This window comes from Bactrocera neohumeralis, chromosome 3 (genome assembly GCF_024586455.1).
Source record: "Bactrocera neohumeralis isolate Rockhampton chromosome 3, APGP_CSIRO_Bneo_wtdbg2-racon-allhic-juicebox.fasta_v2, whole genome shotgun sequence".
Taxonomy (NCBI): Eukaryota; Metazoa; Arthropoda; class Insecta; order Diptera; family Tephritidae; genus Bactrocera; species Bactrocera neohumeralis.
This window is the reverse complement of record NC_065920.1, coordinates 65869960-66014138: the sequence shown is the minus strand read 5'-3', so window position 1 is coordinate 66014138 and position 144179 is coordinate 65869960. Positions and strand designations below refer to the sequence as shown.

At 34.2% G+C, this 144179-nt stretch overlaps 4 protein-coding genes across 13 annotated transcripts; 3 read left to right on the top strand and 1 right to left on the bottom strand.

The window, feature by feature from the left end:
- Positions 1–11924: 11924 nt before the first annotated feature.
- On the top strand, positions 11925–25859 carry LOC126752742 (maltase A3-like). 2 transcript variants are annotated; one of them, XM_050463704.1, is made up of 7 exons: positions 11925–12706; positions 12761–13014; positions 13077–13275; positions 13345–13796; positions 13849–13992; positions 14067–14176; positions 25718–25859. In XM_050463704.1, exons 1-6 carry the CDS (start codon positions 12089–12091, stop codon positions 14140–14142), a joined length of 1743 nt encoding a protein of 580 aa, XP_050319661.1. In that variant the 5' UTR covers positions 11925–12088; the 3' UTR covers positions 14143–14176; positions 25718–25859. The 2 variants fall into 2 exon arrangements, with proteins under 2 accessions (XP_050319661.1, XP_050319660.1); XM_050463703.1 differs by lacking the exon at positions 25718–25859 and having other exon boundaries at positions 14067–14341.
- Positions 23358–25711, top strand: LOC126752743 (maltase A3-like). The gene is made up of 6 exons (XM_050463705.1): positions 23358–24029; positions 24084–24337; positions 24400–24598; positions 24668–25119; positions 25172–25315; positions 25399–25711. Exons 1-6 carry the CDS (start codon positions 23412–23414, stop codon positions 25472–25474), a joined length of 1743 nt encoding a protein of 580 aa, XP_050319662.1. The 5' UTR covers positions 23358–23411; the 3' UTR covers positions 25475–25711.
- A 4056-nt stretch (positions 25860–29915) lies between the features above and the next one.
- LOC126753126 (uncharacterized) lies at positions 29916–31839 on the top strand. The gene is made up of 3 exons (XM_050464311.1): positions 29916–30060; positions 30113–31248; positions 31309–31839. Exons 1-3 carry the CDS (start codon positions 30015–30017, stop codon positions 31567–31569), a joined length of 1443 nt encoding a protein of 480 aa, XP_050320268.1. The 5' UTR covers positions 29916–30014; the 3' UTR covers positions 31570–31839.
- A 4613-nt stretch (positions 31840–36452) lies between these two features.
- On the bottom strand, positions 36453–120184 carry LOC126754246 (uncharacterized). 9 transcript variants are annotated; one of them, XM_050466247.1, is made up of 11 exons: positions 119388–120184; positions 80428–81336; positions 43015–43121; positions 41039–41150; positions 40634–40955; positions 40347–40561; positions 40109–40267; positions 39594–40024; positions 38418–38609; positions 37582–38294; positions 36453–37480 (listed from the first exon to the last, which is right to left on the bottom strand). In XM_050466247.1, exons 2-11 carry the CDS (start codon positions 81111–81113, stop codon positions 37319–37321), a joined length of 3099 nt encoding a protein of 1032 aa, XP_050322204.1. In that variant the 5' UTR covers positions 81114–81336; positions 119388–120184; the 3' UTR covers positions 36453–37318. The 9 variants fall into 9 exon arrangements, with proteins under 9 accessions (XP_050322204.1, XP_050322200.1, XP_050322203.1 ...); XM_050466243.1 differs by having other exon boundaries at positions 37582–38609; positions 119388–120183; XM_050466246.1 differs by having other exon boundaries at positions 37582–38609; positions 119633–120183.
- Between the last annotated feature and the right edge of the window lie 23995 nt (positions 120185–144179).

Sequence of the window (144179 nt, the reverse complement as noted above, 5' to 3'; positions counted from 1 at the left end):
CTAGTCCCTCAGTTTTTGAGTTATCGATCTGAAATTTCGCACACGACCTTCTCTCTCCAAGGAGATGCTCCATTGTCAAAACTACCAACATCAATAACATAGCTGCCATACAAACTGAACGATCGGAATCAAATCTCTGATTAAATTGTTTAGATCGGAAAACTACTGCATTTAGCTGTCATACAAACAGAGCAATTGGAATGAAGTTCTTGTAAAAAATTGTTTGTAGCTGTGAAGGGTATTATAGCATCAGTTCAATCGAAGTTACCGTTTTTTTCTTGTTTCATTATTTATAGCGCAACATTGTATTTATTTATTTATTTAAGCTTCTGCTTGAATTTATATTTTAATAAAGATGAACAGTAATTGCTGTCCAATTATGAAATTCAGTTTGAAGTGGCAAAGAGTGGTGAGGCAAAAATTTTCCAAAAAAAATTATTAAAATAAAACATGTGCAAGCAATGGGCAGTTATGGGGTTTATCCACATTTTAACGAGTCTTTACAGGGAATACAAGTACAGACATTTAAACAAGTGCCAAATGATTATCACAGCACGTATAGTAGGTTACTTATACGCCATGGGGGGCACCATTGTTGACGCATAAATGGTAAATAAAAGATGTGAATAGAGTTTTTTGTGAATATACATATATGCACATACATATATGCAATTGAAATTTATATATGTAACAACATTACTTTTAACTCTGTTTAATTTGTTTCAGCAAATTCAATTGCATCACTTTAACTTTTGCCCGAAAAGTTTCTTTAAGAGCAGCCAAGGGTTGCTGCTGCTCAATGAATCATTTAGAGCGAATCTATAGTTTTTTAAACTTTCTGCACCTTAACCATTTAACCGTTGCACAGAAGAAACTTTCCAAAATCAATGACTTTACTTGGCATTTTTTGAAGAAGCTTAGCTTCAAGAAAATAGCGGAATAAATGTATATGTGCATTTACATCTATGTGTGTATAACAGGCACATGTACCTAATACATATGTTGAGTAAGTTCTTAAAAATTACATATGTACAAATAAATAGCAAGTCAGCAACTTGTGTGTTAAGCTACTGAAACAAAATGAGCATAAATATTTCATTTGCACTCCATTCACTTGGTATTCAGTTAAATTAAGCGAAAGCTTTGATTTATTGCATTTGCACACCTCTAAACGAATTTGTTATTGCGGTTAATTGGAACTCTTGGGACCATGCCATTCAAAACACCGACAGCTAGACTACGCTCAAGTACAACAATATTTCAAAAAATCGACCAATAACTTCATTTGAGCAATTGAGTTCACTGCCGGATGCTTAGATCAGTTTGATTAAAGCATCATCGAAAAACTTGTTGAAATATTGAATTAGACTCTTTCCAAGAAAGATTTTGAATGCCTATTGATCTTTTTCTCCATTATGGTTCGGATACATAAACTTTTTCAATAATTAAATGTTCCATATTTTCTGGTTGTTTAGAAATTTCTTGATTGTCAGTACTTTCTAGTATATCGAATTCAAATTCTTCACCCTTTTCTTAAGGGGTTAGGGGTAGTTTTTTTTTTTTGCATTTTCGTAACATCTTAAAAATATTCTCTGAAAATTTCACGTTGATCTGATGATTAGTTTTTGAGTTATTCGACAAATAACAAAGCGAGCTCGGGCACTTCAAAGCGCTAGTGTGAAACTTTAAACGCGTTTTTCTCAAAACTATGTTTTTTGAATCGGTGACAACTGTAACTCGAAAACCGCTCAGTAGATTTTAATGAAATTTATACAGCTTTTAGAATACATAATAATCTCGGGCCTGATTGAAAGATTTTAATTTTTTCGAAAATTTCGATTTTTTAAAACCAATTAACTGTTGATTTTTTCGCAAAAATTTAGAAAAAAATTTCCTGATGCCGCCATTTTGTTAATTTTTGAAAAAAAGAAAATCCTCCGATCAGGCCCGAGTTTATTTATTTATAAAACTAATTTTTGCTGTCCGATTGATTTTAGATGAATCTTCAAGGACTTATGGTTGTCACCGCAAGTAAAATAACACGATTTAAAAGCAAAAAAAAATTCTGAAAACTCTCGTTTTTCGTGCCTCTGACTACCCCTAACCCCTTAAACCTTTTTCAAACCTATACCTAGAAGTTCATCGTTGTCTTCATCACACTTTTCGTCAGACAAATCTGCTGTATGTCACACAGCCCTTTACGTGCTTTATCATTTTAATATTTATATGTCCATAAACCGAAAGTTGCTTATAAGCAACTTACACAAACAATGTTTTCTTACTTTTCTAACCTTTTCTACCGTTTTTTTCTATCACTGTTTGTTCGTAAAACTGTGTAATTAATTCCTTGAAATTTATCTTTTAAGTATTTTTTTATAATCTGCTTCAAACCTTCCGCATGACCGACTTCGATTCAATTAATGAGTCACAACATGATTGGTCATGACATAACCGTTATATTGTTGTTATTTTTTTTATTCCCCGAGTTCCAATAGATCAAGAAGAAGGGTATTTTAAAGGGGAGTATTTGACTCTTTTTAGTTATGTTTTAAGTTTTGTCGGTTGATATAGAAAAACACAGTTTTATTATTCAAAATACACTTTGTTATTCAGTATAATCTCCCTGAACATTTATACACTTGCTTCAATGATCCTCCAAACTGTGGATTCCATCCCTAAAGTGGGAATCCGGAAGGTCTGCAAAATACGCTTCAACAGCCGTTATGACCCCTTCATTTGATGAAAAACGCTTGCCACGTATTAAATTTTTTGAGTTCTGGAAACAATTGGAAATCGCTGGGGGTCAAATCATGTGAATACGGTGGATGCTTCAACAATTCGAACTCTAATGCATGGATTCGAACTTCAATTCATGGCTTTTAGCCAATATCAAAATGTTCTTGTGACACGGTGCATTTCGCTGATAAAAAGGATTTTTTTCTTCCGCAAACCGGGTCTTTTTTCACGAATTTTTTCTTACAACTGGTCCAGCAGGTTGCAATCATCAGAATTAATTGTTTTACCAGTTTGCAAGTAATCCACAAAGAAAATTCCTCTTGCATCGCAAAAAACTGATGCCATTACTTTCTTGGTCGATTTCCGGACACGAACTCGGTTCACACCACTCTTTAGGCTCTTGTTTTGATTTAGGATCATGGTGATAGACCCAAGTCTCACCCATAGTGATGAATCGACGCACAAAATCCACTTTATCCTTTTTAAAATGGTCCAAAATGTTTGCTGAAACAGTCGCATTGGAATGTGTTTTTGTTCCATTGTTAGCGAACGCGGCACCCATTGTGCACACAGCTTTCTAAAACCCAAAATTTCACTTATAATATGGCTCACACTGCCTGATGAGATGTTTAGAGTCTCTACTAAATCTCTCTCACTCAATCGACGATCTTCCAAAACCATATCCTTTATTTTAGCAACGATTTCTGGTGTTGATGCGCCTTTTGAACGTCTTTCAAGTGGATCGTCTTCAAAGCTTGTATGACCTCGTTTAAATTCAGCAACCCATCTTTCTACTGTTCTAATTGTCGGGGAGCCATCATTACACACTTTTGACATTCGTTCATGAATTTCTTTTGGTGCTACATCTTCCGAAAGTAAGAATTTTATCACTGCACGATATTCAAAATTTTCTATTGTAAAAAATACTGTGATACGGCGACATTAAATGGCTTGTAAACAAAGAACGAATTGACAGATTGAAATGGAACTTCACATGAAGAGTTCATATGAAGAGTTTACCAAAAAATCAAAAGACTTTTGGGCTAATAGCAACGCCCTCTCTTATCGAGCGACAAAACTTATTGAACAACCCGGTATATAACACATTCCCGCTGTACAATGTGAATACACATTCAGAAATATCTAATTCAGCGCGGTAGCATGTGGCCTTGTAAGCTTACCACGAAAAATTTGGTGTTACCAAACCACGAAAGAAAGCTAAAATGTAGCACGACAACAACAAATAGATGTATGTGCAGCACAATAACATGCCTACACACCTTTAACTGGGTGTTTGCAACAACGCTTATGATGGTTTGTATGGCTCACAGAGCCGCATTATCCTAGTTTTTCTGTTACTTTTCGAGTACTTGCTCGAATAAACATACATAAAAACACATGAAAGTGCTCACATACAAAAAATCCCTCGGCACATCGTCGCACCACCGCAATTAGAGTGGACAATTACATTGCCTTTGTGGCGAAATGCACTAAATTTAGTTGTTAATTGCAATTGTATCTTGTGCGCGGTTTTCTAATGAGTTCCACAAGCGCGTGTTTTATGGCGCGTAAATGTAAACAAAACACGATAAACTAAAACATAAAATTGTATCTGAAATTACGCTGCAACGTTGTCATTATATTAAAGTTTGTTGGTTGTGCAGTTGAATGCGTTCGCGAGATATCAGCGGATCATTGAAATAACACATTAAATAGATAGTAGAAAAACATTTTTAATAGCCGCTGTTTTTATCATCAACATGGAATACATGAAATGCAATTGTTCGTTTGAGTTCAATTAGCATTCCTGTTTGGGTATTGATATTGTTACTGTAGTTGTTGAAAACGAAATTATGTAAACTGTTATTATTAAGTTGTCGACGGACTATCAAAAATATACTTTCAACAAGTAAGGAAGGGCTATGTTTCGGTGCAACCGAACATTTTATACTCTTCGAAAAATCAAATGATTTTCATGCATTTTTTTCTTAATTGGACTATTTATTATTAGCATTATGTGCATTCACGCTTGAAACATTTTACCGTGGTTGGTGTCATCTTTTGTTGTTATAGCCATGACATGCAATGTGCCAGCGAGTTGTGCACGATCTGAGGAGCCTTCGTTCACTACAAACAATCCCTAAAACTAACCTAGCAATTGCTTGTGTATTTGACTGCACTGTAGCATCGGTTGTTTGGAAGGCAGCCTGCGCCCGTGGCTATGCTAGTAATTGCTAACTGCCGCGCAAATGTTTTTCTTTTCATTTTCAACCATTTCGCCTGTGCTTAGTTTTTTGTTGCGTATTTTTTTTTAATTCTAATGCTTTCATTTTTCAGCTTGCTATTTTAATGTAGCAATTGTAGTCGATTGCTGTATACACTACACAAGAATATCTGTGAGAGTGAGTGCATGCGTGATGCGGATTGTGGCTAGACGTTCATCCACCGGTATGAATGCCAGGACTCGGCAACGGAGTTTCTCGCCCACCACGAATCGCACACCGAATTTTCGCTCCTTCATAAAGCCACTGTACATAGTAAATGGCACAAGAACCTACTCGTCTCAGCCCTTTTCCGTCCATCACATTTTTTGGACAGCGGTGAGGTCATCCTTTACTCTTACGAGGACAGAAGCCAGTTAGACAGCGGCGTATTTCCAATTAAGAGATCTGACATTCCAGGTGCATGCCCTTTAATCGTAATCCTTAAATTGTACGTTTGGTCGTCATTAAAAGGAAGGTCTCTCATAAGAGGCCGCTGTGACCTTTTCATTGTGGGTGTTTTTTTACGTTTCCCAAACCTAGCACACAACCCTGATGAGGGCTGATTCGCTTTCTCACGTTAGCTTGCCTTCAAATGGATGCTTTTTGGTTACCCAAAGGATACTTGGTCTAAGACCTGAAGTCGTGTGCTGCTTGAGCCATATGTAAAAGAATCGTTTCTTGCCACTCTCAAGTAAATGGCGCTCAGAGAATTTTCTTCACTTGCATGACCTTCTACACATGACTTCATCTTGCTATCCACTATATTTGATAGTTTTTATATTAATATATTTTTCCTTTAATTTTAATTATATTTAATTTTATTTTTTATTCTTCATTAAGTAGCACATTACATCAATATCTCCGAAGACCTAAACCCCATATTTTCTTTGTTAGGAATGACATAGATACAAGGTATCTTACATATAATATTTTGTCTTATTTTATAGCCGCAATTACACAATTACACATAAAATAAATGCAAAACCCTCCACTTCTAGAGCAGTCATAAGTACCAATCTAAATACACTGGGTGCTAAAGGAGAGGGACAACGAAAGAAGAGCAAGAAATCGCTAAATCAGGTAGGACAAAACCGCTACCAGAGGTAAATATTCATAATAGGCAAGATTGTCAAAGGAGGTAATGAAAGCACCAAAGATCTAAAGTGGACGGACATTAAAGCTTCCTGAAAAGGAAGCAATCAGAAATTCCCATCGAAACCAGCAAGCAGAGTATATCGCAAAAAAGAAATAGATTTTTGATTACACTGATCTGCAAAGGAAAACGCCTTTAAAAAAAAAAGATCAGTATGAAGTATTCAATACCCTGAATCTTGATCTGCTTTTATTTTTTTTGGTAACACGTATATTTTCTTTAAAAACGTTTTTTTTAGAAGCTTAAAATTCTATATTTTTTTACTGTTGTTCGTGTATTAGAGCAACTTCATTTAGTTGGGATAGAAAGAAAGAGAACTATACCCACTCAGTCATTTTTATACGAATACATGCGCTTGCGCAGTTATCGCTGTAAGTTTTGGTAAGTTTCGAACAATATTTATATGTGGAGTGAAAATTACATAACAATTTCAGTTACAGTGCAAAATAAACTCACACGATAGGAATATTACTTTGATTTTATAGCATTTTTTTATTATATTGGAGGTAGATAATGCCAAGGACTTGCAAAAATTGGCTTACAGAAAGACATTAGACCATGCCAATCGCAACGCCTGTGATTTGGAGTGAACCACAAAACCATGAAAGTCATTGTTATTTGTGTATGACCAAAACAAAGGGATATACGAAAAGAAATAAAAATATGATTCAATATCCAGAAACACCATCTGCACAAAAACCAGTTAATCGAAACAAAACTTATTTGCTCCCAATGCGTAATAACTGCGATTAAACTCCGATGTGGAAACTTTTCTCCTCAACTTACTCAATCAAGTATTTCTTCAGCGTCATCTAAAAACTTAAAAACAACGCATCTACTAACTTCAGATCAGATTTGATTGATCTTGTTCGATAATTAAGACTCTCAAAATCAAAGAGTCAACTTCTCGGATCAAAACTTAAACAATGGAGTTTGTTAGAAGAAAATACAAGGGCCTCATATTTTCGATCTTCTACACGAACTAGGTTTTGCGCTGATCTTAAAGTTGTAGCAATGTTAACGGACCTACGAGAAGGATATACAAAATATTGTTGTTTTTGTGTGAATGGGATAATCGGGAGAGAGGGGAGGAAAAAATTAAAAAAGTGAAAACGGCCGGGATACTGTCACAGGACTTATTTCTTCGAATAAAGTCCTAAATCATTTCTTTAAAAATTCAATTTTTGGACTCTCACTTGGATATTTTCTCACCTAACCTTGGAGCGTATCAGATGAACACGGTGAGAGGTTTCATCAAGCTATTATGCACATAGAGCAGAGCTACAATGGAAAATGGTCAGAAGGAATGCTTGCAAATTTTTGCTGATTTATTCGGCGCGAAACTTCACTTGAAAATATGAAAAGAAAGAAAATATGAAAAAAAAGTATTATAAGTAATAAACATTTTGTATGATGATATGATTTGATATGATATGATGATGATTATGATGATAATAAATAAATATATGATTAAAATATAAAATAAAAAAAAGTTATTTTATTTAAAAATTCCATTGTAAAAAAAATATACGTGATAGAAGATTTTGATACCATATTTCTATTTAATAATATTCAATCAATAATAATAACTCATAGTTATGTAAGGAGACAATTTATTTTTCTTTGCAGACTAGTTTATATTCGTACCTGTTTTGTTTGTTTGTTAGATTCTACTGTGAATATTTCGTATTACGAGGGCTGCTATATATATTTCTGGCCTAATACCAAACCAATTTTCGAAGCACTTTTTCCACTCCGATTGAGACACCTCCAAAACATGGTTTTTGAATGCTTCAACAGCGTCTTCTGGCGACGAAAATCGTTTATTTTCTTGATGTGTGGGAATAAAAAGAAGTTATTGGGTGCCAAGTCAGGGCTGTACGGCGGATGACCCATCAATTCGACGTTTTGGCCGGTCAAAAAGGCGCTGGTTTGAGCCGATGTGTGAGAGCTCGCACACTGATTCGTCTTCTCTTGTTCGTTTTTCGAATTTCTCCGAAGACTTCAGGCAAACAAATGGTGGTGTACCACTCAGAATTGACCGTCCTAAGTTGCTCAAGCGGAACAGTCGCCACATGACCAGTTTTGCCGAAGAAACAGGCGACCATTTGCTTCGAAGTGCTTCTTCCAAGAACAACTTTCGTTGGATTTGGCTCGTCTTGGAAGACCCACACGGTCGATTGCTGTTTTGTTTCGGGCTCATACGCATAGATCCATGATTCACCTGTGACGATCTTATAAACGTCTTTTGAAGCCTATCCTATTTTTTCAGCATTTCCTTACACCAATCCACACCAGCCTTTTTTTGAGCGATTGTCAAATTGTGCGGGATCCAACGAGAACAAAACTTTTTTATGGCCAGGTGTTCATGCAATATCGAATGTATGCTGGAAGGAGAAATGCATAGGCATGCCTCTATCTGAAGGTATGTTACATAACGGTCTTGCATTATCAGTTCACGTACGGCATCGATGTTTTCTGGCACAACGGCTGTTTTTTGACGACCTTCACGGAATTCGTATTTGAGCGAGCGTCGGCCACGATTGAATTCGTTGTACCAATTTTTCACAGTGCTATAGGATGGTGCTTCACAGCCATACAAAAATTTTAGTTCATCGATCCACTCTTGTCGTTATATTCCACGTCGAAAGTTGTGAAAAATGATCGCACGAAAATGTTCACGAGTTAATTTCATTTTTTGGCCGAGATGAATTTTTTATTCCCTGTAAATAAAACAATTCCCGATTAAATGACAAAACGTTCTGAGTGATGTTATGCTAGAAAATGTCAAACTTTCCAATGGAAATGTCAGATTGCACCTGGCAACACTTAGTGTTGCCTAGGCCAGAAATATATATAGCAGCCTCCGTAAACCATCAAGTTCAGCATGATGCATGAACTTCAACAACTTCTCTATATAATATTTGAAATCAGTTGACTCTTGCCGATTTATTTTTGTTTATCAAAACCTTTTATCTATCATTAAAATGCGTAGCCAATATACTCATAGAATTTCAGTACTTCTCAAATATTTTTCGAACTTTGAAGTCATAGTAGTTTTAATAGTCTTAAACACTAATTACACTTGCCTTTGAGTCGCCAAGAAGAAATTCCATTATCTTATTTAAATTTTGATCCAGTCAGTTTACATATATTCAACAGCCTGATAATAACGTTTTACAAAATTATGATACTGGCAGTCCCGATAATTATAAAATTTTTAACTGAGGTCAAAAGATCACAAATTTGAAATCGGAAATGTTTCTATCTAAGCTTTTGAGAGCCGATGTCTGCAAACTTGTTCAAAACGATAGCGTAAATTTGAAGATTATCACAGCCTAGGTGTAGGAGAATTGAAATTGTTAATCTTATCAGAAGACATTATAGATCGCCTTAATAAAGTCTTCAAGTAATATACAAAAAACACTTAAGATAAAGTCTTTAGAGATTCCATCGCTTAACCGCGAGCTTTGTTAACATTAAACTTTATTATTCATTTTGAGACAGCACTATTTTCTTTCGTACTATGTAATAATTGGTCATATCATATCATATCTCTTGATCAACTTTAAGTAGTTTGATTGATTTTTATTGACAGCACTATGCGTCTCGCTTTGTTATTTCGGAGGTGAAAACTGAATTGCTTTTATAATCTGATTTTGTCAATCCACTTATACTGATTGAGTGTACAGGGTGCCAACAAGTGAACGGCGAATGCAAGCGGAGTCTTGTTTACTTTATCTGCAATGAGATACAAAATACATTAAACAATTTTTTGGCTGGCGGGGTGTCGGAAAGTTGTCTAGTACCTTTCCGCTTTTGATATGGCCTAATGACTTATCTTCTATCTATTTCGATTGATTTGAATTAATGAAAGAAAAATGCATACAGTTCCGCATATAAGTTTTGGCACAGCAAAACGACACGTGTTTTGCGATTAATAGGTTATGTAGTGTAAACATTTTGTCCCTTGTTAAATTTTTCATTAACAACTACATACTTACACTTGTTTTTATTGCAATTCATTTTTAATTTTACCTTTTGATTCTTCTTCTTTATTGGCGCAGAGACCACTTACGCTGTTGTAGCCGAGTTTACAACAGCCTGCCAATTGTCTTCCTTCCCGTTGTGGCGCTAAATCGAGATTCCAAATGTAGCCAGGTCCTTCTCCACCTGATTTTCCAGCGGAGTGGAGGTCTTTCTCTTTCTCTGCTACCTTCAGTGAATACTGCTTCTAATACTCTTAGAGCTGGAACGTTTTCATCTATTCGGAAGTCATGACCTAGCCAGCGTAGCCGGCTATACTATGTCGATGTCGTCGTATATCTCGTACAGCTCATCGTTCTATCGAATGCGATATTTGCCGTGGCCAATGCGCAAGGGACCATAAATATTCCGCAGAACCTTTCTCTCGAAAACTCGTAACGTCGACTCATGAGTTACTGTCATCGTCCAGGCCTCTGCACCATATAGCAGGACGGGAATTATGAGTGACGTATAGAGTGTGGTGTTTGCTCGTCAAGGAAGGACCTTCACTTCTCAATTGCCTACTCAGTCCGAAGTAGCCCGTGTTGGAAAGAATTATTCTTCGTTGGATTCCAAGGCTGACATTGTTGTTGCTGTTAATGCTGGTTCCAAGATAGACGAAATTATCTACGATTTCGAAATTATGACTGTCAACAGTGACGTGGGGCGTGAGTGCAACGACTGTTTGTTTGTTGACTGAAAATATTTCGTCTTTTGATCAAATCAAATCTTGATGAATGTAGTTCAAACGAAAATGAAAGTCAAATAGAAGATGTGGTATTAGAAGATGATATTTAATGTGACGAAGATGAAGATTTTAATGTAGAGGAGAATCGTGAAAATATATATCGTCAGACACGAAGAAACCACCAATACTAGCGATAGCCGGATAGTAAGAGTACTTCAGCCAACATTAAGAGGCAAAAGCCAATATTACTGGACTAGTTCGAAGGGAATAAATGCCGGTAGAGTTCTATTGTTGAATTTTTTCGAACAATAAGAGATCCCACAAGAGCATGTAAAGCCTTATGTAATCCGATTTTGTCCTTTAGTGCACAAATGCAGAGATATCTCTAACACAAACAACTAATTTGACTAGCAAGACGTTCGCAGATACAAATTTTCTTGAAATTCGTGCAATTCTTGGCATCCTAACTTTGACCGCAGTATTGAAGGACAATCATTTGTCAGCTGGTGAGTTATTCGATACAACCTACATGGGAGATATGCACGTTGCTGTCATGAGTCGTGATACTTTCAACTTTTTAATTAATAGGATTCGAACGGATAATAAAGCACTGAGACTTGCTCTGCGGCCCACCGATGCTTTTGTACCCGTCCGAAAGGTGTGGGAGCTCTTAATAATACAGTTCACCGAAAATTATTTTCCAGGAAGCTACATTACAACCAACGAACAACTGTTAGCTTTTCGTTGGCGAGAAACTAAATTTATTTTAGTACCTAAACAAACATCTAGTTCCTTTCGGAGAAGACTGTATTTTTATGTAAGCGTTATGAGACAAACAAAAGTGGTTAAAAGAAAAGAAATAAAAAAAGTAATGTCATAATGATCTCAAGGGTTAAAAATAACGTTATGAAAGCAGGGTTAATAATGGACTTAATTAGTGAAAAATATTTACACTAAATAAACTATTAGTCTGCTTTTAAAATAGCCGGCCGTAAAACGCAAAAATGTTGCTGTGCCAAAACTTATCTGCGGCACTGTAGGTAAAAATAAATATAATCAGCCTCTTTATCGCTCCTCAAGTCTGCTGAGCTGATAAACCGTTGAAACATTGTTAATAACGGCACATTAAAAGCTTAGCTAAACGCTCGTTACAAATAGTTTCACGCATTTCAGCATCTGGTTAACTGCTCGGTTTTTAATACTAATTTTCCGTACTGCAAAATGGCTACACGTGCCTTAATGGTAGTGACTTTATTAGCCTTTTGTGGTTGTTCACTCACATTCGCCGCAAAATCCTGGTGGGAAACCGCCTCGTTCTATCAGATTTATCCACGTTCTTTCAAGGATAGCGATGGCGATGGTGTTGGCGATCTGAATGGTGTCACAAATGTGCTACCATATCTGAAGGAGATTGGCATTACTGGCGCTTGGTTGTCGCCATTCCTCAAATCGCCCATGGCAGATTTCGGTTATGATGTCTCCAACTTTACAGACGTCGATCCACTGTTCGGCACAATGGAGGACTTCGAGCGCTTGCTGGCCAAGGCCAAAGAGTTGGATATCAAAATACTTTTGGACTTTGTACCAAATCATTCGAGTGATGAGTGTGAATGGTTCATTAAATCGGCCGCAAGAGATCCCGTATACAAGGACTATTATATGTGGCATCCAGGTAAGTTGGTGGATGGTAAACGTCAGCCACCAAACAACTGGGTCAGCCTATTTTACGGTTCGGCATGGCAGTGGCATGAGGAGCGCCAAGAGTACTACCTGCATCAGTTTGACAAAAAACAACCGGATTTCAATTTTCGCAATCCCGCAGTGCGCGAAGAAATGAATGTGAGTCAATAAAAGGTGGATGCGTATAATTTTTGAATGTGTGTTGTGTTGTAGAATGTCTTGCGCTTCTGGTTGAACAAGGGTGTCGATGGTTTTCGTATTGATGCCATCCACCACGTCTTCGAGATTGAGGCTGATGAAGATGGTAACTATGCAGACGAGCCCTTGAGTGGTTGGAGTGACGATCCACTGAATTACGGCTATATTCGCCACATTTACACGGTTGATCAGTGGGAGAACCCGCATCTGGTGTATGAGTGGCGTCAGGTTTTGGAAGATTACAAAGCAGAACATGGCGGCGATGAGCGGTGAGTGGAGTGCATATTTTCAATGTGTGCCTAAATTAATTTTTTCCCATTATTTCCAACAGTATTTTGATGATCGAGGCCTGGTCATCCTTAGATATCATGATGCAATACTACGGTAATGAGACCGCAGAAGGTGGTCAAATACCCTTCAACTTCCAATTGATTTCTTATTTGTACACGGACTCCAATGCACATCTTTATTCCGAAGTGATCAACAGATGGTTCCAATACATGCCGACTGGTAGAACACCTAACTGGGTGGTAAGCAAATGCTATAAAACTCAATTGAGACTGCTACAATCTAGTAACGTGGCTTCTTCTTCTTTGCAGATCGGTAATCACGACAAAAGTCGTGTGGCTACGCGCTTTGGTGCCGAACGCATTGACCTCTTCAATATACTCTTGCTCACATTGCCGGGTTGCAGTATCACCTACTATGGCGACGAGATCGGCATGACTGACGTTTGGATATCCTGGGAGGAGACCGTCGACCCACAGGCGTGCAACAATGCGCAGGAAGGTTATGAATGGCGTTCACGCGATCCGGCACGAACACCCCACCAGTGGAGCGATACTGCGAATGCTGGTTTTACCACGGGCCAAAAAACATGGCTACCTATCGCGGAAGACTACAAGCTCGTTAATGTAAAACGGCAGCGCAGTGTGGCTTTGAGTCATTTAAACGTCTTCAAAAATCTACAACAGCTAAGAAAGACGGCAACCTTACAGGATGGTGAGACAGAGGTTAAAGCGTTGAATGACTATGTCTTAGCCGTCAAGCGGTGAGTTTGCGTGGACTATGCGATATTTTTCTTTAACCTTCCTCAATTTCAGCTCACTGCGTGAAAATTACACATACATAACGCTGCTCAACATTTTTGATCACATTGAAAATTTCAACCTGCATGAACACTTCGCTGACCTGCCGACGGAATTCGAATACGTCTTGATAACCGATCGCTCTATCAGGAGAAAGGGGTGAGTAGCCACAAAGCGTCTAAAGAACTTATAAATTCAAACTCATTGTGTGCGGTTTTTTTTCGTATTTACAGCGATAAGACTCCCACCAGCAGCGTCACGCTTATGCCACACGAGTCCATTGTGTTGAGATCCAGCGTTCGAGTTTAACAAGCTTTTGAGTGTTTAGATGGGGGCCGTAAAAGTGTTAGGCCGTACTCAAGTATTCAGTCAGCTCATATATATTATGATGATATTAAATATTAAGTTAATATTTTTATTGTTTTGATACAAATTATAAAGTGTTTTTACTGGCGGCATGGGCCTCTTCAGTTTTGAAAACAAAAAAAGTAACGTCAAGAGAATACGTGACTGTGGTACCTTTAAAATGTTATTATTGGCCAAACACTCGCAGAAAGACAACGATGCGTGAGCAGGGGCATGATGCAAAAGCCTGTTTTTGTTCGTCGACAAATCCGGTCGTTTATGACAGATTTCTTTGCTCATTTTACACATAACTTGCAGGTAATTTTCTTTATTAACAGTACGATCTCTGGACAGGAACTCACGATGCACGATTTCCCTGCAATCGATGAAAACTGTTAGCAAAAACTTCATATTCGGCCTAACTTGACACGCTTTTTTCGGTCTTGGCTCATGCGACAGCTTCCCTTGGCATGATTTAGCTTTGATTTCCACGTCATTACCATTAACGCATGATTCGTTATCGGTTATGAGCCTCTAAAACAGATCTGGGTCGTCGCGGACTAAGTCCAACATCTCCTGAGCAATGTCAACACGACGCTGTTTTTGGTTGAAAGTGAGCAATTTTGCACAAACTTCGTAGCGACCCCAAATTATTGGTTAAAATCGAATGGAACGAGTCAATCGATATGTTTAGTTCCTCAGAAATTTTTTTGATAAGTACACTCACCATAAACCACAGTCAACAGTCAGTTGCCATAATTTTTACGGTCTCTCTACTCTCTCATGTGGCATTTTCGTTCGCTTCCCGCTCACGCCTTTGGTAAAATGGAATACCTTAAGTACATGGAAGATCTCCAAGATCATGTGCAAGAGCCCCGTAGAAAAACTCGCTTTACTCACACGGTTTCGAAAGAAATGCTGGACGGTTGTAGGTCTCTTGACAGGTCACAACCTACCGGCATCACAAGCGAGCCGGATGGGCTTAAGTAACGACGATACATGTAAAAAGTGCAGAGAAGTAGTCATGAGAGGAATACTAGAACACCTACTATCGTGTAAATATCTAGGAGCTTCGCAGTTCAAAGGACTAAAACTTAAATATCAACTCGTTCTTATGACGAATACTTCACCTAAAACCCAACAGAACCTCCGTCTGACTTTACTAAGAACCAGTTAGTCTATATAATGGCGGGGCAGCTGGTCAATATAACCTATCCTAACCTAACCTAAAGTTCGCAAAATTCATAGATCTAGCATGCATAGTCTAAAAAGCAACTTTGTCCTTGAGCTTCAAATAAATCTTTATTTGGATTCGCAGGCTTTTCACATGCTCCAACTGCATGTAAAAAAACTTTCAAAATAGGCTCCTTCTGCGACGATGCAGCGCTACCAGCGCGATTTCCAAGCATTGAAGGCGTCACGGAAGGCATAGCCTTCCAGGCAAGAAAATAAAACAGTCCGTGGGGGCCACACCTGGGCTGTAGGGCGGCTGCCGAAGCGTTTCGAGGGGTAAAAATTCATGGTGGACGATGCCTTTGATGTCAAAAAGCAATGAGCATCGTTTTCACTTCGAATTTATTCGTTCACCAGCGACCTCTTCCCGGACCTCCAAAAAGGCCGAAAGCAAACGTCTCTGTCGTAGATTTACCGAGTTTCACACAGAATTTAATCGCGTACCTCTGCTCTAACGAACGCTGCATTTTCGACTTGCACCACTCACAGAATCACGTCGCGCGAAAATGTTTGTCTTGACGCTCCAGGTGCTCGGAGACAACTAACCAACCGTTCATTAGCTACGAACGTCCTCTTCCAAATCCAATCGGTGCGCGCAGGCTCTGAAGTACAGTCGCGGCGGATGAAGATCAGTCCTATTACTTGCCAGACAAACCCCGTATACTCAAAAGATTTATTGAAACTGACGCCGGTCAAAAATCAGATGTTGTATTTCGAACTTGATGCCGAGTGAAGGAAACCGTACTCAAGTTAAGGTTTAACATATGATCCATCTGTAGACAAAGTTACAATTCCAGACTAATTTTAACAAGCGGCAATGCTTAGCTACATAACATTTGTATGGCATCTCTACCAATCCAATGCAAATTCGGTTCTATGCGTTCTAGTTGTACCAACGGCATATATTCGCAATTCCTCAGCGACAAACGAACTTCATCATCGATGGTGTAATATCATATCCGCTGAAAATTGAAAGGACTTGCACTGGATTTTTCAAGGAATTTCAATGATTTCTTTAAAAACACACTATTTTTTAAGAAATTAAAAAATTTTTTGATTTAGTGTGAAGTACAATCGAAACAATTAAGTTCTGAATATAACATCATTCTAACGCTCTCCACGACTTCTTTTGACGGAACGAATTCGTTGACACAATTTTCGAGTATTTTTTCCACTAAATCAAGGCGTATGTCATGAAAAGCACGTTAAATATTGACTTTTAAAGCTTGAAGCAAGTCGGATTTATTGCTAAAGACCAATGACTTCAAACAAACCAACAAGAACTAGTCTAATGGTGTTAAATCACAACTTCTTGGCAGCCATTTAATGTCCAAATTTCTTGAAATAATCGAGTATCCAAACTTTTCTCTCAATAACTCGGTTGTTGCACGTGCTGTGTGGCACGTGGCCCCGGTTCGTTGAAACCAGATGTTGTCGAACTCAACTTCTTCCAATTGCGGCCATAAAAAGTTGTTTATCATCGATCTATATCACTCTCCATTGACAGTAACGGTGGCACCAGCTTCATTTCGAAAGAAGTACGGACCGATGATTCCACATGCCGACCTTCAATTTAGGTGAATGTAATAGTTGTTAGTGAATAATTTGTGGATTGTCTTCACGCCAAAGTCGACAATTTTGTTTATGAGATGAAAGTGAGCCTCATCGGAGATGATAATTTTCTTAATAGAAAATCGTTATCGTTTTCAAGGCGAACCAAGGCAAAATTAGCGAATTCACGACGTTAGCGGTGGTCCGATGGCTTCAGTTGTTGAGCGAGAAGAATTTTATATGAATGCATGTCCAAATCTTTAAAATCCGCCAGGTTGTGATATGAAACAGCTCCAATTCTTGAAAACGTCTTGGAATCGACAAATTACGGTCTTCAGCAACTTTTACCTCAAAAGGGATCCATATTTTCATTAAATACTTCGAGCGGTTTTTTATGTAATTGGCATTTGAACATTATGTAAGGGATATGTACGCTCGAAATTTTAAACAATTCGGCTAATAGCAAGAACAGGTGGACGATTATTACGACCCTTATGGCAAAAGCGCTCGAAAATCTGCAATTGGAGAACGATTGTTACACTCTTCCCAGTTACTTCCCATATAACGGTAATATTAAAAACTAAAAAGATAGCGATAAATCAATAAACAACAAGTAAGGAAGGGCTAAGTTCGGGTGTCACTGAACATTTTATACACTCGCATGATAAAGTGATAATCGAGATTTCATTATCCGTCATTTACATATTTTTTATTTTGCGGTAAAATTGATTAGATTAGTAGTTCCTGAGATATGGTTTTTGGTACATAAGTGGGCGACGCCACGCCCATTTTCAATTTTTGAAAAAAGACTGGGTGCAGCTTCCTTCTGCCATTTCTTCCGTAAAATTTAGTGTTTCTGACGTTTTTTGTTAGTCGGTTATCGCACTTTTAGTGATTTTCAACATAACCTTTTGTATGGGAGGTGGGCGTGGTTATTATCCGATTTCTTCCATTTTTGAACTGTATATGGAAATGCCTGAAGGAAACGACTCTATAGAATTTGGTTGACATAGCTATAGTAGTTTCCGAGATATGTACAAAAAACTTGGTGGGGGGCGGGGTCACGCCCACTTTTCCACGTCCAAATATGCCCCTCCTTAATGCGGCCCTTTGTGCCAAATTTCACTTTAATATCTTTATTTATGGCTTAGTTATGACACTTTATAGGTTTTCGGTTTTCGCCATTTTGTGGGCGTGGCAGTTGGCCGATTTTGCCCATCTTCGAAGTTAACCTTCTTATGGAGCCGGAACGTGTACCAAGTTTCATCATGATATCTCAATTTTTACTCAAGTTACAGCTTGCACGGACGGACGTCGGACAGACAGACATCCGGATTTCGACTCTACTCGTCACCCTGATCAAAATTATAACTATATCTGACTCTTTTAGTTTTAAGACTTACAAACAACCGTTATGTGAACAAAAATAACTACGAGAGTATAAAAACTGTAGAAACATTGATTTGCACCAACGAGATGGTATTATATAGCTTTATAAGAGCCGTAGTCGCAATTGGACAATGGTCGTGGTACCGCCTTCTCTTAGGTGAATTATCATATCTCGAGATGCACTCGAACAATTCCAACCAAATTCGGCACATGAAATTGTTTTAACAAACCTTTGTCACAGTGTCAAAATGGGAGAAATTGTACTACAACTACACCTACTTCGCATATAACACAATTTTATTAGTCGAAGACAGTTGTTGTTTTATGTTTTTTTTATTTTCATGCACTTTTTTCTCTCTCCTTGGACTATTTATTATTAGCATTCTGTGCATTTACGCTTGAAACATTTTGTTGTTTGTGTTTGTGTTGGTAACATCGTTTGTTGTCATAGTCATGCCATGCAATGTGCCAGCGAGTTGTGCACGATCTGCGAATCCTTCGTCCACTACAATCAATCCCTTCAACTAACCTACCAATTGCACTGTGTATTTGACTCCACTGTAGCATCGGTTGTGTGGAATGCAGCCTTGCGCCTGTGGCTATGCTAGTATTTGCTAACTGCCGCGAAAATGTTATTCTTTTCATTTTCAACCATTCCGCCTGTGCATAGTTTTGTATTTTCTATACAAATGTTTTTTTTTTTTTATTTATATTTGCGCATTTTTTTATATTTTTCTTCATGTTTCAATTTTTCAGCTTGCTATTTTAATGTAGCTATTGTAGTCGGTTGTTATATGCACTGCACAAGAATATCTTCGGAAAGGAGTGTACGCGTTAAAAATTGTATTCGGAGTATTTTTTAGTTTTTTAGAAAAGCTTGTGTAACTTAAGTGACAAGAAAGTTAAATTAAACAATAGTAATATGCAGTTAAACCACCTTTTGCGGTTATAGCTGCTTGGCCCCGGGCAAGCATTGAAACAACGAGGTTTTCAAGGCATTCGGTTGAAATTTTCTGCTCCCGCACCTTAATAAGTATTTTGGTCAGTTCTGTCTTTGAGCTTGGCCTGTGTTGGACTATTTTCTTTTTCATGGTATGCCAAAGATTCTCGATCGAATTCAAACCGGGAGCATTTCATCTAAACCACCATACTCCTGCAACCTCCTCCGTACTGTTTTCGCGCTTATTGCCTCATTCTATTGCTCTTCTAAGCCCGCGATTCTTTAAAGAGAGTCTATAGATAACACCATCTGTACGAGGAGATGTCTTCCTCCTAGTCCCAACACTACTGTAATGCTCCAAACGATCGTCCTGATTCATTTTTGTTTAGCAAATTGTTTACTGTTGGATGGATCCTTTTTTTCTCGCTATCACGCGAACCGATACACCTTCTTTCTTTACCGTGTAAATAATCAATTTTTTATTAGTCGTTAATTGCGACTTCTTAGCGCTTTGGCTCGAAGCTGGATTGTCCGCATAGACTTTGAACTTTACATATCCACACAGGAAAAAGTCTAACGGGGTGTAATATCACACGATCTTGGTGGCCAATTGACCATCCTAAAACGTGAAATTACATGCCCACCGAAGTGTTCTCTCAATAAAACCATTGATTGATGCGATGTGTGGAAAGTGGTGCCGTCTTGTTGAAACCAAATGTCGCCGTGATCAGGAGCTTCAATTTCAGGCATCAAAGAGCCGATTATCATGGCGCGATAACGGTCGCCGTTGACGGTTACGCTCTCACCGGCATCATTTTTGAAGAAATATGGACCGATGATTCCACCGTCTCACAAACCACACCAAACCGTTGTTTTCTTTTTAATGAAATGGCTGCTCTTGAATCTCTTCAGGTTGCTCTTTGTGATTTATATGTCAATTTTGCATGTTTACATACCCATTGAGCCAGAAATGGGATGATGCTCAAAATGAATAATTTGAAAAAATTTTGAAAACGTCAGATCTTCTTGAAACTATTCAAGAGCCCTCGCATGAGTAGGTCGAGCTGTATTATGTACGCTTTAAGTTTAAGATGTCGACGTAAAATGCAAAAAGTCGTTCCACACAGCAGTCCGAGTTAGTGCGAACAGCACCGAATCGTTTCTGCACAGTCTTCTTGTACTCTCTCAGCTACGGTTGCTATATTTTTCTCACTGCGTGCTGAACGTGGTCTATTCGGTCGAATATTATCCAATAATGAATTCTGAGTCTCAAGATATGTAGGTGATAGTATTGTGAATAGTACGCTCAGAAGGTCGATTATGTTGACCATAAGTCGAGCGAAACGCGCCAAATTCTTTACAGAATGCGAATTTTCATAATAAAGGAAATTGTCCACCTGTTCAGGAGTAAGTCTTTTCATGATGAAATGCCAGACATAACTGAACAATAATACTACTCATAGAATAAATAGAGACCCCTATACCTCTAGAGAAATCATAAGTACCAACCAAAGTACGCTGCCTGCTAAAAGAGAGGAACAAGGCAAGAAGAGAAAAGAAATCTCTCAATCAGGAGGGGAAAAGCCGGAGGGCATGCTTCACAATAGCCAAGATTGTCAAAGGCCAGGCACCTGAATTGACAAAGGCGAACTAAAGCGCCAAGTGACTAAAGTGGAGGGATATGAAAGCTTCTTGAAAAGGTAGAAGTCAGAAACTTCCATCGAAACCAAGAAGCAGAGTCTGTCGCAGAACGAAGTGATGGGAGATCTGCCTAAGAAGCCCAAGCAAGAGCAACACAGTACAGCAACTTAGCAATGTAGCTAGAGACAGCCTGCAGGTAGCTGTCAAATACGCCAATTCCACCGAGCAGCATACGGGAGAGATGGATGTCGACTATTCACTCGACGATCCAGCGGGTGCTCACCCGGAGAAACATTTAGCAGTTGCAGGGTCATCAAATGCACGGACCAGGCTGGTTCAAAAAGTATTGTGAATTTTTGTATTTCTTATGAAAGTGTACTTCCCCCGGTGGGTACTGAATCGAATATTCTCAGAGCTATAGTGTTTTCAACCAATCGGACGACATAACCTAGCCAGCGTACCCGCTGTCTCTTAATTCGTTCCATCTAATGCGATATTCGCCTTTGCCAATGCACAAAGGACCAAAAATCTTCGGCAGAACTTTCCTCTCGTAAACTCGTAATGTCGACTCATCAGATGTTGTTATCCTCTATGCCTGTTTAAATGAGTTAAGCATCCATCCCCTCGACTCGGTGCATCCTAATGCTACAGTGCAATTCACCACAGCTGATGACACTACAGCACAACTCAACACATCTGCACGCCAACCCACTCAACAAAAAGGATGGGCAACGGGAAAACAGATTCAATTCAATCTATACAATTCGCACGTCCACAATTCGACCATCATCATATTCTACACTGCGCCGCGTCAACATACGATTTTTCCGATTATTCACCGATCCTGAGTGCTTTATAGAGTTGGGTTTTTGTTTGTCGAGAGAGGACTTAACTTCTCAATTGCCTACTCAGTCCGCCGTAGCACCAGTTGCCAAGAGTTATTCTGCATTGGAAGCAATCTGATGTTGTTGTTGGTGTTAATGTTGTTCCAAGATAGACGGTATTATTTACGACTCCGAAGTTAGGACTGACTCATATTATTTTCTCCAGCAATAGATTGAAGAAGTATCATGAATATGAAGTCTTCGAAATCGTTGAAGAGGTAGTGTTTGCCGATCCTTTTTTCACGGGTCTTTTCCAAAACTTGGCGCATGGTGAATATCTGGACAGTTGTTGATTTTTCAGGCCTAAAGCCACACTGATAAAGTACAATCAGTTTGTTGACGGTGGGCTTTACCTTTTCACACAATAAACACGATATAACCTTACATGCGATGTTGAGGAGGCTTTTTGCACGATAATTGGCGCAGATTTATGAGTCTCCCTTTTTGTGGATTGGGCAGAGCATATTTAAATACCAATCGTCGCTATCGCCCGATAATATTACACATGTCTTGGCTCATGTGGTACCTTTCATTGGGATAATTGAGCTTTGATTTCCGCGTCATAACCATTAGTCCAAGTTTCGTCATGAGTTATGACCCTCTGGAGCAGATCTGGATCATTATGGACTAAGCCCAACATCTCCGGACCAAGTAATGTCAACTCGACCCTGTTTTTGGTCGAAAGTGAGCAATTCAGCCTTCAGCCATTTTGGCACTTCAGCTCTAAAATAGCAGGGTAACCGTAAATCCAAAACATACCAGAAATGATTGGCAAATGATTTGAGACCTAGATTTCAAACAATTCTCAATGCAGAGCTCAATCCGCGCAAGGGCCCCGCACATAAAACCATTGGCAGTTGAAGCTGATAATTCAAAATTCGCGATACTTTTTGCACAAACCTCGTATCTAGTTGTACATGAGTACATACCTAGGAAAAGCTTAAATCTTCATATAAACTGTACTCTCTAGCTGTCCAATACAGAATGCTACAGTTATTACCTAGTTTACAATAGAGCTCAAGGAAATCATATAGAAAGTAGGGATATAATTTTAGGTATTTGCTATCCCTCCATACTGACACTGCTTAAAATACCATAATATTGAAGTTAATTGGATATTGAACGGTTTTAACGTTATATTTTAGATATATCGAGGACGCTCCAAACTGCTGCTGAAAGATTTTTGATTAAACTCGTGCTTGATTTTGTTAGATACATGTCTACCTTTGATTTGTTTACTATATCTTTCATCAGATAACAAAATACAAACGATTTTTTGGCAAGCGGGCGTCTGGAAGAAATCTAATATCTCACTTTCCGATTTTGGTGCTGCCTAATGACCTCTCTCCAGGTGGTCTCCCTATCTATTCCGATTGAGTTAATCAAAGAAATGCCGATTACATATCGTTTATAGGTAGCAATAATTCTAATCAGTCTCTTTATCGCTCTTCAAGTCCAATGAGCTGATAAAGCTGTGAAACATTGTTGGTAACGGCATATAAAAAGCGAAGCTTAATGCTCGCTACAAATAGTTTCACGCATTTCAGTATCTGGTTAACTGTTCGGTCTTTAATACTAATTTGTCTTCCTGCGAAATGGCTACACGAGCCTTAATGGTAGTGACTTTATTAGCCTTTTGCGGTTGTTCACTCACAGTCGCTGCAAAGTCTTGGTGGGAAACCGCTTCGTTTTATCAGATTTATCCACGTTCTTTCAAGGATAGCGATGGCGATGGTGTTGGCGATCTGAATGGTGTCACAAGTGTGCTACCATATCTGAAGGAGATCGGCATGACTGGCACTTGGTTGTCGCCATTCCTCAAGTCGCCCATGGCAGATTTTGGTTATGATATCTCCAACTTTACAGACGTCGATCCACTATTCGGCACTATGGAGGACTTCGAGCGCATGGTGACTAAGGCCAAAGAGTTGGATATAAAAATAATTTTGGACTTTGTACCAAATCATTCGAGTGATGAATGTGATTGGTTCATTAAATCGGCTGCTAGAGATCCCGTATACAAGGACTATTATGTCTGGCATCCAGGTAAGTTGGTGGATGGTAAACGTCAACCGCCAAACAACTGGGTCAGCGTATTTTATGGTTCGGCATGGCAGTGGCATGAGGAGCGCCAAGAGTACTACCTGCATCAGTTTGACAAAAAACAACCGGATTTCAATTTTCGCAATCCCGCAGTGCGCGAAGCAATGAATGTGAGTCAATGAAAAGTGAATACGTATAATTTTTGATTGTGTGTTGTGTTGTAGAATGTCTTGCGTTTCTGGTTGGATAAGGGTGTTGATGGTTTTCGCATTGATGCCATCTACCACGCCTTCGAGATTGAGGCTGATGAAGATGGTAACTATGCAGACGAGCCCGTGAGTGGTTGGAGCGACGATCCACAGGATTACGGTTATGTTCGCCACATTTACACGGTTGATCAGTGGGAGACACCGCATTTGGTGTATGAGTGGCGTCAGCTCTTGAAGGATTACGAAGCAATTCATGGCGGCGATGAGCGGTGAGTGGAGTGCATATTTTCAATGCATACCCGTATTTATTGTTTTTCATTATTTCCAACAGTATTTTGATGGTCGAGACCTGGTCACCCATAGATATTGTCATGCATTACTACGGTAATGAGACCGCAGAAGGCGGTCAAATACCCTTCAACTTTCAAATGATTTCTAATTTGGGCTATGATTCCAATGCACATCATTATTCCGAAATGATCAACAGATGGTTCCAATACATGCCGACTGGTAGAACACCTAACTGGGTGGTACGCAAACGTTATAAAACTCAATTGAGACTGCTACAATCTAGTAACGTGGCTTCTTCTTCTTTGCAGATCGGTAATCACGACAAAAATCGTGTTGGTACGCGCTTTGGTGCCGAACGCATTGACCTCTTTAATATACTCTTGCTCACATTGCCGGGTTGCAGTATCACCTACAATGGCGAGGAGATCGGCATGACTGACGTATGGATCTCCTGGGAGGAGACCGTCGACCCACAGGCGTGCAACAATGAGCAAGAAGGTTATGAGTGGCGTTCACGCGATCCGGCACGAACACCCTACCAGTGGAGCGACACTGCGAATGCTGGTTTTACCACGGGCCGAAATACTTGGCTACCCATCGCAGAAGACTACAAGCTCGTGAATGTGAAACGTGAGCGCGGTGTGGCTTTGAGTCATTTAAACGTCTTCAAGAATCTACAACAGCTAAGAAAGTCGGCAACCTTACAAGATGGTGAGACAGAGGTTAAAGCGTTGAATGACTATGTCTTAGCCGTCAAGCGGTGAGTTTGCGTGGACTATGCGAGATTTTTCTTTAACCTTCCTCAATTTCAGCTCACTGCGTGAAAATTACACATACATAACGCTGCTCAACATTTTTGGTCACATTGAGAATTTCAACTTGCACGAACACTTCGCTGACCTGCCGGCGGAATTCGAATACGTCTTGATAACCGATCGCTCCATCAGGAGAAAGGGGTGAGTAGCCACGAAGAGTCTAACTAACTCACAAATACCATTGTTTGAACTCATTGTTTGTGTTTTGTTTTTCATATTAACAGCGATAAGACTCCCACCAGCAGCGTCACGCTTATGCCACACGAGTCCATTGTGCTGAGGTCCAGCGTTCGAGTTTAGCGCACTTTTGTTTGTTTCCAAAAGATTTCTTAACAACTTAGCATGCCATAAATTATTATCGGTTTGGTTCTAATCAACATTTTTGTACCCCAAAGCCCTTTATTACTTTGTGTTATTTATTTGGCTTTGATAACACATTTATGATGTTTCGCAAACAAGACTATAAAGTAATATGCGATTGCCGTTAATTCACATATCTCTATCACCCCCATCGGCGGCAGCCACTTTATGGGTGCTATAAAGGTGTTAAGTGGCACTCAAGTATTCGCGAATAAATATCGCTCGACTTCGATCTGCCATAAATGCTTGCATCCTACTTATATTGTCTCATATATTTGATTTAATATGATTATCTTAGATTAATTATAGATAGTATAATTTTGTGATAAATAAGTATATTTCCTTAAAAAGCTAAATGATATTAATAATTAAGTTAATATATGTATATATATTGTTTTGATAAAAATTATAAAGTGTTTTCGCAAATGTTTTCGCTCTCAAATGTCATTATTTTAAAAGAAAAAGAGCTCCGAGAGAAATGTGCGATCCGACTGTGGTATAATAGATAAAAATGAAGTATTCGTAAATTTAGTGGATTTGTTTTATCTTCATGGTTTAAAGGCCATCAAACGCCAGACTTTTCAAGAGTTAACGCCTGCTCCTCGGAATATATATTCAACCAACGTTTAGGTATACGATATTTGTTCAGAGAATGTCGCGATTTTGTATTTCTTAAAAAGTGTTTATTTATTATGGAATCAATTTCATCTCCAACAAAATAATCACCGACCGATGCAACGTATATATCGTCACCTAAAATGCAAAATAACGTATCATCAAAAAATTCGAAATTGAGTGTCTTATTGATTATGATTCACTACTTCAAATTGCATTCATAATATTACATATGTCCAACATTTTCAGGTTCTGCCCTCAGATATAAACCATTTTTAACCAATATTAAAATTTTTCTTCACTCATGTTCCATTTTATTTCGTTTTTCATTCATGCCACTGTAAAATTCCGAAAATGTTGTTACGTTATTTTGCATTTCAGGTGACGATATATTTGTCAACGCGTTTTCCAGTCCTCCAAACAGTCGGAATAGTATTTTATCGATATAGACTTTAGCACATTCTTCGATTTCGTTCCATAGCTTCGGTGTCCTCGCATTGACCAATTGACAATGTAATTCGAAAATATTGAAACCTTTTAACAAACAACATAAAAAAAGTTTTCTATCTTCTTTATAATACCAAAGTTTTTTTTCCAATTTTCGCGTAGTGATTCACGTTTAATAGCTTCAATTAACTCAAAGCGGTTTACCCGAAGCGGTCGTTTGAGTTTACTGAATAGCCAGATGTCACGCAGAGCCAAATCAGGTGTATACGATGGTTGCGGCGCGGTATTGTTTGAAGAACTCACGAAGAATCTATACAGTATGCGACTGTGCATTATTCCGACCTCCTTTTACACTCAAATAGTATTATTTGTTGACAGTTTGGCCAGTCGGAAGGAATTCGAAGTGCAGCACACCTCGATAATCGAAGAAAACTGTCAACATAACTTTGATTTTTACCTACTTTGACGTAATTTTTTGGCTTCGTTTCACCTTTGCCACGATATTCGGCCGATTGATTGTCTGTTTCCGGGTCGTAAGCACAGTTGTAAAACACTCAATCCTTTTTTAGTGACGTGTTCATCAGTAGATGTTGCCATCGTGGACATTGTCCGTCGTCAAGGCGATCTCAATCTTCTTTGAATAATTTGTACCAATCAAAAACTCTTGCTCGTGACAAACAATTATCACCGAAGGTCTATTCCAACTTTTCTGCACAGTTCGTCACCAGAAATTTGATTCTGCATACAAAATTTAATGGAACTTCTTTTTTGAATAAAGTCAGTCATCGTAAAAAAATCGCCGAATGTACTAAATTTTGTCGAAAGTCAAATATAAGACGACCGCTATCATGGCACGAAAAACAAGCGAATAAATATATCCGTAGCACATTTCTTGCAAACAAAGCATCTATTCTTCGAATTTTGAATACATTACTTCGCAACAAACATAATTTATTTCTAAAACTCTTTAGAAAATAAAAGAATAATAATCTGAACAAGTAAGGAAGGGCTAAGTTCGGATGCAACCGAACACTTTATACTCTTGCAAGAAACAAAGCCAGGGAAATACTTTAAGGCGTAAAACCAATTATATAGAGTAGAGTCAGCCGAATGTTCGAAAATCCTGATATTAGTAATATTACGGATAGGCGAAATTTTGGATCAAATTTTTATATTTGGGGCACAAAGATACACTGTTATGAATAAAACACGCTCTCTTATTTTCAATAGGATAACTCACATTTTGGCCGATACATGCGGTACAAAGCCACACCGTAGTTCGAAAATCTGTATATTAAGTATATGGAGGCTAAGGAAAGTATTGGTACGATTCAACCAATTTTTGACATACAGACATATCATTATAACAGAAGGATCATCCCTTAATTTCAGTTATACAAGGTGCGTTCCAAAGTAAACAGGACTTTAAAAAACAGAACAAATGGTTTTTTCGGCAAAATCAATTTATTTTATTCAAAATAGTCTTCTTCTGCTTCAATACAGCTTTTTGCACGGTCCAAAAGCATGTCGAACGAGTGTTTTAGCTCGTTGGTCGGTATGGCCGCCAGTATGCTGGTGCAAGCCTTTTGAATGACCTCTACGTCTGGATAACGCTTTCCTTTCATAAGCAAATGAATTTTTTCGAAAAGGAAGAAGTCGCACGGTGCCATATCAGGTGAATACGGGGAGTGGTTAATAGTTAAAATGTGATTTTTGGTCAAACAATCGTCCTTCGAATGTTGGATTTTGAGCAATTTTTGGTCGTCAGTCCATTTGTGCAGAGCAAACCGTGCACACATCTTTCGTAAGCCCAAATGTTCGGTAAAAATGTGATAAATCGATGTTTTGGAGATGTTCAATTCCATTTCCATGAATTTCAATGATAATTTCGGCTGATTTTTGATGAATTCACTTACAGTTTCGATGGAATTTCCGGTGATCATGGATTTTGATTGGCCCACATGTTGATCGTCGTGTATGTCCTCACGACCACTTTGAAAACGTTGAAACCACTCGGGCACTCTGCTACGGAATAGGCAATCATCGTCATAAGCTTGTTCCTTCAATTGAAACGTATCGGTAAAAGTTTTACCAATTTTAAAACAAAATTTAATGTTGGCTCTTTGTTCGAAGCTCATTTTCGCACCGATAACACAAACATACAGACACTTAAAACGCAATAACTTCACTTCCAATCAATGATGTCCTGCAGATGGTTTAAAATGGTTTGGTGACTACCTCTCATTTTCTGGGCGATGCCACATGCCGGTCTAACTCGATGTATTCCATGATTTGATTGGTAATCGTCGTCACAGGCCTTCCGCCGGCTGGCTTATGCATGGTGTCTTTTTCACCCGATCTGAATCGCCGAAACCATTCCTCCGCAGTTCGAAGTGATAGAGTCCCATCCCCCAAAGCACTATTAATCTCACGGAACGTTTCTATAGCGGATTTGCCTTTAACGAACGAAAACTTTAAAATAGCGCGAATTTCGGCATTAGAGCACTCCATGTTTATCAACTATAACTGTTGAACGCAATGTCCAAACTAATCATACATAGCGTCGTTTTGTAGGTTATGTCAAGACTTTTCAAAGATGTATAGTATTGCCAGTTACGAGCTCTGTAGCGCTTTATACATAGCCGCGAAATTCAAAAGACAAAAAGGCGAAAGGGAGATATTTGACAACCTAATATAGCGCAATTTTTAACTGGTGCTTTAGAGATTACCTTTATCAAGTAGGGCCAGGGTAACGGAGTGATGTGTTCCTTTTGTGGAAAATTTTCTTGTAATGTAAGATGTAATGATGTAAGCACTTTACGTCCGAAAATTGTTCAATTCGAATCAAAATTATTCAATCCCTTAGATACCAAATATGTCAAATATAAGAAACCCGCTATCATGTTATAAAAAGCTAGCGATTAATCATAGCACATTTCTTGCAAACGAAGCAACAGTTCTTAGAATTTTGAATACATTACTTCGCAATAAAAATAATTTATTTCTAAAACCCATCAGAAGAAACTAATAATCATCTGAAAAAAATAACAAAAAGAACTTAATCATCCGACTGTAAGCATTAGCGCGCCCGAAATCTTTATCAATATAAATACATACATACATATGTACATTGTGGTTATTCCCGACATTACACACGTACATCATAAATATAATTCACGCATTCAACTCAGCATGATCAGTACTCTGTTATGTCTTTCAGATAAGCTTAAAATTACCGATGAACTTTTCTTGGAACAACCCGGATTAAATATTCATATAAATATGTCCAACATTCGATGCATAAGGTTATACCGTTCTGTGTAATCGTTCAGTCAAGAGAGTACTCGCCTGCGATCAGGCTGTTGAAATTTTGATCCTGCAAGTTTACAAGTCGAGTGTTTGTTTAGCTCGGTGAAAAATGGTGCTCAAAACTTTTGTGTTATTCTTTTGCCTATTTTATTTCGGTAAGGGCATGAATTTCGAGTTCAATGCAGATTTTGTAATTATTTCTTTTAGGTTCAGTAGGATATACCAGCAAAATAAGTTATGTTGTCGTGTGGCGAGAAAATCCATGTTCTTTTATGTTGAACCGCCCGCGTCATACTTCATTGGTGCCACCTACTCAGTTTCAATTTGAGGATAATTGTTATGATGGTGGCCGACATCACATAATACCATATGAGATTCTGCGTAATTTTTTTAATTTTGCCGTGAAACAAGCCAGTAGAGCAACGCGCATCGCACAATACTTATCAGCATACATTTCTACAATAGTGGCACAATTTATTGCCAATGGCGAATCTATACAACATCAAAATCCGTTTCCTGACAACGATGAAGTGGTTATCATCATTGATCCATGGGAAGAAATGTTTGCAGCACTTTCATGGTTACCCGGAAATATATTTATAGGGCCGCAGGTGAATATTCGTCACCATGACGATCCCCTGAACCAGAGAGGCGGAGATCCCGGTAACGCATTCGAGCAGTACGCAAATAGAATAATCAACGACGACACACACTTTACTGCTCTACAAAATCTCAATCGCGATATGCGACTTTATATTAATGATTCTACAGATGTAAATTTGTTTCATCAAATAATGACCAATTTAGATATTGTCAACAGAAGAACTACACCTTTTCCATTCGATGCAGAGGATTGGGAAATAGTTAATGGAGAGTTTTACATTCGCGATAGACATAGAGAGAAACGATCCGAAAACCAAATCCCACAACCGTCAACCGCATGCAACACGAAGCCATCAACTAATGATGATCCTTTCGATTATTATGTTGGATTCTGTAAAGCGGTAAATCGAAAATTAACGGCCAGTCATTTTTCGTCGATCAATAAAAAATACATAGAATCGGATGATAAGATGGAATTTGATTGTCCCAAAAATACTTTCATTAGAGTAAAACGAGCCACCATAAGTAGCATGCCCTGGGCAGTCGCTGCTTTCTCGTTTGGGCTAGCATGTCTCACGGGTGACTGCGTAGAGCGGGACGGTACCGAAAAAATAAAAAAGTTGTGTGACAACAAGAGATCATGCCTATTTTCTGATAGAGACACAGAGGGTTTGGGTGTAGATGTGGAATATTACTGTGCGGATGTATTAACACCTATTCGAGAAAGAAAAGAATTACAGGTAAAAGTAACAAAGGATAGAATAGTATAATTTACCAATTTTTTTTTTTATTTTTGTCAGAGACCTGTTCGCTTTAGTTCCAGCGAATTTGAACTTAACTGCCCCTTGGATTATACAATTCGTATTAGTAAAGCAATAAGACACTCGTCCTCTTTTTTTCTTAATTGTGCTATTGATGATTGCACAGAAAAGGATATTACATCAATTTTGCGGGAAAAATGCGACGGAGAAAATCCATGCAAAAACACACTCGACGATTGGGGCTTGCAACCAATAACCGTAGATTTTTCTTGCATCCCAAATCCATCCATGTTTGTGTGATGAGGCTAACCAGGGCAATTAAAAAACTGCCGTACAATGATTGAATGTTTATGAATATAATATTGGGTCAAGATTGCTAAATCGGAAATATGCAATTTGGGGTATAAATGTTACACTAATGGAGGCACCAGTTTCTATATTGCCAACCATTGTACTATTTTCAAATATGTATAACATAACCTTCAAAGATTATATTAAAACATCTATTCAACCGATTACGTGATGATATCAGAATGTAAAACCTTTCAAATATACTGTGAGCAAAAAATAGTAAGATTTTTTAATTTAAATTTCGCACGAAAACACATTCGTAGGAATATTTGCTTTTTCTACGTTTGTATGACTGTCAGTGACATCTGTGCCAAATGTCACATCAAAATAATCATCAAATTTCTGGTGCCAAAATATTCAGAATATTGAAAAAGGCATCCGGTGATAATTGCTTGCCGCGAGCATGTGTTTCTTATTGGTACTCGTACAAATTATTCAAAGAGCGTCGAGAACGCGTTGACGACGAACCACGTCCAGGGCGCCATCAACATCCACTGATGATCAACACGATGTGTCCTGGATCTATGCTTACTACACGGAAACAGACCATCAATCGGCCGAATATTTTGCCAAAAGTGTGCAGAAGCCAGAAAACCACGTCAAAACAGGTAAAAATCAAAGTTATGTTGACATTTTTGTTCGATTATCGAGGTGTGGTGCATACCGAATTAATTCCGACCGGCCAAAAAAGCGCATTGAAGGCTATTCCGGAAATTGACCTTAACAAGCGTTTCTAGGATTGAAAAAAACGTTGACACAAGAGTATTGTGGCCAAGGTGGTTATGTTTCAGGGGGACGACATAGATTTTAAATGATAAATTAATGTTAAGATATCTTAATGAAACTTGCTCCACATGTTCCTACTGTCTCTGCGCGAATGTCAACTGAGAACTGCTTTACCGACAACGTAACGTTCTCTGGCATATCGTTTATAATTTACGTTCTCTGGTTTTGGTAGACATTCACAATGACTTTCTTTCCGACATTTATTTATTGCGAATGGCAGCAAACAAAGCGGAAAAAAAACCTACTGATTCAAACTAGGAAACTGTGGTTTAAAATTTGTAACCGTTATTGGAAATTTAAAAAGATCTCTGGGCACTCCGGGCACAAAGACATTAAATAAAACGAATCTGTCGACCTTTTAGCGAAAGAAATATCGGCGACCAATCCAATAGGACTGGAGCTTTTCTTCGTTTGGCTCCATACAGATTATTGCGTGTGTTTTTCGGGAGTGGCAAATGGCTTGTAAAAATCGCTACTGGCATCAAGTCTGGATTTTGCCAAACGAAGCTGTTTCTGGAAAAGCTTAATAAAAAAATTTGCTTGCTGTATTAACAGCACATACTCCTTGACTGTCCCACATTCGCAAGGAAGCAGAGCCAGGCTATTGGAACAATGTATCCGATGAGGGATCCTGTCACATCTTTGAATTGAAATAGCCGAGTTACACACTTATCTTAACTTTTACTTCATTCCAGAGGTAGAAAAACGGATTAAGATCGGGACTTGGCGTTGGCCATTCTTATACATCAATATTTTCGGTAGATCACGCATCCTTTACTGCTTTAACTGCATGTTTCGGACTATCATCATGCATGAACATCCAATTTACAGGCATTGACTCAAATAAGAATAGTTTTATTGTGTGTCTGAGGATGTATAAACAGGAACTCTGATCCATTCAAACATCAATTCCGACCAACGGTCCCACTCAATTTCACGAAAACGCACAACACACTATGGCATTACTTCCACCAGGTTCAACGTTTTTTTTTTTTTTTGGTGTAACTTGGGTTTAGGGATTGGCCTTTCGGACGATGAACAAATGTTCTACCATCCGGTCCAATCCAATTAACTTTAGTGTCATCGCCCGCTAAACTCGTTTCCGAACATTTTCTTACTCACTCCATTAGTCTTAGCGAAAGTAATCCGCATTTTTATATTTCTTTGAAGGAAGCGGTTTTTTCGGCTGTTGCGCCCATAAAGTGAGCGTCACTGAGGCGTCTTCTGCAAGCCCGCAGCAAATGTTAAGCCAAAAGCTAGAGGACCTAATGGGATCAACCTGCAATTGTCAATAATAGTTTTAGACAAGACACTATACAGTATGTGCTCCTTCAGCTCTCAGTTAAGGAGCATTATAAAGTCCTCTCCAAACAGTTTCTGCTGGGATGTTTTTGTACAAACCATCCCTGCAGTCACCCACTTGAAACGGAACCGCCTCCTAGGAACAGAGTGACTCTTGCGCAGCTTCGTTCTGGATACTGTAGCCAGTTAAACTGCTACTTATCCAGAGTTGACCCCGACCTATCAAATATATGTCCACCATGCAACGAGTCACCGCATGATTCTAATCACTTCTTTGCATGCCCGGCTAATCCTACACTCCCGACACTCCTCTCCGTAAGGTCGGACCGCGTCGAAACAGCAGACAGAGCGCTACTTCTAATTTATGGTCGTCGTAATCGTCCTGTCAGATCTACAATTGAGGGTCTAGTGGAACAATTTGAATCCAAATCACAGTACAAAATGTTCCCGTATCAGTGAGACGGACAAGTGCCCATAGTGTCGAGAATATAACTGCCGCTTTCGCATCAATTGAGGAAGACCCAAATCAGCCTCTCACAAGTTGTTCTCAAGCGTTCGTCATCTCTGTGACCTCGTTGTGGCGAATTTTGCGAAAATATCTTGTACTACATCCTTACAAGATTAAATTGACGCAAGAACCGAAGCCGCTTGACCACCAGTATTGTCGTTTTCATGACTTTAGCTGAGCAACAACTTGAAAATGATCCGGATTTTCATCGAAAAATAATGTTCACCGATGAGGCTCATTTCTGCCTGAATGGCTTCATCAATAAGCAAAATATGCGTTATTGGTCAGGCAGCAATCCACACGTACCCATGAGTCTCCATTGTACTCCGAAAAAATTACGGTTTGGTTCAATCCATCCGTATTTCTTTCATGATGACCGTTATGAGTCGCTCCAATATTTTTGCATCACGAATGAAAAATGGGCCGGCGGCGACACAAGCCACACAGCGAATGTGATTTGACCAAGTTTGGTGAACGTGTTATCTCACGAAATGACCGCCGCTGGACTATTTCCTGTGGAGCTGGGTCAAGTCTATGGTCTATGCCAACAAGCCAGCGACGATTGATGAACGCATCTACACCAGAAATCATAGTCAACATACAGGATATGGATTTAGAAATACCTCGTTTGACTGAGAGAGAGATTTCGTAGAGGCTCTACACATCTCATTAGGCAGTGTGAGCCATATTTTAAGTGAAATTTTGGGTTTTAGAAAGCTGTGTGCACAATGGGTGCCGCATTCGCTAACAATGGAACAAAAAACACATTCGAATGCGACTTTCTCAGCAACATTTGGCGCGTTTTAAAAAGGATAAAGTGGATTTTGTGCGTCAATTCATCACTATGGATGAGACTTGGGCCTATCACCAGTGATCGTAAATCAAAACAAGAGGCTAAAGCGTGGTGTGAGCTTGATTGTTCGGCTTCGAAACGAGTTCGTGTCCGGAAATCGACCAAGAAGGTTATGGCATCAGTTTTTTGGGATGCAAAAGGAATTTTCTTTGTGGATTACTTACAAACTGGTAAAACAATTGATTCTGAATATTATTGCAATCTCCTAGACCAGTTGTAGGAAAAATATCGTCAAAAATGACCCGGTTTACAGAAGAAAAAAATACTTTTTCATCAGGACAATGCATCGTGTCACAAGAGCAATTAGAGTTCGAATCCATGAATTAGAGTTCGAATCCATGAATTAGAGTTTGAATCCATGAATTAGAGTTCGGATCCATGAATTAGAGTTCGAATCCATGAATTAAAGTTCGAATCCATGAATTAGAGTTCGAATTGTTGGAGCATCCACCGTATTCAACAGATTTGACCCCCAGCGACTTTCATTTGCTTCCGGAATTGAAAAAATTTAATGCGTGGCAAGCGTTTTTCATCAAGTGAAGAGGTCATAACGGCGGTTGAAGCGTATTTTGCAGACCTTTCGTATGCTCACTTCAGGGAGGGGATCCACAGATTGGAGCAAGTGTTATTAATGTTCATGTATTTTAAGTAATAAAATTGTGTTTTTTTTATCAAACGACAAAACTTATTGAACAACCTGGTAGCTGTGGTGCAACAGTTAACGTTCTTATACCCTGAACAGGTTATACGAGTATTAAGTTTGTCACGAAGAAGGAAGCGTCGGAGACCCTATAAAGTATATATATAAATGATCAGTATGTTGAGCTGAGTCGATTTAGCTATGTCCGTCTGTTTGTCTGTCCGTATCCATCCGTCTGTCTGTATACATATATACGAACTAGTCCCTCAGTTTTTAAGACATCATTTTGAAATTTTGCAAACGTCATTTTCTCTTCAAGAAGCTGCTGATTTGTCGGAACTGCCGATATCGGACCACTACGATCGGAATCAAACTTGTATATATTTGACAATGTATCTTCACAACAGTTGGCACAGGTTATTTTCTAAGATAATACTGTAATCTCTGAAGAAATTGTTCAGATTGGATTACTATAGCATATAGCTGCTATATAAACTGAACGATCGGAATAAAGTTCTTGTATGGAAAACTTTCACATTTGACAATGTATCTTCACGAAATTTGATATGGATTATTTTCTAAGGCAACAATGTAATCTCCGAAAAAATTGTTCAAATCGGATTACTATAGCATATAGCTTCCATACAAACTGGACACATAGTTACTAAAAGAAATGCACCTGTGATGGGTATATTAGCTTCGGTGCAACAGCTAACGTTTTTTTTGTTGATAAATAAAATATATTTGCTGTGTTAACTCATACACTTGTATCTGTTTTATTATTAGCAAACATCATCACGCTTAAAATTACCAGGCTAGTATAGTAGGTAATTGTATATTTAAGGTATTTATGTATATTTATGTGTATATTCATTTATTTAAGTTAGGCTTTTAGGTAATTATTATTAGATATTATTTTAGTTTGTTTAAATGTACGTATATATGTATGTATGTTATTAATATTATGTTATATGCTATTTGTATGTAAAATTTTTGTAATTTTAAAATTGATTTAGCATTTTTTATTGTTTGCATTGTATATACAGGCATTTTTTTTTGTTTTTTTGTTTAAAGACAATTATATTTAGATATATATATGTGTGTTTGTGTATATGTAAATTAGAGTGTAATTAAATTAAATTAAGTTAAAATATATATAGAGCACTTATATGATAAGAATTAGTAGCTTGGCGTACAGTTAAGGCAACTAAAGCGTACAAAACGTGCACGCATGCGCGTTCAATTTCCATTTTATCAGCTAAGTAACTATGTTGAAATAGTATTGAAGCATCATCATACAATTAAAAATTATTAAACTATTACAAATGTAGTTAAGTAAAAGTTGTATTCACGCGGAATTGCTAGTAATTAATATATAAAGTACATATAAATATATATATATATAGTTCATATATATATATCTATAGTTTATATGCATAGTATATGTAGTTTGAAAAAAATTCTGCTAAAATCTGCTGCCCAAATTTGTTTATGTTTGTTTGCTTGTAGGTACTTGACGTAGGCGTGTGTGTGGTAAACTGCGCTTAGAGACTGTGAGCGTGTTGTTGTTGCGTTTTGTGCATTTTTTTAGTTTTTTTGATACAACACTTCAATCATAACGACTGCCACGCGAGTTGCACGCTTTTATCTTGTCCACAGTGCATTCCAAAGCTGCCTTCAAATCGCTAAAAACAGGCACACCCTGACGTTTGGCCAAATCAATTAGGTACGAACGACCACGATTGTAATCCTTAATAGCGGCCGGCGTGAGCTATAGCACGAAAAGTAGAAAAAATTGAATTGAGTTAATAATTTTCAGTGCAAACCAAAAACAAATATATAATAGTATATATGTAAATATGTACTACCAACCTTCTCATTGTTGATCACACAATCGTCGGGCAGCATTTGCACGGCCAACACCACATTGTACATCAAGCCGATGCAATGTGCCGCCAGCGTCATGGGCGCCAACGAGCGCGTCTCATTCGTGATGACGAACAACAGCACACGACTGGCATCCAGCAACGCTGGATTGTACAGACTCGGACGCATCGGTGGCAATGCCCAGCTGTAGGTCTCCTCCGACACGGTCAGCTCTTCCTCCTCCTCTTCCTCCAAAGCGGCGCCACGATATTTTCGACGTGTACGCTTTAGCGACTTCTCCTGTGCGGCGCCCAATTGACGTGCATCCTCGTACACTTTATCCGGCAAGCTGCTGTCCAGCTGTGTTGCTTGCAAACTCTCATGCAGCGCGGGTGGATGAAAGGTGACGCCTTTCGTCTTCAAATACGGCATAGCGATGTCTTGACGCCACTTGGTGCGCAAAAAGCAACTGCCACCAAGGTAGACATCACGGAAATCGGTGCCGGCGAAGGTTAAGAACTCATTATTGCCACCATAATTGCAATTGACCGAATTAATGGAACTGCTGGATGAGAATACCGAATCATTGGAGTCGCTCTCCTCCTCCGCTGTTACGCTGCTATCTGGATAGGTTGAGTGCAGTTGTGCGGCGCTGGCGTTCAATTGCGCCAGCGGATATGCGGCTGCGGCTGTTGAGTGTGCGCTCAATATTGGATAAGCTGTGGCGGTAGTGGTAGAAGTATTAGGTGGTGTTGTTGGTGTATGAGCAGTTTGGATAGTTGTTGTGATTTCGGTTGTTTCTATAGATTCGATGTTGACAAGAATTTTTGTTTTTGCTTTACCTAACTGTGCGGCCGAACGTGATTTCATCGGTTGATCTAACGGTTGCGGTGAGGAGGTGCCACTATCACGACTGCGACTCAACAAATCCGTGCTGCTGTGACGTTCATCGCTGCCGGGTACGCTTGTTTGACTGGAGGTGCGTGAAATATTTTTACTGGTAAAATAGCTGATAGCAAAATTGCTTTCATCACCTGCGGAAGGAAGTAAAAACAAAAATATAATTATAATTACAAATTTTGTTTCAATTAAAAGAACAAAAATAATAAAAACAATTTAAAAATTCAAAAACAAAAAAGTTAAAAAATAAAAAAAATTAAAAAAAATATAAAAAAATTAAAAAATAAAAAAAAAAAAAATTTAAAAAAAAAAAAAAAAAAAAAAAAAAAAAAAAAAAAAAAAAAAAATTAAAAATTAAAAAAAAAAAAAAAAAATAAAAAAAAATAAAAATAAAAATAAAAAAAATTAAAAAATAAAAAAAAAAAAATTTAAAAAAATTACAAAAAAAATTTAAAAAGTTGCCTACGATTGACTCGAAGCTATAATACTCTTTACATGTGATTTTTATACCACAAACAAAAAAGTTTTCCATACAAGAACTTGATGTTCAACATTCCTTTTGTATGCTTTTTTCAGGTATATGCTATAGCTAACCGATCTGAACAATTTCTTCGGAGATTACATTGTTGCTTTAGAAAATAATCCATACTAAATTTCGTGAATATATCTTGTCAAAAGAAAAAGTTTTTTCATACAAAGATTTGAAGTCGATTGTTCAGTTTGTATAGCAGCTATATTCTATAGTGGTCCGATCTGAACCATTTCTGTGGAGATTGTGGAGCTGGCTTCGACAATAATCTGTGCCGGTTTTCGTGTAGATATCTTGTCAAACAAAAAAGTTTTCCATACAAGAACTTGATTTTGAACGTTGTTTGTATGACAGCTATATGCTATGCTGGCCCGATATCGGCGATTCCGATAAATGAGCAGCTTCTTGGAGAAAAAAGATTGTGTGTAAAATTTTAGAGCGATATCTCAAAAACTGAGAGAATGTGGCACATATATGCAGACCGACAGATAGACTGGACTAAATCGACTCAGCTCGTCATGTCCACCTGTGCGTTACAAACTTCGTCCTAAACTTAATTTACCCACTTCCAGGTAAAAAATATATTTACCTTGCATATTGGTAAGATAGACCGGCGGTGGTGGCACATTTGTGCCCTTTATGGGCGAAATGCAACCACTTTCTTGTATTTCCTGCTGCAGCACCGAGAGATAAGCCGAAATCACGCAGAATAAATCAAAGTCGACATCCAACGATTCGTTCAACGAAGCGTGTGTGGGTGTGTCGGAGCTGCACGATGTTGCGGATGAGCTCTTCTTAGTGGCATGCTCGCTGCTATTAAGTTCTGGTTGAGCACCAGATTTTGTACTGCGTTTTTGTAGGGCTTCCAACGTTTCACGTTGTGTGGCGATTATCTTATTTAAATTGTCTAATTTAACTAGACTCTGAGCGTAACCTAAATATAAGAGAGCGCGTTGACATTGTACAACTGTGATGGCGCCGTTCACGGGATTAACGCGATCGAAGGCGCCACGCACGACACTGTGTGGTGAGAAAATTAAAAAAAATATTTATTAAATATAATTTAATATAAAAATTTTTTTTTTTTTTCTGACATGAACTTACACTAAAATCGTTGCTATATTCGAGGGTGGATCTCTAATGCCAGCCAAAATGTCTTTGGTGCGCTGCAGACCCGATGGTATATCATCCATAACTGGTAGGCCACGACGTGTGACCAATTCCTTCAATATTAACTGATTGCGCCGGAGGTCAATGTATTCTCTGTTAAGTTTAGAAAGAAAGTAAAGAAATTAGTGTGTGTTCTTTGAGTTAATAAAGTCATCACATGTAATAGACTTACTGCTGGGATATTTGCTCATTAAGTATAGATTGATTACGTTTATATGGATGTAGTACCAACACCAGCTGCTTGCAGTTTTGACCCGCTATATGTGCCGCCTCAATGGCACCAGCAGAAGCGCGCGTCTCCGAATCCATAACGAAGAACAAAACACGCGCCTTCTCTTTGGCGCGATGTTCCAGCTCGATGAGATCAGGCGTCCAATCAGATACTTGCTATAAGTCGCAAGGAAGGAAAAAAAATTATGAAAATAGGTAATTTTCACATAAAACCATCAAAGAACTTACGGGATTATAGAAGGAAATGCCCAGTTCATTTAACGCTGGTATGGCGACATCGGCCCGCCAGGTGGTGGGATTACATGAACCGCCTAGGAATACCTCAACCGGTGCCGATGTGTCACCCTTTGACAATTTTCGCTTACAGTCTTCGACATTACTTAAGGATTTTGTACTACGCAATTCGGTGCCCGTTGCTGTTGTTGTTGCCGTGTGGCACACGGTGCCGTTATTAGCCTCAACAACACGACTGCTATTGTCATTGTTTTCCTGCTGTAGAGAGCTTAATAGATTTACCTTGTCGCAAATCGACGGCGAGAAAGTCGATGTGCTGTTGAGGTTAGGAAAAATCATTATTATATTATTACAAAATTATTTATTGTTTATTAAATAATTGTCTTTGTTTTAACTCACCGAAAGCGTTTTAGATCGGCTGCCAGCACACAAAATTCACCAAAAGTGAGTCCATTCGATTGGCGGCTGCCTTTGCGTGCCAACAATTTGGCTGTTTGTAGCATTTCGGTGACTGGAAACGAAAAAAATTAATAATTATTAATTAGTTTTAATTAATTATTTTAATTAATTCTTGATTAATTTTAATTAGATATTAATTATTTTAATTAGCTTTTACTTTTAATTATTTATTAATTAATTATTCATTTAATTTTAATTAATTATTAATTACTTTAATTAATTAATTGTAATTTGTATAAATAAAAATCAGCTTCAAGTTAGCTGAAATCCAAATTTATTGTTTTCTTTTTAATTTAATGTTATAATTTCGATTTAATTCGATTCAATCATTTATTTGTTTTATATATTTTCTTAAAAGGTCAGTTTTTTTTCTTTAAATGTTATTTGCTCATTTCTATACACAGTCGGGGTTTGCCACGAAGCTTTTAACACCCAGAAGAAAACGTCAGAAACCTCATAACAAAGATATACATATGTATATGATGACGAGCTGAGTCAATTAAACCATGTCGATCTGTCTGTCCGTTCGTCAATCCATCCACGAGCTAGTCTTTTAGTTTTTGAGACATCGTACTGAAATTTCACACACGTTCTCATCTCTCCAAAATGCAGCTTATTTGTTGGAACCACCGATGTCGGATCACTATAGCATCTAGCTGCTATACAAACTGAACCGTCTGATCCGTTCCCACGGCGGTCGGATCTATGTAACCGGAAAGGACCCAGATTATTATCCCACCAAGGACTGCCAACTCAACACTATTCCTCCGCGGGATGTCGTCGACCTTTTCGTGTTTGGTCTCTGCACAGAGGCAGCATAAGGGAGTCTATGTGTACTCTTTCAATTTGTGATCTGGTTACCCAGATTTTATGCAAGTACGGGCCCTTTCTAATGCCAAGTTAAGCTCCCTGCTCCAAAGCAGCGGAAATACTTTTAAGCGTTTTCTTTGAGTCGCAACCTGCAGTTTACCCAATCAATTTTAACGCATGCATGTCGTATCAGAGCGTCAGCTTTATCATGGTGAAGCGTTATATACGTTCTTACCAGCTCTCTTCCGTTTGGCGCCGTAATGTTGATCGTCAAGTTTTCGTTAGAGTCCTGTAAAGCTTCTTTTACAGTCTCTCCATCTTTCTCCTTTGTCGTAAGGGCGTCGAGGTCTCTAATTTCTATATTGACCTTTAATCTAAGGTCGGTCACATTTGCAGATTCCTGAAGTGAGGTCTTCAGTGCCTCGAAGCAGCTGGATTTTTTAGTCTACCCCAACTCCAGCTTTAATAGTAGCGCCCGGCTCTTGTTTTGCTGCTCGCTTTAATATTAACTGACATCTGTGTTGCCCTTCCCTTCTCCTTGTTTTGCAGATCCTACTTGTGTAGCTGGAGTTTCTCTGAAGCCTGTCTTTTTTTTCAGTTTTGTCCGGTTGTTTTGGAGTGGCGGTTATTATAGGAGATCTAGCTATTCCTACGGAAGTCGGTCTCGTATTCATCGTTCTCACCATTTTTGTTTCTTGCTTTTTTTTCTTGTTTGTTTTTGTTCTTGTTGTGGTGTGTTCTTTTTGTTCTAATGAGTCCCTGCTTCAAGCCACTATCTTCGCGCTTTGTAACAGAGTCCTATATGAACTAAGCAGGAGGTTATGTTCAGAGCCAGTTTCAGGCACGAATCAGGAGTTCGTCTCCAACAAAACAAATTTATGTTTTAGTTTTAATAAAATTTTAGTTTTCCATATTCAACTGGATGCAATTTTATTAATTTTTGTATTTTGTATAATTTTTTTTTAATATTATTATTTTTTTTAAATCTATTATTTTTTTTTTTTATTTTTTTGGTTACTATTAAAATTGTTTTTAACCTTTTTACCAGTAATTTTTCCAGTAATTTTTTTTTTATTGTTTTTTTTTCAAATTTTCGAAATACTTACTTTGCTTCTCACTCGGATGGAAACTCAGCTCATGGAAGAGCTCCTGTGTGCGCTCCGCCGGCACGACATTGCAACGCGCTTTGGCACGCCAAGCGTTAAGAACTTCTCTGTAAATAGAAAAATTAAAAAATAAAAATTAAAAATTTTGTATAATTATTTTAATTAATTTTAAAAAATATTTTATTTTAAAAAATTTTATTTTTAATTTTAATTTTTTTTTTATAAAAATTCATTCATTTACAAAACAAAACAGGTGGCCACTTCCAACCGCACAGTTCTAACTTCGCTGTGCTGCTGGGCGGCGTTAACGGTGTCAGGCGCTAACAACCACATAGATGAGCTGGTATCTAAGTCACTGACCGTGTGACGATTGCGCACAAATGCATTGCAGCCTCGAAGCGGCGAAGATGGCGTGCGCCAGCAGGGAAAGCCGCCAAAGAAGACAACCCAAACTAGCGGTAATAAGAAGTGAAGCAAAAATCGATAGTAGGCATGCTGGTAGCTGCCGTGCAAGTTTTTGTTGCCCACAACAACAAGCGATTGCATCATTGCGCGGGAAGCGCGGCAGCGGCAGCGGCAGCAGCAACGCCAACGCGCGCGCAGGCAAACAAAGCGCCAAAGAGATGAGTGGTCGCTAACTAGCCTACAAGTAGCTAGTTTTTGCTGTTTACTTCGGCTTCTTCGTGCTTTGGACGCCTAAATGCGCCGTTCGAACACAAATCGTGGATATGAAATCATCCAACGGTTTTGTAATGCGCCAATAACCACCAGCCAAAACCACGAGCGCACTTTGGACGGGCAAACAATTTACAAAAACAAAAGAAACAAACGAATATTAGACAAATGACGCGCCAAACGCGGTTCAGCGCGAAAGCGACATTGAATGCAACGGCTGGGCGCGCTAAGGCGACAGCGCACGTCAGTGGCACAAGCGGAAGAGTGCAAAGTCAATAAAATTCCACGCGTATGCAAATGCGGCTGGCGCTAGACTGCAGGGATGTGTGTAATTAAAGCACTCCCAATGTGCCATGCTATGACTCTATGCCCTAGGCATGGCGCTGCGAAGATTATTGAGTAGTTTATTAAGCGCTCGGTGGCGCTGCTGAGCCGCTGCTATCTCACGAAATCAATAAATGCGCCATATTTTCACATTTCGCGGCAATTAAAGCTCGTCTTTTATTTGTTTATATATTTGAAAAGAGGTTAAAGTTCAAAAATTTGTGTTCATGAAAACAAGTATTAATCGGAAATATTAATAAAACAAATACACTGCGCAGCAACAACGACGAAATGCTACGAAAAACACATAGAATTTTGTTAATCAGTTTGATATTGTATATGTTGTAATTATCATTTTTATGTGGTCATAAATATTTTTATTTTCAATTACATTCTCAATCATCATAGCGCAAAGCTGGCAGTTAAAATAATATTAAGAAAAACTAAATTGCTTATAAAAAACAATAAAAATTTATTTTTGGTTTTATTATTACAATGTGATAGTTTAAATTTTTGCAAAATTCCAATGCTTTTATGAGTTCTTAAATAAATAAAATGTATAAAAATTTTTTATCAAATCAAAAAATTAAATAAAAAAATTAAAAAATATATGTATATCAAAAATTGGGAAAAGAAATTAAAAAAATGAAAAAAACTCAATTAAAATATATCTTTTTTCAATTTTATATTATTTTTTTAACTTCGTTGTTTTTTTTTTTTTGTTTTTATCAAAACAATTAAAATTCTTGCGTACTTTCTTTTGCAAAATCGAATACATATATATTTTTTAACTTATTTTTTTACACATATATTTTAAACGAACCAAATAATTTTTTTTTTTCAAAATTATTATTTTTTTTAATTTTTTCCGATATTATTATTTTTGTTTTCAACTAATTTTTTTTCAAAATTAGTATTTTTAATGATTATTTCAATTATTATTTTTCATGGAATCACTATATTTTTTTTTAATATTTTGAATATTTCGATTTACACGAAACAAACATTTAATGTAAATTTTGGAAAAAATATATTTTAAATCGAAAATAAAAAAAAACATATTTCAATAAAAAATATATTATTTTTCAATTTTATTTAATTTTTTTAACTTTGTTGTTTTTTTTTGTTTTTATCAAAATAATATATATTTTTTTTTGAAATAAATTTTTTATCATATCGAAAAATTGAGAAAAAGATATAAAAATGTATTTTAAAATAAAAATTTTGTGGAAAATTGAAAAAAAGAAATCGAAAATAAAAAAATAGTTCAATAAAATATATTGTTTTTCAATTTTATTATTTTTTATTTTTTAAAGTATTTTTTTTTAATTTTGTCTATTATTTCTGTATATTTCGTTTCAATTTTCTTTATATCTTTTGCCTTAAAATAAAATTTTTATTTATAAATTAATAATAATAGCAAAAATTAAACAAAAAAACATAATAAAAATAAAATAAATTAAGATTTTTGAATTTTGTATTCTGATTTTGAAGTTTGTTTTATTGTTTGTTATTCTAACTAATATTATTATTTAAATTTTTTCTTTAACAAAAAAATTTTATTTTTAAAATTATTAAAAATATCTTTCATTTTATTTTTATTACGAGTATTTAAAAAAAAAATTATTTAAATTAAAATAAATAAATAAAAAAATTTAAATTGCACTCTTCAACACCTCAGTGTCAGTGACATACATACATACATATATACAATATTTTTGTAATCTTCCTAGCCCTCACAACCCCCTGACACCATAACGATCTCCACTCAAAAGCATCACAAGCCTTTATTGCATTAAATGATTTTTTGTTTACGTCTTTTGTCTTGCGCTTTTAATTTCAATAAAGTTTTTGTTATTTGCCACTGTCACTGCACTTCCTATTTTTAAATGTCATAAATTGAAGAAGTGAAATATGTGTAAGCATTTATGCCTGTCAACTGATGCGCTGATGCATCGAGGTGACTTTTCGTACTCACATACATATGTACATATGTCTGTCCATATGTCTATAGTATTCGCATGCATCACCATCGTAGTTCATGTGAGCATCTGACGCGCAAAAACAAACGCGTCAGACTGTGAGTTGCTGCTACAACAAATCGTTTATATGTTATTGTTGTAGCGGTGAAATGTCATTGTCATCTCGACGTTCTGTGGGATGAATATTTTTCGCCGGTTAATTATTATTTGTCAGAGTACTCAAGGTGATTATGACTAAACACCAGAAGTCAACGTTCTTCGAGAATAATTCTTACGCCAATCAACGAAACCGACCAGGAAACGAATATATTATAGTTAAAATCCGTGATCAATCGATCGTGAATAGTCTCACACCTGCATGCAATGCTTAGACTTGATCAGTAACCAGTGGAAGAAATAATCTTTATTATTTCTTAAGAAGTAACCCAATTACCATTTTCCAGAATTGACAGGAAAGTGCGATCAGTTGGGGTTTTTGCCTTTCAAACTAAAAATTAATAACAAAACACGATGAAATTGAAAAGAAAAATAATCATAAAATCGATAAATTATCGATAATGTGCAATCAACAAAGACATTTTTTATTGAAATCTATTAAAATTGTTCCTTTAAAAATTGTGTGTATATATTTTGATGTCAAGTGCTATCGATAAAAGGTAACAAACAGAAATCTTGTATACGAATAATGTACAAACAATACAAAAAATGGCATCGAAATTTATTCAAATTTGTAACTAAAAATTAATAACAAAACACGATAAAATTGAAAATAAAAATAATCATAAAATCGATATATTATCGATGATACACAATCTATAAAGAAATATTGCATCGAAATATGTTAAAATTTTTCATGTTTAATTGATCATTTAAAAAAAAATTAATATTTTGATGCCAAGTGCTAATAAAATCTTTACCATTAAAGATAAAAAACTTAAATTTTCAAATAAAGAGAATATAATCGGAAATATTTGAAGCATATAAGATAGGAAAATACTTATAAATATACATATGTATATCACAAATAGGCAATAAACGAAATTAAAAAAAAACGATAAAATTTAATGCATTAAAATATCGATACTTTTATCGAACTTTTAGTCGACGAATTTAACTCTCGCTTTATTCAGATTAAGTATAATTTGTTTACAATAGTGTTAATAAATAAAAAATCGATAAATTTTAAAACAAAAAATATCGATATTTTTTATCGAAAAAATCGATAAATTTAATTATTGTATTGTTCAGATTAAGAAGAATTTGTTTACAATAGTGATGAAATGTTATCAAAAATATACATATTAGGTCTAACGGTTATTTTACAACTGAATATAGAAAAAATCCCCGGAATATGGTACAGTTATTCTGAAATTACAGACTATAGAGCATCTTAATTCACTTTTTGTACCGAATTCATTCTTGAAACATTAATCGAAATACCAAATATCTTAATGAGTTCTCATTTGCCATTTGTAATTTGTTCTTCAATGAAAATAAACCAAATAAAAAATCACAATTCTTAACTTTTTCATATTTTTCTTCAAGTGTAAGAGTAGATTAAAAAGAGGAAAACAAAGCCACAATTTCTAGTGATAAAGCATACGCAATACTATTATTTAAACAATTTCTTGTGCTTATCAGTAATTAAATGAGAATATAAAAATATACGCAAACAAAAGGTCATTCATTTACAGAGTTTACTCACTTACCTACACACACATATGATATGTTTAATTAGGAGTGTAGTGTAGTGTGTATGTATACATGCATGAATGTATGTATGTTTGTACGACTGTTTATAGCGATATAATAGTAATACAAATAAAATGTGAAATATGTATAAGTGCGCGTAGGTTCAACCAGAAAAAATAAATAGTTCAAATTAAATTAAACTTAGAAATTAATAATTATAAAAATATTATTAAGTAATTTAATTAAAGAAACATAATTAAAATAATTATTTTAAAAATAAAATCTCTAATTCGAATAAATATGTTAACAACTGTAAACTGGTGTAATTATTTTATTAAAAATTAATATTTTTTCTTTTATTTACATTTTTTATTTTGTTTTTAAAATTAAAAAAAGTATTGTTTTAAATAAAATTTGTAATATTAAGAAGAATTTTTAAAAAGAACTTGAAAATTGTAAAAAATTCTAGTTATTTAATTTATTTTATTATTTTATTATTTTTTATTTTTTTTATTTTATTATTTTTTTTATTTTATTATTTTTTTTTTATTTTATTATTTCATTTTATTAATTTATTTTTGTTTTTTATGTTATTCCCTTTCTAACAATTTTGTTTCAATTTACTAATATTTTTATATATTTTTTATATTTCTATATTTCATTTTCATGTTTCTAGATTATTTTGTTTTCTAAAAACATTTTTTAAAAAATATAGTTGTTTTAAAATTATTATATTTAGATTTTTTTGTAATTTTAGAAAAAATTTATTTTTTTTAATTAAAAGTTGTAATATTATAACTTAAATTATAAAGGGAACTTTTAAAAGTTGTAAAAAAGAAATAATTATTTAATAATAATTAATTATTTTTTAACATTATTTAATAAAAATTAGTTACTTAATTAATTAACTATTTTTTAACGTTATTTAATAAAATTATTTAATAAAAATTAGTTATTTATTTAATTACTTTTTAATTCTATTTTATTTTCCTTAATTAATTTTTTATGAAATTTTAAAATAAATTAAAAAAAACTATATTAAAAATACTTTTTAAGTTGAATTAAAAAAGCGAAAAGAATAATATATAAATAAACTAAAGAAGTTAAGATACAAAAATGTATATAAAAGTGAGTGAATAGTACATATGTATATAAAATAAAATATAGAAATATATTTTTTAATATAAATTAAATAAAGAAAGTAAAATTAAATATAAAAAAAATGTAAAAAAAATATAAAAAAAAAATATTTAATTTATTTTTTATTTACCTTTCATTTATTTAACACTTTGATGTTTTATTTACTTTTTATTTATTTTTTTTATTTAAATTTTTTTTATTTTATTTACTCTTCATTTATTTATTTTTATTTTATTTTTTAAATTTTATTTTTACAGATTTTTTTTATTCAACAATTTTATATTTTATTTACTCTTCATTTATTTACTTTAATTTTTTTTTTTTAATTAAATTTTATTTTTACAGACTTTTTTCTAAGTCAACTAAAAAAATGTTAGCAATTTTTATTTTAAAATTTTTATAGGAATTTCATTTTTAATATTTTTTTGTAAAGATTATTTAGATTGATTAAATTAAGATCGCGAAACAAACAATAAAACAAAAAATAAAAAATATTCTGTAAAAATCTTACTGAGGATCTGCAGCCAAAAGCCAGCCAAGCAAACCAATCAAATCAAAATCTAATCTAAAAATAACGCGAATAAATGCGATGATTATGTCATATGATTGTAAATAGTTTTGCAGCACGAAGGGAAATTGTTGCCATAGGTACATACATACAAATGTGTGTATGTAAATACGATGGTGATGCCATAACAGAGTTGGCATTGTTAATTCTGCACGCCGCCGACTGGCAACTGCGAAGGCAAGAAAAAGCGTGGTTGGTGGTTAGGTGGATGATGATGATGACAGCAGAGAGTTGCCAGCAGATACACATATGTACAATGTAAGTGTATGTTTGCATGTATAGCTGTTTTATTATAAAAGCAATTGAAATTCCAAACTCATTACATTATCAACAAATTTCCAAAATCCGCCGTGAAGTGGCCGCTTTGTGCAGATCGCACTTATGCCAAAGCGGCTGCTGGCCAATGACCACCTACACACGCTTAGAGCCGCGCCAGACTGGCAGCCTCCATAACTGCTGTGTGATTGCTAACCAGCAACAACAAAAAATTAACCAACTAAAAACGCGAAAGCAACAACAAACAAGCTAAAGAGACGTAAGTAACAACAACAACAAAAACTTAATCACTTAAAAAATTGAAAGGCAGCAGCACTACAACAACACCAGCATTAATACAACAACTTTAACAAGCCCGCAACAACAACAATGCCACTGCTAACGCTGGAAAACTCCAACCGTGCGGCAAGTTGCTAAATTTGGCAACGCGCTGGCTTTTTACAAACTCATTTATTTGTTTATTTTTCGAGTGGGCCGCTAAATGTTTGCTGTTGAGGTAATTGCCGTGAAGTGAGCGCACAAAATAAGGCAAAAAAGTGTATTTGCTTAAAAATAAAAATAAAAAAAAATGCGCCAACAACCAACACAAATCCCAAATAATCCAAACTACAATAAAAACTAATCCTAAACATAAGCAAGATATTTAGCAAAGGCAACAACAACACCAACAAACATTTGCTGGCATATAAATGAGCCCAATACAAACAATAATTGGAGCGAGGGCGTTGTGCTTGGTGAGAGTACAGACGAGGGCGAAGGCGAATGTAAGTATATGTGAAAGATAAACATATGCGTGTGTGTATATACATATGTTCGAATATGTGTAAGAAAGTTTCGTATGTATGTATGTATTTGCACACGAGTGTATGACGTTATACTGCTATAAAAAACCAAGGGCTTTATTCATTATTTTATGGTTTGTTATGCGCGGCATTAAGATTGTGGTATTATTTCGGCAGCGTTTACCAAATTTAGAAGGGTGTGCAATTAAAAAAAATGAAAGTATATGCTTATACGCGTATATGTGATAACAGCGGAAACAGTCGCGCCTTCAACGGCATACAAACTTTGTAAATTTAATGCAATCAGGAAATAAAAGAGATAAAAAATTAATTTAATTGCTTGCCCAGAGTTCAAAGTATTATTTTTGATAAATAGTTCCGACAAAAAATTGATAACAAAAATATTTACTATAACAAGAGATATTAATTTTAGTACAACTTGGCGTATACGTAATCTGACGCTCATTTAAAGAAATGTGTGTTGAAGTGGCGACTTGACTTCAACCAAAACAAAAATATATAAAAAATAGACTTAAGTAAAATTGATAACAAAGTTATAATTAAAAAAGATACTCTAGCAGAAAAAATTAATTTAGTACACATTGGCGTATACGTAACCTGAAGTTCATACAAAGATTTCTATGTTAAAGTAGCAAAAGTCGGCATTAGCTAAAAAAAATATGAAAAAATAAAATAAAAATAATAAAATAAAAAAAATTAAAAAAATAAAAAAAAAAAATAAATGAAAAAATATAATAAAAAATAGTTAAAAAAAAATTAAAAAAAAAGGAATCAAAAAATTAAAAAAAAGCAAAATTGTTAAATATTTAGCAGAAGATATTAGTTTTAGAACACCTTGGCGTATGCATATCCATTCATTTTCATTGAACGAAATTTCAGGATAACATTTCAGAAGTCAACTTTAGTAATTATTAATTAATAATAATTGACAATGACTAATTAAATGGTTAATTATTGTCTTTTTTAATTATTTAGATTTCTAGTAGAAATCTATTCATATATTTTAGCACTATCGTAGGATGATTCGAAGCTTTCATAACGAATTAAATAATATGTAGCTTCGAGACTCAAATTCATTAATAAGAGTTACTCGAATTATTTTTCGACTTAAAATGGTTAACATATAAAAAAAGAAGAAAGAAAACAAATATCGAGGTTAATACCCTCCACAGGTGCATTTTTTATAGCATAAAATAATATAAACGATTTTTAACTTGATTTTGATCGTTCGGTTTGTATGGCAGCTATATGCTATAGTGGTCCGATCCGAATAATTTCTGCGGAGATTGTAGCGTTGCTTTAAACAATATAGTGTGTCAAATTTGGAAAAGATATCTCGTCAAATAAAATAGTTTTCCATATAATAACGAGATTTGGATCGGTTGGTTTGTATGACTGCTATATGCTATAGTTGTACGATCTGACAAATTTTCTCGGAGATTGTAACGTTTTTTAAGGCAATGATTTATGCCAAATTTAAAGAAGATATCTTGTCAAATAAAATAGTTTTCCATATAAGAACTTGCTTCGGCTCGGTTGCGTTGTATGACAGCTATATGCTATAGTGGTCCGATCTGATCACTATATTGGGAGATTGTAGCGTTGTTTTGAACAGTAAAGTGTGCCAAATTTTGAGAAGATATCTCGTCAAATAAAAAAGTTTTACATACCAGAATTTAATTTTGATCGATGACTTTATATGACAGCTATATGCTATAGTGGTCCGATCAGAAAAATTTCTTTGGGCACTGTAGAGTTGCTTAGTATAATAATCCATGCCAAATTTGGTAAAGATATCTTGCCAAATAAATTAATGTTCCATACAAGCACTTGATACCGATGGTGCAGTTGGTATGGCAGCTATGTACATATGTATGTATGTATATGCTATAGTGGTCTGATCAGAAAAATGTCTACAAAAGACGGACGTGTGGAAAAATCTAGATTGATATATCAAAAACTTTTCCACACGTTCGTCTTTGGAAGACATTTTTCTAGTTCACACATACAAGTATACACGAACAGGTATTTCATTTACGAGAAAAATATAAAATATAGAGTTTAATATAGAAATTTAAAATTATCAGTATTTTTAATAATTAAATTTTTTAATAATTAAAAATAATAAATATAGAAAATTCTCTAAGAAATAATTTATCTCAACCAATCGAAACCTAATTTCAATTCAATAAAAAATTATTCATTGATTTTTTTTTAATCAGCCTTAAAATGCCAACAATATCAAGGTTCTTAAAAAAATCTCACTAAAAAATATCTAGACCAAATAACCTGGCAACCCTACAGCACTCACTCAACAACCAATAGGAATAGCGTATCGCCACATCTTCGTATGCGGTTCGCAAACCACTCGTTGCCAGCGTCGGCGAGCACAGATTTGAGTTGTCATTGCAATTTACTTCCTGCAAACCCGAGCTAATAAAGCTAAAAAACTGCAGGCACACACAGTAAGCAACAAGCGACGACAAAAAATATGCCACCAACCGGCCAACATAATAAATGTTGTCCCCGTTGACTTGCAAGCGGAAGCAATAATTGCTTACAACAGAGCGCTGCAATTGCGACAGCAATCAGTGCAAACCCATGCAGCCATAAAGAGCTCCCACGGGTGTGTGTGTGTTTGTGATCTGTGTGTTGGTAACGAAGGCGAGAGTCAACCGAACACGCGGTGAGTACAACGTTAAGAGAGTGAGAGGTGGCTGAGTGCGCCAACGAGCGGCAAGAGACAGAGCGTTGTAGTTGAATGGTCTTTCAGCGAACCTACGAAGTCGAGTGAGCAAGAAAAAATGCCAACAAAACGGCAGCATTGGAGGGAACGACCGTGTGTGTGTAGTGTTTCAATCGGAACCAGCCGCAAAATAATCGATGATGAGGTCATAACTAATAATAAAAATGATTCTATACCTGTACCGCCAGCCGCGAGCGCGCTGTCGAGCCCTACAATCAACCAGCCAGCGAGCAGGCGAGGCAGCCAAGCAAAGCAGTCAAACAACTAGCGAGTCACACGGTAGGGGTTAGCGGGACGGGGAAGACAGGAAACACTGCACTGTGCAGGCTAAGAAAGCAAAACAAAATAGCAACAGACACAATAAGCGCAACAACAACAACAGCAAAAATACATATGTGAAAATTGTTGGAAAGGAGAGCATGTGTTTGTGAGCTTTGGAGCGGAGCGAAGCCGAAGTGGGTACATAATACTCCGTTGTTACCATACATTTTGTTGTTATTGGAGGTAAATGGCAAATGCAGTCACAGCAGTGCACAGTTAGCACAACAACAACAACTATAAAGGCATTTAACAGCGAGCGTATAGGAACTGAAAGGCGAATTAAACTCCCGATTGACAAGCACGAGTGCGCCGCTCAAGCAGCGGCAATAAAAAAATAACAGAAATTAAGTGCTGCTGAGTCTGGCGCTGGCTTGTAGACAGCATGTGTGTGTGTGTGTTGTGCGTGAGTTGGTCGTCGTTTATAGGCGGCACGAACAGCTGTTGCTTAGACTTGCTGACTACCATACATTGCAGCGCTTTGCAGGTCGCCTGTTTGCTTTGTTGTTGTGCGCTTTATGTTGTTTGTTGTTTGCTTTTTATTGTTTTGTTGCTTCATTAGCTAGCTGCTTGTTTTTGTTGCTGTTGCTATTGCTTGTCCAGTTGAATTGTATTTTGGTTTTTGGTGTGCGTATTTATAACGAGCAATTTGGGCCAAATTGATTGCTTCATTAAATTGCTCGCTCATCTGCTGTTGGCCAAGTGCGGCACGCATGCATTGAATCATTTTGTGGGCATTTCGAAAGTTGGAAAATATTGCAATGTACCGAAATAGTTTAGACTTCAAATGGATTATGCTTTGAGGTGCAGCAAGTAGAGCTATTTGTTATTTAAATGTTTGTGCAAGTCTAGAGTGTAATTTTTTATGTTCGGGTTAGAATGCGTTTTAAGGCAAATACTGATGACGTGTTTACACTATGCAATTAATTGCTGTGAGGTGTGAAAAGCAGTCTTCTAATAATATTGTAAACAAATACACAACTAAGAAGAAAAATAAAAAAATGTTTTTGGAATTTTTGAAAAAAAAAACAACGAAAACATATTGCAACATTCATAAAAGGACAGTACTGATGAAGCCTTTTGAAATGGCAAAAAGCGTAAAAAGTAGGCTGAAATCCACTAGAAAAGGAAGGCAAAATAACAAAAAATAATTTACATACGATCTGCGGTCGGGGGATTTCTAAGGTGAGGAATCGAATGTTTAAGGATTGAACGGTTTAACTCGATTTCCGCCGAAACTGCGAGTGCTTCCGCAAAAAGTTATATGTCACTAGTGTAGGTTATAAAACGAGCTACGCCTTTCGTATGAACACTCTTTTCATATAACCTCAAAATTTATGTAGAAAATTCAAAAAGCCAAATTTTTTGGCTTTTTACTCTTACATTTTGAAAAACAAAAAAAAATCCATGATATTTTGGGTAAACTATCCTTTTCATGTCACAAACTGGCTGTAATTTCTTTCAAATATAAATTATTTTTCATCTTAATTTTAAAGTGAAATTGAAAAAATGCTAATTTTCAAACGAAGTCCAACTTTCAATATTGGTTAAATCTGGTGGAAAAAAAGAAAAAAAAAAAAAAAAAAAAAAAAAAAAAAAAAAAAAAAAAAAAAAAAAAAAAAAAAAAAAAAAAAAAAAAAAAAAAAAAAAAAAAAAAATAAAAAAAATAAAAAATTAAAAAAAATTTAAAATAAATAAAAAAAGAATAAATAAAAAAAGAATTAAAAAAAAACAATTCAAAAACAGAAAACTAGAAAAAATGTATAAAAAACAAAAAGAAAAAAAATAAAAACAAAAAACTATAAATACCATAAAAAATATACGCATAAAAAATAAAAAATTAAAAAAAGTTAATTTAAAGCATTATAAAAATAATTAGAAAATAATAATAATTAAAAATAATAACTAAAAAATAATTTAAAAAAAATATTAAAAATATTAATAAAAAAATTTCGAATAATTACTTTATTAGAAATTAATTTAAATAAATATCTAAACTAATATCGATTACACATAATGTTTCAGAATAATTATTGAAAAGGATTACAAAATATTTATGGTAAATTAAGGTAATTAAAAGTAAAAACAAATAAAAACATTAAATAACAAAAAAATTAAAAAATAATAAATACAAATAATAATAAGAAAATAGCTTAAAAAAACATTTAAAAAATAATTTCAAATAATAAAAATGAATTATTAATCAATAATAATAATTAATAATAATAATAATTATAATAAAAAAATATACATATATTTCCAAAATAAATAATAATTAAAATATTTAAAAAAATATTAAAAAAATATATAGTATGTATATTTAAATATTTCAATAGAAAAAATCAATCGCTAGAATTTTCAAAACTAATGAAAATATTAACCTCTAATCCACTCGACACTGATCAACAAAGCACTCAGCTGACAGTAAACCTCAAACAACAAATATGTATGTACATGTATATAAGATCTTGAAAATATAACGTATTTTTAATTTCCTTGCAATGAAATTATTTTGAAGTAATTGCCAATCACTAAAAATACAAAAACCAAATCAAGAAATATTTCCTCATTGCAGTCAGCTGCAAAAAATAGCTCAAGTAGCGCAAGAATTTCCATTGCTGTGACGTCCGTGGCATAGCATCAGACTAAACGGGGCTGCAAGCATTAAATACATTTGTACACATACATATGTACATATGTATTATTAAATGCTATCAGCATGTTATCAGTTTATTGATTTTATATTAAGGCTAATAAAATACTTATTTTCGCTGAAATTTTTGGCCTAAGCGAACTTTTGTCTATATAATAAATAGCGATTATGGCATTTTATTATTGAGATTGACAATTTAGTATACATTTTGAAGTGGAATTCTGTGGTTTTAAGAAATCGGTAATCATGTGGTTTTGGTGTATATATTTTTATTATAATTACAGCAGAGAAATGAAAAACAAACAAAAACATAAATAAATGAATTTTATTTAAATTGCGAAAAAATATTTATTTTAAAAAAAAAATTGTTTGAAAAACAATTTGTTGAAAAAAATTGATACATGAATTTTGAAAAAAAAACATTTGTATTTTGAAAAAAAAAGTTTTTTACTGAAATTTTTATTTTGAAAAAAAAATTTTTTTAAGTTAAAAAAAAAATAAAAAATCTTTGTTTTGAAGAAAAAACCCCTCTTTTGAAAAAACGTATTTTGAAAAAAAAAAAATTTTAAGAAAATTTTTTAATAATGTAAAAAAATTATTTACTAGAAACTCTTATACGTTTTTATTATTAAATTCTTCAATTTTTTTTTATTTTTTTTACAACCAAGAAATCAATCGATTTCGCTCACAATTTCCATTCCACTTTACAATGACGCGCCAAGCGGCGCATTTTAAATTAAGCAATCAAAAGTGTACGCAAACAGACGACATACAATAGCAACAAAAGAAACAAAGTACCACAAAAACAACAAACAAACAAGCGAAAAAGGCACACTTGAATAAGAAATCGTGTTGATAAAAATTATCAATTGAATTATTGCACGTTTGCTCAATTAAAACGGCTGGCTGATTGATAGTTTGAGTAATTGATTGACTTGAGTGTTAAAATGATTATAACAATATTTCGTTTCGAGAGTGTACAAATGTGTGTGTGAGTGTGTGTAAGTGAGTGCGCTTTGGCAATAGAAGCACGGACAAGGGATACTGATTGGCTATAAAAGCGGAGCCGTTGAACAAGTACTTTTTAGGACTAGTTTGTAACTAGTTGAATGGTAGTTACTTGTGTTAATACTTTACACGCTACAGTTTTTATTGTTTTTTCCTATTTTTCCTTTTTATTATAAATTCACAATTTTTTGGGTAAAAATATTTTTTTTTAGAAAAAATTTTTGTTTTTTTTTCACATGTTTGCTTGCCGGAAATTAAAAGATTTTGTTATAAAACTCTAAACCCTTTATTAATTAGACCAATTTGGTAGCAGTTCCGAGGTGTTTTGTAACTAGTCCGTCTTTTGAACAAAATAGAACTAGTTACGAACTAGTTTGAAAATTTTAATTTTCTTTTTGCCTTTATTTAGATTGTTTTGAAATAATTTTGACACTTTGTACAGAAATTAATAGTAAAATTAATTTCACAAATACGGATTTTTTTAAAATAATTTTGATGTATACAGAAATTTATTGTAAAAATCAAAGAACGACGTAAAAATAATTTAATTAAACTTAATATGCACAAATATGAAATTTTTTGAACTAATATGGAACATCATAAAGAAAACATTTGTTTTATTTTTTTTTAAATTTTTTTTTAATTTTTTTTTTAATTTTATTTTTTAGGTCATTTAAAATTTTTTTTTATAATTTTTTAATTTTTTTTAATTTTTTATTTTTTTTTTTTAATTTTTTATTTTTTTTTAAATTTTTTCTTTAATTTTTAATTTTTTTCAATTGCTTATTGATGTTTTTTTCCTAATTTTTTTAAATACTTTTTTTAATTTAAAAGAATTTTTTTATTTATTATTTTTTTTTATTGTAATTATTGTTGGCCGTTCGAGCGCAAAATATGGCAACTATGCTTAGTAGAGAAGTACAACCCAAAACATTTTACTCCCTGGTTCCAGCCCACTTTTTACCATATCAGCTATTTGAAAACGCACAACGCAATAAGCGCGGCCGAGCAAATTAAGTCCATTGACGACATACGTCCTTGAACGAAGGCACAGCCCTTAAACACGAACAGCTAGTTCAACTAAGGCGCACGTACCTAACGCCCGTAGTTGGGGTGTTACCGCCCAACCCCACCCAAAATGCGCGCACTACCACGCAATCGAAACTCACCGCGTCATGTCGTCACAACTGCTTTTGTTCCAATTGCATGTGGCCGCTGTACTCATAAACGTCACACTGCCATTACCATTGCCGCTGCCAAGTCCACCGAAGAAACTAACAACACTACCGAGACTGTTTCGCCTATGCGCCAACGTCAGTTTGGACGCTGTCGCCGCGATTGCTGTCGTCACTTTTGGTCGTTGCCCTGTAACCTTTTTGCGGCGTTGACCCGCCGCCGCTGCTGCTGCTGTTTGTGTCGTTTGCGTTTGCGCGTGTTGGCAACGACGCCATTCGCCCGACAAACGGCGCGTCGCTGTGACATCAACATTTATTTTAGTGATGATTTCGGTAATGTTAATGCCGCTGACGCCGACGTCGTCGGCGCTACTGTTACGCGTCTATAACTTGCTTGCGTTTACGACCGCAACGACTGCGTCTCTACAATGTTTAATTATGTTGATGATGCGACTCTGTGGGCTGCTTGCGAGCGAACAGACAATAATGAATTTGTTGGCTTCGCTTCAGCAATTGCTTGATGTGTGCGCCGCCTGTCAGTCAGACAGTGAAATCGATCGTTTGATCGATCGAGCGTACGGTCGAATGGCAAACAAAAAAAAAAAAATAATTTACGAATTCGTTATATTTGTTTTGCGCTTATGTTTGTAGACTCTCGGTTAATTGCCTATGATGACATCACGCACGCACTTATAACAAAATGTTGGCCTTTTAATTGAAAAAAAAAAATTATTTTCTTGCAATTCTCACGCACTTAAGTTCACAATCAACACACAGTTCACTTCAACACATACATATGTATATGCTTTCTTCTTCTTTCTTTCTTTATAATTTTTTTGCCAGCTAACAAATCTTTCTGACCGCTTCGCTTGAACGTCCGCACGCAAATGAATCGTCCGCGCGTTCGGCCGCAACTCCACAACTCGACTGCTCACAAATGAGTTTTTTTTGTGTCTCCATGTAGATATGTGTGTGAGGTAGAGAGGCGCTGCAACGCAACGAGTAAACAAAAGCGTAGTAATTTGAGTGTCAAGCAACAAACACAACACAAAGTGCAACAAAAACAAAAAGTTAGTTATGTGTATATTTATTCAAAAAAAAATAAGTAACCAAAAGCACCGATAAGTAATTGTAAATAGCAAAGTTATCAGCGCGATATCGGTTGTAATCTAATCACTAGGAAACTCCATTGATTTTGAGCGCCCATTAAGGGCATTTATTTGTGGCGCTAAGTGACATACCAGACACTGACTGGCAACTGTAAACGTAAGTATCTTCGTTTAAGCGTTTATATCCACTTGTGAGTTTCAGCAGAATTTTTTTTATTATAGCGTAATCGGCTGCAAACGCTTTAAACACCTTTTTCTCGAAACGCGGCTTCCAGAGTCGGTGCGAAAATTTCTACAAAACGGCTGAACCGATCAAATTGAAGCTTTCAAACGACCTTTTTCTACATTTTTCAGTTAATGATCGAAGGTATAAGGTTTCTGATAATAATGTGGAACATATTTTTTTATATAGATATTTATAGTATAGTAAAAGTTAAAGTGCGTTGTAGGAATAATCTAATTAAAATTTATATCCACAAATACGGAATTTTTGGAAATAATATGGAATATATATTTTTTTTTGCAAAAAAAAAAATTGTTTATTAATTTTTTATTATTTTTATGTTTTAATTTATAAATTGTTATTAATTGTTAATTTTTTTAAGTTTTTTTAATTTTTTAAACTTTTTAAATTTTTTTAACTTTGTGACGTAAAAATAATCTAATCAAAATTTATATCCACAAATACGGAATTTTTGGAAATAATATGGAATATGAAATTTGGAAATAATTAAAAAAAAAAACTTAAAAAAAAAATTTAATAAAAAAAAATATAAAAAATTTTTTAATTTTTTTTTTTAATTTTTAAATTGTTTTTGATTATTATTTTTTTTTTTAATTTTATAAACTTTTTTAATTTTTTAAACTTATTTAATTTTTTAAACTTATGTTAATTTTTTTATATGTTTTTAGTTTTTTTAATTTTCTCTTCAATTATATTCTTAATTTATAAATTTTTTATGCTTATTTTTTGTTTTCTTCTTCTTTTATTTATTTTAATTGTTATTCAATAAAAAAAATTTTAGTTAACATTTTTTGTTAAATTTTTTTTTAATTAATTTTTTTTTTTTTTTTTACTGAAACTTTCAAACGACCTTTTTTGTTACATTTTCCAATTAGTGATCGAAGGTATAAAATTTTTGATAAAAATTGGGATTTTTAAGTACTATGGCTGGTGTAAATTTTTCTACAAAAATCGGTTATCTCAAAAATCAAAATATTTACTAGTAAACACACACAAAAATTTCAAAATATTTTACAAAAATATATTTTGTTTTTGAATTTGAAATAATTTTATGCAACAAATTTTACCTTACCGCCAAATGCCTTTTTTCGGTGGTTCTCCTGGAGATCTACTACAGGATCAAGTGAACCAAAACGTTTTCAAAACTAATCTTCGATTATTAAAGCACATTAAATTTGGTTAAGGTACATTTTTTATACTCTTTTATAAAATAAAATACCGCTTTGAAAAAAAATCGTATTTTTTCTGACTTCCAAGTGGATCTTACCCCCCTTTAAGGCTGAGAAGTACGTTAGCTTAGTATATTTGTTGCTTCTGTTGTATTTATTTATCCAATTATTTATGCTACAATTAACGATCTGTGCCAGGTCTTACCGAAGCATGCAAATTTGGTCAAAGGTAAAAGGTGAGGTGAAGGATTTTTTTCTAAAATTCTGTAACACTTAAATACTTAAATTCTCTAGTAGAAGAATACTGTATACTTGCTGTATGTAGAAATAGATCACGTAAACTCATCAGTCATGATCACATAGTATATTTTTTACACTGAAAATTATTCTTGTTGTAACACTATACATCGAAGCTGACCACATATAGTACATACATATAGTACTTTGCCAGGCTTGAAAAATATATACAGAATCATTGGATGGGCGTCGAAACAGCATTGAAAGTCAATAATATAACTTAACTTCAACTTGTAAAAATATCAAAAGCAAGTTTTGCCCAAGTAATATTCTGAGTCTTCATGAAAAAGAGTCCAAACCAACAAATTTACACAACACAAAAACCTTAAACAGCCTCAGAAAGTTTGTATGTACCGCCTTTGCTCATTTTAGGTTAGCAATGTCTGCCTAGGTCAATAAAGAAGAATGTTTTCTTAAAACCTTCATGACGTATATGTATTTAAAAGACATTTATAACTTACTCAACTGATACTAATAACTGCTGACAGCTGACCGCAATTAACGACAAGGTAACGTACATTGTATAGCATACATTACATGACACAGTGAGTAATACTCGGAATTAATAATCAGATTTTTCACATCTATTCAAGTTGTAACATTTAAAAAGATATTTCACAGAATTAGAGCTTTCAATGGCACTCAAAGCATTGTAAATATTTTATAACAGCAAAACCAAACGACAACTAAAGATTTTTGAGTGAAAACTTTAACAACAAAAACACCTTGTATTAAAAGCTTTTAAAAGATCAACCAGATAGCTTTAAGTGAAAGCTTTTAAGTTGAAAGCTACAAAGAGCAAACTTTCAAACAACTACCAAAAAGCTTATAGAGAAAGTTTTTAAAACGTCTAAAACACAGCTTTTAATGAAAGTTTTTAAAATATCTAAAACATTGATTTAATGAAAGTTTTTAAAACATTTAACAAATGGGTTTTAGTGAAAGTCAAACGATTATATTTTGTTATGCTAACTAAATCATAAAATCGCTTTTGTGTAGACAAAGCTTACATTTATTTTATTGTTACAAAAAACTTTTATTGAATACATCGCAGCGAAGACTTATAACATTTATTAAGTAACTTTTAGTGAAAACTGTTAAGGCGAAGACTTCAAAGAGCTTTAGTGGCAGTCAAACGATTACATATTTTAAGCTAACTAAACTTCGAGAAGCTCTAGTTGACATCAAAGCTTGCGAAATTAAAAACAAAAAATATTTTCTAAAAAAAAATTAAAGCTTCTAAACACAAATAGTGCGAAATTAAAAACAAAAAATATTTTCTAAAAAAAAATTGAAGCTTCTAAACTCAAATAGCGTTCGATGAAAATCTATACAATGTAAGCTTCGAAAAGCTATAATTGACATCAAAAGCTTGCGAATTAAAAAAAATATGTATGCATATTTCCTAAAAGAACGAAAGCTTTTAAAAACAAATAGCGTTCGATGGAAATCCATACAATGAAAGCTTTGAAATGCTCTAGTTGATATCAAAGCTTCCGAATTAAAAAAAAAACTTTAAAACATATTTACTGAAAAAATTAAAGCGAAAGCTTCTAAAAACAAATAACTTTCATTGAAAATGAAAGCTTCGAAAAGCTTAATAAATTTTATAATTTCACTGCCTTTTTTTTAAATATTACCTTTTTGGTATTTTTATACGTTTCCTTGCCCACTTCCCCGGCGCCTTCGCACATTTTTTCAGCATTCAAAACAAACGCGATGCAAAAAAATTCGACAAAAGTAGGCAAAATGAACGCTAAACGCTCGTAACTTTGATGACCGATGTCGAACGCTTTAATGGCGACGCGCGAATGTCTCAATTTTCGGCGATGATGTAAAAATTGTGACTTTACGAAATTTTTAATGCCCGCTGACACGCTTCAGTTTCGAATTTCCACTGTTGGGGTTAATGGCTGACAGCGGATATTTATTTCGTTTTATTTGCCGAGCATTACTAAGTGCTTATAATTGACAGGCCGCCGGTATGGGGTGGCAAATACACACATACAGGCACGTATATAAAATTCCTTGCGATTTTTAGTGTGTGTAGGTATGCATGTAAGTATGTGTGAGTGAGTTTTTGTCACTTTGGTATTTGTTGTTTGTATTGTTGTATTTTCATTTACGTTTGGCGCGCACAGCCGGTAGCTGAAGTTGACCCGTTGCCTGCCTTAACAAAAGTTCAATTGTAACTGATCGTTTGCGATTTTTTGCGATTTCCAAGAAGCCTCACAGCGCTCAGCGATGTCATGAGCAGCAGACCGGTGGCTTACCACACAATTTTCTCAACGAAATACGAGTGTAATAAGTGTTTAAAATTAAACTGTTGCATATGTACGAGCACGTCTGCTGGTTGCCACGTGTTCTGTGTTGCGTTGTGTATTATGTGGCAACTCGCGCTGCAGCCAGCGTGACGGCAGCAGCAGCGCTTGGGTAGTCATCAATCGCAATTAGACATTAGCAAGTAATAAATAAGCAGCAAATATTGATGTGCTTAGCTTGATTAGTTTACTACTGTTATTATTGTTGTTGTTCAGCTAATTATGTTGTTGTTGTTGTGGTTACTTTGTATGACTGCTGCACTCGTTACATGCCAGCAAATGCTTTTTGTTTTAACATTATTGTTTTTGGTATTGTTGCCTTTCATTTATTGCTGGCAACACGATCTCATGTCGCATTATTCGATTTCTCGGTTTATTCGCGTATGACGAAAAAAGAAATCATACATTTTATTTATAACTATTACAGCGGAAAATTAATAACAACTCTCGCCGTTTAACCAATCGACATTTCTAGCAAATTTATTATTGCCTTTTTCCACGGTGTGCTTTTTTTTGTTATGGTTTTTGTTGTAGTTGTACCATATTGCCATGTATGTGTTAATCGCTCCATTCGCGCTGACTTAATCGTTTATAAGCACATTGCTTTTCATCAAATGTTGCTAAATTAGTAATTAGTAGAATATATTGGATTGCTTGGGAGCTTGGGATGATGTCATGGATTATTTTTTACCATTTGCAGATACTTCAAGTTTCCATAAATTTCAAACGAAAAAAAAATTGCGTTGTTTTACAAAAGTTTTGCGTGCGTGTGCGTGCTGTTTGGCAATGACGCGTGGTGCGTAAGAGGCGGCGTGAAAATCAACAATATTTGAAAGTTGAAACTTTAAACAAATTCAGAAACAAAAATACAAAACTAATATTAACAAAAAAACTAAAAATAAGTAAACATAATAATTATAATAAATAAATAAATAAAAAGAATAAAAATATTTTGTTTTCTAAAAAGAGAAATGAAGAACTAAATTTACAATAAAATAAATTTAATAAAACAAATAAAAATAAATTTGTTTACAAAACATTAATTAACCTAATAATTGAAAAAATAACATAAAAATATTTTTTTCTAAAAAAAAAAAAAAAACAAAAAAAAGAAAATAAATATGTAATGAAAAAGATAAAAACAAAAGAAGAAGAAAGAAGAAAGAAACAAATAAAAAGCAAAATAAAATCGTTTTAAAAAATAAAAAAATAGGAAAACATAAAAACGTTCAAGCAAATGTAAAACAATATTAAAAAAATATGTATAAAACAAACTAAAACTTTAAAACTAATAAACATTTTTAAAGAAACAGTAAAATGCAAATTTTCGAAACCAAAAAAAAATTAATAAAAAGGAAAAATATTAAAAAACAATAAAAAAAAAATTTTATAAAAAATTAATTAACAAAATTAAAATAAAACATAGAACAAGAAAGTTAAGACAAACTATTAACGCTATAAAAAAAGAAAATAAAAAATAAAAAAAGTTATAGAAAATATAATAATACGAACCATATACATACAGTGTCGGACAAAACTCATTGGACTAACTCGAGTCTCACACATGTTCCGTCATAACTTTTTACATAGATGCATTAGAAGAATAATTTTTTTTGCAAAAGATAGATCACATATTCTATATTAAGAAACAATGCAATAATATTTTTTAACTTTTGTGTAAAATTTATAAATTATAACGGAAGGGAAAAAAGTAAAAAATTCGTGCGACATAGCTCATTGGACTAACACTTTGGATATCGAAATAACCACTTCCATTGAATTAATTTACCGTTATGTGGCGGGAAAAGAATTTTGCAGGTACTTACAATAATTATAATTATTATAAATCGTAGATCACACTTATTCGAGTTGTTTATTTTAATGATAACGAGTGTGTTGTGAAATATTTAAAGTTGTCCCGAATAATGCTACTAAAAATTATTTTTGATAAAAATATAGACAAAACACATTCAACTGAACTTAAATTATTAATTGTAAGCAAATTCACAAAAAATGTGTGGAAAAGAAGCTTTAAAAAAATTATTGTCTGGGGAAAACAACTGTTTTTGCTATTTTACGCAAGAACAAAGCTGAAGGAACCGTTAAAAAACTTAATATTGGAGGACGTCCCAGAGTCAATTCGGTAAAGTATGACTTGCGAATAGTGCGCGAGTTTATAAAATATCCCCAGATATCAACAAACAATGTTGTAGATAGCTCACAACTAAGAGAGAGTACGCGTACAATACAACGGCGCGCCGTTGATGTTGGTCTTTTTAGCTTCCGTGCAGTAAAAAAATCTTATATTTCCAAAAAAAATCGGTTAGCACCTTTGGAATTTGCGAAACTGCATATAAATTGGTCTGAAGAGCAATGGAAGCCGATATTGTTTTCAGATGAGTCCAAATTTAATTTACAGAACTTAGATGGAATGACAGGTATACGAAGACCAACATGAAGCGTTTAGAGTGTCGATATTCGCAGGGTGCAGTAAAGCATGGTAGGGTGTGGGAATGCTTTTCTGGTTAGGGTGTAGGACCAATTTACAGAATAGAAGGGAACATGGATGGGTTCCAATATAAAAATATACTGCCAACCCAAATGTTTCCTCACGCTATCCAAAAAATGCTGCCTGATTGGCAGTTTCAACATGTCAATGACCCCAGGCACATCCTCAAAGTTGTGAAGGATTGATTTTTGGAATAATAAGTTTATGTTATAAGATGGTCCGACCAGTTTCGTGACATGAATCCGATTAAAAACTTATGGGAAATTGTCAACAGGCAAATTAAAGAGGAACAGGTCCACGGTTATAAAAACAAGCTACTTGATGTATTAAAGCGAGCCGAGAATGGAATAAATGATTCACATATTAGTAATTAAATTTCATTTATGCATAAAAGATGTGTTGCAATCAAAAAAAATAATGGCTATTCAGTAAAATATTAATTTAAAACTAATTTATTTTCATATTTAGCTAAAGTCCAATGAGTTATGTCGCACGAATTTTTTACTGTTATAATTTATAAATCTTACATAAAAGTAAAAAAATATTATTGCATTGTTTCTTAATATAGAATATGTGGTCTATCTTTTGCAAAAAAAATTATTCTTCTAATGCATCTATGTAAAAAGTTATGACGGAACATGTGTGAGACTCGAGTTAGTCCAATGAGTTTTGTCCGACACTGTATATGTATATATAGCCAAAAATATTAAAAATAATTATAAAAAAATTATACAAATGGGAAAAACAATTTTTTTTAATACATTAATTTAAATGAAAGACTTCAAAAAAATATATTGAATTATTATATATTTTTTTTAATATAGAATAATAATATTTTTTATATTTATTTTTTTTTTATTTTAAAAAAATTTAAATAATCTTTTTTTCTTTACAAAAAAAAAACAAAAAATAAAACACAAACATTTTTTAAAAACAAAAAACAAAATAAAAATTATATGCAATTAATATTAAAAAACATAGAAAACAAACATTAAAGCATACAAAGTTAAAAAATATACAAAAATAAAAAACAATAATAATAAAATAGAACTTTAAAAATAATAATAAACAGTTTAAGGAAACAATGAAATACAAGCTTTCGAAATAAAAACTAAAATTATTTGAAAAAGAAAAAACACAAAATAATAAAGATATTTGTTTCTTAAAAAGCTAAGAAAAAGGACTCCTAAACGAAAACTATTAAAAAACAACAAAAAAACTTAGAAACAAAAAAACAAATAAAATAAAGAATATTACAAAAAAAATTTTATAGAATAAGAGTAACATTTTTCATATTTTAGGAAATCAAAAACAAAATTTCGAAAAAAATAAAATTTGTAACAATAATAATAATAAAAGAAAATTCTACAAAAAAGTACGACAAAAAAACTAAAATAATGAATATTAGAACATATCATAGAGAATAATAACACACAATTTAATTTTTTAGAAAATCAAAACTAAAACGAAAATTATAAAAATTAAAAAAAAAAATTGAAAACGTAAAACTATAAAAATAATAATACAACAAAATAAAAATAAATTTATTTTTCTAAAAATAAACAAAACCAAGAAAAAAACGTTGTCTTCGTTTGCACCGGTACCCTTCACAAAAAAACAGTAATTTGCCAGCTATACGCCAAAGTGGTCCAATCTGAATTTCCTCGCAGATTGTACCGTTGTTTTGGACAATAATCCATGTCAAATTTTGTGAAGATATCTTGTCAAATATAAAACTTTTAAGGACTATGACTTAATCGACTCAGCTCATTACCCTGATCATTTATATATACATATGTACATACGAACTTCGCCACAAACTTAATACACCCTGTTCGGGGCATAGAAAACATAAAAAACAATCAACCACTTTTCGAAAGTAGACAACACCGTAAACAGCTTGCACTCATAGCAATTATCTATATTTCGCTCTACACAATTGTAAATATATATTTAGTTCGATTACTTCGACTTTATCGTGCCACATGCACACACAATTAGGCCTACACATTCATCGACGCCAGCCAAAACCGTCGATATTGAAAAAATATTCACAAATTGTAACATTGTTGACATGTGGGCGTCGCCTTATCTGCCATTTATGATATTTTTATGCTATCAGTTATAAATGGGATCATGTAAATACATGTCTAAGTATTTATTTTTTATGAGCACATATCTATATTTATGGTTGATGATGCGCAAAAACTTGGAAAATAGACATCCAAATATCGAAAAAATATTGGATATTGAAAAAAAAAACTAAAAACGAAATTTAAAAAAAATTATAGAAAATAAAAATAAATCAAATTAAAAAATCTATTAAAAAAATTTAAAATGTATTTTAAAAAGTTGAAAAAAAAATTAAAGTGAATAATGTATTAAAAAACACTTTAAAAATATATTTTATAAAATTAAAAAATATAAAAATACAAATATAAATACCAAACAAAAGGAAGTGAAGACAAATTTAAATTTTAAAAAATAAGAAAAAAAAAAAAAAAAAAAAAAAAAAAATATTTAAAAAAAAAAATATTTAAAAAAGAAAAAAATTTAAAAAAGTGACAAAAAATATAATCATATGGAAAATTAAAAAAAATATTTATACAATATACATATCTATAAAAAGAACTCCAATAAAAAAATTAAATAAAAATATATTAAAAAAAAGAAAAAAAATTTAAAAAAATCCATATATAAAAAATAAAAAAATATGTATAAAAATAAAAAAATATAAAAAATTATAAATAATTACATTTAAAAAAATTCAACAATCATAAAAACCTATAATTAAAATATAAAATTTACCTTATTAAACAACAAAAAATTTAAAAATTAAATTTAAAATTTTTTTTAAAATATACATATGTATTCAATAAGTTAAAAAAGAAATTCGAAAAATATTTAAAAATTAATTTTAATTAAAAAGATTTTTTGAACAAATTCCGTTGTTGAGCAACAAAATCCACATACCAACGATTATCGCAATAAAAAACATAGCATAAACTTCAAGCAAGTTTTTTTATCCAGAAAAATGTTGCAAGGACAAAACTAATAAAAAATGAGCTAGCATTAAATATCACACAAAAAAAATTAAAATACTTTTCATCTCATAAAAACTTATTTCCAGTGAAGATAAAAAAATCGCGTGAAAGACAACAAACAGACGCAGAAATGACCTTTACGCAGGTTCGGATTGATGTATGCGCACCACCAAATAAATATATAGAAACATTCATTTCAATGTGAAAAAGATTTCAAGAACTTTTGTTACAAGTTTAATAAAATGCCTGCGACGAACTCACATCAAAGGAGCCTCAAGGTAAGCCAATACATAGAAACATATGTACATATGTATGTGTCCTTGAACGAACACACACAGGTGGTGGTCCCAAAGCAAACAAGCAAAAACCGAGGAATGTAAGCAAAAACGAAAGATTGTGTGTATATTTATGCAAATATAGAGCAAAAGCGAAACTGTTTGACATAAATTGAAATGCGTCAATATAAACAAAAGCCAATTTTGGGTTGGAGAGGAAGGAACAGGCCGAGCAACAGGTACCCGCTGGCGAGTGGAAAACATATATACAAGTAGATATACGAAAAATAAGAATAATAATAAAGCAAATCATAAAATCAGAGTGCAAAATAGCGCCATTGAATATTTGCACTCGAACTAAAGTGGTTGCCTTTGTTGTTGTGCGGTGCGTAAAATAAACATTTTTGGTAGCAATTAACACAAGTCATTGAAAGTGAGAATGCTTTGCTTTGTATATATATAATTTATGCAGCTCTAAAATATATACAAACTAAAAATAGCTGTGTGTGTCTGTGTGTAGAAGTGCTTGTGTTCAAAATGATTGAGCAAATACAAAGGCTGAATAAATAATAAATAAATCATAATAATACTTCGGAAATAAGGCGAAAAAAAGCAGAAAAATAAAGCGAAAAAATAATAAAAAAATTAAAAATAAAATAAATTAAAATTGTGCTGCATAAATCTGCAAACGTCGGCAAAATTTTGTTTACTCTGCGACATTTTTGGCGCTTTTTTGAAAAAAAAAAATATTTTAAATTTATTTCTTAATTTTTTTTTTGGAGCTGAGAGCATTTTTATGGGTGCGATGATCACATGAGCGCTGCAGAAAGCGAACACTTAGTCAAAAAAAAATAAATATAAATGTATTAATATACACACATACATACACATAAAATTTGTCGCTTTTTTGCAAACAAAACACAGCAAAGAAATAATCATAAATTACAGAAGGAAGGTGCGAAAAAATTCAAACTCAGCGCATTTGCTAAAAATATACAGAGATGTTGTAGAAAGCTAGAAAGTGAAGTGAAATATTATTTGGAAATTTTTGCTATTTTTATAGGCAAACATGCCACGAGTTTCAGCGGGAGACGAGACGGGTGAACGCAAGTGGAATGAAGTAAATACGCATACAAAAAATAAATAAATACATATATAGAATATACAAATATATAAAATATACAGCGAAAAGTGTGGTATGTAAATAAAATGTGGAAAAAACGAATTGGCAAAGCGCAAGCGAATAACCGCATGAACCGTTGAGCAGCGGTGAAACCTTGAATTTTTAGAGGGCAAACAACACAAATGGGCACTTGTTTGGGTGGTTGGCCGCAATACAGTAAAAAAATTAAAGAAATAAAAAATAAAATTGAAATAAAAAATTATAATGTGTAAATAAAATAAAAAAAAGATGTAAAGAAAAATTAAAAAACAACAATTAAAAAAAAATAAAAATATAAAATAAAAAAAATTAAAAAAAAAAAAAAAAAAAAAAAAAATTAAAAAAAAAAAAAAATAAAATTAAAAAAATAAAAAAAAATAAAAAAAAAAAAAAAAAAAAAAAAAAAACAAATTTAAAAAAACTAAAAAAAAATTAAAAAATAATAAAAAACGAAACACATTTAAAAAAATTAAAAACATTAAAATACTTAAAAAAAATAAAACAAATTATAATGTAAAAAAAAATTTAGAAATATAATACTAAAAAAATTTAACAATAGAAAAAATAAGAAAAACTTCAACTTAAAAAAAAACAAAAAAATTAATGCAATAAATAATGTGATAGCGAAATTCAATAATCTAAAAAATATACCAGGTGTACTGCTGTACTAGTATGTGCAAATTTTTTTATTTTTATTTTTTTGCTCTTTTTATTTCTTTTTTAATTATTTTCGCTTTTAGCATTTTTTTATAATTTTATTCAATTTTTTGTAATTACTTTTTCTTTTTTAATTATTTTTATTTTTTTATATTTTAAACTTTTTTAATGCTTTTCTTTTTTTATGAAAATAATAAAAATCTCTGTTTGCACTAAAAAATTGTATTAAGTTAAAAGAAATAGTTTTAATTATTTCTAAATAAAACTAAGAAATATTTTTTTTTAGTTTTTTTTTTAATAAAAATAAAGAAATCAAAAAAACTATCTTAATGAAATTAAAAATATATTTTTTTGCTTTTAATATTTTTAATTTTTATTCAAATTTCTTTATTTTATTATAAAAATATTTTTTACTTTATTTTTTTTTATTTTAAATATTTTACTATTTACATAATTTTATTAAATTTCACAATTTTATTAAATAGTTTTTATTATTTCTAAATAAAACAAAGAAATATTTTTTTTAAATTTTTTTTAATTAAAATATATTAAAAAATAGATTTTAAAAATTAAATTAAAAAATATATTTTTTTGCTTTTAATATATTTCATTTTTTTTTCAAATTTCTTTATTTTTATAAAAAAAAAATTATTTTATTTTTAATTTTAGTTTAATTTTTTTAAATTTATATTAAATTTTTTTTAAATTTATTTTCGCACTAGAATATTTATAATATTAAAATTAATATTTTTCATGTTTATTAAAATTTTCTTTTTTCTTTTTAAACAAAAAAAAATATTTTATTGAAATATGTTTGTTAAATATGTTTATTTTTTTCCATTTATTTAAATTTTTTTAATTTGTTCACGCAACAAAAAACATGCCCGTTACCAAGTACCATTTGCGCTGACCTCAGCGCCGGAGCGCACATACAAGCATTCCCCCTAGCGAATAAAGTAAGCAAAATGCCGCCCACGTAATGCTCCACGGCGTATGAGCAACATTTTTCGCGCTGTCATTGCCAATGCATGAGACACATTTTTAAATGATTTAGAAAATATTTGCACTTATGCGTATTACGACATAATTAATGCTGACAAAATACACCAGCAACAAAACCAACTAATACAACAACAAAAAACAACAAGTCTAACAACAAAAGCAACATAAGTACCAAGTACAACAAATTTCATAGCGAAAAAAGGCAAACTCATTGAATTTAAAATGCCAAATGTGGTGCGACACATGACCGATTGAATGATGAGTGTATTGAAGAATGCTTGAAGGCATGTGTTATTATTGTTATACAAATTATTATGCTTATTGTTGGTGGTTTAGAGCAGAGTTGGCGCGGGGCGGCGCGCCCCTTTTCTATCGAGCAATTTAGCGCTGCTTTTGGAAATGACGCGATCAAAGAAGCTGACCGCAGTCGCAGCTGCAGATTAGTTGCTGCTTTTGTTGTTGGTTTAAGCGCGCACGCGGGTGTTTTATACAACAACAACGGCTTAAAGGCGCAACAACTATAAAGTAAATTAACAAATTTGTGCACGAGCAATAAATATGTGAGTACATTTATATATATTAAACACATATAATACATACATATGTACATAATTACATACATATATATACATATATGTATGTACCTACTTACATACTCAGCCGGAATAAGCACGCTGAGCACTGATTAAAATACAAAAGGGAGTTGAAGCGCGGCAACATTTGATATTTCAATCAAAAGCGTCGAATCAGCAAAACTATGCACGTGTGTGTGTATGTATGTAGTATATATAGCAAATAACAAAAGTACAATTACAATATAATAAATCAGCAGGCTGTTCTTTAGCGAGCGCTTAACGTCAGACGTTGAGTCGCTACAAAACTGGACGTGAGATTTTTTCGATTTTTTCTTGTTTTTTTTTTCCTTTGTTAGCTCCTATTATTCATAGTGTGAGCTAACTAGGTTCAAATGTTGCGATTTGGGCTACACGTGTAGCTGCGTCAGACGCGTGCGCCCACACAACCACACACATACTTAAGTATATGTGCATGTATATGTATATGAAAGCAGTCAATTGCGGATATTAATGAATATACATACACATACATACATATGTCTACATAAATATATATATATATATATATATATGCATGCATGTTTGTAAGTCGTTTTGACAATTTGTGCTCAATTATGAATATATGTATGGCGTTGGAGCGTGGGAGTCTAACAACGACGAATTTTTGTGATGCGGAAATTTATTTATTTTTGCGCGTTCGAAAATGTTCAGCACAACAAATAATAGTTTCGGTTAAATATTGCCAAAATGCCAAACAAAACAGTTCGAATTTGTGTCAAGTTGTGGCGAATGGCGAGGTCAATGCGGTAAACAATATGCCAAATTTTGCCAAAAACAAAGCACACACACACTCATACATAAGTATATGAGGCAATTAATCCTTGAAGGCAGGAAATGCAAATACAAAGGTTTAAGCATATTGTACAAGCATGGTGATGTGTGTATGTGTGTGATGTATATTAACACTTTCGATTTAAAGAAAAATGAGCAATTTAAATCAGTTTTGTAGTTAAACTTCATATATAATATAAATTTTTATTTTGACTTTAATATTTTAAAAATATTATTTTTTATAAAATAATAATTATTATTATTTAATTATTATTATTTATTTTAAATTTAATTTAATTTAATTTTACAATTTTTGTTTTTTATTTTTTGAAAAACACAATTATTAAAGGTTCTTGCATTATAAAAAATTAATTTTTTGTCCAAATAAGAAAAAAAAATATTAAAACAAAATTTATAATATTTTGATTTAAAAAAAAGTATAGATTTTTTAAATAGAAATAACTTTAAATTAAACAGTATTATAATAGAATTTCGATTATTTAAAAAAAATGTTTTTTTTTTCGAATAAGGAAAAAATGTATAAATATATAAAGAATTTTGGTTATTTAAAAAACAATTATTTTTGTTTCCGAATAAGAAAAAAAAAATGTAATTGAAGCTCGCATATTTTTTTTTTTTTTTTTTTTTTTCAAATAAAAATAGTTTCAAATTTTCAAATAACGAAAAAAAAAAATATTAAAAACTGCTTTTTTCCTTTTTTAATTGTTTTTTAATTGTTTTTGTTTCCAAATAAGAAAAAATATTATAATAAAAGTTCGTTTATTTTTGTAATATAAGTTTAATTTTTCCTTATAAGAATATTTACAAATATAAATATACTTACAAAATAAATAAAATTTCAAACTTTTAAATAAAAAAAAAATAATTAAAAAGATTAAACACTTATATTCAAATGCACAAACCTAATTAAATACTTAAGACAAACATTTATGTGAAAAAAAATAAAGAGAATAATTTTTTGTTATTTAAACCTTTACATTTTAATTTTCTAACGTTTTTGATAAAATATTTAGGAAACATTCGTAAAAAATTGCATAATCAAATGTTATCAAAATTTTTTAATTATGCTAATATGATTATTTTTTTAATCAATTTTATTATTTTTCCATGATTATATATGTTTATATATACCTATATTTTTTAATTTTTTTTATTTTATATTTCTTAATACTTTTATGTATTATTAACAAAATTTTTTAATTATCCCATTCTAATAAATTATTATTATTTGTTTATTTATTGTTCTTTATTTTGTTTACTTTATTTTATTACTTTTCATTAATTTTTTGTGTTTTATTTATTCTTTATATATTTTTACTATTATTTTTATTTTATATTTAATTTTTTTTTTTTAATTTACTATTAATTATTAACAAAGTCTAATAAAATATCATTAGTTTTTCAGTAATTTCTTTTTACTTTTATTTAATTATTATTATTTTTTAATTTCATTACTTTTTTAATTATTCTAGTCTAATAAAATATTATTATTTGTTTATGTGTGCCTTTTTATTTTTGTTGTTTTTTTTATTTTTCCTATTTTTTTCTTTTTAATTAATTATTAGAATTTTTTTATATTATCAGTTTTTTATATTTTTTTATTTTTTTTTTTTATTTTTATTTTTTTAATTTTAAATTTTTTAATACTTTTATTTTTATTTATTATTTTTTTACTTTTATATTTTTTAGTATTTATATTTTAATTTTTTTAAGAGTACCAGAGCTCAGAAAGTGTAAAGCGCTTTGCTTCCCCAAATTATTGAAACAACAAAAATTCTTGCTGATCATCGGGCAACGGTAAGTCCATCCTTAACTTTATAGAATACCATAAGAATCCTTTTTTAAGCCTATACAAGCCTCGCTTGCAACCGACAGCCAATACTTCAAATAAATTTGGTCTGGGACAGCATGAGCTTAACGCTGAGAAATCCAAATTGAGTGCAAACGAATCGACCTAGCTGTATATATGCGGTACAATAAGCCCACAATCGCTTAAAAACGAGCAAAATATACAAAAACAGTGCTAACGCCTAAATATAGGCAACACTCTTTCAGTTTGTTTGCCAAATATCAAGAAGAACAGACTACACAAAGGCAGTACAATGAGCCTTTAATCACGTAAAACGAAACATAAAAAACAGCGGTGCCGCCTAAATGTAGGCAACACTTTTTGAGTTTTATTTGCAAATTTTAGGCATAGAGATGTGATATAGTAAAACTACAGACGTTGTTTGGTGCATGAAGCTGACATCGGATACCTCACAAAGGTGTATTCTAATGAAGTCTACGCGATGCAAAAAAAAGTACAAATTGCTAGCAATGATTTTCTATGAAGACGAGCTGCAGGTAAGGCCGAGTATTTCAAATTTGATTACTACAGAAAAAATTTGCAGGTTTCCAACACGCGACAACTAGATGGCGAGGTTAGTAACAGCTTAAAGAAAGCTTAAACAATATCAGCCTGCTTATTGTTTACTAGAAAATTACACTATTTTTACAACTGCCGCCAGTAACGTGACAATCAAGCTGATTAGCTAATTTTATGCCTATATATAATCCAAATATACAACAACAAAAAGTTGATTCCAAAGTTCACGCTTTACGGCAGCAAAACAGCAGCGCGGCAACGCGTTAACAGCGCAACAATTGCTACCTTTAAAGGAAATCATTGCAACAGCGCCTGCTACTATTTTCGCTTAAGAGCTAGAACAATAACAGCAGCAACAAACAAGCTCACACACACACACTTACACACGGCGGAAGATGTTAAACAACTAACACGCTTAAGCGCATGTGTGTGTGCGTTTGTGTTCCGGCGGCTGGTGTCGGTGCTGTTGTCAGCCTGCAAACGCGGCTGGAATATTGAAGTACGCGCGTCACCAACAGCCGGCGCATCCATCGCACAATTATCAATAACAACATTTCATGAATATTAGCGCGCACAATGGCACACGCACACACACACAAACAAACATGCGACGCCACATGGCACATGGCGGAAAATAAATTAAACAGCAGCAACAACAACAACAGTACAAAAATGATTGCTCACACAACTGATGTGGCATCAATCAATTTTGTATGCGCGCCGCGTATGCGACAGCTAGTTAGTGCGTGTGTATGTGCGCGGCATGTAAGCGCTGCGTCAGGCCGCCAGTGTTGGGAATATGCATTTGCTGTGTGTGTGTGTTAAAACGCGTGCGCTTGCGATTTAAAGATCAAGTTCAATGAAACGCAGACGCAGCCGTAGCTGCGACAAGCTACAGCAACAGCAACAACAAGTAATATAAAACAATGTAAAGAAAGAAAATTAACTAAATAGCAACAATAACAAGTAATTGCAGTATGCATATGCACATATACATAACAAGGCATGAGACAGCGAAAACGCGCAAAAATAAATAAAATAGTGAAAAAGAATAAAAATAAAATAAAATACAAATTCATTTAAAAGGAAAGCGTTGCGGCGGCAAAAGCACGAAAAACCGCTAGTATGTGAAAATTGTATTAAAAATAGCAACAACAACAACAAAGTATATAAACAATTTAAAATAACGATGACAAAATTCAGCAGCAAATTATGGCGCGCTACTGTTTGTTTTTATTGTAGTTGCAGCAGACAATGCAAACAAAATACGACTTGAAATAAATACAAACGAGCATGCATATACATACATACATATGTATGTATATGTAAATATAGTATTTGACGAATAAGCGAAATGCGCAAAAAACGATATTTTCGTAAAATATTTTTTTTTCACACGCAAAATATTTTGTCGCCGAACTGTTGGAGAATAAGCAGCGCCGCAAAACAAAAACCACAATAAATGTTTAAAAAAATTACAAAAAAAAATAAATATATATTATAGAAAGAAATATAAAACACTAAATAATAGAAAATAAAAGTAATTAAAAATATACTTTTAATTTGATTTATTTAAATTTTTTTCCTTTTCTTTATATATTAAAAAATTTCAAGGTAAAAAGATTAAAAAAAATTTAAAGAAATTAAAAAAAATAAACAAAAATAAAAAAAAACAAATCAAATAAATCAAAAAATATATATAAAAAATAAAAATAATAATTCAACAAAAAAAATAATAAATACTTAGTACAATCTAATTAAAAAAATTTAATTTAATACTTTTCTTAATTAAGAAAAATTATATATAATTAATAAAACAATGTTTTAAATAGTAAGCTAAATTAAAAAAAAAATGAAAAAATACAATATTTATAAAATACAAAAAAAAAAAATAAAAAAAGCAAATTAAAGAAAAATAAAAATAAATAAAAAAAATTAATTAATAAATAAAATTAATTATTAAAAATTAAAAAAATTTTAATTAATATTTTTGTTTTGATTAAAGTGACAGAACATGTGAAAACATAAAAGGGAAAACAATACAAAAAGAAGACAATTACAAAATTTAAAAAGGAAACAAAAAATTTAAAATAAGAAAAGAAAAACATAAATAGAAAATATAAGTAAAAAATAAATTAAATGAAAAAGAAAAATATCAAAAAATATATGAAAAAATTAAAAAAAAATATATATGTATATATACATAACTCTGTAATTAAATTTAAATTAAAACTTTTTTTACATATAATTAAAATGAGAGAACATATTATATAAAAAAATAAATACGGAAGAAAAAAAAATAAGACAATTACAAAATATATAAAAATAAAAAAAAAAAAATATAAATAAATTAAAAATATAAACATAAAAAAAATATGAAAAAAAAAAAAATTAATTAATAAAATAAAAACTAATAAAATTTAATTAATAAAAAATATATAAAAAAAAAATTAAAATAAAAAAGTTTTTCAAATATTAAGATAAATTGAAAAAATGTTATATATAATTAAAATGAGAGAAAAAAAGAAACGGAAAATATTTAAAAATAAAACAACTACAAAATATATAAAAAAAATAAAAAATTTTTTAAATAAATTAAAAAAAAAATAAATAATATAATTAATAAAAAAAATAAAATAAAAAAATGAAAAAAAAAAAAATATTAACATAAATTAAAAAAATGTAATATATAATTACCACATAAAAAATAAAAGTGAAAAAAGAATGTATATAAAATTTAAAATATAAAAAATAAATTTTAACAAAATTTAAAAAGAATTATTCAAATTTAAAATAATTTTTAAATTAAAAAATTAAATTAAAAAAAAATAAAAAATTATAAATAACTAAGCAAATATATGATGTGTAAGAATTACAGCCAGTACGGTTTGGGTGCCCATGAAACGAGAAAAGTGCTGGCACAGAAGTTGTGTGTTCGATAAAGAAAAAAATACATTTAGTCACTTTTAATGATCTAAGGCTATCCACATAGTGATGAAAATAATCGACTTCTCCTTCTACTCATTTTTAATTCTATGGTTACTTTTTTCAAATAACAGAGCTGAGTAACACTCTGCACTATGTGCTTAGCTTAAACGCAGTATTTTACAAGTAGTATCTCTCGATAGTCTGAGTAAAAACTTGGTTATGTCGAGATTTTTTTATTTTTCAACAAGTTGACCATTACAGCGATATAGCACTTTCTTGATTTTTATAAGCAACCAACAATACAAATAATATATCTTGTCTATAAATGAGCCTACCAGTTACACTTAAATATCTCTCCATATTCGATATGTAGCATCTTTCAGTTGTTTCCAATATATTTTCGAGAAAAAGTACCGATCGCTCACGAGCAAAGCTTTTAGTCACCTCAAGAATCAGTAGTATATATTATCTCATCCAAAATAACGAGGACTGATCTCCAAAAGTCTTACTTTGTGTGTTTTAAGACAAGACTTTCCCAACTTTTGGAAAACTCAAAAATAAATTTGGAAGTCTAGAGTTCATTCTAAATATTCAGAAAGCAAATCTGAAATAATTCGAAGTTCCAAATAAACATTATCGAGCTAATCGAGTTTTAAACGATATCACTGCGGATTTTAAGCCTTAATTTGAGTAAAAAGGAACATATGTATGTAGTCAGATAAGGCTTGCACTAACATAAGATATTCCTCATCGATCAAAAGATCGTGAATAACTTTTAATCTAAAAGTAATACTGAATACATCTTGATTTATATTTCGTAAGAAATAAACATAATAACACACCAACAACGTTGATTAAAGCATACACACAGGCTGGCGATTATGAAAATGTTAATAACCGATCATTTTGAGTTTTTCATACACAGAATTGCATAAATACTAGTAACATCGGTAAAAAAAATAGCGATTTTATAAAAAAAATAATACAAAACCCGTCCAAAATACGAATTTGACGCCGACAGCCTAACTGTGGGCAAAGATGTTTTTAAATTCCTTCAAAAACAGTGAAGAAAGAATAAAATACATTTAAATTTTCAAATAACGGTTTTATAAAACTAAATTAATATCAAAATCCGTCCAAACAACGATTTTGATGCTGACAGCCTAATTGTAGGCAACACTTTTAATTAAAATTAAAAACGGAATTTTTATTTCTATGGAAAACAGCGTTACTATAAAAGTTGTTTGTAGAAATCTGAGCAAAAACTGATTTTGATGCTGACAGCCTAAATGTAGGCAGCGATGTTTCTAACTTTTACCGAAATCAGTGAAAAAAGAAATTTATATATTCAAAATACATCAAATCGATATAGAAAATAAATAATTTTTTTAGAGTGGTAATTCTAAACAGTTTTCCAAGAAAACGTGTTTTGGGCACAAATTCATAAATAAAAAATTTAATAAATAAAAAAATCAAAAATGAACAAATATTTATTCCACTACTAACAAAAATAATAAAAATAATAACTGTATGTAACATACCGTATGAAAATCTGCGTTTGATCCGATGGCGTTTCGCGCAAATGATGCACATTCAACGTTTGTGGTCGCATATGACCCGCCGTCATGAGCGCCGATGTGCTGCTGCTGCGAAAAGTGGTCGTAACTGTCATGGTTCTATTCTTATTATTCACATTACTCGCATCTGTGCTAGTTGCATGGACAGCCGGGCAGGCGCAGCGCAGTTGCACACTGTCAGCGTCTGGCTGCGCCTCCTGCGCCGCCAAATCGTGCTGCTCATATTCAATGTCATCATCATCCGCCGCCGCTGCAGCGGCAATGTCAATGTTTTTCGCACACTTCTGCACCACCAATGTCAACTTATTTTCACCATTTGTTTTCACTTTGCCGGGCGACTTCTTGCCGCCGCCGCCGCCAACACCACTGTCTGCCGTGCCGCCACCAACACATTGTGGCAAATGTAATGCCTTCAAAGCGGAATTGAAAAGCTGCTCAACATTGTTGCTCAAATTGTTGTAACTTTTACTGCTACTGTTGTTGTTGTTGCTTGGCACAGTTGAGGCAGCAGCAACAACACCACAATCACTGCTACTTTTGCCATTCAACAGTTTAACTGTGTTTTTTGTTGGTGTTAGCGGCTTATTGTTGGTCAGAGCGGCACTGCAGCTGTTGCTGTTGCATGAATTGGTGGCATGTAGAGAGGCCATTGTGCTTTGCAGTGGTGGGTGTGGGTGTGTATTGTTAAATGTTGCTTGAGGCTGCTTGGCCGGCTTTCCAAACACTTGTTGCACCAGTGGTGGCAAGCACTACAACTGGCATTCACTTTTATTTATTTCTTGTTGCAATTAGCGTATTTTAGATTATGTTGCAGACGCTGCCTGGCGCTTAACTATATTGCCATTGACATTTTTTGAGCATTTCTTTAGTGAGCTGCGCGTTAAAGATTTTTTTTATGGTGGAACATGTCGTTTTTATTGTTGTTGTTGGTGGAGAGTGTGTATGAGTAACGGATATGGTGTTGTTTACGTTTATGTTTTTGTATTTTTAAAAATTTTTAATTTACATTTTTTTTAAATTTTAATTAATTTTGTTATTTTTAATTATAATTTTTAAATATTCAATTAATTTTTTTAATTTTAATTTTGATATTTTTAATTATTGTAATTTTTATTTTTTTAATTAATTTTTACAATTTTTTGTTATTTAATTAATTTAGTTTAATTTTAATTTTTTTTAATTTTAAGTTTTTTTTTTATTTTTTTATTTTATTTTTTTAATTTTTTTTTTAATTTTGTTAGTTTTATTTTTTAATAATTATTTTTTTTAATTTAATTTTCAATTTTTTTTAATTTTGTTTGTTTTATTTTTTATTATTTTTTTTTGAGTTAATTTTTTTCAGTTTTTTATTAATTTATATTTTTTATTTTTTTAAATACATTTTTTTAGTTAATTTTTTTGGATTTTATTTTTTTTTTATTTAATTATTTGAGTTGGTTTTTTTTAATATATTGTCAATGTTTATTTATTTTATTTGGTTGTATGTGCAAGTGTTGCAAATGCACGACGAAAGTGACATAGAAAGAAAAAAGAAAAGAAACAAAATAAAAAACAATTAAAATAAATAAAATTAAAATTTGTTATAAATACAAAAATTAACACACACATACACATACGTCTATATAAATATGTACATATATATAATAAAAATTCTTGGCAAAATTTCAAACAAAAATCAGCGAAAATAACTGTAAAAGCACACAGAAGCGGATATAAATATTTATTATAAATCTCGGCACACATACATACCTTCATACATACATACATACGAACATTTAAATCTATTTCTAGCCCTCGCCAGGAGTGACCGTAAACACGTCTAATGTGTTCTGAAGCGCAAACGAAAAATAAAATGTAAATAAATTAATAAAAAAAAACCACTGAAAAAGTGTGCGTTCTAAGTGTCGCAATTGTGGGCGGGGCCGTCGACTTTCGGCCAGCTGTGAATTTGCGACATTCCTCGCTGAAAATGCCTATAACCGGCAATCGGCCGCCAACAGCGATGACGCCAATGCCAGCGAAAGCATAAAAACATACATATTATCTTTATAAATACATATCCAATTTTGTTCTGATATTTTTAATGATGATTTATTTTGGTAGGCTGTGACAAACTAATAATTTTAATTAGAAAGTTGTGTAGTTTTAATAAAAAAAAATAAATATATATATATTTTTAAACTGATGTACTGATTTTTTTGTTGGTGCATTTTAGCCATTTATTAATGCATACAAAAAAATTGTTGACACTTGTCAAAGAACAAGAGCGAGAAAATGCTATTTAGAAGTACATATATAAATTATTAAAGATTGGTGAGCTCATATTTTAAAGAAAAACTAGGTATAATATTTTCTTATATATTCTATACAAAAGTTTTATCAAGATATTGTATATGGATATTTGTATTTTTATACAATTTTTTGAATTTTTTTTAAGTTAATTTTTAATATTTTCAATTTTACAGCTCACAATATTCTTTTTTTAATTTTTGGTCAACAAATTAAGAATACTATTGTATTCAATATTTATATTATATTTTATATACGCTTTTTAAATTGTTTTTGATACAAAACACTTTTAATTTATTGTGCTCGCCATTCAATTTACCATCAAAATTAATTGCCGTGATGGCTGGTTTTATAGGCAGACATGTGCTTGTATGTTAGTGGGTGTGTAAATATCGGCGCCGAAATAGCCTGAAGACCATAAAGTATACATTACTATCACAAATATATGTAAAAGAGAATATTATAAGAACACGGAATGAATATATAAAATTTAGATTGCAAAAAAAGTTATAAAACTAACGGGTGATCTAAAGAGGTATTTTTTGCAATAGCTTTTTTTTGCAGATCAAAAGTCGTGTCAAGCTGTCATGTTATTTTTGTTCAACTTTATTACGCTTATACTTCAAACTATGGGCTCTTGAAAAGTTCCAAGAAGATCCAACGTTTTCGAGCCAAATTTTGTTCAGCGATGGATTTATTGAGAGAACAAAGTGGGCAGATAATTTCAAGTTTTGAGCCGGTCAATTGGCCAACAAGATCGTATGATATCACACCGTTAGACTTTTTCCTGTGGGGATATGTAAAGTCTAAAGTCTATGCGGACAGTTCTGCTTTGATTCAAGGCCTTGGAACAACACATCGCACGTGTCATTCATCAGTTACCAGTCGAAATGACGAGTCATCGAAAATTGGACTCAACGGATGAACCTGAGAGAAAAGCCGCGGTCAACATTTGAAAGGGGTGATCTTCATAAGAAATAAATGAAAAGAATACATATATAATTATAAAAAACTTCCCCACTGGTTATAAGAATATATTATAAAAAAAGACTACAATACATAAAAAATAAATATAAAATTATGTGTAAAAAACTCGGAAAAAAAAATAAGGAAAAATCGTCAACAAGTAAACCCTTAAATAGTAAATAAATTTAAAATAATTAATTAGATTTAAAATTAAAAATAAAATAAAAAAGTATGAATTAATAATATATAATAATTCATACAAAAAACAGCAAATAAAAAAATAAGAATAAATTAAAAATAAGTTAAAAAATTTAAAAATAATAAAGAAAAATGTTAATATTTATAAAAAGCGTGAGCCAGGAAAAATAACTATAAAAAACAATACTTAAATTAAGAAAAAAAAATTAATAAAATTTAATTTATAAAAAAAAAATTACATTGAAAAAAGTTTAAAATATGTAATGAAAACAAATGAAAGGAAAATTTAATTTGAAAAAAATGTAAATAATTAATTAAAAATTTAAATGTAATTAAAAGAAATTAACAATATTTTTCATTTTCTAAATAAAAAAAATTAAATTCAATTACATTTTTATTTAAACACATTTAAAACTAATATAACATAAATTACAAATAATAATAAAAATAATTAAAAGAAATATTAAAAAAATGTGATGAAAAGAAATAATAAAATAAAATTTAATTTAATTTCTTAATTAAAAAAATTATAAATAAAGTAACATAAATTTAAAATTTCAAAGTTCAACCAAAATACATATACCGAAAAAATTAAAAACTTTAATTTAAGAGAATTAAAAAAAAATAATTAGAAAAATTTTAATTAAAAAATTAAATGCAATTAAAAGAAAACAAAAAAATTAAATAAAAAATAAAATTAAACCGAAAAGTTTTTTTTTTTAAACTTATTTTAATATATTATTTTAAATTTCAAATAATAATAAAAATAACATATATAGTATAATAAGAAAATGTTTTGAAAATGTTTATGTACATATGAAATAAAATTTAATTTAATTTCATTAATTCATTATTATAAATAAAGTATTAGATTTGATTTCAAATAAAAAACTTTAAAAATATTCTGTTAAAAAAATTAAAAACTTTAAATTTAATTAAAAAAAAATCTCAAATAACAAATAATTAAATTAAAAAATTAGGTTTTCAATTAATTTGGAATAATTTTTTTTTTTATTAAAAATTAAATTTAAAAGAAATATTCCAAATGCAGAATTGAAAATTGATTTTGTTTTTTTAATTATTGAAACAATTTTTTTTAATTTAAAAATTAATATTTGAAATTTAAATTAAATTTATTTGAAATAAAAATTATTTTTAATTCAAAAAAATCTTATTCTAAATAATTTTCAATAAAAATTTTTTATTTTAAAAATTAAATTTAAAAAAATATTCCAAATACAGAATTGAAAATTAATTTTTTTTTCATTATTGAAACACTTTTTTTTAATTTAAAAATTAATATTTGAAATTTAAACTAAATTAATTTAAAACTAAAAATTATTTTTTAAATTAAAAAAAGAAAATTATTCTAAATACAGTATTGAAGAATTGAAATTTTTTTATTTTAAAAATTAATTTTAAATAAAAAAAAATTATTACAAATACAGCATTAAAAACCTCAAAAAAAAAATGTTCATCTCAAGTTTATAAATAAAAATGAAAAACAAAATTAATTCAAACTTTTTTCCCTTTTGTACTTCGTGTTCTGCTATTTAGAACTAGAGGTCACATAGAGCCATCAGAAAATTGGAATTAAAAATCTAATTTCAATTTCGAAATTTTTTACTTCAAAAATTCGAAATCCTGAGTATGGCTTAAATATTGCAACTTGAAATATTTCACCGAACGCCTTATACTCTATTAAACAAAAATAATGTGCAAGCCAAGAAATCTTAAATTTGAGCAAAACTTCTTAAAACAAGCAAAATTTTACAGAACACCACATCCTTTAAACTAAAACATAAATTTTTTTTTACAATTTAACACTAGACGCTCACATTTTTGTATGTTTTTTCTGCGCCACTCGCAGCAAGTGGCAATGTTGAATAAGTAGAAGAAGCCTTGGCTGCACAACACCAACAAACACTTTAGCCGCCACGCTTTTACACAAACAACTCTTTGTTGTTGCTGCCACTGACACCAACTATTGCTGCAGAGGTATGGCAGGCAAGCAAGCAGCAATAAATGGAGAAGAAGAAGAGGAAAAAAAACAAACACAACAACAACAACACCAATAACTATAACAAACAACGCCAACTGGTTGGCTGTTAAATATAGAAATGATACAGCACAAGAAACGCGCGCGTCGGCGGTGTCCGCCTGCTCCTTCGCCTCCTACTCCACACACCGAACGATTGCAAAAACAACAGCAAGACAACAAACTTTGCCACTGCGCGCGCACAAAACAGCAATGCGATAGCAATAATACAACAACAACACAAACAATAAACGTATTCAACAACCGATACAAGAGGAAACGCGTCAAGATGAAGACAACCTGTGTGTATATGTGTGTGTGTAAGTATGTAGAGGACGTGTAAGAAGAAGCAGCAGTAGCACAAAAGATTGGCGTCTCGGATTATCGCAACGATGCGCGTACCGAATTTGTATACGCGTGTAACCGGCGAAGTCTGATGAGCGAATGAATTGCGCTAGCGAGAGTAGCCAGCGCGAAAGTCAGCCAAACACCGCGACCACGAGCACAGCCGCAACCACCGCCGCCGCCGCCGCCGCCAGCGCTAGTAGACAGCCGGTGCGAATAAAATCAATTTTCATCTATTATTGTTGTTGCTGTTTTTGTTGCTTTCAGCTTTGTTGCGAATATTGTGTGCGGCAAGTGATTGACAACAAGAGCGGACCGGTTGGTTGGTTGGTCGCTTAGTTGTTGGCTTACTTGTTTGCTTAGATGATGAAGCGCTGGTTGGTTGTGCCGCTGTTGCTTTTGTAGTTGTTGGTTGGCCGCTTTGCTGTCAAGTCAGCATATTTGACCACAAATTTAGCGTGTATGCGAAGAAGTCGTCAGCAGCACTTTTTTAACTGTCTTACTAAATTGACAATAAACTGACAGGCCCAACAGCTAACGCAATAACAACAACAACAACATTAATGCTAACCACAATATTATGATTGCGTAGCGACCATAATTAATCTCAAATACAATTATAACAACAACAACAACATGTTGTGTGTCATATGTTGTCGCTGTTTTTATTGTTGTTGTTGTTGCTTGTGTCTTCTTTTGCGTTGCTGTTGTAAGGTTTAGTTATGTTTTTTATGGCTTTCCTGTTTATTAGCTGACGCGAAAAACGCAAAAAGCAGCCAACGCTGTAACCGCAAAGGTGAGTAAGTGGCTAATTGGCAGCGTTGTTGCTGCTGTTGTTGTCGTCGTTTATGATGTTTTCGTGTAAAGTGTCATCTTCATCATCAGCCTCATATTTTGTTTATTTGTAGATATGTAAATAAATTTAGATTTTCGTATTTTTGCGTTGTTAGGCGTATTGGAGCGAAAATAATATTAACGCTTTCTCCACACGCTCACCACACACGCTCGACTGGTTGACGTTAATTTGTTGATTTTTTTGTTTTTCTTTTATGTATTTTTTGTGGCTATTTGTCATTTGTTTTGCTGCTGCCACTTTGTTTTTGTTACGCTAATGTTTATTAGAATTAATTTTGTTACATATTTTTTATTGAAAAACAAGAAAAATGTTAACCGAAGCTATAATACCCTTCACAATCACATTTCTTATAGCAAAGAAGTGTATAAAAAGGTTTTGTCTTGATTTTGATACATCAATTTGTATGAGAACTATATGCTATGGTGGTCCGATCTGAAAAATATTCACGGCAATTGTAGCGTTGATTTGGAAGATAATCCATGTCGAATTTCGTGAAGATATCTCGTCAAATAAAAAAGTTTTCCATACAAGAACTTGATTTTGACCCATTAGTCTGTATGAGAACTATATGATTTGGACGAATATATCCATGTCGTTGATTTGGACGATAATCCATTCGAATTTCGTGAAGATATCTTGTCAAATAAAAAAGTTTTCCATACAAGAACTTGATTTTGACCCATCAGTCTGTATGAGAACAATATGCTATAGTGGTCTGTTATTGGTGGTTCCGACAAATCAGCTACTTGTGGAGGAAAGAGCGTGTGGAAAGTTTCGGATCGATATCTCAAACACTGTAGGAATAGTTCGCGTGTATAGCTTTATCGGGACGAGTCGAGCAAGAACGCGTTTCATACGCAAAATATCCACCAAAATCATTCGAACGGGCTCATCGCTCGCTCTATTGCCATTTCTCAAACACTTACCTGACGTTTTTCGACCATCATATCCTTCACTTTTTTAATATTTTCATTAGTTAAGGAGGTCGAAGGCCGTCCAGAACGAGACGTGTCTTCAACGATCTCTCGACCGTCTTTGAAGGCTTTTTACCACTCGTAGGATTGTGTTTTTGATAAAACTGAAGCACCGTAAGCCTTTTTCAACATTCATACTGATTTCGCACACGAAATTGAGTTGAAAAATATCAAATTTGAGATAAATTTTTTGTTCGATATTTTTATCCATTGTAAAAATCGCAACCCACTACTGAGGTGTACCGACTTAAGTAGCTGCTGTAAATGATGTGGTTGGCAGGTCGCGCTCATATTTGGCATAGTAATTAAGGACAGTTCTACCAACTTAGGGAAACACATTTTTTTGAAACACCATTTACCCGTGGAATTTAATTACAATCTTAACCCTGTGCTGTGTGCTTCTTCATAACTATCCCAGTAGAAATATTTTCCTACAATTTTTATTTCACAATATCTGTTTCAGATATATCAAGTAATATCCATGACAGACGCAAAAAAATCGTATTTTCTGCAACAAACCTTCACTTCTCTACTTTAATGTATATGTGTATTTGACTGATAAACAGGGCCTTCAAGTATCAAAAAATGTCTAAATTCGTCCTTCGCAATATTTTATAATACAACGGAGTTAAAAGAAATTTCAAAGAGAGAAATTTTGAAGAGTTGAAAAAATTGATTCTTGGTAAGATCTGGTTCAAAGACTTGAGGGGTTAGAAAAATCTGGCTATACGAAGCTCAACAAATCGTCATTGGGTTTTGTTAACGCAACTCAAGTTTAGCAATGGCTGTAGAGACAAGTAAGCCTATTAAAAAGTAGTCAGAGAATAGTGCGTATAGCTTATAATCTTCTTCTGAAATAGGAAAAGTATCCCGTAGAAAGAAATTTGCCATCTACTTAAGCTAAGTACCGAAGTATAACTTGTAAAAGATGGTAGGATAATGGATGACCCTAATTATGACTCTTGAACTATTTATCGCATTAAAAAGAACCTTGAGTATTTTGAGTAAAATACACAACTAAAGGGCTCTTTCCCTCGGTTAATATTTTAGAAAACTTATATGTTTCATATTTATGTAGCAAACTGCATATAATATGAAGGAATCTATGGATGAAATGTAGTATGTAATCTTTAGCAAACCATAAAAATAATAAAAATAAAAATAATAGCTGAGTTCAATAACCCTTTAAACACATTGTCGCATCATTGGAGAATAAATTACAATAAAAAAACAAAGAAGATTACAAAAATAAAACAACAATAATAACAATAACGTCAAACAAATAAATCTCACTGAGTTTAAAAATTAAAAGCCATTGTCGAAAGTGCTCAAGTACAAAGCTAATAAAAATATAATAACAATAAAAAATATATTTAACAATAAAAATGATTGTTAAATGACAATGAGATCACCGATGACGAGAGGGAATTACAAAAAACACAAAAAAAAACAATGTTAATAATGGGAAGTTTACGTGATCGCATACAAAACTTAATATTACCAAAATTAACTTTCTTTTATGTACATAAAGAGGCCTTTAATGGAGGCCCGGGGTCAAAATTGGATGATAGACGTGGCACCACCCATTTTTAGATGAAATCACATATCTCGAGACCCGTCAGACCGATTTCAACAAACGTGACATTCTTATGTTATAGTGCGATAATCGTACTACAACCACGCCTACTTCCGATATAACACAATTTTGAATTCCATTTGAAACTTACTATATCTCAGGATGAAACTTTGCCTATGAATATGACTGAAGCCTCCAGGTACTGAGTATGTGGTCCCGGCACTTATGGAATTCATACGTTTACGGGTTTCAAAAAATCGATTTTCTTATTAAATTTTATAACACCTCTAGAATATTGTCCTAAATTTTCAAGTTGATCCGAGTAATAGTTTACAGCCTTGAGAACTTATGCGCTCGAGGTCAGCTAGATTATCAGTGCGCCGTCTTTAAACGCATTTTCCTCGGAACTGTGTTTTTGAAGTCGGTTGGCAAGATTTCTCGAGAACTACTCAACCGATCTTCGAAATTTTACACAGGTCTTCGAGATACAATTCTTAAAGACTTGGATGACAGAATTAATTTTTTTGATTACAACTATTTGAAAAAAGTGACGCGGAATTTTCTCTGAAATTTTTATGTTTTTGTAAAATTGTCTGCCAAAAATGTTCAGATTTTCGTTTTTTTCCTTCGTCCAAGTTCTAAGTTAAGGTTTTAGTTTTAATTAATTTCTTTTACTTTTAGATGGGCGCATTTTTTTTCTGTGGGTTCACTGGAAATTACGGCGCAATGGCCGACTTTAAAATATTTTTTTCCAAAAATTTCACTGGAAATTTCTTTGATAATGTTTGTAACAATAAAAAATTCCAAAAAAATATTTAATTTTTTATATGAGAAAAAAATTATTGAAAAAAGGCTGCTGTTACCCGAGAAAACCCATGTAACTTCTTATGAGCTAGAAGTTACTTGCCTGGCTTTAATCCCTGCAAGTTGCAAGAGTATAAAATATTCGGTTATACCCGAACTTAGTTCTTCCTTACTTGTTTCTTATTGTCGTTATTCATATACTGTTGAACTTCCCCAACTCGAATCACTATATCCTACAAAACAAACTGTGAGTCAGAGAGACTTCCAGTTATGGAAGGAAATTTGTATGAAATTTGAAGTCTATTACCAATGCAAGAGTTCGGGTTACAGAGAACTTCGACTTATAGAAGTTCGATTTATGGAAGCTCAACTGTATTTCCCTTTCTAAAATATTTTTATAATCTAAATTGCAATAATTACAATTCCAGGAATGTAAAGATTCATTCACGAATCATAACTACATGCAATTCATTTCCATTAATGAGAAAAATTTGTGACGAAATCAACTAAATTAGCTCATTCATTGAAGCCACAAAGTTCAAAGCAAATTCCTAAAAACCGAACATACACAAACAAATCCACATAAAAAATCAGACGAATAGAAAGCAAACTAAACTTTTGAATACTGAGAACTAGTGGTGCCTGCGACAAAGATGCTTTATAAACTAAGAACAAAAGAAAACGTCATACAATTGACGAAACTATGTAAGCTTAAATGCGTCGAAATCAATTTTCTAAGTAAACTATGTCTTTTCACGGGTTCGAATCACTTATGAGTTGGGCTTTTATTTTGATAATAAGGATCCTTGTACTAAAATCTTTTATTCTGATATTTTGATAATAACGGTCTTTGTACTCTATAAGGTTCAAACTCATAGTTCTATATATAATATGTTAAAAGCTCTAACTTACAAAGTTCTCAAGTATCAATAGCTAAACTATATTTTAGATTATGATAGTTTAGTTTAAAGCGGCTAACTTCCAACTGTATATTTAATTTACACTTAATCACACACAGCCACACAAATATATGTTGCTGTTGCGTGTGCGCCTTTGGCTAATTGCCTGCAATCAATCAACACTCAAATGCACAGCGTGTGCTCAACTCAACCGGAATTCGCTGAACGTTGTCAATTTGTTGCTATTGACACGCTCAACAGAATATTATTTAGCTTGTTTGTTGTTGTTGTTAATATTTAAAATTTAAAATCCATGTATTAGTGTCAACTAATAGCATATTTATCAGGCTTAGTGGGAGGGATCATGTACAATTAATTCCAATATCCAATTAGGTAAACAAAAGTATTTGAAGACAACGAAAAAAAACACAAATAACAAGTGTACAACAAGCTTTGGGTCAAGTTTAATTTCAAGGTTCAAGCATATTAAAAACGGTAGTGTTTTTAAGATGACGCAATTAGGTCTTTGGGTTAGCAGGGGACTGAGTTAGTGGTTTTGTATAGAAACTTTAAGGTTATGTGGCGTAAGAAATGTCAAAAGTGATGACAAAACACGCTGTAACCATTGTTTCTTAACAATTTCAAGATTCTTATGTGGTTATAAATATGGTAGCGCTCATTTGTTTTTAAACTAAAACCTCTCCATGCCATATTTCAGCGCTTTTAGTGGAAACTTTGTGGTTATGTTGTGTAAGAAACGTCAAACAAGCGATGCAACCACTCATTCTAAATTATTTTAAGCTTCTTATCGGGTTACATATATGGTAGCGCCCATTTATTTTTTAACCAAAACCTCTTCATGCCATATTTCAGCGCTTTTTTATGAAAACTTTGAGGTTATGTTGTGTAAGAAACGTCGAAAGAAGTGTCAAGAAAGCGCTGTAACCATTATTTCCCAATTCTTTCAAGATGCTTATCTCATTACAAATATGGTAGCGCTCATTTGTTGTTTATCTAACAGCTCACACTCCACATTTCATCACTTAATACCGAAATTACTTAAGCAAAATAGCTCAAAATCAAATTTATTGTTGTTTTGTATATATAAACATAAATTAAAATAGCGATGATACAATTCATTCATTTTGCATATTAAACACATAATTTACATATTAATGGAGAAGTCAATGAATATGTTAAAATATAGACACCTGCACAAATGGCTCCTGTTGTAAGCTCGTAAATGAAACTACAAACAAAACTGTTAGCTATGCGAAGACAATAAATGAACCAGTTAATTTTGAACAAAAAATGAAAATTCAAAAAAAAAAAAAATACAAAATATTTTCAACAAAACAACACAGTAAACAGAGCGATTATGGCTAAAAGCAAATGCAAACAAAAATATTTTGCCGAAAGATTGCAGCGACAAACTCGTGCGGACCATTTATAAATACTATTTGCTAAAAATATTACTGCTAATGCCTGCTAAAATATTGCAATAAAAAGTAAAACAGAAGAAAACAAAAATTTAAAAACATCCAAGAAAAAATATACATAGACATGCAGATCAAAAGTAGAAGAGGGCTGTGATAGTAGAATTGGAAGAGTAAGAAGGCGGTAAACAAATAATTCCTTTGAGAAAAATATGAAAGAAAATTAATTTTAAAAATTAAAAAGATTATGAAAAAATTTTTTTGAAACAAAAACCATAAAAAATGTTGCCTACTTTTAAGCGCCGAGGTAAAAATTTGTAATAAGAGGCAAAATAATTCTTATAAGAAAAAATTAAAGAAAATTAATTTCAAATAAAAAAAATTACGAAAAATTTATTTCGAAAAAAACAAAAATAAAAATATTGCCTACTTTTAAGCGCAGAGGTAAAAATTTGTTAACAGCGGGCAGGACACGACGCAAACTATTGCAAAATTTAAAAACTTTATATACGAAAATGTAAGGTAATGAAGTGTTGCCACCTGTTTTTAAATGTATTTTAATAAAATGCATACAAAAATATAATTTTTGAGTATAGATAGTATACAAAACCAGCTTACGAGTATTTCAGTTAAACATATGTTTGTGAAGTGTTGCCAACTATTAAAAAAGCAGTTACATTTGATAGCCAAGCAGCAATCAAGGTAGTAACTTCGAATCGCATATCGGCCAGAAGTGTCTTGGGAGCTGCCAGAAGCAAGCAACTTCACTTCTACTAGTTACCAAGACAAAAAGGCATCGGGACAATGAAATATTGGACGAGATTGTCAAGAATGGTCTACGGCTAACACCCGAAAACGTAATCAACATTGGAAAACCCATGTATTGTCTATACGACTCACTCACTCAAAACAATCATCAATGCCTATGATCTCGACAGGAGCACGGTAAAGAAAATAAAAACCCGATGGAACGAGCTACCCAAGTGCAAACTGCAAAAGTCAAGTGCACATTGGTAGATTGGAAGTACACAAAATTCCCATTGGCACTCGATAGAAGAGACTATAGGAACGTGTTCGGAATACTAACTGGTCACTGTCTGGTGGAGACATACGCTCGCAGATCGGGGCTGACAGATCGAGAAGACTGCACAAAATGTCTAGAGCAAGACACTAGGCAACCAATCGAGCATCTCTTGTGCACTTGTTCCGCATTGGCAAAACAACGCTGTAAGCACCTGGAGTCTCCACGGTATGATAAACTGGAGGAGATATCGATAGGGAGGCCGCGGAGTCTGTTGAAATTCGTGTGAAGGGCAAGCATCTAAAAGGATGATTGCTCCTTGTGAAGCAAAGAAAGATTCAATCACAAAATATTAATAGTGAGAAAATAATTTTCTCAAGAACGGTGTATCGAGACAAAATGTTTGTTGCTACTTCAAAATACTCCACATATTGTTAAATGCCTGATTTTTTACCCCTGTTGACTAATGTCTTTTAAGTTGTGTTAACATACTGAAGGCTGAACATTCGCAAAGATAATGTCACTGCGTATCAACATCCTCCGCGCATTCTCTGTATTCCGACGAAAAAACTTTACCAATTAGTTGAAAGTGAAATCTTAAAGATAGGCGCCCTGTGATGAACCCTACAATGTTTCTACCTCTTCCCTCTTGCCTAATTGTACCAGGTTTTTGGTCTGTTCACCAACATCACTAAACCAAAGTATGGTAAGCCCTGTGTTGCTTGTTTTCTATGATATGAAGTGTTCCTGTTGAGAGTCCATTGCTCTAAGCAACCGAGTTTTCCACTGAAAGGCCAGTTATCCTTCTTGAATAACTTGACGACGTGAGACCTAACATATTTGCGCTTTACTATCTACTATAGGGTTAATGAACTTGCTAGTTAAAGCCGAAATTCACATTTCATCTTCTGTAATACCAACAATTTCGGCCTAAAATACAGAGTTGTAGTCTTTTAGTTTGAAGCTACTTTCTGGGTATGTATTACTACATAGCAAACCTGCTCCGCTTCCTATTTCAATCCTTGATCTAACGGTGGATACAAAGAATTCGTTCTTGGAACTGTCGACCACAAAATTTGAGCCATACTTCTATACTGGAGAATGGCTACGTTGTGTTTAATTTCCCATGAATCTCCTGTTCTCGGTCGCAATGTCAATTTAGCCCAAGTAATATGTAGCTTTAGTCTTTAATACGGTACACAAAGTGCTCAATATGGTTTCCAAGTATCAATATAAATCGCTTACTCAAAACAATCATCAATGCCTATTCAAAGACACTCTGACTCAAGTTGCAAATAGTTTCTAAGTAAATACTATCTATTTAAAGTAGTAAGTATTGGTTAAAAGTACTCAGTCAATATGTATGAAATTAATCGATCAAAATCAAGTTCTTGTATGGAAAACTTTTTTATTTGACAAGCTATCTTCACGAAATTTGGCACAAATTATTGTCCAAGGAAATGATACAATATCCGAAGAAAATATTCAAATCGGACAACTATAGCTTATAGCTGTCATACAAACTGAACAATCAAAATCAAGTCCTTGTATGGAAAACTTTTTTATTTGACGAGATATCTTCGCGAAATTTGGCACAGATTATTTTCTAAGGCAACAATGTAATCTCCGAAGAAATTGTGCAGATCGGACAACTATAGCATATAGCTGTCATACAAATTGATCGATCAAAATAAAGTTCTTGTAAGGAAAACTTTTTTATTTGAAGAGATATCTTCACGAAATTTTACACAGATTATTATATAAAGTAACACTTTAAGTTCCAAACGTATTGTTCAGATCCGAATACTAGATGAAATATGACTGCCATGCAAACTGACAATTACAATCAACATAAAAATCAAATAATCCATTTTTTAATGCTAAATCACGTTTAAAAAAAAATTAAAATCGATTTATCAAAATTTATGCCACGCGTGAAGTCAAATTCTTATAACCAATTTTTTTACTTGACTTACTTATGTATATTTCTACCGTAGTTATTTGCACGCGCCTATCAACATACATACATTATGTATACATGTGCCATATGTAGTGAACAAACTATAAGTCATTTTTCAATTCGTTTCAAATTCATTATTGCGCCTAGTTACCGCTAATGTGTCAACTATTAACCCCCAACACGTAATCCGATTGTAATCCAATTGTGTGAATGGGCGACGGTTAAAGTGTGCGCGAGCGGACGAGCGATGAGGTAATACCAATTCACACACTCACGCTCAGCTGCTAAATAAATTCAATTAAATAAAAACACATGCGCCACACACACACATATGTATGTACATATATAGCGTGTGAGCGGCGGCAGCAAAAATTTTTTGCACAAAACCGCTGCAAGCCGCTGCTCATAAGCACAAATATAGTATGCGTATGTGTGTGTGTGTTGACAAATTCTAACAAAGGCTATTGACAACATAACAAAAATGGAGTTGCAAAATTTCGTAGCAAAGTGTCAGCGGTGACGGAATCGCCTAGGTGAAATGAACGAAACACGAATTCTAGGCTCCAATATATAGTATACATACATATGTACATACTTATATCTAATAGAATCACATGCGCTAACTGGTTTAATTGAGTGAAAGCTTCACACAATAGATTTAACTCTGATTATCTTTTATTATGTTCTTGTTCTACAATTGTTATTGTTATTGTTTGAACACAACACTTGTGTTGTTAAGATAACGCTGAGTTGACAGTATTTTCTCATTTACTTTTTTTTTTGCTGAGTTGTTGCGATTATAAAATGCATAAATATTTGTTATCGAGTAACGAAAGCTCGAACGCATTCGAGTATGTTGACGACGATATAGTGACGATAATTCGCTTACAACAACAGCAATAAGCAAAAAATAATAATAAATAATTGATGCTAATTATTGTTGTTGTAAGTGTGGTAAATATAAAAATTATGCTGACGTTAAGGTGGTTTAAAAACACTATGAAAAAACATTCACGTTACCAACAAAAATATTTGAAAAAAAAAATAAGGTTAAGTGGCCGAGAGCAGTGAAAGCACCCTTTGGGAATTTCTTTGAGTCGCAACCTGCAGTTAACCGAGCCAATTTTAAAGCTTGCCTGTCGCATCAGTACGTCAGCTTTAGCCAGATCAAGCGTTATACATACATATGTATGTATATGCCCTTATCTACTCTCTTGTCTTAAGTGCTGATATGTTTATCGTCGAGTCTTTGATGGGGTCCTTCTTTCTCAGCCCATGATACTTTCTTTTTTGTTCTAAGTGAGCCGGGGTCTCCAGTCTCTATAGTAGCTTTTGATTTAAGGTCGGCCACAGTTGCAAATTCTTGCTAGGGTGCTCTTCCCATATGCTTGGTGTGCCGCTGGTATTTGTGTGCCCGGAGGTTCTCATTAGGTTATCTTTACTGCAGTTTGCTCTGGTTGCTTTAGAGTGATGGCGAGCGTAGGGTATCTACATAAGTATTCCTCGTCTTGGCCATCGTTATTTTGTTGTTCATTCTGTTGTTCTAGTGGATCTCCGCTTCAAGCCCTATCTCTGTGCGTTGTAATAGTTGCCCTTTATGTCCCGTGATTATCTATGCAAACAGGGAGGCCACGCGAGGCTTGACTGGGAGCTTATGTTCAGAGACAGATTCGGGCACGACTCAGGAGCTCGTCTCAACTGAACCTGTACGACCAAAAAATTATGGCGACGTGCACTGAACGTACTTAAACAACTGCCAGGGTTTTAACGAGACGAAGGTGTGAACAGAATGAGGCTGTCAGCCATTTCGGTAAGGTGCCACCCTTACCTACTCAGGAAACTGCCTCACATCTTTGTCAAACTATTCCGTACCGTGTTTCCAGTACACCATAATCAGAAACTTACTGGCCTTGATTCTGATGGGTGCTTCCCCAGGGTTTTCGCAACGTCTGTGCACGTTTGGTGCTGATCGCTGTATTGTTCCCTCATCCTTTTGTTGCCACCTTCTCGTCGGTTCTCCATCGTGCACCCCCGGTTGGAGTTGTGGACTGCAGCAAAATATTGATGCCCGTCCAGGGTTAAAGACGGCATCTTTTCGCCCCTTCGCCGGAAGTTCATTGGGCGCCTAAGGCGTTTTGAGCAAGGCCCTCCTCTCGTGCAGCTCTTGGTCGGGGGCAGCGTATTACAATTCGCCAGCTTTGACCGCTGTAGGAGCCTGAGCTCAACCTTACTAAAGCATATAGTGATCATACAAATTAACCGATCAAGCTGAAGTCCTCGAATGACAAAGAAAGAGAGCTAACATAAATTCAAGTTTCTCGTTCACACTATAAATACTCGATATACATACATACATATGTACTTCTTTAAGCTTTCTGGTATTCTTTAAACCCTCTTTATTCACTCATAACTAAGCTTTTCCCTTGTTTCTCGTTCTTTGTTTTTATGCTCTTTTACTCTCAAATTATTTTGACTTCACTTCTACGTTTTCCCTCATTTGTTTTACTGGATATAGTTTTCAGACCCGCCACAGCAACTTTCTCACAATTTTCGTCCACACAAAGTTATATTTTCCTCACCTTACACCCTCCGCCATATTCCTTACATTTAAGTTATTTTATTTTACGAATCTGCTGTCGTTTAGCAGCGCTTTTGGAAACTTTGACAGTTGACAGCTGACAGCTGACAGCTGAAAACAGCGAGCCTTTAAAGACAAACTGAACAGCACCACAAAATACATATACCTTTAAGGCACACCCTCGTATATACAAACATATTTTTTACGATATTCAAACAAATACGCAAACGCGATTGTTGTGATCGAAGAGAAAAAAAAAACGAATGCATAGGTACAACATCGCTTATTTACGATCCGTTACCTACCCTACAAACGTGCGTGTGAGCGTTCAATGAAATTTCTATAAAAAAAAAAAACACTTGAAATAAAATAACGCAAAATATATGCATATATAGCTGTAGAATATATATAAAGTAATAGCTGATATTGTTTGCGCGATCAACAAATGAGTAAATACACAGGCATACAAGTTATGTGAGTGTGTCTGCGGCGGTGTGATAATACGCCAATGTAGAGCGTGTGTAGCGTGCTTTGGCGTTCAAGCGAATATAAAAAAAACTGTGCAAATAATAAACATATTTATGTATATGGCGTATACATATTTACAACGAGCCTTCAGCGCTTAGGGAGCACGGCCGGCCTCCTGCCCCTCTCCACCCCTTGAAATGACTAAACTCTATAACCAACCACAGATATACGCGTTAAATGCCACAACAATTGCATATCTAGAAATATATGTATATGCGCATAAATGTTTTGCGATTTCGATTTCCGCTATTCTTGTCCTCTTTTTTCCGGTCATATGTACGATATATGTATGTATAAAGATAAGTATAATTGTGCAGAATTTTTTTATGAGCTCATTGTTTAATATTTACAAATTTTTAATTCATTTAAAATTGCATTTAATTCATTATTTCTTTACCTCAAAATTTTTGTAATTATTTTAGTTATTTAATTTTTCTATATTATATTATTATATTTTTTTAACCTTTTTACATTTTTAATTCATTATTATTTTTTAACTTTTATTTTCATTATTATTTTACCTCAAATTTTGTTAATTATTTTAAAAATTAAATTTTCTGTTCATAATTTAATAATAATATTTTATAAATAGTGATAATTTTCTTATTTTTTATCAACTTTACACTATTATCTCGATTTTGTTTACTCTTCTTTTTCTTTCTTTAGTTAATTTTTTTTTAATTTTTAGCATTTTTTATTTTTACAAATAATAATTATTTCATTTTCAATTTTGTTCATTATTAATTATACATTTTTTATTTATTTTTTAAATTTTTTCCAAAATTTAATATATATTTTTAAGTTGTTAATTAATTTTTAATTATTTAATTTTTCTCTTAATAATTTGATGATAATATTTTACAAATAATAATTATTTCTTAACTTTTTTCAATTTGAGACTATTTTTTAATTTTGTTTATTCTTCTTTTCTTTTTCTTTCTCTAATTTTCATTTCTCAACTAATTTCTAACACCTTTCAATTTTCAATAAATTTTATAAGTTTTTAATTCATTATTAATTATTTTATTTTTCACTTTCATATATTTTAATTATTATATATTTAATTTAATTTTTGTAAATTTTCAATTTTTATTTTTTTATCTTATTTTACATTTTACATTTTACTTATATTTTTTTCCGTTTTAATTGATTAATTTTTAAAAAATTGAATTAAAAAAAAATTAATTTTAACAAATTTTTTAATTTTTAATATATTTTTCAAGTTTTTAATTCATTATTTCTTCTTTTTCTTTCTTTAATTACCTTTTTTTTTAATTTTTAGCCTTTTTATTTTTACAAATAATAATTATTTCATTTTCAATTTTGTTCATTGTTAATTATAAATTTTTTATTTATTTTATAAATTTTTTCCAAAATTTAACATATATTTTTAAGTTTTTAATTCATTATTAATTATTTTATTTTCCACTTTTATATATTTTAATTATTATATTTTTCAAATTACGTTTTTTTAATTCAAATTTTTTGTAAATTTTCAGTTTTTATTCTTTTACATATTTTTATTATATCTTAAATATATTTTTTTATATATTTCACATTTTACTTTAATTTTCCCCATTATTTATTTAATTCATCATATTTTTAATTATTACCAATTTTGTTTATTTATTTTTATAATTTTTAATAATTTTTTTCGTCTTAATTTATTATTTTCTCATTTTTAATTTTTATATTTTTTATTACTATTTTATATAATTATAATATATTTATAATCTTACCATAATTATTTTTTACACTATTAAAATTTTTTCAGTTTCACTATTAATTAAAAATAATTTTTATTTTTATTTATTTATTTTCAAAATATTCTCTTATTATTATATATTTACTTACTTTAATTTAAATTTTCGTATTTTAAATTTTTTAATTATTGTTTTTTTTTTAATATAAATTTTTGGCTTTTTTTTCTTTATTTGAAATTTTTTTATTTTACATATTTTTTAAATTTTTTTATTGTTTAAATTTTTTTAACTTTTTTTATTTTTAATTTTTATAATCTATATATGTTTTAAATTTTTTAATTGTTAACATTTTTTGGTTCTTAATTTAATTTTTTTGGTTTATTATTTAATACTTTATTTCATTTTTTTAATACCTTAGTATTTTATGCTTTGAAATCGAATTTTTACATTTTTTAAATGGATTATTTTTGTTGTAGTATTTGTATTATTATTTTTTTATTTTTTGTTATAAATATTTTTAACGTTCTTAACGTTTTATTAATTTATACATTGTTTTTATATTTTTACCAGTTTTATATGTACATGCGTATATATTATTTAAATTTTATAATTAATTTTTGAATTTTATGCTGTACTTAAATATTTATATTTTTAATTTTTATATTTTTTAAGTTTACTACTTTTTAGTTTTATATTATTTATTAATTATGTATTTGTTCTATTAATGTTTTTATTATTTTTCATTTTTTAATATCAAATTTTTATACTTTCTAAATTTACATAATGTAAGATCTTAAGTAATTTTTGGCATTATTTTATTCTTATGAATTTTATTGTTTCGATATTTTTTTAAATTTCTTAATTAATTTAATTAAATATTTTAACTTTTTCATAATTTTATCTAATTTTTTTGATTTTTATTGGTTCTACATTTTTTTAATCTTTTAATTAATTTCTATAATATTACTACATTTATTTTTCATCAACTTTTTTAAATTTTTTTATTATTATTTTTATTTAATTTTATTTCAATTTATTTATTTTTTTTGTGCTTTTAGTTTTGCTGTAATTTATCTGCTCCAATTGCAATTTCCTTCAACGACATGCTTGCCTCGCATTCATTCATATATACACACAAACATACGAATAACTGCATAACAAATATGTAAATGCTCACATAAAAAATGCTTAGATAACTGTAAACAAAAAGCAAGAATATAAAATATTGCTTACATTCATAAAAAGGCGCTAAAACAACCGCTACTGGAAGCGCCGCAGCTGCGAGTCAGTCTTTCAACCACACAATGTTTTTTTTATTATTTTTGAACTTTTACAATTTTTTATTTAAAAGCAACAATAACTTTAAAATTGTTATAGTTAACTTTTTGCACAAAATTTTTTTTTGTTTTTGTATTTTTGTAATAATTATTAACAGTTCAAATATTTCACGACACTCAATTAGTTCCCAACAACAATTTGTTAAATAAACTTTTTTGTTATTTTTTTCAGACACTTTCTACAAATTAGCGTGACTTGCGCTACACTATTTTGTACACTCAATTTCCATTACAATTCTGACTTTCGCCAATTTGTTTTCACACTTCATTTAAGCACAAATAATTTATTATAGAAAATTTGCTTTTGTTTGAATTTCTACACGCGCCGCGCGCTACTCTCTGTAAGTATATAAAAAACGTGTGCACGCTGCAGGCAGATTCGCAACTTACTGGCTGGGAATGGCAAGCCAAAGCTACGACAGAAGTCGTAGCCAGTCGGTGGCTAGGGAGCGAGTAGCTTTTTGCGCGCGTTTCACTTAAAACAACAACAAACCCCCACTATATACATATACATATATATAGCTACAAAAAACAGCGTGCTAGAACTGCTCATTCAGAAAATCAGCGTGCACTCACTCTCTCTCTGGGCACACTCACCCACCTCCGCACCTATACACGTATTTGTTATACAGTATATGCTCCCTTTTGCCTATTATCACATACTCGCTGCCTTTCTTTCGCTTTTGGCGTACTCACTCGTAAACAAATTGAAATTGTATGGGTCCCGAAGCAAAATTTATGGGACACAACGCGAATTTGGGAAGTTTAAAATTCACCTAATACATATCCACGGTTGTACTTATACATATAATATTCTAAATACATATATGTATACATATGTACCAAAAAAGAATCCGAAGGGAGTACAACGGAATCACTAGATGAATGCCTAAATCGATTTCGTTGAAACTTTTGAGATATTCAGAGCGCGCTCCTTTACAATACATTTCTCAACTGACGAGTAGAGCCGAAATTTTGAATATTTGTGATCGTAAGTTTTCGCCGGTATTTAAAAAGTAATTTTTGTTTCAACGAATTCAATAAAATTTGAACCTCTATTGTGTACTCTTAGGAGAAGGTTATAGACGTAAAAATAAATTTACGATTATTATCGTTTAATGGTCCAAGTTGACTTATTACTACATATTCTCAGAGATGGAGAAAAAAATATTCCGCTAGATGGCGCAAATTCGCCTTATTAACAAAAATCACTAATTTACGATTTTAAATTTTTAAAGTTCCATTTCAATCTTTTTAGTGTTTCATTTCAATCTCAATGATTTAATGGGGAATTGGATGTAACAGCATCTTGCTACAAGCTATACAAGCTTGTAAAGCTCCGTTAATTCTCTACCTTGCTCGTAAAATAGAACTCTGTTGCGATAATTTTTGTGGTGATACGTCAAGTCAATAGTCTATGCCAACAAAACGGCTACAATCAACTAGTTATAAATCAGGAATCAGAACATTACTGACCAGACAGCCTCCCTCTTATGTGATTTATATGAATTGTTTGTTCGTTTCGACACTCTCTAAAAGGTGTGGAATGAGGGAGTGCTAACATAAATTCAAGTTTCTCGTTCGCACTTTAAATACTCAATATCCAACTTTAAGCTTTCCGACATTCTTTTGAACCCTTTTTATTAACTCATAACTTAGCTTTTCTCTTGTTTCTCGCTTGCCCAACAGCTTTTTACACTCAAATGAGGGATTCAAAATCCGTTAGAAGGATTTGGTATTTACCCATAAGGCGCGCGGTGGCTATGTGTCCGAATTTCTGTCCTAACACTGAAAGCCATAAAATAATGAAATCAAAATAAGAGGTTTATCATAGATTTTAAGATGATTGCAAAGGAGAACCTTTAAAAATTCTTGCTTTTAAAAATGTCTAATAAGTTTGTAGGAAAATTTTCAATTTTCCTTGGATACAATGGAAATTTTGGACTAAATCGAAGAAATAATTTGGTAAGAAGGCACAATATACCTTAATTCACCACCATCGGTTCATGCGCTATCGCAAGATTATTTTAATCCAAGATCGCTCTAAAGAAATTCTCTCCCTAGTTGTGGGAATTCTACCAGTTCATTGCGCTATCGGCGTCCTTGCTCTAAGGATAAAAATCTTACCGAACGCCAGCTGGAAGAAGACGAAGTGGAAGCATCTCAACACTTTCAGAAATCGCACCATGCTTAAACGCGTGTTTTGGCCACAAGGCACTTTGCTGACTTGTAAGATCGAATACAGCAATTCTCTTTTTATGACATCGCAACGGACTGCAAATAGTGGTCCAAGTACGATCTCCCACCCCAGTTCCTCAGATTTTGAGATATTGATTTGAAATTTTGCAAATGTTCTTTTCTCCCCTAGAAGCTGATAATTCTTGCGAACCGCCGATATGGGACAACTATAGCACATACATAGCTGCCAGATAAACCGAACGATCGGAATCAAGTTCTTGTATGGGAAGCTTTTCATTTGACGAAGTATTTTCAATGAATTTGGCATCCATTATGGTCCAAGGCAGGGCTACCATCTCCGAAGAAAATTCTCTAAAGATATATGTATGTATGATATGCCATACAAACTGTTCGATTAATATCAATGTAAAGATGTTTTTTTACTCTTCCCTGCTACAAGAAATGCACCTCTGAAGGGTATTATAAGGGATAATGCAAGTATAGGTATATTTTTCAATAACCTTTTTTGACAAATCACGCGTGAGTCATGGCAAGCTGTCATGTTATTTTTGTCGTACGGCATTTCATCATAGATGGACTTCTCCTGAACAAAATTTATAAATCGTTCAACTTTATTACGTAAACTCACGTTCAGTAAATAATGTGTTTTGCGCGCTTCGCTCAACTCATGGGCAACATAATCGACCTCCTGACCGTACTATTCGCAACACCATCACCCAACTTGATACCCAGAATTCGTTCTTGGATAACATTCGACCTAATAGACTACGTCCAGCACGTAGTAAAGAAAATATAGCAGCCGTAGCCGAGACGAGGCGAGAGTAGACACGAAGATCGTAGAGAGTCAATTTGGCGCCGTTGGCAGCAACTCGGACTGACGGAACGGATGGAACGACTTCACGCATTTTACGTCGAGATCTTAAATTGAAAGCGTACAAAATACAGCCTGTGCGTGAACTGAAGCCGCTCGACCTTCCCAAGCAACATCACTTCGCTCTATGAGCTCATAAAAAGTTTCACGAAGATCAAACGTTTTTAAACCAAACTTTGTTTAACGATGATACCCATTTCTGGCTCAATGGTTATGTAAACAAGCAAAATTAACGTATTTGGGACGAAGAGCAACCTGAAGAGATTCAAGAGCTACCATTTCATCTAGTAAAAACAACGGTTTGGTGTAGTATGTGGGCCTGTGGACTCATCGGTCCATATTTCTTCAAAAATGATGCCGATTAGAACATAACCGTGAATGGCGATCGTTATCGCGCCTTGAGAACTGATGATTTGATGCCTAACATTGAAGCTCGTGATCGCGGTAACATTTGGTTTCAACAAGACGACACCAATTTCCACACATCACATCAATCAATGAATTTATTGAGAGAACACTACGGTGAGTAGATAATTTCACGTTTTAGACCAGCCGATTGGCCATCAGGAACATGTGATATGCCACAGTTAGACTTCTTCCTGTGGGGATATGTAAAGTCTAAAGTCTATGCGGACAGTTCCGCTTTGATTCAAGGCCTTGGAGCAAAACAACGCGCGTGTCATTCGCCAGTTACCAGTCGAAATGCTCGAACGAGTCATCGAAAATTGAACTTAACGGATGGACCATCTGAGACGTAGCCGCGGCCAACATTTGAAAGAGCAAATCTTCAAAAAAAATAGGTGCCAAAGAGTGTTCTTTCGAATGATAATAAAGATTCCCCATTAAATTTGAAGTTTTTGTGTTTTTTCTTTAAAAAAGTAGGGAATCTCGAAATGGATCACCCTTTATATTGGTTATATCGGACTACTATGACTATACTATATATAAATTTTCTCTATTTTTTCTTTAAAAAAAAGTAGTGCACTTCGAAATGGATCACCCTTTAGCTATAGTGCAACCAAAGTTAACGTTTTTTCTTCTTGTTGACTATATCGTTCAATTTTGCAATACACTGTTATTTGCGTTAAATCTCATTGCTTTTTAATTAATTTATCGATTTTTTATTGATATTTATTTCGCATAATTAACTTAACATACATTCAGATACACATTCATTTTTACAGATTTCTGACTTAATTGATTTATTTGCGCAAGCATTTAATAAATTTCTTTTGTGCACTTGTACATACATAAAAGCATACGTACATATGTATGTATGTGTGTATTGTTTTGTGTAAAAATTTTTATTCACATTTCCATTCAACAACTTCCGCCGACAATGCATCGCACAAAAATTCCTGCGAAGGTCAAGCGCTTTGCATTACGCATGCGACGCGTCGCACCGCACAGACACACATACACGGGTATGTATGTATGCAGTTGCATATGTATGAATGCGAAAGGCAATTGGCCGCGCTCGATATTTTCAATTGTATCGCCCATCAACGTTAATCGAAGCAAATTAAATTGTCAATCTTGGCGCGGAGGCAGAGGCAGCGCCAGCGGTGGCAGGCAGCCGCAGTGAGTGCAAGCAAAACTGTCGTGTGAAAAGAATTTTTTGTTTACTTTACAAAAAACAACAACAAAAAATCATAAATGTGTACATAAATGCACGCATAAAGTGCGAAATTGATTGCGCTGCGTTTTCTACATATTTGGCAATGCGGAAGCGCAAGTGGTCAGCGCCTCTCAAACTGTGCTGAATGGAAGCGCTTATTTAGAACGTTGAGAGATTACTGTTTACGGAACAAAGGATGTTTCTGAGTCGTTTTGTGTTTTAAACGCTTGTATTGCTATTGTTGAACAGGAAAAGTTAACTGTAATTTTGGCGCGTTAGAATATAGGGGCAATGGACTTGGCTGGGTTTTAACCAACTCATAAAGGCTTCTGTTTTATGAACGCGATTTTTGGTATAGATTTGATTTCGCAAGATTGCTTTTCTTCTATAAATTACTACATTGCATTGGAAATAATGTGAAGTTAAAGCACTTATCAACTCTGTGCTAATTATAGTAATTTCAAATGTGCACAGTCTATGTATAAAAGTTTGTCAAGAAATGAGATCAGATTTTTAGAATAGGCCAAAGTTTGGCTGCCACATCAGATATACATAACTTATAACATTTGATTTTGTACTCATACATAAGTATTTTAAAAACTTTCTATTCAACGTAATTCAAAACAATAAGAATCATGAATTTTGGTTGCGCCGAAGACATAACCTTCACAAATACAAACGATTCCTTATAGTGATTGGTCAATAGTGTCTCGATCTGAACAATTTCATCGGAGATTTCATGATTGTCTTAGTCAAAAGCACGTCAATTATATAATTATACACGTTCTCCAACGTGTTTTTTTTTGAGTATTACAACCATCGCGGCAAATCTTAGGAGAAAGTTCTAAATTTTTAGAAACGGCACATAGTTTTATCATATAATATAAAGAACTGCCAACACAGTAGCACCCTAATAAAAGTGTTTATTGTTTCGAATAAAGTTCATAACTATGGAAGATAACAGCCTAATTATTACCCCAAGATTACTTTCCCTGATGTTGTAAAACCGGTTTTAAACTATTATTAAACTTTACGCCTTCTGACTGCCATTTCTTCAGCTTGATGCAGAACGACCTCATTGGGCTATGGCTCACATGAGAACAGGGTAACAAAAACTTGATTCATTCTTGGTTGCCAAGCCGGCGAAGTTTTACTGGAATGAAATCTACAAACTGCACTAAGATGATATATACAGCTGCGGTCAATTTCTTAGTAGTGTGTCAACGTAGAAGAGGAACTGTTAAAAAACTATAAGATATCGCTTTTATAAAAAAAAATATTTTTTACCATAAAAGCCCTAACAGTAAGTAAAACAAATCACAAAAAAAACTCATTGTTTAACTAGTTTCAATGAATTATAAATATATGAAAAAAAATATCAGGAATTTCGACGCTCAAAAACTTTACTTGTGTGCTTGAGATCATTGTCCTGCTGGAACATCCAAACAAGCGGAATTTCTTCACTGGTATACGGCAGCATGGTTTTCTGGAGTATTTCGACATATGGATCAACAGTCATGCTTTCCTTGATCTAATAAATGGAGCCCACACCTCGCCAAAAAAAACATGCCCAAACCAAGATACTCGCACCACTATGATTTACCGTTTTTGTTGTATATTTCGGCTGGTATTCGGTATTGGGCGGACGTCTTGCATATTGACGCGATCCTTTTTCGCCATATTTAACAATCTTCGATTCTTCCGACCATAAAATGTTCCACCATTTTGCCGAAGATCAATTAAAATTTCCTTTAGCGAATCAAAGGCTTTGTTCAACATGTGTTTTAAGCAATAACGGCCCTTTTCATGGATCGGGGGCCCCCAAGTCATGATTACACAAATGCCGGCATATAATTTAAATACTTCTAGGTACACTAAATGCGCCTTTTACCTCTGTAGCAGCCGCAAATGGAATCTGCCTTGGGTATCTGACAATGGAGTGAGACTTCTCCTACCTGCCATTTCTGGCTTGCTCCCACGTTTTTTATTACTTGATTGGTACCTGATAGCATTACATACCATTGTGGGTGAGCAACTAAGAATATTTTGGACTTCGACATTAGTTTTGCCCTCAGAAAACAATTTTTTATCAGGGCGCGTTTCTCAGGCGTACAATTCTTATTTTTCAATATTTCTAAATGAATAAAAGTTAAATTTTAACATTAAAACCGAAAACTTCAATTAAGTCAATTAATTTCATTTTTCAAACACTTCTTTCACACACTACTAAGATTTTGACTGGCCGAAAACGCGTTGCAAATAAAAAAGTCCCGCAATTGTAACAAAAACAACAATCCAAGCGAAACAAGTTGTTGCATGTTTTCATGTCAACATCTGAAGCTAACTTATTTTGAAATGCATCTCAACAAAAAAGTTGTATTAAAAAAGTATGATCACATACTTATATTAAATGAATGCCTAGCACTACTAAGAATTTGACCGCAACTGCACATTCATATGTACAAGTAGCTTCAGATGACAATGCTTTGAATAATAGTAGTGTACATACACATACATAAGTCGAACTGTTCGTGGCTTGTTTGGGGCCTGTGCCACTTATGGATCTGCTGTACGGTGGGAAGCAGCCACGACAGTCTTGGAACATCAAAACCTTTTCTCCATAAAGCGTTTTTGATGCTTGCTGCGTGCCTGCATGTCGCACCGTCTCAACGGATGTAATGCAGATGTTGTTAGGAGCAGCACCTCTTGAGCTGATTGTCATACAACGAGCTGTTGCATTCAGGTTAAAGAGGGGCTTGAGTGTGTCATTGCTGCAGGATGATTGGACTTCTGACGCTGATGTGGAGAGGGAAGGATTTCTAGTAAGCAGGACGCTTCTAGATGAAAGGGTTAGGAATAAGTGGCAAAATCGTTGGGAAAAGCCGTAACAGTCGAGTGACTTACGAGTACATTCAGGATGTCAGGTTTGTGGAAGGAAACCAGGACTTCAGATTCTGTCTGAGCTTGGGCTTCCTACTGCGCATAGACCTTTGAATGCATTCTTACATAGGCGAAATTTAGCGGAAACATCTGAATGTGTGTGTGTGGAGCACGCAATGAGAATTGGGTACATGTCATTGCAGAATGTCCAATGTACTCGGATATCAGGTACTTTGGGGGAATGGAAATTAGCTATACAAATAGACGGCTGGATGTCAGCAGTGTGATCTCCAGTCTCCTTCCTCCATTCCTCTCTAGTTGGAATGCCGGACGGGACGTTTGAAAGGTTTGGCTGAAACTTAAGGTTCGATAAGGTGTGATTTATGGGTGCGTGGGATGAGAGTATGGGGTCTAATCCCTGGTCACCAGTCCAGAGCCGTATGGAAGCTCAACTGGTAGTAGTTTTTGCTACGCAGACTTAATTCTGGTACCACAGGGAGCAGGAACTCTTGGAGTTCACTCCAAACTGCTCATGCGGACTGGCCCCTCGGGAAGTATCGTGGATAATTTTGTTACTGCTTTCTCAAGAAAGCAGAGCTCACAGGTAGCGAGCAGAGAAGTGACGAATCGAAGAGTGCAATAATGAGAGATAAACAAGCCTTTGAAATTACAACATTAAGAGAGAAAACTGAGCCACGTCAGCTAAGTAAACACACATTTTGTGAAAAAAATGCGAAAAATACGTATGTAAATTCTATTACCCAGTAGCTAAACACAACAATAATTTATTTTTTTCTTATGCAAACAAGGCACAACAACGCACACAGTAGATACGCGGTATTTACTCATATTAAAACTGATTAGGAAGCGCCACAACGAAAATAATATTTGCCAAAGCATAATCATCAACGACGCCGACGCCGACACCAACAAGAACAACAAAACCAATAACAACAGAACCACAAGGAATGTCGATAAGTGCGAAGACAGCAATCATGGGCTGGACTGCACTGGCTGGCTGGCTAGCTGTCTGAACGGCGCCATTTCAAGTGGTTGTGGTGAGTACAAACGCTGGAATGTCGCTGCCAGAATCACCTGCGTTGCAAACTCGCTAAACAACAATTAGCATAGTTTACATGACCGAGCGGCGATGTTGTTGTTGACGAGCAATAGAACACACACACACTCGCATATATGTGGTTAGGTATTTACAGTTCCAGCCTACGTATGACGAGTGAACATTCGAGTGCGTATGAGTCGTATATCCCGTTGGCTGTGAGTCAACCACCGGCGCAGTTGTGATTTTATCATGGAGAACAATGAAGTAAATGCCAGATAAATAAATTAATATGAATGCATTTGACTGCCGGCTAGCAACAAATGCAATATCGTGTAATTAATTAATTGCTAATTATCGTTGTGTTATCGATTGTGATGATTAACGCTTTCCATTAGGAATTAGAAAGTGGTGATAGTGGGAATAACCTGGAGTGCTTTGAACTTTGTTGCAGTGATTTTTCGCGAATTTATGGCATTTATTTGCATACCCATGACCATAAAGGTGAATCATCTTTTATTATCCTAAAGCGTAATGCGGTGTCACTGTTTCATGTGTGTGTTATTAACAGAATATTAATTATATGTGGGTACATACATAAACACATTCACACATACATATGTATGTACATATGTAGGCTTTGAGTCCAAGTTAGATTAGGTCACTCACTGTTGGCGAAAATATTTTTGAGAAAGCTATACATTAATTTTTACCTATAATGAATGACTCCAACTCATAACAGTTGTGTTATTATTGTACAGCCGAAATTTACCGATTTTCTGCGAAATAATCAAAATATTTTTCTTTCACATTCCTGATCAATGACTGCATAGTTTGTAAAATTCTGTTTATGACTATTAGCTATTTTAGTTTATCAAGAAATTCCAAAAATTTTAAGCGTGTTGGGCAAAAGTAATCAAAATTTAGAACAGTTCATCAATTTTTTAGCGACTAATTGTTTTTTTTTACTATAGCAACACTTGATTTAGTTGGCAATGCCACTGATTTCAAAATTGCAATACGATTTTGCAATTATTGACTATCTGTTATCAAAAAGTTATTGAGAATTGCATTTTGATAGATACAAAATTATCGATAGCTGTATTTCGATATTTAAAATTATCGATAGTTGCATTTTGAGAGGTCTGAAAATCATCGATAGTTTTATTTTAACAATTTGCAAATTTATCAATAATTGTATTTTCACGGTTCACCAAATTATCGATAAATGTGATTTGACAGATCACAAAATGATTGTTAGTTGCATTCTAACGCATCACAAAATTATCGATAGTATCATTTAGACAGGGAAATTATTATCGATAACAGAATTTTTACGATTCACCAAATTATCGATAATTGCATTCTAACACGTCAAAAAAATATCGATATTATTTTAACAATTTATTCGTAATTGTGTTTTGAAAGGTCGCACAATTATCAATAGTTGCATTTTAACAGGTCACAAAATTACCGATTGTATTATTTCGTCAGGTTAAAAAAGTATTAATAATTGCATTCTGACTGACTTTCTGAAATAACTAGTTTTGAAGGAGTTATATAAGGTGTTTAGATATACCGATATACAAGTATGTAAGTGGTTTCTAATTCGCGGTATGCTAGAGCTCTGCTCCCTGCTAATAAGACTACAGGGTTTGTCCGGAAAGTAATAGGACTGAGTCGATTAAAAAAAATTATTTAACCAATTGTTACAAGTATTGAAGGAGTCACGGCAGGTATAGCTTTGAGAGCCGAGGTGCATGCTGCTTGTATCCCCTCTATCGTTTCAAAATGCTCGGAAGATTGCCTCTTTGTCTCGGGATCATATTCAAAGATCCATGACTCGTCACCTGTGATTACGTTATTCATAAATTGGAGGTCACTTTCAGAAATGTTCAAATTTTGTTAGCACACTTCTACTCACTGCAATTTCTGGTCGACTGTGAGCACTTTTGGGCACACCTTACGCATGTTCAAGTGCTCAGTCACAATGCCATGAATCACAGATTTTGATAAATTTAACATCTGGGCAATTTAATACTGAAACGACGGTCTGAGTTCAAAAGTGAGTGTTTGTCGAAGTCGCAAGTCTCCCAGCACGCCCTCTACCGAAAATCAGTCCTCTAGCTTTCTGAACAAACCCTGTACTTATGAGACACAAAGTTATCATTGTTATCTAGACTTTCGTTAATGAAAGAATCTAACCTCACTGAAATTTTAGACCATAGTCTAGTCTTTCTAACCTAAAATGAGCAATAGCGCGTGCTTAAGCGAGAAAAGAGAGTCAAATTTTTGACATTTTGTTTGTAGTTATTTTCCTCATTTCTCTTATCTTTTTTTCCTAGTTTTTTTGGTATTTTTTTAGGAGCCAACTTCAACCTATTAAAAAGAAAACTTAATTTTCTTATATGACTTATTGTTGATATAGTTACGACGGTCGATATATGGAGTATTATATCTAAATGGCTGCCTGAGTCATGATTCAGAATGTTAGGGGGCACACCTGGTAGAATGGCCTAGAAAAAAGTGACTTTTGGGAAAGCCAAAGGTGCTCCATTTTTGCAGTGACTCCAGTCTTATCCGTGAATAGAAGCTAAAACAAGAAAAACTTTAACTTCGGCTGCACCGAAGCTAATATACCCTTCACAGGTGCATTTCTATTTTAGTAACTATGTATGTGTTTCAGAGATTACAGTTTGTATGGAAGATATATCGTCAAATGCGAAAGTTTTCCATACCTGCACTAGATTCCGATCGTTCAGTGTGAATTTCTTCGTATATATTACATTATTATCTTAGAAAATAACCTGTGCCAACTTTTGTGAAGATACCAACTTTTCGTCTACCAATAGGGAAAGTAGAAGTCAAAAAAGAGGAATCGAAGTCCAAGGAAGACGATATGGGTTTCGATCTTTTCGACTAAATAGTTCAACACTAAAGTTGATTTTGACACCTCGTAGCGGTCATGTTTGTTTACGGAATTGTGTCAAATTGCCATTTCATCATCTCGCGCTTTACTTTGGTACAACACTAGCAAATTGTACAAGATTATTACGCGAATTCTCGTTCTCTGAAAAATTCACAAATCCACGTTCATCGAAAAATCATCTCAGATGAGACCTATTTCTGATTTAATGGCTTCGTCAAGAAACAAAATGACTGCTATTAGTGTGGATCAAATCCTGGCGCACTTCAGGAAGCTTACTTGCATCTCAAAAACTTTACTGTTCGGTGCGGATTTTGGTATAGCGGCATCATCGGAACCTTATTACTTTCGAAATAACGCAGGAAATACCTTGACCATCAATAGCGAGCGCTACAACACAATGTTGACTGACATTTTTCTCGTAATTTCATGAAATTGACGTAGATGATTTGAAGTGGATCTCTATTTCCAAGAAGACGTAGCGCCGCCTCAAGCTTCACGTCTAAATGTTCACACCTCATGATGAAAAACTATTGCCTAGTGTCTAGTCTCCAATTCCGGAAATTTTTCGGTAAACGTTCGATGTGATGAGTTGTCGTTAGAGTTTAACCATGGCGAAGACGCTCTACTGAAAATTTGGTAAAGTACAATTTTGAAGTAGTATGACTCATTGTCCCCTTTTAGAGGGAGAAAGTCTGAGATTTTAACAAGTCATGGCAATTTTTGTAGGCTTTTAATTTTAAATTGGGTTAAAACTTTTTGATGACAAATTTCTGGAGGTGCGGCAGTAAAATCGATTGATTGAAACGAGATTACAGAGATACAGATACAGCACACAAAGCGTTGCCACAGTGCAGCTTTAGGTTTGTGCAATGTCTAACTGTTGGAAAAAATAAAAAGTTGCCAACTGCTTGCAAATTTTAAGTCAAATTTTATATTAAGAAGTTAAGAAATATAACTTAAATAAGGTTACCACCTTTTTACAATTTAATTCAATATAATTTTTAATATAAAAAACTAAGATAAGTAAAACTGTAGACGTTTAATCAAATTTGCAGTTAGAAAAATAATGTATACTTAATTAGAGTTGCCACCTATTTATAATTTTAATTTAATCATATTTATTTGTTTTTATTATAATATAAGAATCAAACAAACTTTTTATTTTATTTTTATTTATTTAGATTATTTTATTAGGGTTGCCAAATGTTAAATTTTACATTTAATTAAAAGTATAGCAAACATAAAATATCGCTAAAATCAAAATACAAGAAGAAAAAAATTTTTATCAAACGATTTTTTAGAGAATGGAAATAGAAAAATAATTTTTATTTAATTAGAGTTGCCAACTATTTATAATTTTATTCAATTAAAATTGATGTGATTTTATTATAATATTAGAATCAAACAATTTTTTTTCTTTAGATTATTTTATTAGGGTTGCCAGATGCTAAATTTTACCATTAATTAAAATTAAAGCGAATATGAAATATCGCTAAAATACAAAAAAAAATAAAAATTTTTATCAACGATTCTTTTGAAAATGGGAAAAAAATTAATTTATATTTAATTAGCGTTGCCACCTACTTATAAATTTAATGGAATAAAATTTATGTGATTTTATTATAACAATGGTATCAAACAAAAAATTTAACGAATGCTTAAAATATATTATTTTATTAGTGTTACCAGATGCTAAATTTTACATTTAATAAAAATTATATCAAGCATGAAATAACGCTAAAGAAAAAAAAATAATCAACGAATTTTTAGAAAATGGAAATAGAAAAATAACTTACTATATTTAATTAGAGTTGCCAACTTTTTATAAATTAAATTCAATAAAATGTATGTGATTTTATTATAATAATGGCAACAAACAAAAAAAAAGTAAATGAAGGCTTAAAATAATTTATTTTATTAGGGTTGCCAGATGTTAAATTTTATATTTAGTAAAAAATTTAGCAAATATGATATACCTCTATAAAAAAGATTTTTATTAACGATTTTTTTGAATATGGTTGCCACATGTTTGTAACATACTTTTTAATTCAAGAAAATCCATGTGATAAATACAACCTAAAATTTTGACTCATCAGCTAGACTCATTTTCAAGCTTCAATGTGTCTTTAAACTAAGTATAATCCTTGCTGTCAGCAAACATTAAAGAAAGACGCAGAAAACTGTGTCATTTTACACCGTTAATCACAGCACTTTATTGCTGTCATTATTGTGCCTACCAGATAAACTGTTAATTTTATTTATAACACCACTGCAATATTGCGCTTTGTCACTTGACAGCGCTTTATCTCCGACGCATGTATTGAGAAAAGATAAATATTGGTTGACTGTTGGCGTACTTCGTTCTTATTGGCGTTAATATGAAAAATGGGTATGTTAATTTAAGATAGCAAAGTACAACTTAAATTCTGTACGATATAAAAACAAAAGCAATAATGGTGTTGCTCTTCTTATCTAAATTGGTTATCAGGTTTTATAAACATTGGCATTTTTACAGAACTTGACGTCATCTGGATAATGGACTTGCTTATCAGCGCGAAAATATGCAGAATTGACTTGATTTTTTTTTTCGTTTGATACTTTATTTAAGGATTTCAGATAAGATATTGCCGTTAATTATTTGCAAAGTGTGTTTTCAATAATTAGAAGTTGATGCGTCGTAAATTGGAGAATCGAACACATTATGCCAGTTGCTGGCGGCAGTGAAAACGCCTCCTATGAGCATCAAGAGGTCCCGTTCCTGTGACAGTCGGGTCTACGGAAGCGGTAAGAACACAGATTTTCATCCGGCTAAGGACTGTCATCTCGACAGAATTCTGCCGCTACAACAACAACAACATAAAGAGGTCCTTCCTTAACTACTTCGACGACATAAGACAATACGTCGACCAGACTGCGGACGCACTAACCGCCATTCACAGTGGAGCCATAAATTCCTACTCTGTGATTGGAGTTCTTGGAGTCAAATCACCACCCATTGTAGAGTGGCCCTTGCGCAGCTTCGTTCTAGATACTTTTGCAGGTTAAACTCTTAGTTATCCAGAACCGACCCCGACATATCAGCATGCAACGAGTCCCCGCATGACGCTAACCACCTCTTTGCATGCCCAGCTAACCCTACACATTTGACACCCCTCTCCGTATGGTCTTCGCTCCCCGACGAAACAGCACATTTTCTGGACCTACCGTTGAATGACGACAATAACAAGTTATCTGAAGCTTACCAACAGTCCGGTTAAAAAAAATTATGTGTGGTCATTTTTTATTTGTGGAAGGTATATAGCTTCAGTGCAACCGACCTATAGTCTATTGTGTTCTCGCCTATATCATATATAGTCACAAAGGTCCAGTGCGCTGAACAATGTCTCGCTGGGCGCCTGTAGCCTTGAGCCTCCTTCTACATATTGCTGAGCAATCTAGAATCAGGTTTTCTGGAGTTTCTTGTTGGTTCCATATCGCAAAACCGGCAGTTTGCAAATGAGGCAATGCCCATATTGGATAAGTTTTTCTATCGCCTGCAATACCCAGTATAAAGTGCGACAAGGACACGAAATTGAGAGGGAGAGGTTGAATATACCTCTAAACCAAGCTAGGTTGTAACCTCCCAAAAGCAATTTGGAATGGCACATTACTGTTGCCTGCTGCCAATGCCGTTCTCTCCCCACTCTCTCCTCCGTGCGGAGCAACTACTTTATGGTGTGGGGTCCTACCGCAATCAAATCATGGCATGCATGGTTCTGTCCCCAACATCCTGGAAGCCGCAGCAGAGTGGGTTATTTCGTCGGTCAGCTCATTGCTATTCCTACCGACAGATTTCTGCCGCTACAAGAACAACAACGGCCGACAGTAACATTAAACTTCTTTGTGAAGTTTACCCTATCCGTCTCTTGGAAGAAGGACCAGTGGTGACAGCAAGGTTGCAAATAATGTATTAGAAATAATATTATTAACAATTTAAATTAGTTTTTGTGTTTTATTTTGTAATATCGAAAACAATAATTGTAAATAATTTTCAAAATTTCTAATCCCAAACACCGAATTGAAAAATTTAAAATAAATTTTAAAAATCAAATAGCGGATTGAAAAATAAAAAAAATAACTCCAAATACCTGGTTGAGAATTTTAAACCTGGACGTGCTTTCTTAGTCCATTCGACTAACAGCAGCAAAATAACGATGCCCGTACAGAGTTAAAAATAAAAATTTCGATTTTTAAATCAGATTTTGCATATGAAAAATATATTTTAATTTTTTTTCAACAATGTAGATTTAAATTTTCATTAAAAATTAAAACAAAAAATAATATTTACAATTTTTAAATCTGACTTTGAGTTTCGAAATTAAAAATTTTATTTTTAAAACTCGTTTTTGATCCTTAAACCCACAACCTTTAATATTCGGTTTTAATTATCATTGTATAATCCACGAACCTGTATATGTATATAATCTAATTAACACTCTAACCAGCACATGTGCTTGCCGCCAGACACTTTGAAGCACAACTGCATTACAGGAGCTTTATATGCAAACTGACATCTTTTTTATGTAGAAAGTCTTACGAATTGTGTAATTTTACCATTCAAATCAGTAAGCATTTATTTTTAAACTATGATCCAACCAGACACAACAATAAGTGCAGTGCAGTTGACAATATTGCAAGTAATCAGGAAATCGATAAATTACCATCACGTGTGTGTAGCGATAATGGGGTCATACTTCAGTTTCAAATTATAGCCTCCCCCCACCTGTTACCCCATAACATTGTGAAATCCTTAGTTTCGTGTTGCAAATGTTAAAATTTGCCAACCAAACAGCCTACAACAAGAACAAACGAAGTTATCTACACTAAACAATAAAAAACAGCGTTGCATTAACGACGTCATCAGTGTAAAAATAAATATCAAAGCATGTCAGAGAGTAACAGTGGTGTGATGGGTCATTGACCAAATTTCAGGCAACGCACAATGTTGAGCCGACTTCCCATAGACACAAACTACAAAAACTTGTGGGGTAATCATCAACAGCGTTGATGGAAAGAGCAAAACCAAAAAATTATGAACAACCCACACAACAACAATAATAACCGTTGCAGCAGCGTCTCCGCCACTGTCGCAAGCTTTAACAACAATGGACAAAACTACAAGGAGTGTGTGTACAACACATTAAACATAAGAAAAGCAAGAAACCAGCTTCAATACAAAAAAAAAAAAACCATCAAAAGCCAAAATGACTACCAACAACTAGCGTTTTAGCCGTTTGCGCGTGTCATTTTTTCCCCACTTTTTGTGCTTTGTTTTTGTAGTATTTGTGTACATTTATAACATTTGGATTTAAAATATACGTGGATTTGCTAGCTGGGCTCTTTGTGCCCGTCTGTTGGTCGTTGCTATTGGATCTGTTAGGTTGACTGTTTGCCAGCGCTTGTGTGGATGTGTGTTTCAGTTGTGTACGACTGCTTTGCTCGCTACTAGAGCTCTTCGCATTACGTCATTCACAGAAATAAACCAGCACACGGTAGAGCGCGTAGGCACGCATAACCAAAGAGCAGTGTATAAAAGGCAGAGAGTAGTGCTTCAGCACCGGTATATTGGACACAGTATCAGTTAACTAAAGAGCTACGGCATTTAGAGTAAGCGTTAAGTTGCGTAGGTTCGAAGTTGTCGTCAATTCCCAAAGCGGTTACGTTCTCAAGCGTTAGTGCTTGTATGGAGCGCAGCTTTGCATTTCATTCATAATCATTTTTAATGGTTCTAACACGTTTTTGATTTATGAGCGAAAAATAAACAGAAGGAAGTATATAATATACAGAGATGTATGTATGTACAGAACGGATTTTGACACCTACCTGAAGAATAATTTGACCATTTTCATTTTTGCGTGCGGCACCACAGCAAAAACAAGGACAGTTATCCAAACGCTTTAGCTTCGAAAGTTGGCAGCTTATTGTTTCCAACTTTCACATGTATGCTAATGCTGCCAAATGTAATTCCTTGTTCCAATAATGACAATCGAAGTCCAAATAAATGCACTTAGACATTACAATTGTAGCTATATTTGTCACAAACGCGTGTATACTATATGCACATTTACCTTGGCGCACAGCATTCGAGAATGCATTTGCTCTTCCTGCTTTGCACTAATTGGATTCTTTATTGTTGTTGTTGCAGTAACAAACAGCAGCCACAACCAGCACTATTTCTGTTTGCTTTTCTTAAATAACTTTTTTTTTGTCTTACAATTACTCGTTCAAAAATGTATGATTCATCGCACCTGGAACGTTGGTGCGGGATGCGCGACGTTTAATTTACAGCGAGAATAGACACACCGTGGACGGACCGACAGACGAGAACGTACATAGCAGCACACAAAAAATAAAACATATATACATTTGTATGCACATAACACTCACACAACACTGTTGAACATATAGCGCCAGCGTTCGCTATCCGAATTTCACTGAAAAGTATTACGAATACATATGACGTTTATGAATTTAATAAATTGCATGTTTTGTAAATATTAATTAACATTATTGCTGTTTTTGCTTGCGCAGTTTTTAACGGAAATATTTTTCTATTGATGTAGAATCACACAAAAAAAAAACGAAAAAACACTCGATACACGAAACAAATTGTGCAGCAACAATGAGAAAGCGAAAGCAAAATAAATTTACAATGTTGCCAGAAGAGTGCGCTGTTGAAAAGATGACGAACAGCGGCGCCTAGATACGAAGATTTAACGGCGTTGAATTTTCGCTAGGTGACAATTTTTTAGTTGGAAAAACATATTTTATTTATGGAAAAGTTTAGAACATCAACCCGAGTTTTGTGGTAAAATTGGTGTGGGGGGTTAGAGGTGGAGAGACTAACAATATAAGAAATCAAGATATGGTTGTTAGAAACTTGAAACGCATTGCTTTATTTTCCAATCTAAAAATATTGACTTGATGGAATGATACAAATTTTAATTTTGGTTTTCCCTTAAAAGTAGTCTTTGCGCTGAATAATTGAATTATGGGTTTATAACCCCTTACAAGTCAGAAAATCAGGAATCCTCGATTCCGTAACCGATTTATGGAAAGATCTGCAAGTAATTGTGCCCGGTATCATGGAGATTTTTCTGCCTAAAATGAACTCAAATCCAGACACAAAAAAAGTTAATCTTACAATACAAAGTTATTCTGACAAAACGGCAACATCAGGAAAAAAATTGTATTCTGTAAAAACATTTAAACTATGGAGTAGCCTATCAGATCCAAAGTTTTATCAAAAATTGTATTGCTTCGTTCATTACTTGATTTACACCTAAAATTCCATAATATTAGGTTCATCCATTCGGACGACATGACCCAGCCAGTGTAGCCGCTGTCTCTTAATTCGCTGAACTATGTCAATGTCGACGCATAACGCAGCTCATTATTCCATCGACTGCGGAATTTGCCATTTGCAATGCGCAAAAGGCCATGAATCTTCCGCAGAACATTTCTCCCGAAAACTCGAGCGTCGACTCATCAGATGTTGTCATCGTCCATGCCTCTGCACCATATAGCAGGACGGGAATAATGAGTGTCTTATAGAGTTTAGTCTTTATTCATCGCGAGAGGACTTCACTTCCCAATTCGCTACTCAGCCCGAAGTAGCAGCAAGATAGACGAAATTATCTACAACTTCGAAGTTATGACTGTCTGTCAACAGTGACTTGGGAGCAAAGTCGCGAGTGCGACACTTGTTTGTTTAATGACAGGAGATATTTTGTCTTACCCTCGTGCACTACCAGACCCATATGCTTCACTTCCAGTCTGTAAAAGCGGAACTGGAGGATGAAGCCATGTGTAGAAATTCACGCAAGTGAAGAAAGTTCTCTGAAGGTCATTCACTTGGGAGTGGCCAGAAATGATTCGTTTACATATGGATCAAGCAGCTCAAGACTTCCGTTCGTAGACCAAGTATCCTCTGGGTAGCCAAAACAACATCCGTTTAAAGGCGAGCTAAGGAGAGAAGGCGAAACATCCCCTCCTCGGGTAGTGCGCTGGGTTTGGGACCCTCCACGTAAAAAGCCCTACGAATGAAAAGGAAACAACAGCCTCGGTAAGTTAAAAGGTTCTTACAAATACGCTGACATTTCCGTAACAATTGGTCGGATTCATTTAAAACTAATTTTCGCAGAATATTCTCAAATATTACAAAAAATATATATGTTATTAAAAAACTGGGTGTTTTGAAAGTTACGGGTGGACATAACCTCTTAAATGAATAAAAAAAATATGAACTTTACATAACTTAAAAAGCAACGGTGTTTCTAATGATTTATCTTCAATGAAATTGTTCAAATATTTTTAGAATATTTGTAAGCAGAAAATCTTAAAATTTTATATTTAATATATTTTATTTGAATAAAAAAACTGAAAAGGAAAAAGTAAATTTTTCATCAAAAATATCTTTTAGCTTATTTTATAAGCTTCCCGTTTGCTAACACTTTTTCTAATCTCTGAACCTTTGCTATTTGCTAAACTTTCCTACAGATGGCACCACAAACTTTACAATTTGAATTATTTCATAAAAGCTCCTGCTGGCAACCTCGCACAACCCAATCAAACTGTTGATGACTTAACATGTCACAATACACTCAAACTGTGCAGTGCCTACAAAACTGTCAATATTTATTTATTGTTTATTATGGTGCACTTTTCGTGACTTTTTTTTGCACGAAAATATTTCCTGCACACATCCAGCTGGACGTGAATACACATGTAAACAAACTTGCCTGCTCTCATGTGCAATCAAAGTGTGAAAAATTCTGCACTTCCACAAGCAATCCCCGAAGGACGCTGCAATTAGCTAAATTAGTTGGTGAGCGAGTGCTAGTTGTGCAATGGCACTTTGGTCGCCGCACACCTGCCGGAACACAAGCACTCAATTTACAACGCTATCATTGGGGAATGCGCTAAAAAGCTAATCCAGCTGATTTATGCAGCATATTTGGCGCTAAAAGGTGACGCTTGCACACAGTTGGTTGATTGTGCATAAAGCGCTGCGCATTGGGTGTGCGGCGCTGAGTTTGACAGCAAGCATGCATGCACGTACATGCACACATTTAGCATAATTCCTGTATTGAAAATTGAAAAAAAGGTGCATCAGCAAAATAATCAAGAAATTTACACAAAGTGTCAGTTGTGGCAGCTTGTGGCGTCAGTGACTTTAGTTGCACACTGAGTGGCCTAACGCTTGTGAGACTACTCTAGGGTTTTAATGCATGCATGCATAACGGTGTATGTAATCGCACTTGTTTCGGTAAGTGGTTGCATTTCCTCTTCGACGATTTTATTGTCATTTTCGCAATTTCTTAATTACAGTTGTGAATTGCTTAACGAACAGCTCGCGCTATATGAACACACTTCACTTTAGGTATGTACATATGTATGTATGTATGTTGGAGGAGACAATGCATTGCAAGCTTTTATATTGGGCGTGGCATATAATGACAGCAGCGTCAAGTGTTGGAAATTTCCTTAATGGCAATTAACATGGAAATGGTGATGCTTCTGGGGAATGGAGCTTATTTTTAATTTTTTTTTTTTTTGTTTTAGATGCATTATATGTTATGTGACTACTTTGAGAGCAGATCTCTTGGATCCCTGGCATATTAGGAAGACCTAGGCACCAGCTGTGGGGCAAGAAAGTTTGGAAAATGGTATAGAGAACAAGAAAAAAGTGCTTCAGTTGCATAAAAACAAAACTGGTTCCGACAAATGAGTAGCTTCTTGTGAAGTAAAGGATGTATGACAATTTTTAGATTGATATTTGAAAAACTGAGGGACTAGTTTGCGCATATACAGACAGACTGATATGACTAAATCGACTCAGATCGTCATTATGATCATCTACGCTTAAGATTTAGCTTAAAACTTTCCAAAAAATAGACCAGGATGGTCCAGGGCTCCGTCCCTACGATAGTCCGGTCTAAGTAACCGGATTTTCATCCTACCAAGGACTATCAACTCGGCTCTTTTCTGCCGCTACAACAACAGCAACATCATGTCAGGATGGCACTGAAACCGAGTGTTGGTCTTGGTCGCATCGATAAGTCTTCGACAATAGGCTCTGCTTTACGCACAACGACTGACTTTGTCGAAAACTGGTGACTCTAGAGAAGCTAGTGTCAGTACAGCCAAGGTTTGCATCGAGAATTATCGTCTCAAGTCATCGGCCAAGGACTGTCAACTCGCTACAATGTCCCCAAATTACTTCAGGAATGTTTTCTGCCGCTACAACAACAACAAAGCCTCTTTTGCTGTCGGAATAGCTCGTTTTCTGAGCCTCTCCGACCGAATAGGCGTCGCGATGAGAGCTCTCAGCAGTTAATGACGTTGGGCCACAAGCACCTAGAACAACTATCTAGCTTCCGTACGGTACGTGTCAGCTTTAGGTTAAAAGCTCTTTATAAGTTAAGTTCGTGTCTACAATTCTCCCCCTACACATTTCCTTGAGCTTCTCCTTCAATTTATGGCGTGTGTATTCCGAAAATCGGAAGAACCTGGAGGTTTGAAACCGCATTTAAACGATGACGGAATTTTCAAGGATCTTCTTCAAATCAGAAATATAATATTTCCAGAGTTCAGAGCCGACAGACGTGTGAAGAACAATAATTTTTTTTGTAATATTAGATTTGGCATTGATAGTATTGTAACTCTGGATCGTCCGAGCTTTAGCCAGATCCTCTATTCACTCGGTTTAGGAGTTGATAATAATTTCCCAAGGATCAACTCTCCATGAAATCTCTCAAAAAGCCAAGTAAGGTGCAGTTAAACTTTCTCTCATATTTTGAGGTTACATTCGACCTAACCTAAGTCATTGGGTTGCACACACGCCACTCAGCTCATTTCGTTTTTGTTTCCCAAAGTGCCGGATTCTTTTGGCTTGGCTGAAGTCAGATGGAGGAGTGGCGAGCATTTTTGAAGTGTCTAAAACTCCAGGTAAGCGCTGTTCATCTCACCTAATAATAATTATTTTGCATTCGTTTCAGCAAGCCCAATTAGTGATATATTCGTGCGTGAAATGACCATTCACATAATCAACAAAACCGTTAGACTAGCAATAAAGACGGCTTAGACTTCATACCAGTTCGGGTTTTATGCGTGGCGTAACGAACTTAACCCACAGCACTTGCGGCCCGATTATAGAATAACGGGCTCCAATGCCTCAACGGTCGCTTTGGTCTGGCTGTGGTCAGCAACAATATTAAATTAAGAACATAAAAGTGAAATTCTCAAGTACCGCAAGCAAGTACTCAACATTGACCAACAGCACTTTCTTGCCATTATTTTTGATGTGGCTGATTGTTGTTATTATTCGTAAGCAGACTGAAGAAGCTCTAAGCGCACAAAGAACCCGCAAAAAGGACAGTCAACAATCAGCAGAGCGCGTAGCTTTTAAACCGTTATGCATACAACGGACACAATGGCACGCTGAGCAACACGTTGTATGAGTAACTTCAAACGTGCGCTGACCACTGACCACCGCTAGCCACTTGCAACATGCACTTGCGACGAAGAAAAAACGTGTTGCCTTTGTGGCAAACATCAAAAAATCGTTTTCGCTGAGTTTTAATGTAATTTAGTGCAGATGTTGTTGTTGGGCTTGTAATTTTTGGTTGTTGTAATGTTTGTTGTTTTTGTAATTGTTGTTGTTATTGTATTTTTTTGTTCTCGCAATTTTTTTTTGTATTCAAAATTTTTGTTGTTTTTATAATTTTTTGTTGTATTCATAATTTTTGCAATTTTTTGTTGTTTTCGTACTTGTTGTAATGTTTTTTGGTGTATTTTTTGGTTGTTGTGGAAATGTTTGTTGTTTTTCTAATTGTTGTTGTTGTATATTTGCTGTTGTTTTTTGTTATTGCAATTGTTGTTTTATATTTTTTCCGTTTTTACATTTTTGATTTGTTTTCGCATTTTTCGTTGTTTTTGTAATTTTTTGGTGTTTTGGCATGTTTGTTATTGCTGTATTTTGGTTGTTGTTATAATGCCTGTTGTTTTTGTAACTATAGTTGTTATATTTTTGTTCATGTAATTTTTTGTATTATTGTAATTGTTGTTGTATTTTTTTTGTGTTTTTTTCTTATTTTCGTAACTTTTGGGTTTTTTATATTTTTTTGTTGTTTTTGTAATTTTTGGTTGATTGTTGTAATTTTCATATTTTGTTTTTGTTGTAAATTTTATATTTTTGTTTTATTTTCTATGTTTTCCTATAAACAATCGTTGTTTTTGTAATTGTGTTTTTGTTGTTGTTGTTGAAAATTTTGTTGTTTTGTAATTTTTTCGTCATTTGTACATTTTTGGTTATTTTTCTATTTTTTTATTTTTGTTGTTGTAAATTTTATATCGTTGTTGTACTTTATATGTTTTCCTATAAACACTCATAGCCTGCAACCACACAGCCTTGTGGCGTCATGTAACGGCCGTCTCTACGAAACACTTGCAGCTAACGGTACTTCGTGTGGCAGTCACCCTTCGCTTGCAGGGTTATGACTTGTTTTATGTATCGTTAGGTTGCAAATTGAATTACTCAAGTATATTTATTATTTATTTCGTTTTGATTGTTGTTTGTTAGCTGTTTAGCCGGTGTTACCCCCGCAGGCATGCCACATGCAACAACAACAACCACACATACTGCCGCGTCTATTTTGGGTGGGAAATCAGTGTCTGTTTTTAATTCTCTTGTGGTTTCGGCACAAACTTCACATTGTTTTTGTTGTTGCTTAAGTTGTTGTAGTCAAGGGTGCGTTGCCTGCGCTGTTGTTTTTGGATTTTTGGTGTTTCTCTCGACTGTTGCACGCATATGCTTTATGTCCAATTAAATTTTAAGCATCGCTGATTTAATGCGTTCACTCACAGTCCACAGTCTTCCCCAATCGAATCGCCTCAAGCCGGCTCTTGGGCTCATCGCTCATCTGCTTCCCGGCACCCAAAGCGCTCGTCGTTTGTTTACTATCTGTTAGCTTTGCGCGTTGATTTGATTTAAATTATGAAATTATGCAAAATCAGTGAAGCTGCAGCGCTGAGTAGCGGCGTCCGTCAAGTCTCTTTCGTGCGTTTCGGCCGTCTGCGGCTGATGGGTGTCCAAGTTGCGTAAGAATTTCAGATTTTCGGTTGCGTGGTGCCAAAAAAAGGTTGTGGCAATAATAAAATCTAAAATATGCTTTGATTGGATTTGGATTTTCTTGCAATCCACTTTGCGCACTAAAAGCGATGCTTGAGTGATTCTCACTCATGGGAAAAATATAAGTTTATGAGGTGTTAAATGTGTGGACCGCACATACATATATGCAGCTATAAAGGAAGCAGGGGTTGCAAAGTGGTGTGAGGTAAAAGATTGTTGGTTTAGAAATATAATAAATAAATTGAGATGTAAGGTAGATCGCCGTAGGTAGATCGGTGCATCCTGGGTAACACTAAATGCTCTGCGACTATCACGGATTATAAAACTTCTAACAGATCCTTGACCTCGGATTAGAATCGGACTATGATTTCTGGGCTGAAGTTTTTGAATTTGGTTGAAACCTGGGCTAGTGGTTAAGGTATTCCGTCACATTAGTTTGTGGGAATGACAACTCCGTTAAAATCCTGGTAGGCCTCAAAGTACGTTACTCCTTCGTCATCGTTAAGTTGATGTGGTGGGCGTGGGTTGAGAGAATTCCCTCTTTACTAAACGTAATACCTGTGTCAAACTTCTTAACAGAGATAATTCCGAGAGTTTGATAACTGGTCTGATTGGGGACAAAACAAATATGAACAACGGTTCGACGTAATTCAGAACCGACCTTGAAAATGGACAGTGTTCCTGTTGGGCCACTGCATGGGGCGTTGGAATCGTCGTCTATAAAAGTCAGTCAACTGACCCTCTGAAAGCGCGGATATCATCAGCAAAGGACGGTAAGCAAACGAACAGAAGGCAGCTGTCTAATTGGGGATAAGACAAACATAAATAATGGCAAAAAATAAATCATTGTGACAGCTATTTGAAAGTCAGACTGTGATTGATGGGGTCGATGATAAAATACAGAATTGTTCTATGAAACTTCAACGGAAAAGTGACCCTTGTTGGGGTTGATATTAAAGGATGATAAGCAAGTCAACAGAAGGTACGCTTAAGTGCTTCCGTATTATACAAGTTTAAAGCCCCTTGCGCTCTAACTTAGGACATATGGATCTCTCCTAAGCCCTAAGCCCAAAAAGCGCTGGTCAACAACCAGAACTAGTGGGACTGCTAGATTCCTCAAGCTCAGAGTTAAGCGTATATCCACTGAACTACTTGCTCTCGGCAAAAATATCGCCTCAATTTTGATGTTCTGATTGATCACAGTCCATTAAGCTCATCTAGGATGCTGGTATGACATTTCTCCTTTAATGCCCAGATTTTGCTAGTCTGAGTTCTCGGTAGACAGACATTTGGCAAACCTAGCATAATGGTCGAAATTGACATTAACCGTTTTAACAAATTTTAGGAAAACGGAAAAGGCTTCGATGATCTCTGAGAATCTGGTGATCCATTTTTAGGACGTCTTGGTATCACATCCAACATTCACAGTCCAATGACCACGTGAAACCCAGCGCGCGAGAATCAACTCCACGACTTATCCTAATATTTGAGATCACTGAAAGATGTATTGCAAGCGAGAGGTCATACCAGTAGCGGAAAGTCTGAAATTTCTTCGGACACGATAAAAAAGTTGGTAGCAGTAGTCCTAGGCCTCTCTCTTGAAGAAGAAGTAATATGCCTTTTAGTTTTGGACTTCGTATTAGACGAGTTTCGAACTCTGGATCGAACATTTGTTAATCTAGTACTATATTCACTAGTTTAAGCAGACCCTTTAGTCGAAATTTTCTTTCATTATTTAGGATGGCTTCATTGAAATATATCTTAGCTACACTAAAATTGGGTGTCTGTACTGAATTGAAGCTATAGGCCTAGGCTTACATATATCAAAACCAGGATTGATACCTCGCACCATTGGACTGCCATTTGTTTCGGCCAATGCAGAACTCCCTTAATGGAGTAATGTTGGCTCCAAGAAAGGCCTGTAAAAATTACTTGTCGCAGTTTTTCGCCGGGAAACAGGATGGAATAGTGTCTCGAGCGGAAAAATGGCAAAAAGTTCATGATAAATAAAAAAAAAAAAGAAGTTGAAATTTGATCAGAAGAACGAAAAGACCTTCGAGATTCAACTAAAAACTAGTGAAATCCGATAAGACTGACAAAAGAGATCGTCCAAAACAACCAAGCGACAATTCGAGAAATGTGAATGTCTGAGAGAGAGAGAGAGAAGAGACTCACAGAAAGAGTTTTAAAAGGTAAGAGATGTGTTGTCCTTCGAAGGAATCATATGATATAGGATAATATAATATAATATTGGAAAAACCAAATATATATTTTTAAATCGTGCCTGAAAGCACTCACTGGGAAGCTGTGAATGTAATATAGATTTTGGAAAGGATTGTAACCTCAAACATGATAAGGGAATTCGGGCAAAGATTTGTTGACACATATTGAAAAATGGAAACAGATGAGAATGTCGGTATTAGGTATTGATAAAGATAGTAATTTTCCCTTTATAGATACTCTGTAAGGCTTTAAACTCTCAATTTTACCTAAATTTCTTGCCTATCTTGAGACTAAAAAAAACTCCATTAAAATTTATTTGAAAACCCTTTTACTGATTCGCTGCGCCCTTCGATCACAATCTCCGTTGACAAGCACAAACATTAACGTTATCGCCACATTAACACGTACACGCAACTCGCGAGGCCATCTACCAAGTGAAGCGCGCCAAACCCTGCAACGGACAACTTAATAAGTACGGTAAATAGTTGAAACTCGCTGTTGATAGACCGCAGTAACGCACAGTGCTGAGAAGGAGGGGGAGGCTGTGTAAAAAACGTAGCGGCGCGCTAGCACCGCCTAAATTGAGTAGCGCATCACCGCAACGAAGCGCTGCGGTCACACGCTGGGACACAGGTCGCGTGCAAACTTACGCATGTACGAGCATACGTTCGACGTGCGCGCCACGTGACCAGCGAGCGACATGAAATTCGCGTACGATCAACCCACTTTAAATTCAAATCTAATCAAATTGATTTGCGCGGCGGGTGGGGGCATCGAGCGCTGAAGGAGGAGGATGATGGTTGCTGCTGATGCGGTAACATTGTGTTGGCGCAACTTGAACGCCCACACAGCGGCCAACAGTCAGGCAGATAAGCAACAGTCATTAAAAATAACGGTATATGCCAACAGCATTTCGACTGCTCGCACTTTTTTGACACTTTGTGGCAGACAGGCAGGCAGTCAGGCTTTGTTTAACGATTTGCCGAAGTGTTGTGACAACAGTGTTGTGGCACAAACACACACATACTTATATAATTGAATGAAGTTATCGAAAGGACTTTTGCAAATGCAAATAGAATCAATGCGGCACGCATGTGAGGCAATTGAGAGCTTGCAACACTTGTATACTAAGTCAATACTTGGCACAGAGCGCGCGGCGCGCTTGTGTAGAGGGGGGCGTTGATGGTTGGTAATTTGATTTGAAAAACGTGTGACACGCTGCTGTGACGCTTGGCTAAGGAGCGCACACATACAGTTACAAATATACATACATACAAACATATGTTGCAAGTATATGAAGCGAGCGCTGAGTGCGAGCGGCTGCTGTACGCCATAAAGATGTTGCTATTGCCTGCCCCTGATTGCCTACCTACGTGCAACACGCTGTCCATGGACACGTTTCTGCCTAATGGAGTTGCTCGAGTGGCGTGCAATGCAAATTAAATTAAATTGAATTAAAATAAAATAAATGTAACATTTTATTAAGGCCATTAACGTGCATTAGCAACGCGCACACATACATACATACATATATTTGTATACATAAATATATGAGTATATATATTTAAAGAAGCTGCCACTTAAGCACGCTTATAAAGGTGCAACACTTACGCTTCCTTTGTGCCGCGCCACACACACACTAAACACTAAAAGGGTTCACCAATAGCGAAAGCAGAAGAAAAAGGTAAGGAGCAGCAGCAGTAATGGCGGCGCGACGGCGGCATGAAAAATTAAATTAGGTGCTAGAGCACTTAACGGCGTGCTGCAAGTGTTGCATGCTGATGAAGTTGGCGTTAGAGCGCCACAAGTGTAATACTAACGCGCACACACACATATACACATATATAAAAAGGTAAGTTGTAGAAATTTTTCTCCAAACAGTAACTAAGAAAAAATCGCAAAAAAACTTTACACCTTTGCACTGCTTTGCACAAAGCGCGCGCGTTCGTCCATACGACAAATTGTTGGCTAGTTGCTGGGCGCGCTAGCGCACGGACTGTTTGCTACAACACAGCAGAGCGCGGCAGCAACTCCCCTCTGCTAAAACTATATATGTATATACAAGTATCCACTTTTGACGCCACGCCACACTGCCCACACAAGTGACGCGCGCACGGTCGACAAGCTACGCCCGCGCGCTCGACAAGTGACAGCGGCTGGCGACGCGTTGTAACTGTAGGTGGTCGCCGCGCCAAGCTAAAGCGCAGCTTCAGGGGCGCGCGCGCTTGGTGGTTGGTAGGCGCAAGGCATGATGCACGCAATTAAAATGTCCTCGCTTCGTAGCCAAGCAATCAAGAGGCCATGAAAACTCTACACTTGTTATTTGCTGTTGTTGACGAATGCCTCACTGCCGACTGTTGAGCGGCGCTGACAACTGCGTTGGCAACTTGAGTTTTGTGGCTTTCGAGCTGTAATTTCGATTTCGGTGCGATTGCTGTAAATTAACGCCTAGACGCGTTGTGCGCGCTGGGTAAGGGTTATTACGCGCCGCGCATAAGAAGTCTGAGCGAGTTAGATATTTTTTGTGGTAAAGCGCAGTTGCTTTAGCAGGCTAAAGAGTGCTGGCGCGCAGTGAGCGTAAATGCTGAACAATTTTTGAAGCACTCAAGGACACTTGAGGCATACACGCCTCAACGCAAATGCCAAGACGCGGGCAAAGACGCGCGGTGGCGGTGGAACGCGTAGGCGATGGTAGCGCAGCAATGGTGTGATGTGCAGTTGCTGCGTCGAAGGGATGGGAAATGGAAAGTTACTTTGAAACATTAGAAAAAAATTAAATTAAATAAAAATATAAAAGCAACCAGAAACATGAAACACACAGGAGACGCCTTACCAAATTGCGCGCTGTATATCAGCGTTGCTACCGCGCGCGCGTTAAGCGTAAAGCAATTGCAACACTTGTGCAGCGGCAATTCACAAAAAATATATATTTATATACATACAATAAAAAATTAAGTCTAAAAAAGTTGCAGCGCGCAGAACTTCAAGGAAAACGCAGCACTTTGTAGCGAAGTACGCGCGTCGAAATTCACCGGAGTGAGTTTAAAAAATTCGAAACTCTTTAATTTGTATAGCGGCCGCTATGTGGCAGTAAGGTCGCTTGCCGCAACCCTCAACGCGCTGCTGTGGCAAACTTGCAACATGAGCCAGCGCAAATAGTAGTTTGTGCAAATACAATTTTAAAGTGCTTCGCTCACGTCAAACAAAAAGGAGTGAGGAATAGTAAAGTAAATAAAAAATGTAAAAAAGTACTTACTCAGTTACCCAACGAACACTTTAAAGAAATAAAAAATATTGAGTTGAAAAAGCAGATAGCAGACTCATGATATACTTTTCGGAAAAATTCTGTAAAATAATGGTGGAGCCCAAATGGGGATTAAAGCCCCGCTCATTTTCTCTACACAGCAGTTGTAAGCCCGACTATGACTTACGGTATGATGGCTAATGGTAATAGAAAACAAATACACGGTACGAACTTGTATAAAATCAGTGGAGCTCTTAGAACAACACAAAGTCAAGCACTAAACATGATTTGCTGACTTACAGACTTGTTCTATAAGCATATGACAGCGAAGTCAGCTCTTAAACCGAGGGAATCCTCCCTTTCAGTCGCCAGCAACAAGGAACATTCTATGATACTTAAAAAGTTTCCGTTTCCTCCCATTACCACGGATGTACGAAATCCTGCAAAGTTGTATCTAAGTCCTATCTTCAATATTGTTTTCCCTTCCCGCAGACGTAGGGTTAAGCATCTAAAAGAATGACTCCAAGCTAGATAACCGTTACCAAAATCGTCTTACCTCTATCAGACCACTGTAATGCCTTCTAAGCGGAGATCAAAGCAATTAAATAAAGTCTACTTGTTCTGACAAGGAGTGTGCTCACAACAAGGAATATATCTATAAGTATCATACATATACAGACAGCCAGGCGGCATTGAGATCACAAAATTATCTTCGGGATTCGTCTAAGTTAGTGAATGAATACATTGATGTCTTAGTGGATCTAACGTCCCATTTCACGTTAAATATACAATGGGTTCCAGGACATATTCAAGGGAACTGCGAAGCTGATGAAATCTTGTAGGAGTACTGACAGATCTCTGTCTAATGGGCAAATATTCCAGTAGATCGAAGAGGAGAAGGCTATCAAACATCTTTTATGATATTGTAGAGCCTTATGTATATAGGAAAAGAATCGTAACTATCGGATGAGGGTTCCTTGACAACATTTCGCAGATTAATCAGATTCCGCTGATGAATTTCATCAGAAGCACTGTGAAGTTCAGAGAGGAGCTCGTACATATACAGACCAAATTATGCTCTGCAGGCAATAAGTTTCCGCACAATAACTCCATGTCATCCATTCACGTCAGAACCCTTAACAAACCCTTAATCAGACATTGGATCTTAAGCATATCGAATAACTCTCCAGCTGCTGCATTTGCTCGATGGGATTTTCTCTTTTACTAGACGTTTTGTTGAGTCGACGGCACCGACTATAAGATCCCACTTTTCAAATGTGAAAGAAGATTCCGGCTAAACATACACATTAAACATTTTTGCGGATAGCTCGGAAATAGCAGCCGGATGTACTGTTCGGAGTCAGGCAAAATGGCCTTTTAAGTGTCGGACCACTGTAGTGTATTTCCTTTTAATAACGATGTTCCTACTGGCACTTGATGGAAGCGACTATGGGACATAATTGGAATGCTGGGCACAGTCTGGTGGATGAATAGCGCTGATAGATAGAGATGACTGCAGGAAATGTCAACAGCAAGGCGCCAAGGAAACAATGGAGCATCTTATATGCCTTATTCCACACTGGCAAGTCAACGGTTTAATCAATTGAGAGCCTTACGGTATGAAACTCTGGTAGAGCTATTGTTAGTGACGCCACAGCAGCTATTGAAATGCGGACCAAGCGCTGGTATTCTAAAGGCTTTTCGTCTGCTATCGCTAAGCACCAAAACTGAACCATCCATGGCATATTAGTATACCAGACTTACCAAACCTAATTCTTTTGAGAAATAGTTAAAATATGTTCGAAGGTATATTCAGTACTCCATAAGAAATCTAAAAGTACTAATAATCCAAAATAATATAACATTTTTGACAAGTACTATAAATCTTGATATTTACTACTATTAAGGAATAAGCTTTGTTGATAATTTGTATATAAATTTTAGTACTATAAAAATATTAGTACAGAGCATAATAGTGCTTTTTTTTAATCCAAAAGAGATTTAAAGAAACATATTTGATAAAAGTTAGTACTTTCTAAAAGATATATCGTGGGTACTCTTTGAAATGTAAGAAAATATACATACATAGAAGGTACATTAATGAATTTAGTACTAGCAGAAGTCTTCTAGGCCTGAACATGCTAATTCAGGAATTTAAAACTAACTTAGAACAAGATAGGAAAGTCTGATTATAATAAATATATTAAAAAAACGTAAACAAAAATTTAGTACTAAAGTCGATTGGGAGAAAAAGCTCTAATTTATGAATTTAGCACTAGCTTAGTACAAGGTAAGGGAAAGCTGACCTTAAACAGTGTACTAAAAACACTGAAACAATATTTAGTACTAAAGTCTAGTGGGGGCAACAGTACCTACCAATTCATGAATTCAGCACTAGCTTAGAATAGGGTTAGAAAATATTTTTTATAACTAATTTAAACTAATTTAGCACTAATTTAGAACAGAGTTAGAGAAGGTTTACTATGAAAAATGTACTCAAAAGCTCAATACTAAATTTAGTACTAAAATTTATTGGCAGGCAATTCCAATCTACGAATTTAGTACTAGCTAGAAGTAGTTTAAGAGAAAATTCTTATTTTTTAGTACTAATTTATTTTAGTACTAATTGATTTTTAGTACTATTTATTTTTAGTACTAATTATTTTTAGTACTAATTGATTTTTAATACTAATTAATTTTTAGTACTAATTATTTTTAGTGCTAATTAAGTTTAATACTAATTAGTTTTAGTACTAATTATTTTTAGTACTAGTGAATTTTAGTACTAATTAGTTTTTGGTGCTAATTAAATTTAGCACTAATTATTTTTCTGTACTAATTATTTTTAGTACTAATTATTTTTTAGTACTAATTAATTTTAGTACTAATTTTTTTAGTACTAACTTAGAACTTATTTTGAATTAGTATATCTGACATACATATACACTTCAATTAATGAATTTAGTACAAGCAATAGAAGTATTAATTGCAATTGTGATTTTAGTACTATTTTAGCACATATGAAACACCACCCACCAACCCAACAGCTGAGGCACGCCAAGCAAGCTAGTAGCAAATGAGATAAAATTCACTTACCCCTCAGTTTGGCAGCGTCACTAGGACAGCGAGACGCCACAAATGTCAATGCGGCATAACAGCTGCTGGGCGTCACACGCCATTATTGACTTTGTAATATTTTAAAATTTGACACAAATGTCAATAAAACATACGCAACTCATCATACACTCAAATACAAACAAACATACATAAAACTTTATTTGCTTCCTACAAATCGCACAAAGGCAGTAACCCTTGAACTCAATTTGTTTAATGTTGCCACATGCGTCAACAAATATCAGTTTTCGTGCAGCGCTTTAAAGTGGCACTTTCGCGTATGTTGCCACCAAGGCGCAGCACAATAAGGTATGTGTATGTGTGTTACTTTTACACATGTACATAATCCAAAAGTGTGTGGCATGCATATTGACTTTCGCGCCGACTGACAAATCGCGTCTTCCTGTTTCCGCGTTTGAAGTTTTCACTTGCCACAGACAAACTTTCTACGCACTAGCTGTGCCAAAAAGACGTAAAAGTGCACACAAACACACACATACAAATGTAGTGTGAAGCATATGAAGCACAAGACAACTTGCCACATGCTGTTAACGTTGTTGCTACTTCACTGCCTTAGCCGCCTGAGGCGAGAAAAGTTAGCGCCGAAGAAGCGCGTCTAACATGCCACAACTTTTACTACACATATGCGCAAGACACTAGCCACATTCACACATCCAAACACAATTTAATATATGTATGTGTGTGTAGGTGTGCGCTTGTTAGAAGTGTGGAAAATTTTGTACAAATCTTTAAAAGCATATGTGGCACGCGGCACGCGCCGCATGCTGTGCAACAAATCGTATATGGCTAAGTGGAAAATCTTACAACATGCCACATTCGCGCCACAATTTGTTAGGCTTCGTTTATCTGGACTCGAAGACGTCTTATGGTCGACCCGCCTGCTTCTGCTTTTCGTGTGTTGCATGTGTTTGGCTTCAACAATGTTGTTCCAACATTTATGCGCACTTTGGATTATCAGTTGCATTTGTGCATCTTGAGTGATGTTGATTTTTATGTGTCAGCAAGCGTTTGTGGCAAGTTTTTTTTGTCATTTAGTGATAGTTGTATGCGCTTAGCGACTGGTAAGTGCCACAATATGTGGCGCTATGCAAATATCAGCAGTTATTGGACATACTATTGGCATGTTGCAAGTTCACACCAGCCAGAATGGATTTGGTTATGAAATCATAAGGTTGAAAGGTGTTAAGCGGACTAAATTTCATGTTATGTTGCATTAATATGAAAGATGTCTGCAGGTGTGATGTTGGTGTGGCATGCAACGAATTGTGAGATTTATGTGAAGCATCATAATTTTTTTTTTTTCATTTAAATGGCTGATGTACGGTGAGGGTTTGCAAGACGAGGATCTGTAAATTTAGAATATGATATATTTTCCACACAATTTGTGGACTAACGGCATTAACAGGGGTTATTAAGACAGAGTACCTGTGAAAACTGGTCAGCTTGGCGCATGTATTGATATTCTCTTCAAGTAATCGATTGTTTGAGCCAGGTCTTTCTCCACTTTCCAACGGAGTGGAAGTCTTCCTCTTCCTCTGCTTCCCCCGGAGGGTACTACGTCGAATATTCTCAGAGCTGGAGCGTTTTCATCCATTCGGATGACAAGACCTAGCCAGCGTAGCCGCTGACTTTTAATTCGCTGAACTATGTCAATGTTGTTGTATATCTCATACAGCTGATCGTTCCATCGAATGAGATATCGCCGTGGCCAACGCGCAAAGGATCATAAATCTTCCGCAGAACCTTTCTCTCGGAAACTCGTAACGTTGACTCATCAGATGTTGTCATCGTCCATGCCTCTGCACAATATACCAGGAAGGGAAAGATGTGGAATGATGGGAGCCAAGTTGCTAGTGCGACGACTATTTGTTTGATGACAGGAGATATTCCGTATTGCCCTCGTTCACTACCAGAACAAAATTTTTCCCTATTGCAGCTGCTTACACCAGCAGCTGTAGACTCTTATAGAAGATTGTACCTTCTCTTTTTAGCTCTGCAGCTCGAAGTATTTTTCCCAGGAGTATATTGAAGAGGTCAAATGAAAGGGTGACGCTTTGTCCGAAACCTCGTTTGGTATCGAAGAAGTCCTTCTCCGCTTTGTTGTTCTTCAGACAGGTAATTGCCATCGTCAACGGGAAATCGGGTTCACCATTTCCAGGTGTAAAGCTTCCACTGCGATTCAGCAGGTTGGAGAAGTGTTCCCTTCATAATGCTTTGGGCATCAGTCACTAGATCACCTTCGTTCTTCAACGATATGCTCCGGTCTTGAAACCTTCTGTTAGTCGCCACATCTTTTCGTAGCATTGGCGAGCATTACCCATGTCGGCAAGCATGTCAAGCTCTTTGTATTAAAGTATTTCGGCCACTCTCTTTTCTTGTCTGCAAATGCTTCTAGATTCCCTCAGCAACTATCGATATCTATCATATCCCGGATGTGTTGTGGTCGATTGTAACGTTGCGAGGTAGGCAGTCTGTTTTTTCTCCGTTGCGACACAGCACTCCTCATCGTACCTGCGAACATTCCTTGTGTTTGTTGTCGTGCGTTTTTTGCTGCAACAAGATAGTGGTCCGAGTCGATGTTAGGATCTCGAAGCGTACGCACGTCTAGAATACTGGAGACGTGTCTTCCGTCCATCACAACATGATCGATCTGGTTGGTGGCTTTTCGATCCGGAGGCAGCCAGGTAGCTTGATGAATTTTGTTATGCTGGAAACTAGTACTACAGATAACCATATTTCAGGTCCTGACGAAGTCGATCAGCCTCAACCCATTTGGTATGTTTCCTCATGGAGACTGAATTTCCCGACCGTAGTGCCAAAATACCTTCTTTGCTTACCCTGGCGTTAAAGTCGCCAAGCACGATTTTGACATTGTGGCGGGGGCAGCTCTCATAAGTGCGCTCCAAGCGATCATAGAAAGCATCTTTGGTCACATCGTCCTTCTCTTCCGTTCCGTATCAGCGATATGTTGAAGAAACTCACCTTTAGTCGGATTGTGGCTAGACATTCATTCACCGGGGTGAATACCAGGACACGACAACTAAGTCTTTCTCTCACTACGAGTCCCGCACCGAATTTGCGCTCCTTTATATGGGCACTGTAGTAAATGCCACAAGGACCTACTTGTCTCAGTCCTTGTCCTACTTGGACGGCAGTGATGTCAGCCTTTATTTCCACGAGGACATCAACCAGCTGGGCAGCAGTACCTTCCCCAGTAAGGGAACGGACATTCCAGGTGCGTGCCCTCAAATCATAACCCTTAATGCGTTTGCCGCGGTCGTCATCAAAATGGGGGTCTCTCATCCGAGGCTGCTGATTAGTTTTCAATGGGGGTCGCTTTTTTACGTGCCGGGTCCCAAACCCAGCGCACAACCACTGAGTAGGGATGGTTCGCCTTCAAACGGATGTTCTTTGGCTACCCAGAGGATACTTGTTTAAAAACCGGAAGTCATGAGCTGCTTCAGCCATATGTAAAAGAATCATTTCTGGCCACTCCCAAGTGAATGGGACTTCTACACATGACTCCATCCTCCCCAGACAGACTCAGTGAGTTATCTTAATAAAATGTTCTTCTAATAACGGTTCATCTTTATCCCCAATATGGATGAAATCGGGAGAAAGCTTGCCTTAGACCCCATAATACTATTTCCCCAGCTTTGCAAGTTGCAAGAGTATAAAATATTCAGTTACACACGAATTAAGCTCTTCCTTACTTGTTACAGGTTAAGTTTTTGGTGACATTTTTCATAGTATCAATTACTTTTGAGTTCTTTTTGAAGTTGAAGATCACTGATTGATTGGCATAAAAAGTATTTTTTTGATAGAAAGATAAGACTGGTTTCAAACTCTGATCCTACAAAGTCTTGACTTATTCCTAAAAATAGACTGGGCCATATACTTAAGAGTACATACGTATATATACAATATAAAGTTAACTAAAGACTCCAAAAATAAATTTCTCAAACAGGTTCTTAGCAAAATTACACCAGCATTGTGTTATCAGTTCATTAAAGTCATAAAATTTAAGCAAATGTTGTGTCAACTAAGCGACAACTGTCAGCGAGATTTAAATAATTCCCTGAAGAATTAGCATAAACGCAAGTGATTGCCGAATAAGTCAACGTTTTCGCTTTCACTTGCCAGTGTCAGCAACTTCAGTACATACCAGTTTACTATACATATATTTTGTACGTATGTATATAGAACACCCTCATAATTAACGCCAAAGAAGGAAGTCAGAAGGGCAAAATATTTATGCAAGTGCAGGTGTATGTTTGTCACAAATCAACGAAATCTACGAAATCATCAGCAGCATCGTCACTGCACATCCCCCATCCCATTATCCAGTAAATGCTTAAGAGCACATAGTTCGCGCTTGTCATCGGCACTACCCCACCAACACATCATCAGCAGTAGCAGCAGCAGGAGCAATAAGCACCTCATCAGTCTTAGTTGCTCCCAAGGGACGAACAAACATGGCCATGAACTATGCGAAGATAAATTTAGTTACACGTAGTATGTATGTATGTGCTTGTGTGCCTTTGGAGGAGTTTCAGTTGACGCCACATGCCACCCCTTTACCAAGAGATATGGATGTAGCTAGCAAATGACAGCAGCCGGAAGATGTCGTAGCAGCGAGTTGATTTTTAAGTGTTTTTGTACTTTTTGTTGTTGTTGTTGTATTTTCTAGTTCTTGTTGTTGTAAATTTCGCTTGCTCTGAAGAGAAAATCAGTAAAATATAGGACGCAGCCTGGTGATTTTTAAGTGCTGTTGTTGTTGTAAATTTCACTTGTTGTAATTATATTTTTACGATCGTGGTTGTTGTACAAATTTCATTTATTGTTGTAGTAATTTTAACTTATTGTTTTTGTAATTTTCACATATTGTTGTTGTAATTTCTATATACATACATACTTCAAAATGAAATCAGAAAATTTACGAAACACTAATAAAAGTACATATTTCCAATTGCTATTGTTGTTGTGATCTTTCTATATGTTGTTATTGTTGTAATTTTCACTTGCTGGTGTTACTGTGGTTGTTCTGCAACTTTTTGTTTTTGTAGTTTGGAAAAGTTTTTTAATAATTATTGTTGTAATGTTCACTTGTTGTTGTTTTCATTTATAGCTGCTACAGCTTTCAGTTAAGAAATAACTATCTAATATATCATACTGCCCATCATCTGCTGCTGGTGTTGTTGTTATATTTTTCATAAATTTGTGGTAAGTATTATCCACTTGTTTTCACATATTGCCGTTACTTTATCTTTGATGTTATAGTTGTAATTTTCACATATTATTGTTGAAATTCGCCCATAATGTTGTTGTCATTTCATGATTCAGAGATTTCATAGTTGTTGTTGTAATTGGTCATTATTGTTGTATTCTTCTTTATTGTTGTTGTATTTCCCACTTGTTGTTATTGTTGTTGTAATTTTTATTTATTGTTGTTGTATTTTCCACATGTTGTTATTGTTGTTGTAATTCCTTATTACTGTTGTATTATCACACTTGTTCTAATTTTTTTCTTATTTTACCCTCGATGTTGTTGTACTTTTCACTCGTTTGTTGTAGACATTGAGAGCTGCCATGGATTTCAGGTAAGGAAATAACTCATACCGCATATCATCATCATCATTATTGTTGTTGTTGTAAGCATTTTCTTTGTCACTGCAATTGATGGCTATAATGATGCTAAGCGTGCGCCTGCAAGTCCCGCCACCCACCATACCACCCTCATATGTATACGTATTCACCGATCTGCCTTCTTGCATAAAGAGTTGACAACAAAACCACGCACATTCTCAATTGCCAAATTTCTCAGCGCACAGCGACACACTGACTACCGTTAGCCACGCCAGTTTCCGCCTGACGCTAAGCTCCGCTGTCAGCGACTGAAAGTTATGGTAATCACATTTGTTGTGGGAAAGCCGTTTCGGAGGTTTTTTGCATATAATTTTATATTTTTTTGTTGTTATTCTGCCATGTCACATGACTAATATTTTATGATATATTAAAATATATGACGGAAGCGTCTTAAATTGACATCAATGTCATTGCCGTCGAAAAATGGCGTTTGTGATGGCAAGTCACGTTGTTGCCGATGATGTGGCAGTTTCAGCGAGGAGCGAGAGTAATGCATTTAAGCATGGAGCAGCAACGTGCCGCGCTTATGGAATACATCCAGCATGATTATTAAATTAAAACGAAGTCTTTATTTGCAAGAAGGGATTTAATTTTATTTTATGTTAAACGCAAGCTTGTTCCCACGTTTCGTGCACTCAGGACTCATGAAATATTGCTTATAACTCACAGATCAGTTTCGATCTCGATGACATCTAAATTTTTTTTTAAGATTTGACACCTAGATGTTTCTTGTTCCTTCTTTAATTTTATTCCATAAAATATATTCCAAATAGTTTTGGAAGAAACTGCAGTAATGACAGACCAGAGCTAGGTATGAAACTGATTCCTTTAGGGAAAATTCGAAAAAAGTATTTGAAGAAATAGTTTTGATATTCAGTCCTCAGTCACTGTTTACAAAGAAAGTGCTCTCTTGAGCAGTAAATACACGTGGGTGTTGTATCCGCCATATTAGATCACGAATATTTTAAAGTGACGGTCTTTGACTGGATATCAATTTAGAGCCGTGCAGATTCCGCAAACCTGATTATTTGTAAAACGAATCTGAATCCATTTTACATGTGATAGATGTGTGGGCGATATTAGCATCTGATACCGCGGGATTTAAAGTCTTCGATACAATAAATCGAGTTGTTTGAGGTCTTAACAATTTCAATATCTCGTCCTCGATTTCATTTCATTTCCATCGTTTGCAGGAGACATTAGCAGAAAAATTGGGTTCTCTTCTGTCGCTTGCAGTAAGAAAACTCTGCCGAAAGATATTCAAAGCAAGTACAAAAGGTCAGCAGGAAGTAGAACTTCGTGTTCAGGATATATGCGCTTCGTAGATAGGGTACTAGTGTGCGGATGGATCTAAGTTGGAATAGCGATCTCAACGATCAGGCCTCTATTATTAAAATGCGCTACAAATTTCGAAACGCACTGGAAAGTAAAACTAACTATTGGCAACAGAGAGATCGTTGCGGATCTCAACATCTCTTATGAATCGAGTTAACACTTCTTGTGTATGAAGTGCCTCAATGCTAGACATGTACTAAAAGGCCTGAATCTTTTGCAAAAACCGACGACAAGTAGTAGTCGCAAAGAGGCTCGACAACGTAGCTGTGGTCTTACATTCATTAAACTCATCATTACTGGTGGCGAGGCGTGGGTTTAATAAAACGATGTCGAAACTGTCTAACAATCCAGCGATTGACGCTCCAAAAATAAGCCGAAACCGGAAAAAAACAAGATTCGCTGAAGGTACTATCATCGCAGACGAGCTTTACAAGTGTATGGAAAATTTGCTTAAGCTTTGGTATGCTGGATTGGCTCAGCAGCCTATTTGAAATAAGTTATAAATATTTATTTTAAAATATGTGAAAATATAGCTTTTTTAGTCCGAGTCAATTTTGAAAAGATGATATAAATGCATCTTCCGTAGAGATCATGGAAATAATTAACTTGAGCATTGGTCAACAGATCTTTATTACGTGATATATTGGGTTTCAGATCATATACCAAGTCTCTCGTTCCATCAGGCACAACTCATTTGGATCACATAGTTTTCGATCATTTCTAACAGCGGAAAGATTGGGCCATCAGGGTTAGAAATGTTCTTTATTACGAGATACAGTAGGTTTCAGGTCGAATACTCAGTATCTTTTTTCAACAGACTCAACTCATTTGGATCACATAGTTTTCGACCATTTCTAACAGCAGAAAAGCAGTAAGCAACTTGGGCTGATGAGAAGTTTGTATGAAAATAGTGAAAGGTCTTTTAGATCAAATGGCGGATATCCAAGAAGAATATTGTAGCATTGTAGGATATTTTCTTTGATGGAGGTTTTTCCTTTGCGACAGTATTTAATACAAAAATTTTTCTGAAAGGCTGGATATGCATATACGAGCATATATGATTGAAGGTTGCTCTGGATAAAGTTTAAAATGAATATGTTTATCTTAACATTAAAGCTTTTCCTTTCAATATGGATTGTTTAAAGATCTTGAAACCTTTAACAATGTAATTCGTTTCGTGGCATGACAACTTCTTATCAAATATCTTATCAAAATAAATTTCATTCGAGCAATACGGCAGCGCTCATGCTTCAAGCGCCATTGAGCATTTCGTAGGGTCAATAGCGCGCAGAATCGCTCTTTTGTCTTCGGGTGGACTTTATTATGCTGTTTTGTTTTTGCTTTTCACGAGTATATGAATCTATACATACAAATATTTATATATATAATATGCAGTCATGTATGTATATATATATATGTAAATTATGTATATCGTAGAAGCAGCTGTTGGTCCGACGTAGTTGGTACTATGGTATATAAATTCGTATATATTTTTTTATGCTTAATAAACTTGTTGTTGGTTTTGTTTTTGTTATTATTGTACGTACATACAATACTGTCTACACACTTATGTACATTGTGCTCTTACTTTAGTATAGCATCAATGACCTTATCGGCAGGAAATGCCACTTAAGTCTTTATGTAGTGTGGCAAGTGGCTGAAAAACGTACATTTTCTAGGAAAATTGAGCATAAATAATTTACAAATAACTATTTTACAGTTGAGCTTTTATATTTACTTATTTATAATAACTGTATAAGTTGTATACTTGAGTAAATTGTATTTTATATTAAATTTTCATGATTTTGTAGCATAAGGAAAGATGGAGGGGAATGGGTAAAGGGAGCTTATTAGTACAATTCATTTTATTCATTGTGTGTTTAAGTAAGTGTTAGTAATA

Coding starts and splice junctions, on each gene's coding strand:
- LOC126752742 (XM_050463704.1), top strand. CDS start 12,089: ATGGCTACACGTGCCTTAATGGTAGTGACTTTATTAGCCTTTTGTGGT. Junction 13,276..13,344: donor GTAGAACACCTAACTGGGTG/GTAAGCAAATGC, acceptor TCTTCTTTGCAG/ATCGGTAATCACGACAAAAG. Junction 13,993..14,066: donor CGCTCTATCAGGAGAAAGGG/GTGAGTAGCCAC, acceptor TCGTATTTACAG/CGATAAGACTCCCACCAGCA.
- LOC126752743 (XM_050463705.1), top strand. CDS start 23,412: ATGGCTACACGAGCCTTAATGGTAGTGACTTTATTAGCCTTTTGCGGT. Junction 25,120..25,171: donor TATGTCTTAGCCGTCAAGCG/GTGAGTTTGCGT, acceptor CCTCAATTTCAG/CTCACTGCGTGAAAATTACA. Junction 25,316..25,398: donor CGCTCCATCAGGAGAAAGGG/GTGAGTAGCCAC, acceptor TCATATTAACAG/CGATAAGACTCCCACCAGCA.
- LOC126753126 (XM_050464311.1), top strand. CDS start 30,015: ATGGTGCTCAAAACTTTTGTGTTATTCTTTTGCCTATTTTATTTCG. Junction 30,061..30,112: donor CTTTTGCCTATTTTATTTCG/GTAAGGGCATGA, acceptor TATTTCTTTTAG/GTTCAGTAGGATATACCAGC. Junction 31,249..31,308: donor GAGAAAGAAAAGAATTACAG/GTAAAAGTAACA, acceptor TATTTTTGTCAG/AGACCTGTTCGCTTTAGTTC.
- LOC126754246 (XM_050466243.1), bottom strand. CDS start 81,113: ATGGCCTCTCTACATGCCACCAATTCATGCAACAGCAACAGCTGCAGT. Junction 40,268..40,346: donor AATGAGCAAATATCCCAGCA/GTAAGTCTATTA, acceptor TAAACTTAACAG/AGAATACATTGACCTCCGGC. Junction 37,481..37,581: donor GTGTGATCAACAATGAGAAG/GTTGGTAGTACA, acceptor TTCGTGCTATAG/CTCACGCCGGCCGCTATTAA.